The sequence below is a fragment of the Rattus norvegicus genome, chromosome 1 (genome assembly GCF_021556685.1).
Source record: "Rattus norvegicus strain SHRSP/BbbUtx chromosome 1, alternate assembly SHRSP_T2T, whole genome shotgun sequence".
Lineage (NCBI taxonomy): Eukaryota > Metazoa > Chordata > Mammalia > Rodentia > Muridae > Rattus > Rattus norvegicus.
The window spans coordinates 94,538,335-94,679,686 of record NC_141534.1 but is presented as its reverse complement, the minus strand read 5'-3'; the positions used below and the strand labels follow the sequence as shown (position 1 = coordinate 94,679,686).

General features: G+C 49.0%; 4 protein-coding genes, 3 long non-coding RNA genes and 2 pseudogenes across 10 annotated transcripts in view; 4 read left to right on the top strand and 5 right to left on the bottom strand.

The window, feature by feature from the left end:
• Positions 1 to 7,449, bottom strand: part of Fbl (fibrillarin rRNA 2'-O-methyltransferase) — a 9,094-nt gene extending 1,645 nt beyond the window's left edge. The window contains 5 exon segments of one of the 2 annotated variants that reach the window (NM_001025643.1): positions 366 to 498; positions 1,753 to 1,923; positions 2,750 to 2,952; positions 3,052 to 3,234; positions 7,345 to 7,449. In NM_001025643.1, the coding sequence (NP_001020814.1) occupies positions 366 to 498; positions 1,753 to 1,923; positions 2,750 to 2,952; positions 3,052 to 3,234; positions 7,345 to 7,354 (700 nt within the window). In that variant the 5' untranslated portion in view covers positions 7,355 to 7,449. 2 annotated transcript variants of the gene reach the window in all.
• Positions 7,450 to 14,469: 7,020 nt separating this feature from the next.
• Positions 14,470 to 52,462, bottom strand: Fcgbpl1 (Fc fragment of IgG binding protein-like 1). The gene is given in 19 exon segments (NM_001164656.1): positions 14,470 to 14,625; positions 14,731 to 15,002; positions 16,333 to 16,716; positions 19,774 to 19,973; positions 21,264 to 21,837; positions 22,195 to 22,763; positions 23,813 to 24,356; positions 24,659 to 25,275; positions 25,598 to 26,171; positions 26,388 to 26,725; positions 28,640 to 28,781; positions 32,107 to 32,306; positions 32,390 to 32,975; positions 35,089 to 35,681; positions 37,534 to 38,095; positions 39,906 to 40,510; positions 42,410 to 42,980; positions 48,510 to 48,859; positions 52,401 to 52,462. Coding segments are annotated over 19 exon segments (7,746 nt in total). The 5' UTR covers positions 52,456 to 52,462; the 3' UTR covers positions 14,470 to 14,615.
• A 6,504-nt stretch (positions 52,463 to 58,966) lies between these two features.
• Rnu6-105 (RNA, U6 small nuclear 105) lies at positions 58,967 to 59,067 on the bottom strand (annotated as a pseudogene).
• Positions 59,068 to 64,051: 4,984 nt separating this feature from the next.
• Fcgbp (Fc gamma binding protein) lies at positions 64,052 to 105,437 on the bottom strand. 3 transcript variants are annotated; one of them, XR_015622113.1, is made up of 21 exons: positions 102,072 to 102,390; positions 101,675 to 101,731; positions 97,873 to 98,222; positions 93,663 to 94,233; positions 92,431 to 93,035; positions 88,982 to 89,549; positions 86,765 to 87,357; positions 83,391 to 83,973; positions 83,089 to 83,288; positions 81,919 to 82,060; positions 78,149 to 78,486; positions 76,528 to 76,776; positions 76,203 to 76,369; positions 75,258 to 75,874; positions 74,275 to 74,818; positions 72,860 to 73,431; positions 71,950 to 72,523; positions 70,125 to 70,324; positions 66,977 to 67,360; positions 64,313 to 64,584; positions 64,052 to 64,207 (listed from the first exon to the last, which is right to left on the bottom strand). XR_015622113.1 is itself a non-coding variant. In XM_087553686.1 (21 exons), exons 3-21 carry the CDS (start codon positions 101,727 to 101,729, stop codon positions 64,198 to 64,200), a joined length of 7,752 nt encoding a protein of 2,583 aa, XP_087409812.1. In that variant the 5' UTR covers positions 101,730 to 101,731; positions 102,072 to 102,233; positions 105,176 to 105,437; the 3' UTR covers positions 64,052 to 64,197.
• LOC148007298 (uncharacterized) lies at positions 96,654 to 98,203 on the top strand. The gene is made up of 2 exons (XR_015650302.1): positions 96,654 to 97,602; positions 97,723 to 98,203. It is a non-coding gene; the product is annotated as an uncharacterized LOC148007298 (long non-coding RNA).
• Positions 105,438 to 109,097: 3,660 nt separating the features above from the next.
• LOC148007297 (uncharacterized) lies at positions 109,098 to 116,324 on the top strand. The gene is made up of 3 exons (XR_015650290.1): positions 109,098 to 109,338; positions 113,486 to 113,582; positions 113,808 to 116,324. It is a non-coding gene; the product is annotated as an uncharacterized LOC148007297 (long non-coding RNA).
• On the top strand, positions 114,021 to 114,200 carry LOC120100311 (U2 spliceosomal RNA; annotated as a pseudogene).
• A 3,585-nt stretch (positions 116,325 to 119,909) lies between the features above and the next one.
• Psmc4 (proteasome 26S subunit, ATPase 4) lies at positions 119,910 to 128,280 on the top strand. Its single transcript, NM_057122.2, is given in 11 exon segments — positions 119,910 to 120,002; positions 120,810 to 120,908; positions 121,021 to 121,207; positions 122,630 to 122,776; positions 122,860 to 122,969; positions 123,060 to 123,153; positions 127,026 to 127,193; positions 127,280 to 127,356; positions 127,498 to 127,666; positions 127,850 to 127,905; positions 128,069 to 128,280. Coding segments are annotated over 11 exon segments (1,257 nt in total). The 5' UTR covers positions 119,910 to 119,966; the 3' UTR covers positions 128,183 to 128,280.
• A 4,309-nt stretch (positions 128,281 to 132,589) lies between these two features.
• Positions 132,590 to 139,105, bottom strand: LOC148007296 (uncharacterized). Its single transcript, XR_015650287.1, has 4 exons — positions 138,977 to 139,105; positions 138,571 to 138,763; positions 135,655 to 135,691; positions 132,590 to 134,185 (listed from the first exon to the last, which is right to left on the bottom strand). It is a non-coding gene; the product is annotated as an uncharacterized LOC148007296 (long non-coding RNA).
• Positions 139,106 to 141,352: the final 2,247 nt, after the last annotated feature.

Here is a 141,352-nt window from a genome sequence, read left to right as displayed (position 1 = left end):
AAACATCCTTTAAGTGTTTGGAAAAGCAGGCAACAAGTATCGGGTATCTCTAGGGGAACTCACAAGGCCCTCCACTTTTATACTAGACTTTCGAGGTGTTTTTAAAAAAGCCATTGAGTTATACTTGCTGTGACCAGGACTGGAATCTCATCAAATAATGGCTTTAAAACACAAGCCAGGGCAGTGTAAAAAAAAGGCCTCGAGTGTTAGAGCGTAGCAGAACTGACCCTGACACAATCTTCACACTGTTGCAGTGAAGAGGCTGCTCTAACTCTAACTCCACCTAATTCAGGCTCCATAGGCATCCCCTGAGAAACATGCAGTGGCTTATCCTACCCTCTGTGGACCACCCCCAGGGCCCTCACCAATAAGCATGCGGTATTTGTGTGGGTGCCGAGCATCTTCAATTACAGGAATAATGTTGGTCCTCTTCTTGGCCAAGTTGATGAGGTCACGGCCAGAGCGGTGGGAGAACTCAACTGCGTAGACCAGACCATCCTAAAATTGACCCAGCATCGATGAGCACACACTGGTACTCCAGTAGTCGTCAACACTGACTGGGATTGAGTGCCACTTGTAGCAGGTTCTCAGACCCTCAATCAAAACCCCTGCTTTGAAATTACTGCCACTATGAGAAGTCATGAGCCATGTTATTCCCAAGCAACCAAGTTTTAAGATCCTAATAATCTGACCCGTGAGGACAGGCTCCCAACACAGGGTAAAAATCTAGGCATCCAGGATAGATAGAGATGAAGGAACAGAGCTCATAGCATTTGTAACGGAGCAGCACTTACAGGAAATATGAAGCCACACACTGCCAATGCCTATCCAAGTCTGAGTGTTGTTGCTGTTTGGTTTTAGAAGAGGCTAGGGTTACAAGGCTAGTGCTTTCACTAATTAAACACTTTATAATTCAGTCAAGCAGCGAGAAGCTGTCAAGTGAGACTCCCAAGTACTAGGTGCTCTCTGCACTGGGATCCTGTACTGCCAGAGAACATACGTCCATTAGCAGAAACCAAAGCTGGGATGTAACTCAGTGTCAGCATACCTGCCTAGCATTTCAAGAAGCCCTAGGTCCAACACCCAATAGTTGAGTGGGTCTGGGGTTGGGTCAGGGGGACATGAATGCCTTGCTTCTGTGTGTGGAAGCCAGAGGATGATGTTAGGTACCACTCCTTCAGGAACTCTAACCATCCTTTTTTTTTCCTTTTTCTTTTTTTTGAAACCCTGTTTTTCCTTTTTCTGTGTAATCCTGGCTGTTCTGGAACTCACTGTGTAGATCAGGCTGGCATTGAACTCAAGAGATCTATTGCCTCTGCCTCTCCAGTGCTGAGACTAAAGGCTAGACCCATCATGTTTTTGAGACAAGGTCTCTCACCAGTGCTGACGGCTCGGCAGGCCAGAGACCACTGGCCTGTTGCTGCATTCTCATGCTGTTCCTATGAGGGTATACTGCCACACTGGTTTTGTTTTTCAAAATGGATTCTGGGTATCAAAATCAGCTACTCATGACAGTGTGGCAAGCACTTTAATGATTGAATCTCCCCTTTTAGCCCTTGGACATAACTTTTTCAACCAAAATAGTCTGGTATCTATATTCCCAGCTCTGGGTTACTTTAATTGACTACACTCTCTGGTTCACAATTACAAGCAGGAGTGGTACTGAAAGAACTCTGCTTCAAGCTGTCCCTCTCACAGAATGAGGGATGAGCCTGGCTTAGGTTCCTCCATCCCCATAACCTGCCCACTCACCGGGCCAACAATGTCAGACACATGGGAGACGGTGGTGCCTGAGGCTGCCCCAAGGTAGAGCACCTTGGCCCCCGGCTTGATGTGGATCTGGTCTACGCCACCCAGGATTGCTGCGGCCAGCTTGGAGCGGAAGGGGTTCCAGGCTCGGTACTCAATTTTGTCATCTCCTTCCTGAGCCAGGAGAGATGGGGACAGAATCAGTGTTGGATTCTTGTGCAGGGCATCATTCCCTGTAACCCTAGGGCCCTCAAAAGAAAGTGCATTCTAATCACTATGTAAGAACAAAATGCAGATGTACAGCAGGGACCAGGAGAGAAGCCATTCTGCCCTCCCATGGAGACTCGGGGAGGGAATAACATACAGTAAACACGGAAGTGAAAGACAGAACTAAGCACTAGGCACTATGTCCTGTCCTAGCACCAGTTTCAGGTGCTGGACAACAGTGAGTAGAACACATATTCTGCCCTAAGAGGTAAGTACTCTCTGAACTAAGTCACTGAATTAAGTACAAACCGGCACAGGTGACAGGCTATACAGACTAAGCCAGGAGAGGATTTGAAATCAGAACAGAGCAAGGAAAGTGTGAAAAGGGAAACAGACCAGGAAAGGCTGGGGACACTTTTGAGCCACCCACACCACCCCGGGAAGAACACTGCAGACACAGAGTGGGAGATGAACAAGGCAGCCTAGGGATGGCCATAGAGACAAGGACATGGGAGAGCTAGGTTGTGGCAGTGAGGACGGCTCAGACAAGGAGGGCGATGTAAGAGCCTCATCAGAAGGAGCAGGCAGTATGTGACCAGAGGCAGAGGACAAGGAAACAGTTTAGTATGGAGCTAGAAGACAAGGCCAGGGAATTGGGAGGGGGAGCTGGGATCTGCAGCAGCTCTGAAGCTACAGCCTGCCTGGTCCTCTGTAGGACACAATAGCAAAAAGACTAGACTGTAAGCAATGTTATCAGCTGGGCCTGTACTCTGGACAGGGGTCCGGAACTCACGGAGATAGAGACTCTCTTCTCTCCATACACAGATTCTCCAGGAACCAGATTCTTTGTGACAAGGGCATCCTCCTTTCCGCGACAGATAAAGACTCCTTCATGCCGATGGGGCTCCACCATCACATTCTTCCCTGACTGGTTTCCTCTCTTGCCTCCCCGGCCACCACCTCGACCCCGGCCGCCCCCAGACTGGAAGCCTCCACCTGTAAGAGAGAGCTGCAGTAGGAGAGGGAGGCCCCCACGTCTTCCCTTCCTATGTCCTTTGAGAACCTGCTCTAGCCCCCCATGTCTACCTCGCTCACCTCGTCCACCTCCACCTCCTCGTCCCCTGAAGCCACCGCCTCCTCCACCTCGACCTCGACCTCCACCGCCAAAGCCTCCTCGTCCACCGCCAAAACCTCCTCTCCCTCCTCGGCCTCCTCCTCTACCACCTCTGTCACCAAAGCCGCCTCTGCCACCAAAGCCGCCCCCACGGGGGCTGAAACCTGTAACAGACGGAAACAGGGGTCAGGGCAACGGAGCATAAGAAGTTAAAGGACCCTTACCCGTCAGGTCCACAAACGTTAGACGTTGGCAAAGCATAGGGCTCGGGGCTCAGGGTGATGTCTACCATAGCCGGAACACAGTAATCAACAATGACAGTGATCATCAGTCCTACAGCACAGAGGGGTAAACGTGAACCTCCCAGAAGGGAAGAAACAAATCCCAGAAAACTAAACCCAATCAGAGTTTTCTTGAAATATGGTATCAGGTATCCCAGGCTGGCTGTGAAGTCCCCACACAGATCCTGATTCTTCTGTCCCCACCTCCCAAGTACTGTATTACAGGCCTGCATCCCCGCGTCCAGCACCATACCCCTCTTATGAGATGCACCAGCAAGAGGCCACTAAAGGCAGAACATGCTGCAGACTATCTAACCAGGGATGGGCAGAATGCAGATACTCTGGTTTTCTTGGTGGGACAGCTTCACACAACTCATTTTATCCCTCGTATAGGAGCCCCACATGTACATGCTTGATAGCAACAGGATCTGTGATGCCCTCACAGTATCTTCAAGACCTCTCGATAAAAGGGCACCCCCCTCAGTCTGATGCTCGGTCCTGCTAAATCCATCCCTCCCAGCATAGGGGGGAAATTAACAAAATCCCCAAATTGCCCCTTTAAGGATGAGCAATGGTCTAGATGGGTGGGCTAGATAGAGCACACCAGCATGTCAGCTTGGGCTTAACCCCAGGGGTAGCAGCAGTCTATGCCTGTGACTCTAACACTCGGAGAGGTGGAGGCAGGAGACCACAGTGGGCCTCATGGTGAGACCTTTCTTCAAAAGGAGAACAGCTGGGCTGGGGATGAAGGGCAGCAGTGGAGTGCTCCAGGGCTTGCCCCTTTGCCCCCAGCCAGAGAGCAGCAAGCAGTGCATGGGACTGGGTGATATTTAGCTTTTCTGTGATGGAGGTGGAGCACAGAGTTTATCTGAAAACACAGCTTGAAGATTAGGGGTGGTTCAAAATGATCTCACTTGATTTAAACTGTAAAAACCTGCTCGAGTTTTTGTCTCAGCCCTGTGACTATACCCCATTGACAGCTTCAAACAATTTTTGTTGTTTTTGAAACTTTTATTATCTCTTTTAAAAAAACTTTATGAACATTAGTGTTTTGCCTGCATGTTTATCTGTATGAAGATGTCAAAGAGTTAGAGACAGTGGTGAGCTGCTATGTGGGATGCTGGGAATTGGCCAAGTCTTCTGGAAGAGCAGCCAGTGCGTTTAACCTTCAGCTTCCTTTTGTTGTTTTGAGTCAAGGTCTCACTATGTATCCCTAACTAATCTGGAGCTCTATGTATACCAGGCTGGCTTCAAACTCATGAGATACACTTGTCTCTCCTGGATGCTGAGATTCAAGGAATGTGCCACCTTAACAGTATTCCTGACTGTATTTGGGGGTGCGGGGCTTTGTTCTTTTTACTTTTTGTTTGCTTGTTCTTTGTCCTTTCTAACACACTTCACTTGAGGGGCTGGGCACTGTAGCTCTAATACCCAGGCCCTGAGTTCAACTCCCCAGAATTCAAAACAAACAAAAACCCCTGCAACTTTGTATCTACTTCTAACTTCAGTTTTTAAGTTAAAACAGTTTCCTCTTCAAAACTCAGACACCTCCAAGCCTCATTTCTACCCTCTCCACCTCACCATCCACAATAAAATCGGAATTCTTTTCTGACCATGAATCCCTGAGGGCATTTTTTTCTTTTTGAGTTCCCTGCAGGACCATAATGTATAGCCCAAATCGAGAGCCATTATGCCAAGGACCTGTCCCCACCTGCAAACAATGGGCTTTGAGATCTCACATGAGCTGCTCTCTCTCCAGCTCCTGCCAACAGGGGCATGGCGCCTTTGCCTGCTGCACTTTGAGTAAGTGGTACAGGCTCAGCCCACTCGCCCCTTGTCATATTGCGTTTAACACTGTCACTCTCACTGCCACCCACAAGTTCCAAATGCACAATGCTTTGTAATTATTCTGGGTACAGCACCCTAGCACAATCGAATGCTGACATTGACAAATCAGTCAGCAAATGTCTGATGATGACTTTGAGACAGAGCTACACTATTTGAGGGAGGATGAATCTGAATCTCTGATCTTTCTACATCTTGAGTGCAGAAAAAATGGATGTTTGCCACCATGCCTATTCCTATGTGGCAAGCACTTTACCAACTGAACCACATCCTCAGCCCTGCCAATTCAGGCCCTGGATTCTGCCTCACAGAGAAACCCCCTGTTTTCACTCAGAAGAGAATGGTGTCCTGTAGCTCATACAGGAGGATGGCCACGCCACTGTTACTCAAGACCTTTTAAAGTAGCAAAGGGGCATGGGAATGTTAGAAAAATCAAGTAACTGTATACACGAGTACCTAGGAGAGGAGCCACTAGCCAGGGCTATGAGACTCAATCAGGCCTGATGGAACAGAACCTGGCAAACTGTTGGTATCCTCACGGGGACTGGTGGACAGCAGGGTCAACTCAGTCACATAATGCTCAAGATATATCAGAATCCATTTCTAGCCCTGAGGTTTTTAGGAAAATGAACCACAAGGACTCACTACTCAGCCACTCTTTTTTTTTTTTCCGGAGCTGGGGACCGAACCCAGGGCCTTGCACTTGCTAGGCAAGCGCTCTACCACTGAGCTAAATCCCCAACCCCACTCAGCCAGACTCTTATGTCCACACACAGTCTGCTGTTTTAAAATCTGCTTCCCTCTAGAAGTCTTCTCGAAGGGTGGGGTATCACATGCCTGCATTTCTGCCGCTGGAGAAGCTGTGTCGGAGGCCAGCCTAGGCTATCACAACAAGACGCCATTTCAACACACAAACATAAAAATAAAGGACCCTGTTGAGAAATGTCCACCATACACTGTAGCACACCTCTGTTTAAAAGTCTCCCCCAAATCTGCTTCTGTCACCGAAGATTTGACTGCTGGAAATCTCTACAACCCTCATTCTATCATTTGACAAAGAAAGGTTGAGGGGGAAATCACGGATCACAGGATGCCAGTAGAACATACAGACTAGCAATCCACCCACACTACTTCACCAGACTTCCAGAACAGAGCCCCAGATACTCAACAGTTTGGGAGGGAGAGATGGGTCACCATCCCCTGCAGTGATTTACTCTCATCAGTGCACACAAGACAAAAACCTGCAGTAGTGAAAACTGATCCTAGATAAACGGTGAAAAGCTCATTTTATCACTAATGTAGCACAGACTGGAGTTAAACTCATAAACTGCCTCGGCTTCCCGACTGCTAGGATTGACAAGCAGTGCTGTTGCAGCCCAGAGTAACATATCACCAAGAAAACCACGTATCCATGAAGAATTCAAGAGAGAAACTAGAACTTTCTATTGTCAAAGCCAGAACTCTCGCCATCATCCACCACGCAGTGGACTTATCAGAAAAACGCGGGAAATTAATACATGTGTCAGGCCAGGCGTGGTGGCGCAAGCCTTTGATCCCAGTACTCTGGAGACAGGCTGGCGGGTCCCGGCCAGCAAGTCACGTGGCAAGACACTCTCAAAAAACAAACCAAAACCAACCCCTCTCACTTCCAATCACCTACCCTGCTTAAGGCCGGGTAGTAAAGTTTCTCTCACTACAGAGAAGGAACTTCCAGGTTCCCAGATCCTTTAATCCTAGAGGCCTCGGGCCCCGCCCATCCCGGAAGCGCGGTGAGCGCCAGCCGTGCCTGTGAGCGTCACACTCCACAGAGCGGGAGGTCCTCATGCACCTGGGGGAAGCTGGGCTGGGGATCAAGATATCGGTAATGCGGAGTGACAGTGGGTGACGGCGGCAACAGGAAAGGCTTGGGGTGGAGCCTTTCCATCTGCGACCCAAGTCGGATGCCCAAAACCACGGTCGGGAATCCAAGTCCAAGCTCTGGGTCAGGGTCTGGAGGGCCGTACCGGCCCGTCTGAAGCGGCAAGCCGGTAGGCCGGTCGGTGAGTCGAGCTCCCGGCCACATCCCTCCCGGGCCCGAGCAGCCGCGGTCCCCGCCCGCCCGCCGGCCCGCCTAGAGCCCTTGACTCCTGCCCGCACCCGGGCCTTTACCTGGCTTCATTACTGCGTGCTGGTGGCGCGACTCAGACAACCAGCGGCGTGCCGGACTCCACGAGTCTCAGGCTTTCACACGTGGAAAAAAGCGCCTGCGCGCGGCGACGTACGGCCCGTGACGGAAGCGCGTAGCCACGCCCCTTACAGGCGCCTCCCCTCTCCCGGAAGTCGGAGTCAACGCCTTGGGCGGGAATTCTGGAAGCTCTGTCTTGTCCGCTCCTTGCTTTTCCACAGAGTGGCAAATTTTATCACAATGCGCTGCGACTTTTCCTCTCACTTGTGCCAGCACTCTAGGAACCAGGGGTTATACTCAAACTGAGTTTTTAAAAAAGATTTATTATTTTTCAAAGACTTTAAAAATTTTTATTTTATCCTTAGAAACGCATGCTCGTCTGTGAACCAACGTATATGCAGTGGAAGTCAGGAGAGAGCGTCAGGTCCCCTGGAACTGGAGTTACAGGCGATTGTAAGCCGCCAAATGGGTGCTGGGACCCGAACCTGGGTCTTCAGCTAGAGCAGTACGTTCTCTTCAGAGCTGAGCTATCTCTCCAGCACAGCCTTATTTTTCTGTTTGCTGTTGTTGATGTTTGTATTTTGTGACAGGGTTTTTGCAGTGGTGCCCAGGCTGGCGTGGAACTGGGAATCTCTTATGGTCTCCAGGCTACACATCGTTTTTCTTTTTCTTTTTTTCTTCCCATTCCGCTCAAAAACTCCCTTGCACCAAAGAACAGGCGTCTCACTACTTCTGCTCCTTTCCCCCTGGTCTCTTACTGGAAATCTTCAATCACCCGAATGCTGCCGCAGCTGCTCCAAGGCCACTGCCTCGCTGCCAATTTCCTTGCCACTGCTGGTTTGCAGTTGCTTCTGTCGTCTGTTCCTCCTCTTCAGGTCATGGATTCAGCCCACTCTACTGGTGAAGTCAAATCAGTCAAGCAAAGACAGAATTGCAGAAGGCCCAATGTTAGTGTTGTACCACCAGGGGGCAGCACAGGAGCGACCGGGTCTCCAGAAGAAGCATCTTAATAGCCCGACAATACAGCCTTCCATGCAACCGAAGGACCATTTGCACTAACCACGGACTTTTGTTGGGCTATCAGGGAACGTGCTTTCCCTCTGGCCTAGATGAAGTGGCCGCCAAGGTTTACAGAGGCTTCTGATGGCAAAAAGTCCATGTAAACTATTGTGAGTAGTCAGGGCTAGAACAGTGCCTCCTAGGACAGAAGTTTGTCTTTTAGCATTAAGTGGTTGTCCATGCATTATATTTTCCTGGAGGTGTCCGTGGAGCATTCAAGAGCTGCCAGGCTGCCATGACAGCAGACCAGCTGGCTGCCAAGAAGGGGTTGCTTGGATGGTAGTCATTCTTTCAAGGCAGCCAAGTGCCTGGGAAGGGCTGGGTGATTGCCAGGGTGACAAATCACCCTAGTGTCCAACATTGGATTTTTTTTTTTTAAAGACAAAATAAACATTAAAGGGGATTCTTACAATACAAGCCTGTAAGACGCAGACAATGCTCTAATGCTTACATTGTGTGTGTTCACGAGTGAGCATGTACCTATACACGTGTGGGTATGCAGAGAACAGAGGATGTCTGCTGTCCTGCTCTATTACCCTCTTCCTTATTCTCTTGATATAGGGTCCTTACTGAGTGTGGAACTAGGCTGGTGGCTAGAAAGACTCCACCACCCAGGGGTTGGGGATTTAGCTCAGCGGTAGAGCGCTTGCTAGCAAACGCAAGGCCCTGGGTTCGGTCCCCAGCTCCGAAAAAAAGAAAAAGGAAAAAAAAAAAAAAGACTCCACCACCCTAGCCCTGGGGTTACCAGCACACAGGTGACCAATTCAATTAAAAAAATTATTTGTTGATTTTATGTCTATAAATACATTGTTGCTGTCTTCAGACACACCAGAAGAGGGCATCGGATCCCATTACAGATGGTTGTGAGCCACCATGTGGTTGCTGGGAATTGAACTCAGGACCTCTGGAAGAGCAGTCAGTGCTCTTAACTGCTGAGCCCTCTCTCCAGCCTTTCCCCTCCCCCCACCTGCCTTCAATTTTTTTAACATAGGTGCTAGGGTTTGAACCCAAATCCTCATGTTTGCTCAGTGAGATCTCTTACTTGCTGAGACACCTCCCAAGCTCCTGGTATGTCTAAAAATGTTGACTTAAATTCTTTATTGATAGTTTACATAGTATACATTTGCCCACTTATACAATTCAGTGACTTAGTACGGCATATTTGTAGGGGTTTTAGAACACTTTTGACAGTTCCAGCATGTATACAATGTAGTGTGCTCATGTGCAGTTCCTATATCTTACCTCCTTCCGACTCCTGACGACCCTTTATTTTCCCAACTAGTCTCTTCCCACTTTCATGTCCTATCTATCTATCTATCTATCTATCTATCTATCTATCTATCTATCCACCCACCCATCTACCCATCTCTCTGTCTGTCTGTCTGTCAATGATGCAGATCTTGCGCAGGAAGCCACAGCTGCCGCCATGTGTTTGTGAGTGCAGTGGTCTAGGAGACATGTCCAGAAGACAGCATTTCACAGCATTCCTCACCATAACCCAGCTTCTACAGTCTTTCCACCCCCTCCGCCTCAGCATGCTTGGGGCTATGGGGGGAATGATATGGATGTCTTGTTTAGAACTGAACCCTCAACGGTCACTTACTGGCAACACTTGGACCAGTGCTGAGTCTATGAATTAACTTTCACTACTGCAAATGGACGCTTCTCTGTCCAAGGCCGAGAGTAGCACTACTTTATGGGTATAAACACAAATACTTAGAAGACAGTTTTAGACGTCCATTTAGCACGACCAGTAGTAAACCCCACCTTCTGGGGCCTCTCATCTCCTCAGCCATGGGCTTTTTCCTTCCTATGCAGCAAACCTTAGATCTAATTGGAAAGTAGATAGTTGCCCCCAACAGTCATGCCTGGTCAGTTGGGACTGTAACAGGTAGGACCCACGGTTGGGTAAAACAGTTGATGATCTTTCTCCCTCAGCCAGCCTCATACCACATTCTGATCCCGTGAAGCCAGCCAGCAGCGAGGAAGTTTCAGGTTCCAACTGGAAGTCTCTGTGTCCTGCAACTAAAGTGTGTGGTGCTTTCAACAATGTGGTTTTTACCACCTAGTTCTGATGGACAACCAAGAGAATGGCCGTAGCCTGTGTTGTTGGGGATGGGGCACTCTGGGGCCTCACTGATAAAAGACACAGGGAGGTACCTCGTGTATGGCACTGAGACTTTTATTAGTATCTTTGGCTACTAGGCATATTCAGAGGTATCTATTCATGTAGAATACACACACACAAATGTTTTTATTTTTTGCTTTTATGTGGAGAGCTTTTGGGGCCGCTTCTAGGAATTGGGATAGAATTTGATATCAGGCTTGGGACAATGAAGCAGGCGCAAGACAAATACAGCTGAGGAATGTATTGTATTCCTTGTGTCTGGATCACCCTGAGAGACCCCTAGACATGGTGACCACGGACTTTGTTTATTGCCTTGATTTTTGCCCTGCTTGTTCCTTGCCCACTTTGTTTAAGCCTTAAGGACTGACCATGTTCTTTGTATGTACCCAGAGTGATAGAAAAGCGGACTGGAAAAAATTAAACTTGCCTCAGCCTCAGGACTGGCTGGGATCATGCTACAGTGTGGTCTGATTGTCTTTTCTTTTTAATCCTCGCTTCCTGCCCTGGAGAACCCGTCGACTAGCTGAGCTGGCTTGGTCACTTTTAATTTTTTATAGATTATGTTTTTAAGTCAGTTTCCACACTTTTAATATGTTCTTAGTTTTGGTTAACTGATCCTCATACCCCATATTTCCCCATCCTTGCTCCATTCCCACTTAATACTTTTCATACCTTATACCCTCCCTCTTTCATACCACGAAGGTCTTCCTATTCCCCCTGAGTGCCCTCCCTCGTCATGGTTTCTTTCTTGCTTCCTGGCCTCTGCTGATTCTCATTCCATTTTGAGCACAGGAACCTGAAAATTCAGATCAAAGGTCCACAGAACAGAGGAAGCATGTGGCATCTGTCTTTCTGTGCCTGGGTTACCTCACCCAGTAGGATATTTTCCAATTCCATCAATTTGTGTGTTACAAAGTGCAGTAATTTTAGTATATGTGATCACTGGTTTTATGTCAGTTTGACACAAGCTATAGTGATCTGAGAGGAGGGAACTTCCACAGAGAAATTGCCTCCATGAGTCAAGCTTGTAGGACATTTTTCTCAATTGCTAACTGATGGGAGAGTGTCCAGCCCACTGTGGGTGGTGCCACCCCTGGACTGGTGATCCTGGGGTCTCTAAGAAAGAAGGCTGAGCAAGCCACGAGGAGCAAGCCGCTCCAGTGAGCAGCACCCCTCCATGGCCTCTGCATCAGCTCCTGCCTCCAGGTTCCTGCCCTGTGTGGTCCTGCCTTCACTGCTTTAGACGTGGAGCTGGTATATCAAAGTGGAAACAAACCTTTTCCTCCCCATGTTGCTTTTGGCCATAGCATCTCATCTCAGCAATAAAAACTCCAACTAAGACAAGATACATGTAGCGTTCATGTTCTTATAGAAATTGAATACGTTTAATGTTTCTTTCTGCTATAATTCCTTAGCATATAAATATCAAGTTGGTATATCTCTGGAATGTGCCCTATTGGAATGTTTTACCTTTTTTTTGTTTTGTTTTGTTTTGATTTGATTTTGGACAGGATTGACAGGTTGACAGGTTGACAGGACAGGTTGACCAGGCTGGCCTCAAACTCACAAAAGTCTACCTACTTCTGCCTCCCCAGCATTGGCATTCATGGTATGTATCACCATGTCCGGCTACATTTTTTTAAATTAAAACGTCGAGTAAAGTCTGACCTTGGCAACAGTCTGTAAGAGTCAGCCGGGTGGTACTGGTTATGGAGGTATGAAAGCGGGTGTGGAGAGCGGCTGAGATTTGGTCATGTGTGGCAGCGTGGGAGTCCCTGTGGAGATGTCACTTGTAAAGGTGCGGCCTCAAGTGCAATGGAGGTCCCAGGTTATTGCAGATGCCAAGACTGCTGAATGTCCACCAAGGACAGCGGCAGGTGTGACAAGGAACCAGGTTAAGCCTGGGACAAGCTGTGTGCTGAGAACAGCAGAGTAGGAGAAGCCGGTCTACCCAGGCCTTTGGGTGGTGGTGGGATTGATATCAGGCACTGCACTAATACTTCGAAATTTTAAAGAAACCTTGGACTTTTAGACTGATGAGAAATTTAAAGACTTAAATGTTTGACTGTGTTTTAAATCACACAAGAATTTAAGGTAGAAGGAACTGAATGGTTATGCTTAACGTGAGGTTTTTGGGTATCAACTTGATAGGGGATGGAGTGTCCTAGAAGAGTCTACTGTGGGTGGTACCATCCCTAGGCATGTGGTTGTAGGCTGTATAAGAAAACAAAGTGAGCACGAGACTGAAAGGGAGCCGGCAAGCAGCGTTCCTCCATTGTTCTACACTAAGACCTTGCACCAGTTCCTGACTTTCCTCAACAATGGACGGTAAGCTGCAAAATGAAATAAAGAACCCTCCAGGATCGCAGACATCATTGGCTGTATAGGCTTAGGGTACAGACATGTCTCATCAGCATGGGGGAGCATTTCAGGAATCTCTCAGGAGAAAGGAAGCTGCGCTTCGGCTACGTGAAATCCCATAGTAGAGAAGTGGTGGGGTCTTGAATTCCTCAGACAAGATGTGAGAAGTACAAGACCTGATAACGAAGGGAGACCTCCATATTGCACTGAGCTGCAGAAGGCGATCAGGGCAATGGTGAACTCCAACCTTAATTAGCAGAGCTTGCCTGCACCCTCTGCCCCATGGCTATCCCAGTAATTTTGAAAGCTACTAGGCTGTGCTCTCATTCCCCCCCACCAGCACTATCAATTCCCAAGTTGTGTCTGCTCTCTCCGTGAACTTACCCCAAAACTCCAGCCCAGTCAGAAGCTCAGTTCTGGGTGTCCCATTTCCCACCCATCACCTGTTATCTCTCCACTCTACTCCTCAAATGCAGACGTTGCCAGCATCATCAGACCCATCGACCCACTGACCTGCTTACCTCTTCATCATGCCACTTGTGACCACACTGCCTCCATCGCTATCAACCACACAACGTCACTCCTAGCCTTAAACTGTGAAACTGGCCCCCAGCTCCCCCAGCTCTGCCTCAGCATCCTAGAAGCTGAGAAGACCAGCTGGTTCATAATAAGACTCTTGAAGCACATTTTTATATTTTCCCTTCCATCATTCCCCCGGAAACTCAGTAAGGACTCAGACCGTGGGTGTCGTGGGATTCTAACAAGTAATATGATATAACTGATGCTCTTTACCCCTGGCTCTCCAAACCCTCCCATGTTCTCTGTGGTGGGTTGAATGGGATTGTCCCCCATGAGCTCAAGTAGTTGAATACTTGGTTTCCAGTAGGTGGCACTGTTTGAAGTAGAGCCCTGTTCCAGGAAGCACCTCACCCGGCCGGGTTTTGAGAGACGAGATCTTTGCCCAGCTTCCTGTTTTCTCTGTTTGCCTTTGCAGCTGAGATGTGATCTCTGTTTCCCGCTTCAGCCTCCTGTAACTATGCTACTTCTGCCCTTATGGACTTCCCCCCGGAGCCATAAACCAATATAAAGTCATTTTGCTATCAGTTGCCTGTGGTCATGGTGTCTTCTCATAGCAACAGAAAGGAACCAATTCATTTCCCTAGCGTCATCTCTGTTCCCATTTTTCTTGTTGAGGGGTTCCTATGCTAATCCTCACTTTGACTCCATGAGAGCTCATCCTGTTTGAAGGTGATGAAACCAAATCAGAGAGAAACCGGGAGACTCACCAGGCTTATAAATGGCAAGGACAGAGTCTGTTTGTCCTTCCCTCTCCACCCTTCACCTCGTCTCCCATCCAGCCCTTCACCATTTCATCCAGCCACGTCTCTAGTCATCCATTCTGTGACTCTCAATCTCCCACTGTCTCTCCCACTCTGGCCATCTGACTCTGCCTCTGCTCATGCACCCACACGCGCAGCCTTTCATCTTCTAATAAAGACTCGTCACCATCCATGTCACCCACAGTGGGGAGGAGGTTGGGGAGACAGCAGGAGGCAGATGCTCTGGGTCAAGATATTTACTCGATGCTTTCAGGTTTGGCTTTAGGGGCTCAGCAAGGGGGAGGGGTGGGGAAGGGACACACAGGGCATCTTCCAATCACTGTGACTTCTGGCAGGTCTTGATGTCTTCAGTGCCAGCGGTGACTGATCAGTTGAGACTGCAAAAGACAGACACTTAGCCCTTGATCCTGCAGACTAAGCACCCACCCACGCTACCTCTTTCCCTAGTTCCCCAAAGTCTGGCCTCCATTCTCCATCCTCACCATGGGGAGAAGTCCTGTGCCCTCCATGTCTCCATTGAAATCTTCTTCTGATATTTATGCACATCATTGCTCCGGTCCCCGTCAAAGTTTCCACAGGCCCCACACAGCATGGCCGCATAATGCTCACCAACCATCACATTCAGATGCCCATCCTTTCCAAGCCACACCTGGACCCCGGCCTTCTGGTGGACAAACATGGAGCCGTCTGGCATCTTCCTCACAGACACAGAGGTTAACACAGTAGCTGGGAGATCCACTCGGAGACCGTTCACCTGGTGGAGGGGGAGGGGAAATGAAGAAGTGAGACTTGAGGGACAGAAGAGCTGAGGGGTCACTGAGGTTGGAGTCCTCGTGCACAGCGATGGTTCAAGCAAAAGGGCAAGCACTGGAGAGAGGAGGGTTACACGGAGGGACGGACAGGTGGGGAGACAGCTGGGTTACACACAGCTTGCTATTCTGCTTATGCCCATTGCAATGTGACTCTCAGATTAACTGACTGATATTTCTTTGTTGTCAGAGGGCGGAAGGATGGATCCTCACGATATTCTGAAGTTAAGGGGAAAAGCGCCTCAGATCAGACAGATGAATGAGTGATGAAACGGATCTGGGGCCTCTCTTCAGGCTCTACTTTTCCAGGATGTGACAACAATCCAGAACGTTCTGTTTGACCTCTTTCCCATTTGCAAACCTCCATAACCTCTCATTGTAATATTCCTTGGCTATCAGAACAACTCTGTAATGAGTTCTTCATGGGGGGAGCTCCATGGAACCTGGAAATTGACTTGAGGAATCCCAACACTTCCTGTGATGCAGTGAGATGGTGTTCCACTCCCAAGGCTAGAAGTGGACAGGCAGTCCAAACTGGCTTAGTGAGATGCAGGCCTGGGACTTTTGTTGGACCAGTTTCTGCTGAGGTGGTCAGGGTGGGACAGGTGCTACTTCTTATGAAAAAAAAATACCTGTCTAAGAATGAAGATAAGGGCTGGAGAAATGGCTCAGCAGTTAAGAGCTCTTCCAGAGGTCCTGAGTTCAATTCCCAGCAACTACATGGTGGCTCGCAACCATCTGTAATGGGAGTCGATGCCCTCTTCTGGTGCGTCTGAAGACAGTTACAGTGTACTCATATGGATAAAGTAAATAAATCTTAAAAAAAAAAAAAGGAATAAAGACAAAGGCCTGGCGTGGGAACTCTCCCCTTTAATCCCTAGTCAGAAACCTAGAGGTGGAAACTCCAGCAGTGTAGCTGGGGTATCTGGATCCAGACGCTTCTGGGGGGCTGACTCTGGGTTTCCCAGATATGGAGCCAGTCCATTCACTTCCCCTGCAGCCCTCAGGTTTGCATTCGGTTTCCGGTCACTGCTAAGCAGTGGAGTCTTGACCAAACTCAACAGCAAAGCCAGCCTGTGACTCGAATGTAAGAACTCAGGCCAAGGAGAGGGACCCTGGCTGATGTGGAGAGACAGGTACAAATGCAGAGAAAAGTGCAGAGACCCGGATGAAGAAAACAGACTGCAAGGTCACCGGGTAGCCAGGATGTAGGATACTGAGACAGGAAGAAGGAAAGCCAGGGAAGACGGCCCTGCCCTCTGTGCCCAGGCTTACCCATGCACCCTTGCTTGGGATCACAGTCACCATGCCACCCTGGAAGAAGATGTGGACCTTGCTCACGATCTTGTCATTGTCAAGGCAAGGCTGGACATCAGCAAGCAATCGGTACCAGGGCACATTCTTCAGGAGTCCCGGACAGCGAGAAGAAAGCTCATAGACACCGGGGGAGCTGATGGTATTGAGAGCCCCATCGAAGGTAGTGAGGTTGCCACCCACAGAGAGGGAGCAGAGACCTTTGGCTGGCCAACAACCCCGGACTCCTGCTTGGATCTCACAGACACGGCCAGATGGACAGCCAGCTTCATGACACGTCAGACCATTGTTTGGGGAGCAGAAACACCGCTCGATGCAGTCTGAGGACACCAGGGAGGAGTTCACCTGTGCACAGAAAGGGATAAATGGTGTGCATTCACACAGAGGGAAACTGTAGAGTTCCCAATAAGGAATGGCTTGTATGTCCTCTACCCAGGAGTCTCAGTGGCCCTCAGACTATGATTTGTAAATAAAACCGAGCAGAGGTCAGGCTGTGTGGAGTTCATGTCTTGACTCAAGAGCCTTGACAGCTCACCCCACCACCACTCTGTCTCTGCCTCAGACTGTGCCCAGGTTCAGTGAGCACAAGCCTGGGCCAGTCCACTGAAGGATGAGCCACCACCACATAGTACAGACGATGATCCCAGCTCAAGCCACTTGTCTTGGCTTGGATATGACTTGTTTCCCTAAACTATATAGGACTTTAGTCCTCAAGGGTTTGTATTAATGGTGTGGACTCTGGTTATGTTGGGAAAGTATGAATACTCTTAGAAGCTCTTGCAAAACTAGTATTAGCCTATGGCATGTGATCTTTATAGCGGCACAGTAATCTAGGACATAAGGATTACTTGTGAGTCACAAAACCACCTTTATCCATAAAACAGATCTCCTCAGATAGTATCTCACAGCGACAAGAGGTTAGTGGCCTACAGTAGCATCCCTCAGCTGTCCCATTAGGTAACAGATAAGCTCAGAGGACTCCCACGCCAAACCGCAGTCATGAGATTAGAAACACAAACATCATTGTTTTAATCTATTACATTTTTGTAGTGACTTATTAACATTGATTATATGAAGATACTTATTACTACAATACATAAGAAAGTTACTGGGGGAGGTAAGGTGGGTGCTAGGGACATTGCAGAGTCCCAGTGCCCACGGCCTGGAACAAATGACCCTGGCAATGTCTTTCCCTGAACTGACCGTCTTCTGTTTCCTTGTTTCCCCAGACCCGAGCCTCTCGACCCGCTTGCCCTGGGATCAGCCCTCGGACCTTGACTTTCCCATTTTCTCCCTGGAGAGCTCAGTAGAATTTATAAACAGAAAACAGTGTCTGCTTCCTCACAGGCCCTGGGTCAGAGAGGGTAATGATTAAAGATGCTTGTATTGAAATAATGGGTGAAATCGGGGTGAAGTCAGCTGACAATGGTATTGAAGAACTGTGAATTTCCTGGTTCTGACCATTTCCTCTGTCATACGATTGAATTCCTTATTGTCATGGCGCCCGGACTTATTGGCTTAGGGATAAAGGAGCCACCGTGTTTGCAAGAAAGCTTTAAACGGTTTATAGGAAATAAATAACGGGCACATACACCCAACAGAAGGCTGTAAAATGAGCGTGGCTTCAGTGGATGAGAAAGGGAACTCCTCCACACACATTTACAATTGTCCTAAAGTTAGATTACTTAAAAGAATAAAAGTTTGAAAAAAAAAACCCCATAAAACTTTGAAAACTTTGGAAGAAAAAAACCCCCAAAATTCTCAAACCATTAGTGTAGTTATCCCAAAACAGTCATCCCTTGATCCAGAAGCCCCTGAGGGTATCAGGCTGGAGGATGCTAAATTCGTTCTATACGGTGGTATGGTTTTTGCACATAACCCACCACATCCTACTGTACACCTTAAACCATGCCTAATACAATGCAAATGCTACAGGAACAGTCAGACAGTGTGGCACTGACTAGGAGGTCGTGACAATAAAACAATTCTGTGCACGATCAGGACAGTTGTCCTTCTCTCCAATGTTCTGCATGTAGGGTGGAACCCGCTGGAGTGAGTGTGCTCAGTGTGTCACCTGTCCTACTAGCATCCCAAGGACTGCATGTCTGTATCACTCTGTGGACATTCCTCCAGGTGTCTGCTCAGCCAATCTGAAAGGGCTCAACAGTGCAGAAGTCAGGGATGAGGTGGGAAGTTACAGAAAGGGTCAGGGGCAGGAGGGAAGGTGTTGAAATGGGACAAGGCGCACAAGAATAGGGTCAGAGTAGGAGGTAGATGTGGAAGACCAGAGGAGGCTGCAGACCTACTAAGCGAGGGGATTCCTGATGGTTTCCAGCAGCAATCGAGACCCCAAGCAAAGTCCAGTGCAAACTGCACAAGTTAGCACCGCTGGCTAGTGAGTAGCTGTGAGTAGCTCTCTGTTGCACAACCCCTTGTATGCAGCCTGTTTCAGATTGTTGCAGTCACAAGATAGATTGTTTCAAACAGACTTGTGCACACAAAGATCTTTCAAAAAGTATCAACAAAGGATATTAACAATTAAATCCCAAATCACGATGTTGAGTGATTGGTGGCTGAGCTGCCCACTGCACTGTTATGAATTCCATTCCTTTTGCTGAATGGGATGCACAGGAGGACGAGGCAGACCCTCACTGGGTACCAACTGTCCTGAGCACCAGGTGCCTATGGAGCCAGGATGCTGACTCAGCCATTCTGCAGATGAAGTAGTTCAGAGAGGGAAGGCTAGTGGAGGAATGGGCACACAGCACAACAGCCAATTCCCACTTCCTGGGGGCAGGCAGGCTTCCTTAAACGGAAACCCGTGTTTGCAGTGTGACTAACACTATTTAGATGGAGAATTTATTCTGGTTATCTAGGGGGGGAAATCCTATGGGCATTCATAAAAGAACTCCAAGGAGATGTCACACAGAGAAATGATGGCAGAGATTGGAGTGGTGTGACCAAGTCAAGGACTGACTGAGTCCACCAGGGGGTGGGAGAGGCAAGGACTAGATTGTCCCCTTAAGACAATCCAGTGTCCCCATGCATCACTTCGGTGTCAGCACAGTGAGTCAGATCTTTGTCTCCTGGCCTCCAGAACTGTGGGGAACTAAGCTCTCATGTTTGACCTGGTGAGGACAGCCGAGCCTCCCAAGGCCTCTGCATCTTCTGCTTCACTTCCCCAGCCCATCCCGACAGCCTGCCTGTCCACTCAGTCTGATCTTCAGCCTCTTTGTGAGCTCCTCTGTGCTGTCTCAGTACAGCAGCCACAGCTGGGAGCAGGTGGTGGCCCTCCGTGTGTCCCAATCCTCGAACAGAAACCCACAGCACAGCAGCTCTGAATGTCCTCCAGTTCCTCCACCCACACTGCCTGCTTAGAGACTCCCAGCCTCCTCCACTCACCGGCACATATTGGCCATTGTGGACACAGCCGCAGTCCTGGGCAGGAATGCACACACCCTGGGAGAGCAGGAAGTGATCATCGCATTCACAGCCTTCAAAGCACTGAGAGGTGCAGCCAGTGAGGCCAGAGAGAGCAGCACAGGAGCCCTGGCAGGAGTATGTGCAGACTGAGTAGTGGCTGTGGGCAGGACACTGGAGAGCTGTAGGGAGAGGAGGCACAGTGAGTGTGGCAGGCAGCCTCCAACCCTGTCCTATAAAGCTCACATCCAGGTATACGGACAGCGACAGCCACCATACTACTCTGGGAGAGAAGAGGTAGACGGGTCTGGGGAGATGAGAAATCTGAGAGCGAATGTCAGGCCTGGGAACTGGGCATGCTAGGGTAGGATGGGAAAGCACGAAGAAGGCTGGGCTTGGCGTTGGAGGATTAGCCAGAGGAAATGGATGGGATGATGAGGAACAGAAAGATAGCACAGGGAAGCTCAGGAAGAGGCTGAGGATCGGATGGAGTGGACAGGCAGACTGTCAGGATGGGCTGGGGAAGAGAGGCAGAAGATGCAGAGGATTTGGGAGGTTCAGGCAGAAGGAACAGATGACCCAGGGCAGGCTCTGACAGGGTTGACTTGGGATAGGAGAAAGCAGAGTATCTGGGAGAGCTGGGAGGTGTGCACAAGGGGTTGGAATAGCACAAGAATGGGTTTGAGGATGGGACAAGAGAAGGACAAGGATATGTGAAAGACACGGGCAGATATCCAAGATAAGACTCTGGCTAGGTGTTGCAGGCTGGTGTGGCTACCGTAAGAGAGTCAAGGGGGCAGGACAGGAGAATCAGGTTTGGGGTGAAGCTAAATTTCTGTTGGAAATACAGCAGGTCAGAGACTTTAAGGGCCACCAGGGTATGCCCAGAGAGCACAGGGTGCATGAGCCTTGCCCACTGTTTGAGCTAGTGATGGTGTCCACACTCAAACTAGGACTCGTTCATTGTCACTGGGTAGAAGATGGGACTCTGGGTCTAGGTCTTAATAGGAAACAAGGAGAAAAGGGTCTTCACTGCAGTGCTAAGGACCATTGCTTTGTCATGGGGCACTGAGGGGACTTGTTGCTATCCCATAATTTGGAAATAGGTGTGTGGTTCCGGATTGGAGGAGTCTATTGCCTGTGGCCTTGCACGGAGGATGTGAGAAAATACAGTCTGTGGGAGGGACCAGTGAACCGGGGACTCAGGCCTCCCGTGGGCTCTCAACCCATCCACCTCCCTTTCAGGTCACTGTGGAAAGAGCTGGGAACGCCTTGGGAAAAGGTGAATGTTAGGGCTGGGGAGCGTGGACTCTTGACTGGAGTCTGAGACCCTGGAGTTAGAGAGAAAGGAGGAAAGCCACAGAGGATGCAGGGCAGGGCTGGAGGAAGTCCCGTTACAGGCAGGGACTTCTCCTGAGCAGCAGACAGGGAAGGAGGGCCAGGGGCTCACACAAGGGTTCAGAGACACTCACGGCAGAAGCTGTCTGTCCTCCAGGGCTTCACTACTGCGCCGGCTGCCTGACAGGCTGCAGTATAGGCTGCCAGGCTCCGGCAGAGATAGGCGTTGTCTCCGTTATGGGTACAAAGGTCAAAAACACATTGGTGGAAGTACTCTGAGTGACTCAGAACCTTGTGGCAAGTTGCAAAGGGGCCTTGGGGGTCCCGGATCTTCCCACAGGCATCATTTTTCTCAAACGCTTCTCTCTTTTCTGCCAGGCACACAGGGCAGCCCTGGGGTCCACAGCCTTCACCACAGCCCAAGGAGGAGCCGGGAACCCGCCATGCAGCTCCAAAGGCATCCACGTTGGGGGCTACTGCTCCATTGGGCAGCACGAAGTCATCACTCTGGTTCCCATTGAAGTTCCCACAGAGGCCGCAGATGCGTCCCCGGAAGGCACTTGGGATGGACATGAGGATATGGTCATCGCCATCAAAAAGAAGTTTCAGCCCCCTTTTTGTCTGCAGAAATATGTTTCGGCCTTCAGCAGTTATGTATGTGGATCCTGCGACTATGGGTAGCGCCACAACCTCACTGTCCACGGTCACCTGGAGGCAAAGGTCCATTAAGTTGGGGGTCAGAGAACATCACTTTAAGGAAGGCTCAATAGTTCTGACAAAGAACAAGGGACACTGTCTCTCTTAGACTCGTGACAGATCTAAGTGCTTTGTAGTTGGACTGGAGTGAGGTCATTTTAATCTCCCAGGGTAGCAACAGGGCCACGTCTCCAATAGGTTTCAGGGTAGACACTTTGCCTTCTAAATCGCCAGGTCCTGGGGTACTCTCAGGACTCTCGAGTTGGTCATTGTCCCCTAAGACCTTCCAAAGTAGGGGCATCACTTCAGGTGACCCCCTATGTGGGACTGTGTCCCTGTAGAACCATGGGCAGGGTTGTGTCCACTCACCTGTGGCCCTTTTGCCAGGACCACAACCTGGTCTGCCACAGTAACCACCACCCGCTGGGGCTCTCCAGCCAAGTCCTTCTCAAGCACAATGGAAAACTCCTCCTCTCCAGGTTTCAGGAAACAAAGTTGCGCCAAGATGTAGGAGCAGGAGCCATAGAGGTCGTAAACCAAGCCGTCGGGTGTGGTGTAGTGAATACCATGAAGGACCAGCATTAATTTAGAGCTCTTGGGGTGGCAGGACCGGATGCCATCCTCTATCCGGCACTCCTCATGGATCCCGCAGATCTCTATCCGGCAGGTGACCTGGCCACCAGGCCCGCACTCACACAGCCGCTCACACTCAGGGCCTGGGTAGAAGGTGTCACCCAGCACATAGTAGCGTCCATTGTGGAGGCAGCCACACTGGCTCACAGGAACACAGGTGTCACCACTGAGCACGAAGCCAGAATCACAGACACAGCCCTCACGGCAGATGGTCTCGCAGCCCTTAGGGGCTGAGAGGCTCGGGCAACTCACAGGGCAGGAGTCGCCACAGAGCTGGTAGTGGCTGTGGGCAGGACACTGAAGGGCTGCGGGGGAGAGAACAAGGAAGAGTCAGGCAGAGGCGATGGTGGGATCAGGAGGACTTGGGTGTGAGAGCCTGACTGAGGCCTGCTCCGTCTGGTTTGGCACATGACTGGACCTAGAACATATGACAGGGACACTGATATGGAATCTCAGGTGTGGGGCATGACCTGGTCTCACTGAGAAGGGTGTACCACCCTGACAAGTACTTCTAAAGCAAGTGACTATCTGGGGATATGACCACACACATATGAACAGAACGGTCTAGAACAAACTATGCCTTACTGGTGTGAGTGTGACTAGAGACTCATGTGTGTGGGAGGCCAGGCAGCCTGACTGAGGACAGTGCCAGCATGACTGGAGCATGGGTTTCTCTGATGTGCTGTTTCAGGGTACCACTGTGGCAGTGTGTATGTGACTGGGTGACAGATTGGATCTGCCTGAAGGATCTGTCCCACACCTTCTGACTCAGTCTGCTTGGATTTGCTGGGGACAGGTCCTGATTCCAGCTGAGCATATCATCTGATGTCTGACCTGCATGTGGCAGGCAATGTAGGGTCTCTGGAGACACCACTGGGCTATCTGACCACTTCTGTGTGGCTAGGTCTGTTCCAGTGTGGGAGATGGTCCAGAGGCTTGAAACTTGATCTCTGACAGGGGTTCCTTGCTGAGTCCATTAGAAAAACGAACCTCAGGCTGGAGAGATGGCTCAGTGGTTAAGAGCACTGACTGCTCTTCTGGAGGTCCTGAGTTCAAATCCCAGCAACCACATGGTGGCTCACAACCATCTGTAATGAGATCTGATGTCCTCTTCTGGTGTGTCTGAAGAAAGCTACAGTGTACTTATATATAATAAATAAATAAATCTTTAAAAAAAAAAGAAAGAAAAACGAACCTCCAGAGTGGTCTGTACCCAGGGTTTCTGACTTTGATGTGCCCTGGGTACTTCCCAATCCCACTGGTGGTTTTCTATATTAGTGTCAGGGTGTGTCTTTGTCACGAGGGGGCGAGGGGGTAACCCTGTCTGTGTGGAGCTACATGGTTCAGTACTCACGACAGAAGTCTGGCTTCCTCCATTCTCCAAGTTGGGCCTTGGCATCCTGACATGCTATCACATAGGTGGCTATGGCAGGACAGAGGCCTCCTGGATGTCCCTGAACCTGACAGGCATCCAGCAAGCACGCCTCGAAGAACAGCGTGGGTGGCACAAGGCTGTGGCAGGGTGCTAGCGGGCCTTTTGGGGCCGTGATTATGCCGCAGGCGTTGGGGCCATCAAAATGTTTCTGTTGCTCAGGTGTGCAGGGTTTTGGACAAGGCCTAAGCTGGCATTGGTCGCAGTCTGGAGCTCCGCCCACTTTCCAGCCCTCAGGTTTCCCGTCCACTGCGGTCAGGTCATCGCTGGAATTCTTGTTGTAGTTCCCGCAAAGGCCACAGAGGGTGCCTGCGTAAGCGGCAGGTACCCGCAGGCGCACGAAATTGTCTCCGTCAAAAACCAGGGAGAGCCCCCAGGTGGTGTGTACTATCAGGCCCGTGCCACTTAGGTGAACAAGTAGTAGTGACTGCAGCTGGAAAGGCAGCGTTACCATCTCTCCATCCACCTGTGGATGCGGGAAAGGGGAACCAGCTGAGTCTGGTGTATTTGTGTTTCAATCTTATCTACACCATTCAGAATCAGTTGTATTAGACACGTGATTGCTGCTTATAATAATAGGAAAGAGACCAGTCCATTGGTTCTTTATACTACCATGAAGTAGATACTTTCCATCATCCACCCTGCAGAGGAATACTGGAAGGCTGAGCCTGGAGAAGCCGCTGCTTCCAGCCTTCCCGGTCCCACCGGCTCTAATGTGAGCCAGCCTCATGCTCCCGCCAACCTGGGAAAGATGCTCAACCCACTCACCTGTAGCTGCCTGGGCCACTGGGTACTGAGGGTCAAGCTGAGGCCATAGATATGCAGAGTGACACTTCGGGTGTAGCTGACAGCCTGGCTGCCCCTGTGCTCATTAGCCACGGTGACATTGAAGTATTCAATGCCTGGGGGTGGCGCATGGCAGGGTGCGCTCAGCAGGTACTCGCAGGTGCCTTGGAAGTCAAACCGGTGCCCATCTAGGGTGATATATCTGGGATCACCCAGTATTTGGCATTCAGCTATGCTTGTAGGTTGGCAGCCGATCTCCCCAGAGGGCAACAAGGCACACTCCTCACCCAGCCCACAGCTGGCTGACTTGCAGATCAAGGAGTCACCTCCAGGTCCACAGTGACACCTCTTAGAGCAGGTAGTATCAGTCCAAAACTCGGTGCCTGCTTCGTGGTATGTGCCATTGACCCAGCAGCCACAGCCACCATCCAGGGGAACACATTGATCAGCACTCAGGACGAAGCCCAGGTCACACTGGCATCCCTCCACACAGGGCCCGTCACATGCAGTTGGGGGGTTGTGTCGTGTAGGGGGTGGGCAGCTGACTGGGCAGCGTGGGCCACAGAGCTCATAGTGGCTGTTGTCAGGGCAGGAGATCTCTGTGGGTAGAAGGAGGGAGAGAAACCAAGAACAATGTTGGACTGGCCTCTGGGGACAGAGTACGTAGACACATCAACAGAGACAGAAGGGGACAGAGAGACTTGCAGATCCACAGTCAGAGAGGGACACAATGACAAAGTAGAGCTGATGGAGTGAGGGGCAGACAGAGAGATGATGAGCTGGAGACACAGACAGACACAGCCAGGAGACAGCGATGAACCAAAGCCAGCGGAAAGACCCCAATGGGTGGGAGCGAAGCCAGCCCAACCCAGCAGCGTCAGGGTCATGCACCCAGGTCTGGTTCTGCTCCCCACCACTCACCACAACCAGCCTGAGTCCTCCAGTCCTGGATTTTGATGCCATGAGCCTGGCAGGCTTCTGCATAGGCAGCCAGTGCCTGGCATAGTATGTCTTTGACTTGACCACCCAGGCAGAGGTCCAGCACACAGCCCTTGAAAAAGCTTTCAGGAGGCACATGGGAATGGCAGCTGGCAAAGGGACCCACTGTGTCGGGGGACAGAGGTCCACAGAAGCCAGGACCCTCATACTCCTCCACTCGGTCCTCTGGGCACGTAGGACAGGACCCCTGACATTCATTCCAGCAGAGAGGATCCCACCCTGGAACTTGCCAGCTGCCACCCCAGGCAGGTATGGAGAGTGCCACTGTGCCATTAGGGAAGACTTGGTCATTTTTGGGGTTTTTGTCCATGTTTCCACAGAGCCCGCACACGGCACCATAGTAGCTGCTGGGCAGTGTGACTTGCACCCTCCAGGTCCAGTCGTAGGTGACCTGAAGACCGAAGTCAGTCTCCAGCACAGCCTTTGTGCCTCCATGAACCACGGAAATCCTCCCTTCAGCCAAGTAGACAGGCAAGGCCATCAGAACTCCATTCACCTGAGGAGAGAGGGAGTCCAACAGAGGTCACGGGAGCAGTGTGTTACCCTGGTCCCCTCCCTTTTCTTGCCAAGGGCTTCCTCCTGGCTGACATTCTAACCAACTCTCTCAGGCTCTTGGGAACACTGGAGTCTATTTTAGCTCTCTTGATTGATCAAGATCTCTCCCAACTCTGGCCTTCTTTGTGTTCTTGGATGACCGTCCTACTGATCGTACCTGAACTCTGCCAATCTTTTTCTTGTGAATAGTGATACTGGTGTTATAGGTAGTCACGGTGACCTTCTTCACGTTGGACACAGTAGGGTTGCTCTGGCTCTCATGCTTGGTGACGACATTGAAGGGGGTCAAGCCCTCAGCACTGATGCCAGGGCAGCCAGTTCCTGCCAGCTGGTAACTGCAGGTCCCGTGGAAGTTAGTGTTCAGGCCATCAAAGGAATGGTAGTGAGGGTCTCCCCACACCCAGCACTTGGACTCGTAATTGGCTGTGCACACACCCTTGCCGTCTCTCTCTGTGCATGTTTCCTGGGACCGACAGGTAACACCTTTGCATGGGTCTGTGGAAAGAGGAGACATGTTCTTGAGTGGCTGCCCACCACGAGCACGACTGTTCCCAGAATCTACCCCACACTCTACCAGGCATATTGGCTGTGAATGTTGCTAAGAGGGAGAGCAGATCCCAGGCAACGAACGGTGTTGACGCCTAAGTCCTATGTCCTAGGGTTGCTGTGGGAAAAGTCAGAGAGATGGCTTGGCTGGTAAGAGCATGTGTTGCTCTTGTAGAGGGGAGTCGGTCATAGCATCCACGTGGAGGCTGGCAGCCATCTGTAACTCCAATTACAGAGCGGGATCACACACCTTCTCCTGGACTCTACATCCCTCTGCTCAAGACCTCAGTCCTGGGATATCCTGGTGAGATTTCTGTGTCTGGGGCCCCAACATCTGACACTTTGATTCAGCCCCCAGTCTACATCTTATGGCCAGAGGTGGTAGCTTCTTCTGCAGGTAGCATTGTGTTCTGCCTTGGGAGTCTCATTATTGATGATTATACTGGAGAGCTTTCATGTCCAAGGCTCCATGTCAGTGCCACCATACCCCCCCGCATCCTCATGTTTCTAGTTATGGGGCGCACATACACACTCTGTGTCTAGTTATCCAACCTTCAACCTTGCTCCTCTGTCTTGTTTCCTGTTTGAAGTCAGCCTGGAAGCTTTGTCAGCAGAGGGCACTGGGGAGTCTGCAGGAGGTAGGGGCCCATGTCTGTCCTCACATCCTCACAACCTGTTCTGCTCTTCTGGCAGCAGCAGCACAGAGGCCTCTGTGAGGCCTGAGGCAGTTGGGACACTGGCTCTCTAGCCAGTCACTTAGATACCCCAGGTGGCTGCTTCCAGCTGCGTTCCCTCAGCACCAGAGTGGGGGTTTCACTCCTGCAACCTCCAACCTGCTGGATCCTCTGACACCCAGAGGTGGTTGCAAGGGTGCCTTTTCCAGTGAGGTCTGAGACAGCCTTAGGGTATGTCACTTCCCTATCCCTGCCTTCTAATGTGGGGAAGGAAGCCCAGAAGGGGCCACTCAATGGATCTTCTGTTGCTTGTGCTTTCCCTTCCCCTGTTGCGGTCAGTACTGGTAGCGCCCTTCCCCAGCTCCAGTGCAATCGATGGATTCCCGTGTGCTTCGAGTGCTAAGGACCAAGCCACACCCTCAGATTAAACTCTCTTTCTCCTGCTGTGACACCGATCAGTGTAGACTTTCCTCAGTGACTCTGAAATCCTGCTCTTCATTTCTGAGAACCCCAGCCCAGATCTCGGTTCTGGGGTTCTCAATTTTTATTCACTGCAGGAGAGGGGTGCCTTCCTCAGAAACCAGGTTGAGGTTAAGACTGGGTCCTCGATGTTGAATGAGGGGTGCCTCTTCTGAGACCTATATCTCTAAAATGACGGTCCTCTGCTTGAAGGTACCAGAGTCAAGGTTCTTCTTTGATTTTTGTCTCTGCTTCTATCCTGGCAACGGCCACCTTAGAAACTCAGAGCTCTGATTTCCCAGTGACCCCTGGAACCTGAAGCTGGTTTCTGAAGCCCCATGTCCAATCCGATGAGCCCATGGGCAAGAAGTCAGAGAACCTTCCGGTGCTTGCAGTTGTGAATAAATAGGTGTTTCAGTGAGAAGTTGTGCTCCAGGCCATGTGGCCGGCAAACTTAGGTAATTGTCACTGCATTTGAGAGAAAAAGAAGGCCCAATCCAAGGGCCTTTGGCATCCACCATCGAAATCTTGGCTAGGGATTCCTGCAGCTCAGTATCCCATAAAGCTCCTTGACACCCAGTCTGGACGACCTCTGTCCTTGGCTCCTGGAATCCCCGTCGAAGGTCTGGCATCTCAAGCCACAGCCCTCTGATCTCTCACCACAAAGCACGTCACTCCCAGCCCATGTCCCCCCCCAATCACCCATCAGCCCAGCCACACTGCCCAGCACCTTTGTTGATGCAGGTCAGGACGCCTCTTGAGGGCTTGCACACCTCTCCTGGCTTGCAGCTGTGATCCTGGCACACCATGCCTGTGCCTGGATGGCACACACAGTGCTGCTGGCAGTTTTCAATGAGAACTGACTCCTCTGGCTGTGGGGACAGAGACCGTGGATCAGTAACGGGAGGCGGGTGCCAATACCCAGTGTTTCAGGCACAGAGAGGTTGGGGGCAGCTCTCAGCAGTGTGGTCCTTTGCCAGTGAAACTGAGGTACAGCATGGCTTTGAGGCTCAACTCATCCATCCATCCATCCATCCATCCATCCATCCATCCATTCACTTTATTCATTCATTCACCCATTCATTCTAAAATCTGCACAGTTTAGGAGAAGCAGAGTTAAATAGTCAATACAAACAAAGCCTGCCAGGGCCATTGGCATATTATCCTGTCACTAGGGAGGCTGAGGCAAGAGGATCCCTGAGAGTTTGAGGCCAGTCTGGACTCCATAGTGAGTCACTTAGGGGCCACATACCAAGACCATCAAAAAAGAAACAAAGACAGAAAGAAAGGAAGGAAGGAAGGAAGGAAAGAAGAAGATCAGGGCAAAGGCTCTGGTGCAGGCTCTTTTCAAACTCTAAACAACACAATTTGTTTTCTTCATGTGTCATTTTTCTCATTGGCCAACAGAAGATACTTAATAATAGGACAGGACTAATAAAATACAATGAGCCAGGCAGTGGTGGTGGCGCACTCCGTTAATCCCAGCCCTTGTGAGGCAGAGACAGGTAGAGCTCTGAGTTCAAGGCCAGCTTGGTCTACAGAGTTCCAGGACAGCCAGGGCTACACAGAGAAACCCTGTCTTGGGGGAAAAACTGGAAAGTACAACGGTCTTGATACAATGTGCAAAGCACAGGCGACAGCAAAGAGAGGCGGCTTTTCAATAACCCAGGCTGCTGGGTAAAGGGGTAAAGGTGAAGCAAGGAAAGATAACTGTTGTGAAAGCTAAGTGACGTGCAGGTCTGTGTGAGACACTTCACCAGTCTCTTGACAGCATATATATGACTTCATAACAAGTCTTTCTGTGCACCTCAGACAGGTTCGTGGGCATTGCCACCCACACGTTTGCTTTCATTGCTAGTGGTTATGGGAGGAGAACCACAGGGAGGAGGCTGCCCTCTGAGTCTTCTATAAACAAGACAGTTACACACATGTGTACACACACACACACATGCACGAGTGCGCACGCATGCACACAGGCACACATGCATACACACACGCACACGTTAAGGCAGACCTCCATGTCAGGGAGCAAGAGGAGGAAGCAGAGGAAATGAATAGCTGCTATAATAGACAAGGCTCCTCTCTGTGGTCATGGGACAGCGGATGGGGCACATGTCTCCTTGGGGCACTGGCCAGTGGCTATAAAATAGGGCTGGGGAGATGGCTCAGTCATTAAGAGCCATGGCTACTCTCCCGGAGGACCTGAGCTTGATTCTCGGCACTCCCATGGCAGCTCACAAGCATCTGGAGCTCTAGTCTTAAAGGATCTGATGCTCCCACCTCCACCCCAGCTTCTTTGATGACACCCACCAAGAACATACACCAGGGCTTACAGTATGAGAACGAAGATACACACAAAATAAATTTTGCTCACACACAAAATAAAAATAAATCTTAAAAAAACTATTATAGTCATATTGTTAAGATAAATTCTTCGTTCTCGTACTGTAAGCCCTGGTGTTCATTTTCCTGTAAGATATTGGAGGGTAGGACAATTTGACTCCCTACTTGGTAGCTCCTGGACTCTTCTTTGCTGTGACTCCCTTGAGCCAAAGGACTGTCACTCAAGCGAACCAGCCAGATTAAGCTCACGGTAGCACCTGTGGTTTTGCATTTGTGGAGAAGACTTTTGTTTTTCACTAGACTTTTCCTTATCACAGATCTAGGCGAACTCTAGATGATCCTATAAGCCATTTCTAGGCTGGAGGTGAAGTGCTCCCCCTGGTGGCCAGGCAGTGAATGTTGTTGACTGGCGCTGAAGAGGCAAAGTTGTGATCAGTCTAAATACCTCTGCACTGTGTGTGCTCTAAATACCCCTGCACTGTGTGTGGTCTAAATATCCCTGCACTGTGTGTGGTCTAAATACCCCTGCACTCTAAGCACGCTGTTCTGCCCACCTACTGAGTCAGCTGGGAAACAGAGCCCTGTGCCACCTTCCGTGGTGTTAGGAATAGGCCCAATGAAAGGCTGCTTCTGGGCGGTCTTTTCCTGCTTGCTTTTCAGTATTGAGGACAGAGCAGGCAACACAAAGAGAGTGACAGAGACCACTGGGTGGCCATGAGAGCTGAACAGTTAGCAAGCCAAGGTGGAAAAGTCACAAAGTGTGACAGCTGAAGAAGAGGCCAGCTGAGCTAGTGGCAGGCTGGACCGCAAAAGTGGCGGGAGTGGCTGGCTGAGGGGTGGGAAAGAGCAACTGGGATGAGGGTAGAGGGGATGGTGGAAGGATGAAGAACTGAAGTCACGGGAGGGCAGGAGGCTGTAAAGAGCCGGAAGAGAAACTTGGTATTCTGTTTAAGCTCCACCCCTACAGCTGCCGGGTATGCTCCGCCCCACAATTGCCTAGCAACAGCCAGCTGTGCCTGACTATAAAAGGGGGGCTGCTTGCCCCCTCCTCCCTCTCTTGCTCTTTGTTCTTCCCTACTCTTCCCCTCATCCCTGTCGCTCTCCATTCCCCCACTTCCCTCCACGTGCCCATGGCCAGCCTTTCCTCTCCTCTACTCCTCTTCTCTCATTAAATCTCTCCACGTGGAGCCATGTTGGCTTGGTGCGTTCTGTCCGGGCACGGGTCGATATTTAAACCCTAACAGAAGCAGCAGGCTCTGTTTTGCTGGGAAACTTCCAGAGAGCTTTACATGCACGGGACTTTCATACGCCAGGCTCGTGGTATAACACTGACTGCCGACAAGGGCTGAGGAATCCTTGACCTCTTAGGCCTTTGTAAGAACTGTGACCCTTCCTGAGCCAGAGCGCTGCCATGAGCAGCTCTTGCCTGGTCCCCTCTATTAAACATCTGTGGATACCAAGTGCCCAGGATCAGCACTTGAAATGTTTTTCCTTTCCTACATAGGATCTTTATCGTAGTACAATAGGACTCCCTCCAGCCATGACTCACAGTGGGAAAGCCATCTTTATCCCGGCATGGTACACAAAGGGAAATCTTGGCTTAGGAAGCCAGGGGAAGAAGAGTTGAAAACATCAATACCCATGGTGACATTTTCTACTCCTGTGAGGTGGGCCGACCAGAGGGAGGAAAATTAAGGACTAGACAAGGACAAGGTGTACCAAGTCAGGAGGAGGACAGATGTGGGTAGAGGTATTCAGAAGGTAAAATGGCGGGAAGGCTAGAGTGCTGCACAAGCAGAGAGGCCTGGGTTCAGGAAGAAGTCCTGGGTTCTGTCAAGAAGGCTGGGTTCCTACCTCATAGTAGACTCCGTTATGATGGCAGCCGCATTTCTCCATGGGCACACAGGCTGTGATGCTCTGCAGGAAGTCAGTGTCACACTCGCAGCCCTCTGAACACGTCTTCAGGCACTTTATGGGAGTGGTAATTGTTGAGCAGTCCAGGGAGCAGGTGTCTGCGCAGACCTCATAGTGGCTGTGAGGCGAGCACTCCATCGCTGTGACAGGGGAGTGGGTGTCAGGCTTCTACTCCAGTTTCCCAAGCTTCCCCTCTCCCTCCCCTCAGCGCCCCATCACTCACGACAGAAAGTTTGGTTTCTCCATGGCTTGACAGTGCCTCCAGCCTCCTGGCAGGCGCTCACATAGGCGTGGATGCTGTTACAGAGAATACTCAGGTTCCCGCCACCCAGGCAAAGATCAAAGACGCAGTTTTGCAAGGGACCCTGGGGGTCCAGCAGCTTGTGGCAGGCAGCCAGTGGCCCTGTGGGGTTGGTGAGCAGTCCGCAGAACTCGTTCCCACTGTACTTCCTTTCCAGGGTTGGGTAGCACTTCGGGGTGCAATCCTGCCCCGGTTTGCAGGCTGGCCGGGGTGTGCAGGAGGAACCCGGCACAGTTTTTTCCCAGGATTTCCCCAGCTCACCGGGACTGACTGCCTGCGAGCCATCGGACTTCTGGAAGTCGTTCTTGGGGTTGTTGTTGTAGTCCCCACACAGGCCACACATGTGTTTATAGTAGTTGCGGGGGACGGTGACACGCACGCTGTATTTGAGGTCGTAGGACACGAGCAGGCCAAATTTGGTCTTGATTACCACATCTGTGCCATGCAGGAAGGCCTGCACTCTCTCCCCATCCAGCGACACAGGCATCTTCATGTACACAGCGTTCACCTGGGAGTCAGGGACCGCCAAGCTCCAGACAGCACACTTTGATGCAGTCTATCACTAAGTCTGTTCTAGATGTTCCTGTCTGACATTGAAATCCTGACTAACCCCATCTTCCTGCTCCCCCCATTTCCATATTTGTAAAATGTACAATAACAGTACCTTATATGAGAGCCAGGACCTCGAAATGCGAACATATTTGGAAAAAGGGTCTTTGTTGGTGTGATTAAAAATTATAACCTTGCCATAAAAACACCATGAATCTAAGAGGGCCCTAAATCAAATGGCGAGTTCCTGTGAGGCACTGGGGTAGGACCATAGAAAGAGCATCATGGGAAGACCTTTCTGTGCCCTTAGGTGGGAGACTCACCTGTGTTTCTGCTTCCTGTCTATGGGCTGGGCATGTAGATGTACCAGTGGCTTGGGGCTGTGTTTGTAAGTCAATCTGGACAGCCTGGGGCACTCAGAATTGTTGCTGTAAGGGTGGCTGGATGAAAGTGGAAGTGTGGGTAAACCTGCGGATCACCCGAGGGCTCTGCCTGGTGCACCCCTGAGCTCACCACATCTGTGCCCTTCCTCATCACACACACCCCGCCCACCGGCTTTTCACAGGTGCAAAGAGATTGGGAGGAGGCAGGGAGAGGCACGCTCTAGGCATGTCTGGAGTGTCCAAAAGACATCAACAGCCATTCCTCCCCAGGCTGGTAGTGAAGGGCACGTCACCTAACCCTCTGGGCTCAGTTTCTGCCTCTGCAGTGAGGGACAGCCACAGGGAAGCTGGGGGGTTGGTGACAGGAACAGAGCGCTCCCTCTGACTGGAGCTGCTCATGTGTCAGCTGCTAACCTCAGAGCTTGGGGCTCCTTAGGGAAGATGCTGCCCCTGCAACCTGTGTCTGGCGTGGGACAGCTCTTGCTTCTACTGCTCCCAGCACAACTACTGGGTGCTGCACGTCAGTGGGGAAATTCCCAGTGCATCTCAAATGCCAGTCTCCTGTGAGACTCAGTCTTCCTGCTCAGAAAAGCATTAGGGTGTGGTGTGGGATCCAGGGTGCTGTTTCTTAGCAGCAAATGCCTTGCCTTTGCTAAAGAATTTCAACACAGTGATGGGACTTAGTCTTCCAAAAAAAAAAAAAAAAAGAGTCCAATCAATCATGGTGCCTTCTCCAGCTACCATTGCAAGGTTAAACTGATGGTGAGAGTGCCAGTTGCTTAGCAGCCAATGGGCCTGGGGGCAGCGTGCAAAACAAGTTGCTGTTGTTGCTATAATTGTTAAGGGATGATGGTGGTTACAGAGTGTCCTCTGTCCTTGGACCTTTCCTACCTCTGAACTTTTCTACATTGTGACTATATCAAGTGCACCTTGTGGGTAGGAAACCAAGGAGTTGGCTTGGGCAGTGTTGGGTAGCAAATTCCCTTAAATATAGTTCATCCTTGAAGGGGGCTCATTAAGACTCAGAAGTTCTAAAAGGGAGCTCTATAAGACTCACACGTCTCAGGAAGTTCCTAAAACTTAGCAGATACTTAAGGTCCCTCCCTCCTCAAGGTTATATAAGCAACGGGGACTGCTTGGAGACTCTCCTACTTGCAGAACTAGCTGATGGTGGTTCAGAAAGCTCCAGAGTTTCAGCTTTGCTCAGTCCTCATCTGTGCTGGGGTGGATTTTTTGTTTTCCCGGTTTGCTTTGAGTTGTTTACAATGAGTTTATTCCTTTAAGAAACCCAATAAACTCACTGGTTCACCAAGTTAAACATGGGTGGTATTGTTAGTCTGGCCCGTAATTGATTCCCATCTAGGGGTGAGCAGATGTTTGTTCCTGACTTCTCAGAAATCATGTCCCACAACATGCTGGGACCAGGCATAGTGGGAGGAAGATGGAGCGCATAGGAAGATGAGGAGAGGGTTAGTTAAAGGTAGAACAGGAGAAACAAAGCAACATTGGAAAGGCTTCAAGTCCCCGAGGCCTCCCTCCTCGTTCTAGGCTTTCTACCCATATTTCCTCTTGTTGTGGTCACACTTTCTCACACATTCTCTTGGGTCCTAGACTGAGCACTGTTCATGCCCCACTCACATATCAACCCCCGGGGTCCATGTCTCCTCCAGGGCCCCACCTCTGCCTCACCTTAACCTTCCACTGATTCTGCTCCAGCTGCAGGGTGTAGTTGGCCACCTCGATGGTGATCATCTTGGTCACACTGATTTGCTTGTCGCCCCGGACTACATTCTCCTGCAGTATTGTGAACGGTTGCAGGCCAGGCTGGGTCCAGCAGGTTTGAGCCAGCACGTACACACAGGTGCCCATGAAGTCGAAGCGGCGGCCATCAAAGGTAGTGTAGTGTGAAGCCCCTGACACATGGCAGGTGGCAGAGCCCACCCCCACACATCTCAGGATGCCATCTATCACTTTACAGACTTCATGTGGGCCGCAATATGAGGGCTGACAAGACACCAGGCCGCCCTTATTACAGTGGCAGAGGGAGTTACACTCAGGGCCAGGATAGAAGTCATCTCCTGGCGCATGGTAGATGCCCTGGTACACGCAACCACAGGATGACAGGGGTATACAGATCTCACCGCTCAGGACAAAGCCCTCATCACAGACACAGCTCTCATAACAATCTGAGCCACAGCCTCCAGGCACCGGCTGGTCTCCACAGGTCAATGGACAGCCTCGCTGACACAACTCATAGTGGCTGTGAGGTGGGCAGTTCATTGCTGCAGAGAGAGGGGCCAAAGAGATCAAAGACTTTTATTTATTCTTGGGTGGGCAGAGTTGATTCCTCAGTATACACGAGTGCATGCAGAGACACATACAGAGACACACACAGAAAAACAGACACACACAGAGACACATACACACACACAGACAGACACACATAGACAGGCAGACAGACACACAGACACACACAGATAGACACACATAGACAGACAGACACACATACACACACAGAGACAGACAGACACACAGACACACACAGATAGACACACATAGACAGACACACAGACACACACAGAGACAGACAGACACACAGACACACACAGATAGACACACATAGACAGACAGACAGACACACAGACACACACAGATAGACACACATAGACAGACAGACACACATACACATATGGACAGACACACAGACAGACACACAGACAGACACACACAGACAGACACACACAGACAGACACACAGACACACACAGATAGACACACATAGACAGACAGACACACATACACACATGGACAGACACACAGACAGACACACACAGACAGACACACACAGACAGACACACAGACACACACAGATAGACACACATAGACAGACAGACACACATACACACATGGACAGACACACAGACAGACACACAGACAGACACACAGACAGACACACAGACAGACACACACAGACACACAGACACACATAGACACACACACAGACACAGACAGACAGACACACACACCCCATTTCAAGAGACTACCGTGTTTAGTAGGGTCAGAGGAATACCCTTTTATTATAGTTTCTGAGCCTCAGAAATAGAATTCAGTTCTGATGTAACTGTAGTTTGGGTTCATCTGTAATATCTTTAGTGACACTGCTCATGCTGGATATAAATGATAAGACATGTTACATATTTTAAATAAGTCTATGCATGCCTGTATGTACAAACTGGGCAGTATATCAGAGAATATAGCATCAGCTTCTTCATTTTGTAGGATCAGTAAAATATAAGTTTGGTGGTTTGATTTCAGGCATTAAGAAATATTTAGTAATTAAAAATAATTACTTATACTACATTTTAGTGAAAGTGTTTAGTGTCACAATAAATAAACCAATAATCAAACACAGGCCTGGAGAGATGGCTCAGCTGTTATGAGCACTTATTACCCTTCTCGGGGGACCCAGGTTCGGTTCCCAGCACCCATATAGTAGTTCACAAGCATCTGTATGTTCAGTCCCAGGGGATCTGATATTTTTTCTAGCCTCCTTGGGCATGTCTTGCCCATTGGTGCATAGACATAGATGCAAAACATTCACATGTATGAAACAAAAATAAACCTTAAAACAAACGAACAAACCCAAGCAAAGTCAACCGTTTCTTGTTCCCCCTTACAAAACGCGAATCAACCTTATCCGGCGGACAGCTCTGTAAAGGCAAAGGGAAGCAGCTGATCAAGCAGGCTGGGCGGGAGCTCCCCAACACATCATGCCATGCTTGCATCATGCCGTGCTCCTACCACAGCACCCCATAAAATCTAAACTTAAAGGATGCCCCAACACCGAACTACTAAGACCAAGGCAAAGGAAATCCGCACGCTGTGGGCTGTTGTGGGCTCTAGGCATGCTGGTCATTTCAAGGAAAGTAAAATGAAACCAGAAGAGGTGGAAGACCCTGTGTCTTGGTCATAGCAGCCTCCTTCCTGTATGTACACAGCGGTTTCCTATGGTCTCAGCTCCACGGCATAAGCACAGGCCCTTCTTCACCAGGCAGCGGAAGGATCAAACAGTGTGACTCGTACGCTAATGAACAAGCATTAGACCCAATCCCAGGTTGACTCCCTTGGTACTCACGGCAAAGATCCTCAGTCCTCCATGGAAGCACGGCGACCCCAGAAGACTGGCATATAGAGGTGTATGTGGCCAGTGAGTCGCAGAGTGGCTTAGTTTGGCCTGGCATGCGGCAGCAATCGTACATACACTCTATGAGGGCACTGTTGAAGGCGGGCACTCTCCAGCAGTGCCTGAACTCCCCGGATATGTTACCAAGAATATGACATTTCTTCGTAATAGACTTTACTATTTCCTTTTTGAAGCTAGGACACAGAAGTTGCTCGTCTGTCCTGCAGCCAGGATGTGATGACACCAGCCACTTTTTCCCAAAGTCTCGAGGGTCAAGGGCTTCTCCTCTAATCTGCACACCCAAGTCATCACGTGGGTCCCCGTTGAAGTTCCCACAGAGCCCACACACACCCTTAAAATAGTTGCTGGGCACCTTGGCGGTCACGTGGGTGTCCCAGTTATAGCTGATGGTCAGGCTGAAGTTCGTGCGTAGGATAGCGTACTTGCCTTGGCGGAATACCACGAGTTTTCCACCTAGGGCTTGAAAGGGCAGGTAGTGCAGGATGCCATTCATCTGGATAGAGATGTGGGAGGACCAACAGTCAGGATACCTGCCTCCGAGCTCCCCAATACGGGTAACCCCTCTAAACCTCTTCATTTAGTCTGGTCTAAAGACCTTTGCACTTACTTGTTTTAAATACATGTTGTTAATTAATATTCAAGCCTTAGGTAAAGTGAGAGGTGGGAGAACATTAGTTCCTCTCAATAACTGTGCCCTCTCTTTATCTAGAGCCTTTCCATACCAAACTCTGAGGGAGTCAGAGCCTGGCACACAGAAAATTCTGTTTCCCACTCTGAACTTGTCCACCTTCCCTCTCTCCACAACACAAGCCATTACCCAAATTTCTCTATTATAATCATGAGCCACTGCTTGAGTATCTAACAATTCATTTCTACACACACACACACACACACACACACACACACACACACACTTTTAACTTTAATTTTTATTAGTTTTTAGACAATGTCTCTCTGTAGCATTGGTTATCTTGGAACTCATTATGTAGACCAGGCTGGCCTCACAGAAATCCTCCTGTCTCTGCCTCCCAAAATGCTGGGATTAAAGGCATATAGTACTATAAAAACAAATAAGTACTATCTATCTGTCTGTCTGTCTTCCATCTATCTATGTATCTATGTATCTATCTATCTTTGAGGCAGGGTCTCATTGTGTATCTCTGATAGGCCTGGAACTCAATGTATAGTAGATGTGGGAACCACAACAATGACCCCAAGAACAATATCTGGAAGTCCGATGGCTCACAGGCTACCTTGGAATTTAGAGATCTGTCTGTCTCTGCCTTCTGAGTGCTGGGATTGGTTTGTGCACCAGCCTAGCTTTCACCTTTTCTGGGGGGATGGTCAAGGGGTGTCTGTAGACGTCAGCTGTAGAAAGACAGAATGTCAGAGACGCTATCTTTGATCACAGGATGGGACTTATGGTAGATTTGCAAAATCTATTTGGGAAGACTTGAATCAGAACAATTGTCCTTTAGTATGAGTAAGTGTGTGTGTGTGTGTGTGTGTGTGTGTGTGTGTGTGTGTGTGTGTGTGTGAAGGGTTGTCCTTTGACCCTTGCCTAGCTGGCTGGTCCAGCTCTGGGTTTTCAGCACTAGAGAGCAAGAAGAGTTTGATCCTCAGGGTAGCTGAGCCATGTTCTGGACAGCACAGCAGACAGCCTGGTGTGCAAGTCTGAAAAGAAGTAATGGCGTGGGGCCCACCCTGGGGAGAAAGGGCACAGAGAAGAGGCAGACCAGCAGCCTGGCAGCCTGGCTTTCCTTTTGTTTTCTTGGAGTTTTTGAGACCAGAACTCACCGTGTGCAGTCTTGATGTTGTATCTGGGTGGACAGACATTTGCTCAGACTGAGAGGCTGAATAAGCATCTCTACTCCCCCCACCCCCCACCCATAACACAAATGCTCACGTTGTACCGTACATTTCACATCACCTGTCACCTTGCTCTCCGGACCAGTCTTTAGACACAAGTCCATCATTCTAAGCTTTTCCAAGAACAAAACTAGGAACCGCTAATCGCTACTGAGCACCAAGACCTCTTTTTCAGATCCTGAAGATAGGGATTCGTGACCTCCGCAGAACTACCCAGAGACTGGTGGCTCCCAGTGGAGACCTATTCGATTATGACCTCTGACCTAGATAAGACAGTCTGGGAGTCTGTCACAGAACCAAGAAAAAGTAACAGGGCCTGGACCTTCACCACAAGATCATTGAGTGAATCCCCCTCCACTCCCGCCACAGCCATCAATCTTTCAGTGGATTTGTGCCTTCTCCTGCCGGCTTCACGCCCTGCAGCACCCACTCACCAGCACTTTGCCTTGGTATTCCCGGCGCACCTCCAAACTGATTCCAAAGGCCTCTAACTTCACAGAACGCACAAAGCTTACGCTTTGACTTCCTCGGCGTTCATTTTCTATAAACACTTTGAAGTCGGGAAGGGACGGGTGCTGGCCGCAGGAGGCAGTGAACAAATATGTGCAGGTGCCCATGAAGTTGAAGATGCGCTCATCCAGACTCATGTAGTGGGGGTCTCCGGATGCCCGACAGATGCGGAAGTACTCCGGGGAGCAACCGAAGGAGCCATTCCGTACCCCACAGTGCTCATGGAGCAGACATCCTGATGTGTTCCTGCAGATCACCTCTTGAAAGTCCGCATCGCAGGTACAGCGGAGGTGGCATTTTTCATCAGCGTACACTTCTTGACCCGGGGCCAGCAGGCGGTCCTGGAAGGTGCACCCACAGGATGAGACAGGCATGCAAAGGCCACGACTGGCCACGAAGCCCGGAAAGCACACGCAGCCCTCCACGCACGGGCGCGAAGAACAGTTGGTCGGTAAAGCTTCTGAGTTGCAGGAGGCCGGGCAGGCGGGGCTGCAGAGCTCATAGCGACTGTTGGCGGGACAGGTCAGGGCTGGAGGGTTGGGGAGAAAGGGTGGGTCACGTCAGGTTTGGGATTCCCTGAAACAATGCTGCTTCCTTAGAGGTCACGGCCCTCAGTTAATGGAACTCCTACTTCGTTGATACTCAGGCCCCAATGCCCCCTCCGTCCCATCCTTGGGCAACCAATCAGGCAGTGGGCAAATCACCTTCCAAACCCACGCACAATCTGTCTCCACGGCCCAGGAACCATAGCAGCCTTCTGACTGGTTCCTCCTCCCCGGTACCGTATGTGCTCCTCACAGAGCGAGAGGGACTGTGAATGCAGGCACAGACCAGGTACCTCGACCTCCTGTGGCTCCATCTCACTCAGGAGAATGCAGAGTCCTCCTGAGGTCCTAGGGTTCCCCTATGCTCCCCACCATCTCTCTGTCCCCATCTCCCCCACTCTCCTACTGGCACACTCTGCCTCAGCCTCAGTGGATCCACAGGTACCTGGTCCCAGGATTCCCCACTCAGACCCTTGCACTAGCCATTTCCTCTAACAGACTTTGTGGGTAAAGACGAAGGCTGCCCAGATGGCCTAGATTCGAAACACCAGCTCCTTCCTTGCCAAGGCTTTATGAGCCAATGGCTCTGTATCTCAGTCTTGCCCGGAGTAAACGGGAGGAGGCAATACTGGTTTCACCGGATATACGGATTGAATGATAGAACCACAGGCGCTCCATGGTCAACACTGGGGCGACTTAGCTGACTCCATGGCCCGGATGGGCTCTAGGATCCACTGTCATTGGTTTCCTACGTCTTCCCTGAGCTTCCAGATACTATCACAGTATCCTGCTCTTTGAAGGTATTTTCTAGTTGCTCTGCTAACTCCCTGGCTGTCCCTCCCCACCCAAGATATAGGTTCTGTTGGAGTGAGGACACAGCCTGGGTCTGTCACACTGAATCTTCAGCAGGGAGCACAGAGCCTACAAAATGGACAGGAAGGGCAATGAACTCACTGGCTTCTCCTTTGGAGTTTGGGTCACAGGACAATGGGGCACAATGGTGATACAGGCAGGTCCAAACAGTGTCTTTGTCTCCCTCTGGATTCATTGTTCCTCTGAAATCCTAGTCTTTTTTTTTTTTTTTTTTGGTTCTTTTTTTTCGGAGCTGGGGATCGAACCCAGGGCCTTGTGCTTCCTAGGCAAGCGCTCTGCCACTGAGCCAAATCCCCAACCCCTGAAATCCTAGTCTTAACACTGGAACTCAGGTTGGTTTTTTCCCTCACTGTCCTGCATGCCTCTTCAGGATAGTGTTATGTTTCTCTGAGCTGTCTACAGCGCAGACAAGTTGCCATTGGCTTTGTCCTCCACATGGCCAGCAGGTATAGGCTCATAGCAGGTTTATTGACTGAATGAGGGACTGTCTTAGTGGATGGGCGCCTGGCTAGTCATCTTTGGTTTCGTGCAGAGGGCACTGGGGGTCATTGGAGTGTTACAGCCAAAGAATAATCACTGAATTTGATCTTGCAACTTGGCAGACTACCTTTCGTGACAAACCTCTGTGGTCCCCTGGGTCAGGAGCCCACACCTATTCCCCCTTTTCTGGCTATTCCAGTCCTTCCCATGGATTTTAGATTGGAAATTGTTATTCTAAGAATATCCTCTTAGTCCCCCTCTAGCATCCTTTATCCCTCTCGAATTCCCCAAATCTTATCCTGCATTCCTCTCCAACTAATCTACAGATGTGCTTGAGCGCCCTCTCGTGGCAACCTCAATCACTGCAGCCTATCGCGTTCACTACTCTGTGTGTCCCTGTGGCCCAGAGTGTCTTGGCCATCACAGTGTTCCTGTCATTGCCTGTCACTGGGCTGAAGCACGATCAGTGCTCTGGTACCAGTGGGTTCCCCAACCCTCACCAGAACTCCCTACCCCTGGCTTGAACTCACGGCAGTTGGTTCGTGATCTCCATTCCCGGACAGAGATGCCCATGTCCACACAGGCTAGAGCATAGGCATTGAGGCCATGGCACAGGGTGAGACGTTCCCCTCCTGTCACACACATGTCGTATACACATTCTTCCAGGAAAGGCTTGGGGTCCAGAAATTTATGACAGTCAGCAAATGGGCCCGAGGGCAGAATTAGCATGCCACAGAAAGGGTCTTTCTTAAAGATCTCGGCCTGGCTTGGGATGCAGGAGGGACAGTTGCCATAGCAGCCGTCATCACATAAGAGGTCTTTATCTTGCACTTTCCAGCTCTTGGTGAAGTTTAGGACATCAGAAGCTTGCTTCCCATCAGGAGTGAGGAAGTCATCAGCAGGGTCTCCGTTATAGTTGCCGCACAGCCCGGATACCTGGTCTTGGAAGCGCTTGGGCAGGCTCAGACTTAGCAGGCAATCCCAGTCATAGGTGACCACCAGCCCAAAGTCCAGCTCTATAATACCCCGTGTTCCACTCTGGTACACACGCAGGCGACCCTTACTCAGGGAGACAGGCAAGACTGAGTACTGGTAGTTGATCTGCAGAGAGGCGACAATAGTTAGACTCCTGTGTGAGCTCTCCTTCAGCCCTACATCTCCTCCACTCAAGTGCCCAGCTCTAGCCACACAAGATGCCTTCCTTCCTTCCTTCATCACCAGCTGAGCCTAGGAATGCTTACTCTTGCATCTCCAGTAGCCTGAAATGTTCTTCCCCAAGATGTGCATGGAGACCTCCCCCCAACAGTGTCTGCTGAGGTGTCACTGGCTCGGTGAGGCTGTCCCTGATCACCCTTTCAGTAGCCGTTCCTGCTGCCTCTCTTCCTCTGATCCCCAGTCCCCACAGCTTCTAACCTTCTCTCACAATGTGCGAGTTTCCCACATGGTCTCCCTGTCTGAATCACTGGGAGGCCACCTCGTGGTTTTATCTCCAGTGCCTCCAACAGTGGCTGGCAGAACGGCAGGCCCATTACAAGCATGAAGCTACTGTGAGGAAGGAACCTGGCAGGTCTGGGGGCAGCAAGGGGCAGCTGCAGGGAGTCAGTGAAATGGCGGGATGCATGCTCATGACGTGAACAAGTGAGAGACAGGAGGCTGTGGGCAGAACCAGTCAAGACCTGTAAGCACTGAAATGGGGACAAATCTGGCAAAGGGTTGCCAGTCTCTTTAAACCACCATCACTGTGGAACGGTGGGGATAGTTTCCTTTCTGTTGCTGTGACACAGTGCACTTGCCAGAAGCTACTTTGGGGGAAGAAATCACAATTCATCCATGAGGGAAGCCAGGCTTGAGGCAGAAACCATGAGGAATACTGCTTGCTAGTTGGCTCACTGGGTCAGTCTTAAGCTCTCATACAGACCAGGTCCCTGTGCCTAGGGATGGTGCTACCCACAGTGGACCAGGCCCCTCATACATCATTCAACAGCCAGCACAATCCTTCACAGACAGGGCCACAGGTCAACCTGGCCTAGACAGTTCTCAGATGACTTTAAGCTGTGTCAAGTCAACAATTAGGGCTAGCCAGGGCAATCAGCATGAGCAATACTGGGCACAATGAACAGGTTAGTCCTCAAATGGTAACACCAGCTTGCCAGTAACCTCAATTCATTCTCCCTATCCCAACTCCTACATGTGGATCCCCTGGTATACCAGGAGTAACTTTTGAAGATTCTAGCCTCTGATGAACAAAACTAAATGCTTGTTGCTAACCTTAAAATCCCTCATCATGTGGGGGTGTCTTGCCCTGCAGTGGCTTTGAGGTCTTGATTTATCTGCATTTGAGATCTGATTGGCTTATGTGTAGAGGAGCCCTGATTCTTTTTTTTTAAATTTATTTAATACTTAAAGGAGCCCTGATTCTTACCTAAAGTTCTGATTGGCCCAGAAGTTCCTTTGGACCGAGGGATCTGGTTTTTCCACTACTCTGTTCCTTCCTGGTGGTGAGGACAACTATATCAACTCTGGGTGCCTTTTCCCCTCTCTGTGTCAATTGTGATTGGGCAGTCCTGACTGATATTCTGTTGGCTGTCTTTTTTTTTTTTTTAGGAGTATTTTTTATTTATTTATTTATTTTTTTGATTCTTTTTTTCGGAGCTGGGGATCGAACCCAGGGCCTTGCGCTTCCTAGGCAAGCGCTCTACCACTGAGCTAAATCCCCAACCCCCTGTTGGCTGTCTTAATGTACAGAACTGCTGAGCCCCAGTTGGGAAGGAATCAAGTCCATGACTGGACCTGCATAGAATGGGCTTACAGTCTCTTAACTAGTTGCAACAGACATTTAAAATTCCATGCTATTAAAATTCAAAACATCAAATTTCCATTAGGGGCACAGTACTGCAATATAATATGGCTTAGGTATACATTATATAAAAAAGACACTTGACTCTTGGATGGGCCATTGAACTTTTTTTTTCTTTTCTTTTTTTTCAGAGTTGGGGGCCGAACCCAGTGCCTTGCACTCTACCACTGAGCTAAATCCCCAACACCGCCATTGAACTTTTATAGTTTCTTGCAGTTGGAATTGTTTTGTCAAAAGTCAGGAATGTGGAATTAGATATCTTCCATAAGTATACACACACACACACACACACACATATGTATGTATGTATGTGTATATATTGTATATATTACATATGTATAAGTAATTATGTATTAGAGAGAGACAGAGACAGAGAGACAGAAAGAGACACAGAGGAGGTGTCCACAATGCTTAGAGACATTGAATCCCCTGGAACTGGCGTTACAGACGGTTGTGAGTCACCTTATGTGGGAGCTGAATCTGGATCCTCTGGAAAAGCAGTATGTGCTCTTAACCACTTTTATATAATTCAGATTTTTTTCTAAAGGTGGGAATAAATCTAGGGTATAAAGACCATACATTAAAGATAACCGTCTCAGGTTGGAGAGATGGCTCAGCGGTTAAGAGCACCTGACTACTCTTCCAGAGGTCCTGAGTTCGATTCCCAGCAACCACATGGTGGCTCACAACCATCTGTAAAGAGATCCGATGCCCTCTTCTGGTGTGTCGGAAGATAGCAACAGTATTATATACTTATATATAATAAATGGATAAATCTTTTTTAAAAAAAGATAACTGTCTCCTAATTCACAACAAAGACCTTGAAGGCAAAGGACCAGTGTTACTTTAAGCCCTGGAGTTCCCCAGTTCTCAAAGAGCATCCCTCCACCTTTTGATGGATCTGAGCTGGCTCCTCTCCCCTTCCACGAAGCTGTTGGAACATCAGGAGAGAACACTTATTTAATGTATTGGTCACTCTGAAGTGGTCTGTGCAGAGTCCCTCAAGGCACCCAGATTTCTTAGGCTTTTCAATTGAGTGGGGCAGAGGGCAGCTCACTGAGACGCACCTGGCAGGTTAGTCCAACGCCCAAGGATGACCCAGGCATTGTTGGATTCACGTCCCATTTTGTTGGGATAATCTTTTTGTACACTGTGTATCCCTGTCCTTCCTTGCCTGTCTAAGGCATCCTCTGATTGGTTTAATAAAGATCTGATGGGTAATAGCTAGGCAGGAGAGGATAGGCGGGCAGAGGTAGGAATTCTGGGAAAGAATCAGGTCCAAACCAGACATGGAGAAAGTCAGACATAGAGAGCCACATGACAAATGTGGGCCAGTATAAAAGGGGTTAATTAAGTTCTATGAGCTAGTTAGAATCAAACAAACACAAGCTATAAGCCCTAAGCATTCATAAATAATAAAAGGTCTCTGTGCCATTACTGGGAGCTGATGGGTGGAGACAGAAGAAGATACTATTTCTACTTGCAACCCGTTAAATTGGTCAAAGGCTAGTGAAGCTCTCTGCCAGCGTTTTCGCTACACACCACCCATGGGAAGCTGCTGTCTTAAACAAAGCTAGAGAGAGAGAACTGTCAGGCCACCTCCCAGCTCTACACATTCAACAGAACAGGAGGGGCTCCTATCCCAATATGGCAGGTGCTGGCTGGATATTATCACAAAAGTATCCCGTTAGGCACGGAAGCAAAGACGCTTGAATAAGATACAAAGTTGCGTCTGGTAGACGCTCCAGCTGTTTATTGTGCTAGTTCTATCAGGTTGCTGTGGCCTCTTCCCCTTGGGGACAGAGATCTAGCCCCACATTTTCAGCTCTCTTTCTTTCTTTCTTTCTTTTTTTTTCTTTTCCGTAGCTGGGGACCGAACCCAGGGCCTTGAGGTTGCTAGGTAAGCGCTCTACCACTGAGCTAAATCCCCAACCCCCATTTTCAGCTCTCGATGCTCTGGATGAAGGGGGTGGCTTGTTTGTTCTTTCTATTAGTAACAGAATAACTGAAGACTCTTTTGGCCTTGTCATAAAGTCTGTACCAAATTACAGTTGAATGAAGTTACATCCAGAAGCCTCCAAAAGTGTATGGGGAGTCAGTAAATTATAGATGATTAAGGGGACAGAGGCCTGGACCTTTCTTAGTTGGTGGACTCAGCCTCAAAAGTCTATAACGACTAAGACTATAATGACTAGTGAGGAGGCCACTGCACCCTCTTAGAACTAGCACAGTAGACAGCTTCGGAGAACAGGAGTCTGTGGTGACTTAGCTAAGGACAGAGGAGGCTTGGGGATTCCCACAACCCACTATTCACCGTCCCTTCCCTGTAACAGTGGGGGATGGAGGGACAGGATGAGGATGGAGCAGTGCGTAGCAAGACAGGATGGGGGAGGAGAGGATGATGACACCCGGTTGTGAGGTGCACACTCAGAAGCCTTGCGACTGACACAGAGTTCTAACTACTCTTTAACGAAAAGAACTAATCCTGCCGTGTCTCATTATGAGAGTACTCGGGAAGTCCTCGAGGTGTTCCTATGGCCATTACAGTGCACTCTGGCTGACCACCTAACTCGGTTTCCTATATGTCCCAGCACGACCAGTTCCACAGACTTCACAGTGACTTACTTTGTGAATTCAATGCTCAAGTGAGTTTGCCCCGAGAGGCAGAAAATGCAAGTAAAAGTAACACGGAGATAGAGTGTACCTAGGAAGAGGATGGATCCTCCCCCCCCCCAACCCCTGAAAGCCACCATATTGCTGACACTGTAGAAAGGGATGATGGGACTCCAGATGGAGCCTACTGGGGGTTCTTCGAAAGAAAGAGCACCATCTCCCCCACTTAAAACAGCAGTGTTTTGTGTGGCAGGAGGCACTCAAGGAAATCCAAACCACAGTTTCAAAAGCTTGATCGCCTGACTGGTCACTTTATAGTTCTCCCACGGTGACAGGAGAGTGTCCCCAAGTTCAAGACAGGAGCTGCTAATGGATGGATGTGAGCACACATACCGTGCCCACAGAGGTCCGAAGAGGGCATCAGATCCCCCAGAACTGGACCTACAGGTATCTGTGACCCACCTGACAATGAGTGCTGGGCATTGAACCCCAGTTATTTTCAAGGGCAGCAAGTGCTGTTAACTGCTGAGCCATCTCTCTAAGCCCTCTCCTTTGAGCCTCTAATTTTCCTTTCGTTCCTCGGGACATTCTCTCTGCTTCTATAGACCAACAAACATCTATATAACAGGAGGGCAGAGGGGGCCGAACTACTCATAAGCAACAGCAAGGCTCACAGGACAGGTTACCACGTTGAGATCAGCCCCAGGTGTGAACTGCTGTGGTCACGTCACGCATGTGGGCCAAAGTAATCCCTTTGTGGGATAAACATTGTTCCTCTCAAGAAATGACAGTGATACCATCTTCTCCAGAGCCCCTCTGGAACCAGAGCTGAAATGGCGTTTATTCAAACCATACCCTAAGCATGGGTAACAGCTCTCTCTGGCTGTGCACAGCTACTTTGTTTCCTGCTCCTAAAAGCTCACAAAGGTCTTGTCATTACCTGAGATTCAAGTTTACTTTTTCTACCCAAGGCAGCTACGTTGAGTCAATCTTCCGATGCTTAACCCCCTCCCCCCATCCCTTTGGTTGGCTTATTTAGATGATGGTGAAGCCCAGTCCGCCACACTGAAAAAGGGACGGTTCAGGGCCTAACACCAAGGGTTCAGCTCCTTTTGGATTGGTAGTTCAAAACCTTCAACTCGAAGCCTCGGGGGACTCACCTTGGCGAAGCCTATCTCTCCATACATCAGGGACACGGTGTAGTCGTAGGCATGCACGGTGACCAAGCGCACGTAGGAGACTTTGTTGGAGCTCCGGTGCTTGTTCTTGGCTTCTACTTTAAAGGCCAGCAAGGAGTCCTTGGTGCTGCGAAGCTCAGTCAAGACGTAGGTACAGGTGCCCATCATGTCATAGCGACGGCCATCGAAGGTGGTGTAGTGGGGATCACCCTGGGCGCGGCAGACAGCTCTGGGCTCTGGCACACACCTGGCCTTCCCACTCTCCATCTGGCAGCGCTGCCCAGGTGGACACTGAACGCCTTGGCAGGAAGCCTCTGTTGGGGCGAGCCGAGCTGGGGAGGGAAGAGAGTTGGAGTTAGAAATGCTCCTGAGGTCAGACACCTGGGGCCTCCTCCAATGTGGACTGTGCTTGGTTGGCTCACGACTACGCCCCCTTCTACAGGCTTGGAAACTGAGGTTTGCAGGCTCATGGAGAGAGCTCCTCTCCCAGGGTTTCTGATCCACAGTTTAGCACAGCTTGACCCTGAGGAATGGCAAGTCATGAAGAAGGACCAGGAGCGACTGCTGAAACATTAAACCATTTATAGTTCGATGTCCCCCCTTCCTTATCTTCCCACCAGGCTAGAAGTTGCCAGAGGATAGGAGAGGAAGATGGAGTCTTTAGTAAAATGGAGACCACTGTCATAGAGGGAACCTTAGTAGAAGTCCTAGCGCAAGTGCCCAACCCTGGGCCATTGGACAGATTATTTTCAGTGCTCTGGCTTCGGTGTCCTGTGATACGGGTCTGACAGTAACAGTTTCTCTGTAGGAATTCGAGGGCGACATTGGTGTTTTAACAACTTAAAGCATAGGCATGGGAACTATAGCTTGAGCTCTCATGGGGAGAGTGTCCCTGAGCTCGCTGATCCCCAGGGGCTTGGATTCAACAGTTTAACAAGCTTGGCCCAGAGAATTGGCAGGTAGTGAAGAGGAAGGAGGACCAGCTGCTCATCCTTCTCTATCCCTCGTCCCACCTGACTGAAATAGCCCAAGGGTAGGAAATGGAAGAACAGGACAGGGGCAGTGGGGGTAGAGTCCTTGCTGTGTAAGCAGGAAGACCAGCTTCCAGCCTTGTAAGAGCTGGCCATGGTCGCAAGTGTGTTCTGTTAGCTCAGTGTGTCTGGACTGAGCGATGGCAGGCAGATCCCAGGGGCTTGGCTGCTCAGCAAAGTTTCGCTGACTGAAAGCTAGACATCAGGATCTCAAAGACAGACAAGGCAGAAAGGGGTCAGAGGAGGATCCCTGACGTTGACCTCTGGCCTCCACACATGCATGCTGGGCTGTGCATACTTGCGTACACACATGAGTGTTTGGGTGTTCATACCTTCGCACGCCTGCCTGGGTCTGCATACCTGCATAGATACAGATACACACATGCAGAACACATATACATGCGCAAATTTTTTTTTTGAAGGAAGGCCCAGAGACACAGAAAAATGGAAAAATCATGGTGTAGAGCACCTCAGCCTCTAGCCAAGACACCAAGATGGGACACTGTGTAAATTATAAATGCTCTTGCCTAAATGTTCTAATTCACCAGGGAGGAAGCTTCGTCATAGAGATTGGAGAAGGGTGTTGTCAGGTTTCAATAAGCTAAAATGGAAGGAGGTTTGTAACTGAACCCCAGGGTCCAGTATTACTTGATATAATTAATTGTCCACCCATTCCCATTCCCCTAGTCATTTCTAAAGCATTCCTTGAAGTGGGCTGCCCCTTTTTGCCAGGATAAGGAACCCCTGTGTCTTGGGTCCCAGTTTGAAGAAGACCATCTGGGAAGAGACAGCCCTTCCTGGTTGCCCTCCAGTCCTCAAGAACTCTCTGACAGGCCCCTCTCCCACCACAGCTCACCCTGCACCGCCCTGATCTCTTGCCACAAGCTAATCCCCAGGCCTTATCTCTACACGAGAGTCTCTGAAACTGAAGCCCAGAGAGGTGGAGTGACAGGCTGAAGGCCACCCAGGCACAACTGGAGTTAACCCCAGGCCCTGTGGCTCTGGCTCTGTATCCTCACAACATGTGGGGAGCTTCTGAATGGGCTGAGCCTGAGGTTGCACACAGAGCCCAGGTTCTGTTCCTTAACTATGTCAAAGCAGGTGAAGCTCCCAGGGAGGCCGGACTGCAGAGACGCCCCATCCCCGGGTCCTCACTGTTACTGTCTCTGTCTCTGGATCTCCTGGCTTTGCGCATCAGCGGGCCTACGTGAGGAGTGGAGAGTAGCCGTCAGCAGCGAGTATAACTATTAGTTCTTTAAGCATCAAAACCTCAACTGGCCCCTTCCATCCCGGCTCCTTGGGTCTCTCCAAGACCCTTTCTACAACCTCACCACAAACAAACACACAATGGCTGATGCTTGAACAGTGGACAATCCTTGGGACTGTGCTCTGCTCCGTAAGCCCTGGGGCACTGTGGTTGGTGAAAGTTTTTGAATCTTGTTCCTGGTTGGAAACAGGAGAGAATTAAAGAAGTCTGCCAGGGATGCTAGAATTGAGAAGTGCACAGGGCAGCTGATCCTGGGAGCTGGAGAAGAATGAACAGGAAAGCCAGGGAGAAGGAAGTCAAGGAAGGTATGGGAGGTGGGCACAAAGCCCTGTGTCCAGGGCCTCAACAGGGCACAGCAGTATCAGTTCTTCCAAGCTGGGCTTAGCACTTAATGTCTACTCTGAGATGGTGTGGTCAGAATGGCCTACCATTGTATGCCAAAGCAGCCATCTTATCCTTGACACTGATGGGGCTGAATCCCCACCTCAGCAGGACCTTCTGTAAGGTATTGTCTGCCTGGCTGAGGAGAGAGACAGAGGCGGTGCTGTCTGACAGACTGGAGATGAAGGGGCAGAGACAGGCCTTGCTGTTCCCAGACTGGGAATTCTGCAGGAAGGCCGTGAGGAATTCTTCCCCATCAGTGTTCCTGGGGTCCACTGTGGCCTCCCAGGTCAACCCTGAAGAAAACGCAGTTGTTCATCTAGTCCTCCCCATTACAGACCCAACCCTTGGCCTTCCTGAGAACCTTCTGGAATAATTCTCCCTAGGCTCCTATTCCCTTCCTAATGTATGCAGCACCCACCTACAAGCCCTTCTGGTCTTGGCTGCCCCAAAGCCTGAGCACCATGCACACGGTTTTTGAACTCAAATACTGCCGGGCCCGATGAAGGATAGAATGTTGCGAGATAGTCCAGGAGGTGACTGTGGGCGCTTGGAGCACTGTCCTCACCTCGAGTAAGTGGCCACCATTCGCTTTTGATGTCTGCACTTATGGTTTAGTAACTCAGTAGCTCTGGTTGCCCTGGAACTCACTCTGTAGAACAGACTGGCCTTGAACTCACGGAGATCCACCTCCCTCTGCCTCCCGAGTGCTGGGATAAAAAGGCGTGCCCTACCGTGCCTGGCTGTGGTAATTTATTTTTGATGTTACATCTACTTTTCTGATGAAACTGGTTGGTCTTATATGAAGTTTTTTATGAAACCTCAGACCCTAACCCCCCTTTTAAAGTCCCGTGGGAGCACGCATGCACGCTGACGGGACTCAGTTGCTAGTACGATGATTCCTGTTTTAATAGATCTTGGCGGTTTCTACAAGAGGATGGAGGGAAGTTGAGGATTATAGAAGTATAGACAAAAATCCCCTAAAAATCGAAGCAGGTAGACTTTCAACACCTCAAACATGGAGTGGGGGGCTCCCACCTCATTGTTCTGTGAGTTCTCGCTTCCATTGCAGCTAGCCTGAGAGGTACTGGGACATGATTTATGGAAGGTTTACAAATGAAAGATGCTGACCCAGGCAGGCCAGTTTCCTTGGTCCCACGTTCCAGCACGTGGATGAGGTTGAATCTGACTTACCCCACAGGAGACTTGCTCCAGCCCATAGTGCCCACCAGCTCCATGGAGGTCCCATATCTGCAGCAGGGAGAGATGGAGGTTCATATAAGGCTGTCCTACTGTCCTGCTGGAGACTGTCATGGAGATCACAGAAGAGGACAGTTCGGGCACAATGGCTACTTGGACTCAAGGAAGACTAGGGCGGGGATGGGGTTGGGTCAATAGGACCAGGTCGTGGGGAGCTGTCTGCCTAGTATATCGGGGAGTGAGTTGGAGGTTCAGAATCCAGGGACATGGGTGGGAGGACTGGATATTCAGCTGCCCTGAGGGTAAACAGAGGAGGTCTAGAAAGAAAGGTAAGAGAGGAGATTATCTATCCCACTCCCGTAGAGAACCCCATCTCTTCTCACCTGCAGGTCCCGGAGCTACAGGCTCAGACTGTGGACTGCGTTATATAGTGCAGCTTCTTGTTCCCTCAGGCCATGTCGTTGGCCACCTGCCAGGCAGATGATGCCAGCTTCCTGGAGGAGGCTGCTGAGATCAGGCCAGAGGGAATGGTGAGTCCCAAAGTCTTGAGAAGGGTAGAGGATAAGTCTACAGTCTGTGTTCTGAGATGGGTGTGAGATCAGCTGGTGGCTGCACCCCAGGAGCCACAGAAAACTTTGGTCTTGAAAGAGGGCTGGGGTCTTTAGAGGGACAGCTGGGGAGCAGTGTGGCATTGGGCCGGTAGTGGGGATTGAAGGGTGATGTCTCATTGGTTATGTTTGTTGGCTTCCTGGCCACATTCCGATCTTTAGTCCTTACTTATAACAATATTTAAAGGTCCATATCCGGGTTCTGGCTCCTCGGAGTCCTCCTGGGCTGATCCCTGGTCCGAAGCCACGCACGTCTTGCTTCTAAATACCAGTGAGTATAGTTGTTAAGGGATGTGTAGTCTGAGGCCCTGGCCTGCGTTCTTGTGTAGGGCGTGATGTTTCCATCTCAAAGGATTATTTGGTTTGGTATTTGAGATAGCCCCCTAACCCGTCTCTCTCCATGAAGAAGGGACTGGCTAATTTTGGGGTGAATCTATGCCTTCCGCTCACCTAACCGAGAATTTTCTTGAGATATGATATGGGATATCAGGGTGCAGACGAAGTAGCAGTGGGAGTTTGTGCTTTCTGGGATGTAGTCAGCGTCTCCCAAAAGGGCCGGCACAAACCATGGTATTGTTGGTTGAATCTGAAACATCTCCCCAGGCTATTGTATTTTAACACGTGGCTGCAGTGAGCAGCACAGTTCTGTGAAGTTGTAGAATATGAGGTTTGGGGCATGAGGCCTCCTAAACAGAAGCAAGCTACTAGGGCCAAGCCTCCAAGGTTACACAAGCCTCTGTTTCTGTCCTGCTCTGATTCTTTGCTTGCTTGAGGTGACCTTACCAATGCTCCTGCTTTGGATGGGGTCGCTCCAGCCATGATGCCCTGTGCACACCCATGGTAGACTGTACTCTCTCAAACCGTGAGCCAAAAGAATTTCTTCTTCTCTCATTACTTCTGTCAGGTATCACAATGATGGATGTTATAGATACAGAAAATCAGTCCAGAGAAGAGGACGTTTTAGTACAACTAAACCTGCCCATGTGGTTCTTGTGCTTGTGGAAGGGTTTGGGTGTGGTATCTGAGCTTATAGGGCTAATGTAATGGAGACATTTGAAGGCCAAAATGCCTTAGAAATGTGGACAACAGAGACTGTATTCATGAGGCTATTGGGAATTGGGCTGAAGACGATTTATGCTACATTCTGGCAAAGACCCTTTCTACATTGCTGCCCATGAAAAAATTGAGTTGAGGCTGAATCTCAAAGTAATGGAATGATTTGTTTGGTAAAGGAATCGTCGCCAGCTGCTTCTAGTCAGGTATAGAGCGAGAGCAGACAGAGAAAGTGGGGCAGGGAAGTGGGAATAATGTGTAGTTTGGGAACCCAAGAGCATTTAAAACTGCAGACAAGGGGAGTAGAACAGATACAATTATTTAAACAGATACTCTTCCCACCGAAGTTTCCAGGGTATGACATGCGTGGAAAGGATCTCCTTTAAAAAGAGAAATGTGAGGGGCTAGGGATTTAGCTCAGTGGTAGAGCGCTTACCTAGGAAGCGCAAGGCCCTGGGTTCGGTCCCCAGCTCCGAAAAAAAGAACCAAAAAAAAAAAAAAAAAAAAAAAGAGAAATGTGCAGCCGAAGGGGTGTCTTGTTGGAAAAGTGACCCCACAGGGAAGCGTTTCTCTGTGCAGAGGCACAGGAACTAATAGGCCACAGTAACCCTGGTCCAAATGACTTTAGCGCACCGTGCGTTGGCAGCGGGACCTTGGCATCATGCACATGGTGCTGGCTCAGCGGGCATGCATGAAGACTGCACCAGTGATGCGGTCACTGAGGCTTGCACCAAGGTCTCAGAAGAAAGGTTCTAGCAGGCTCTGTGTAGCAGAGACAGAGTCCATGTGGGGTGGTTCTCATAAGTCGATGCCTGAGGCAGTGAAATTGAACCCCAAGTTGCAATGGACACCTTAGGATGGTGATGGTGATGCTAGGAGCATTGCATACTTGTCAAGGAGCGCTTCCAGCACTGACTGGAGCCAGATGGAGTCAAGGTCATGTGTGCTGCAAATGGCACGGCCACCGGGGTAAGTATGACCAAGCCCATAAGAACCTGGGTGCTGCCAGTGCTCTAAACCCTGGGCTGTAGCTACCGTGTTTAATATTTGTCCTGTCGGTTTTGGGTATGTCTTCCCTCCAGTCCTTCCTCATTACCGTTTTTCATAGGTTGAGAATATTTACTTGATACCATTGGGGGATGGAAGAATGTAACATTTTGTTACTTAAGGGTTCATAGTTAGCAGTGCCTTGAATTCCAGAGGAGATTGTTGGACTTTTGACTAATACTGCAACCGTTGAACCTTTGGGGACTCTTGGATTATGTATTTTTGGCGTTTTGCATTATCAGATGTCCATGCCTCTATTGGGACCAGTGGTGGAAGGTTATAGTATGAAGCTGAAGCACTCCCCAGCTGACGTGTTTAAACACCTCTGTGTAAGGAACTTTTCACTGCCGTGGCCAAAGTATCTGAATTAAACAACCTAAGGAGGAGAAGTGAAGTGAAGATTTATTTTCACTCACAGTAGTGGTGATTTTAGTCTACGATCACCTGGGTCCATGCTTTTCATCCAGTGGCAAGTCAATAACATCATGGCGATGGGACATTGTATCAGAAAAGATAGATAGGCAGGTAGGCAGGTAGGTAGATAAGTAGGTAGGTAGGTGAGTAGGTAGGTAGGTAGTTAGGTAGGTAGATAAATAGCTACTGGATAGATGATAAATGATAGATAGCTACCAGATAGATGATAGATTGATAGATCAATAAATGGATGGATGGATAGATAGATAGATCGATAGATAGACAGACTGACCATGGGGTATACCCCACTTTCTTCAATCAGGCCCTACCTCTTACTCTCTACAACCTACCAAAAATTCCATAAAATTATAAGTGCACTGATGGATTAATCCACCGATGATGTTAATACCCACACAATTCAACTGGGGAAACTGAAGCTGGAAAGACAGATGTGAAGTATCTTGTAGCTTTGCCCCCAACAGGCTACCATGCTCTTTGAGTCCTGTATGGGAAACTACAGTTAAGGTCTTTCTGTTGCGTTGGAGCTAAGGAGGCAGGGACCTTCCTCAGCTGCTGCCCGTGCACCCGAAGGAAGGCTCTGCATCCTCAAAGGAGTCTGGCTTAATTGTAACATCTTCTGTTTTGTGGTTTAGACCCTCTCTTTAGGGCCTTTGAAGAGGCTCGTGGGAGGAAAAGCCCTAAAATGGAGATCCAATCTGCTATGATTTGTGATGGGTCAGGACCACTTTATCCCCATAATTATTCTACCCACCTCATAAATATGCACAACACCACTTATATAAATATCGAATTTCTTGTGGTTACCCCCCTGTAACCATCTAACTCAGACAGCAATGTGAGTATTTCAGGGCCAAACTTTCTGTGACAGTCTCAGGCTGAGTGTGTACTCTCTGCTCTGGCTTGTTCTGCAATTCTGTTTTCTTTCAAGGACCTTGCTTTGTGAGTTGCAGTCTTTGAGTAGGGTCTTCTCAGGCACGAGCGGGGGCAGGGTTGACTTACATTCCTCTTTTTTGTTACAGAGAATCACCTAGCATTTAATGGATGCCTCTAGTGCTGAGTACAGGGAGCTCTGGGGAGATTTCCAGTCCCCATTTCTGAGTTAGACAGAGTGATAATGACATGCTTGAGAGGACACGGCCCTCAGAGGCTCATCTTCCCTGCAACGCCCTGAGTTACTCTGTTGTGTTTGACAAAAACCAGGCCAGCCACACGAGACCCTGCTAGAGGAGACAGCTCTGAAGTGACCCCATAGAAATCAGCACAGCGCTGACTCCTAAGCACATGAAGGTGACCAGTCTGGCCCTTCAGAACCTGTCTGGCAACTGTCTGTCTCTCATTCTGACACCAGGCTGAGCCATTGCTCAGTGTCCACTACCACCGGCCTCACTATTTCACTTCTTCTGACAGGTGTAAAACCCCTCAAATGGACAGATGTTCAGCCATTTACCAAAGCTTCTTACTATAGATTGTGTGTGTGTGTGTGTGAGTGTGTGAGTGTGTGTGTTTGTGTGTGTGTGAGTGTGTGTGAGTGAGTGTGTGTGTTTGTGTGTGAGTGTGTGTGTGTTTGTGTGTGAGTGAGTGTGTGTTTGTGTGAGTGTGTGTGTTTGTGTGTGTGAGTGTGTGTGTTTGTGTGAGTGTGTGTGTTTGTGTGACTGTGTTTGTGTGTGTGAGTGTGTGTTTGTGTGTGTGTTTGTGTGTGTGTTTGTGTGAGTGAGTGTGTGTGTGTTTGTGTGAGTGTGTGTGTTTGTGTGTGTGAGTGTGTGTGAGAGTGTGTTTGTGTGTGTGAGTGTGTGTGCTTGTGTGTATGAGTGTGTTGTGAGTGTGTGTGTGTGTGTGTGTGTGTGTGCACGCGCAGATCGTGAGTAGTTTGGCTGTAAGCCCTATGTGAAGCAGGCCCAGGATTCCAAATGCAACCCTTCCCCACTTGTGTAGTCAGGTGCCTACCACTCTGGTGTGGTGTAGTTATAGTCAGCCCCATGGAGGAGTCGGTACACCTCACCTCAGCTTGGACAGGCTCTGACTTGATTTTTTTGGGGGGGTCTTTCAGTCTTGCTACTTACTCTGACCCCAGGTGAGCACTGCATGTCTCGCCATAACATGGGGGACTGGAATAATAAAAAGGGACAAAACTTTCTGGATGCCCAGGCTGAGGGATTATATCCAACCCTGGTCCCTTGGTTACAGTATGCATATGTGGAAGCACAAGGAAGTGGGTGACTAAACTCAAGCCTCCTTGACTGGAGAGCCTGCTCTCACCTCTCATTCCCCTTAGAAGGCATGACTAAGGGTTACCTTCCTCCTCACATCGTCCTGCTTTTCTCTCCTGGATGTGGAACGAGACCTCCACTCCTGCCCCCCCAGGACTGGCCCTTTGGCTATGTCATTAAAAAGTAGAACCAAATATGAACCCCAATTGCTTAAGGGGAAAAACGCTCACAGCTTCTCTGTAACACAGCTTAGATGCAACAAACTGGATGATGTGTGGGTCTGGCCTAAGACCAGGAGCCCAGGCTTTGACACTATCTTCTAGTTGTATCTCCTTTCTCTGAACTTGAGCAAATGGACACAAGTTCCTCGTGTTCAGATCTTTATGGCCTTAAAGCACAGCCCTGACCTCTGTAAATGCTGTAAGTTGGAGCCAGACTCAAATGCTTTCTTCCTGTTCAAAAGCCTGCCCTCTTTTACTTAATGTACTTGTCACCAGATAAAAGTTTGGTGGGGAGTGAGATTAAGCATGACCTCATTTTATAAAGGTACCATCTGAAAAGCATCACACAGTCCCCCTAACACCAACCACCAGCTCCTGGCAGCTTTTCACCATGCCTAGCTGGAAAGGGTGAACATGCAAATGGGAGAACGGGAGGACAGACACTTAGACCCATGCTAAGTCCTGAGAGCTATACCCCAGGACCTTAAATCCAAAAAGAGCTGGCTTTGGAGACTGCAGATGCTGGGGCAGGGGGCCAATGCCAAGCCACTGGGATGCACAGTTTCATGGATGACCACCAGCTAATTCTCTGTTAAGTGGAAAATACTGTAAAAGCTGCAAAAAGGACAAATGTTCTGGGCTCATCTTTCTATTACAGACTCAACAGTGAGGCTCCTGTCCACTGTAACCACTGTGTTCTCTCTCCATTGGGTCTTCTATGAAAAAAAAAATAACCATTTGCTACGTCCTTCAGTCCCACAGGGGAACCTGAAGTTCCCTAAGCTACAGTTACAGGGGCACCACACAAACCTTTGTTTTTTCTTCCTGTATCTTCCCTTAGACTCTGAAGTGGAAGAAGATTCCACCCAAGACCCTCAGTAGGCAAGAACCTTATACTCTAACGTCATGAGGACAGGTAATTGTAGTTTCCTTTATACTGCCATAAATGTGATTTGAGTTCAGCGTCCCCTTTTCCACATTCAGGTCATAAAAATATGGGACGCCTCAAGTTTGAGAGGCATCCTCACGCTGGGGGCACGCTAATCTCTGTGTCGTTCACGTTTAATGTCTGTGCTGCTGAAGCCAGCACCGGGCTTCCTTTGAATACGCTGGTACACAGTGTGGCGTTGCTCTGTCTCATGAAGGAAGGGAACAATTGTACAAAGGAGCCAAAAAGTAGGAGATAGATGTAGAAAAGGACATAGAATGTGGTTTCGGTAGAAAGGATAAAGATAAAAGGATGTTTTTTGAAAAAGAAAGGATTTTGTGTGGTAAAGTAAGATTTGTGTTTTAAAGCGAGATGACTGAGATGTTTTCAAGGTGGAAAAGGCAAGAGGAAGGCACACCAGAAACCTTAGGCATGTGCAGAAGGTCCAGGTAGGAGGACAATTCTCTCTCTCACGTATGTGCAGAGAGACCCTATATCAAAAAACAAAAACATTTTTTTAAAAAAAAAGGGTATAAATTTCTTACAGTCAAAACTCAGCATATCTGTTATAAAAACTGAAGCCTGGTTCTCTATTTAGAACAAGGAGGTTTTCTTAAGATATCTATCTGTTCTTGGTAACATTTATAAGAACTGGCTTAAAGAACAAATATACAAATATTTCATGTTTATCAAGATAATTACTTGTGTTTTCTGTCGTTTATTGGGCTTTTTAACTGTGTAGGAACCTGAGTCTTTAATAAAATCAGGACTTACTTAAATCCACGTTTATTTTGAGTGTTACAGGAGAGTTGGATGAAGGCCCACCATGTTCTCTTCAGGAGAGCTACAAGTTTCCTTTGGGGGTTCATCCAAAGCTTGCAGGTCAAGGCCAGAGGATACAGAGACTGAGAGGAGAGCCACAAGATGGCCCTTGCTCCGTAAGGTCATTCAGGACCTAGGAGATGACACATGAATTCTCTAAAGTGGCCCTAGAACTCTGATAAGTCAGAGAGGCCATGGAGTCACCATAGCAACTGCCTATATCCTGTAGAGAGGGCCACTGAAGGAGGAAATGTCCCCTATGAGCCCAAGAGAAAGCAAGTGGTCAGGAGACCCTGAGACATCAGTACAACTGCTGGAGGAAAAGCCAATGGAGCCAAGGGGCACCTCCCAAAGCTCGAAGAGTGGCCCTACTGAGTCTCGGTTATCTGTTTTGTTTTCTCTTCTCTGAGACAGGGTTTCTCTGTGTGGCCTTGGCTGTCCTGGAACTTGATTTGGAGATCAGGTTGGCCCCACAGAGACCCCCCCTCCCGGTGCAATTAAAAGCAAGCTTCTCCCACTCCTGCCAGCTGAGTCCTGATTATCTTAACAGCAAAACCAAGAAAAGATTAGTTCTTGGTCTCTTGCATGGCCTCAAACACCCAACAGGAAAGTATAACTCAAGAGTAAAGTTAGGGGGGCTGGGGATTTAGCTCAGTGGTAGAGTGCTTGCCTAGGAAGCGCAAGGCCCTGGGTTCGGTCCCCAGCTCCGAAAAAAAGAACCAAAAAAAAAAAAAAAAAAAAAAAAGAGTAAAGTTAGGGCCAGCGAGACAGCTTAGCAGGGATTAACACTCTCCCACCACCCCAACTACCTGAGTTCAATCCATGGGACCCCCGGGGTAAATGGAGAAAACCAACTCTCACAAGGTGTCTTCTGACCTCCACACAATGCTTGAGCAAGCTCTCCCCGACATATGTAATAGAAAATAAATTGATAAAATTAAAGATTCTACAAGTACTCAACCAGGAAGCTGACCTTGGCCTGGTTTCAGCTCACCCTAGGCCTAAGGGGCTCTAGGAGGCCTGAGCATGGAAAACACAGGCCCAGTCATGGCAAACATGGCACCTAAAGGCTTTGTTCTTTCCTCTTCCTTCTAACTTGTTAAACCATTAGATTACATTCCTAAAGCCAGCCGCCAAGGTCCATTCCCAATTTGGCCACTCGTTATGCATGACTCATTCCTGAGACTGATTACCAAGATCCAGCTCTCAAAACATCAAGGCCCAGCCATCAAAAGCCGTATCTTCTTGGAAAGGAACCCAAAGGACCAAAGTTAATACGTATGGACGAATGATCATATCTTCTGATTTTGGAAGTTTTCCTCATGGGATATGTTTGGATAATATTTATGCCAACCTGTGCCTGTGCCTTGCTGAGCAAATACTTTTTTTTTGACTGTTATGAAAAGTCTTTTAAGTTACTGTATTTTTTTCTGTTAAAAATGAATTTATCTGGCCCCGAGTGACTGGGAATCCACCCTCTGTTCGGGATCTCTTCTGTTTCCACGTGGGAGACTTTTCCACAGCTAGGTCTGCCATACTCATCCTCGGGCTCAATCTGCAGCCTCTACTTTATTCTGATCTTCAAAAATATATCCACTGTCAGGCCCAGGGACCCTCGGGGTATACCTAAGTAGCGAGCATGTACTCAACGGTCATACTAAATCCACCTCACATTCTGGTTCCCTTTGCTTTGTGGGGACTTCCAGAAAACATACAAAAACATCTGACTCTTGCTTATGCAACAACAGCTTTTGATTATTCCTGTTCTCTTCCCTCCTGGGCGTTCCTGTCCCCAGGTCTCTTTTTTCTCAAGGCTAGAATCTCTCAACCATTCCTTAGATGGATGTGGCCATGGGTGGCTTCTCTAGTCCTCTAGTAACATGCATTTCCCTCTTCAGTTTTGGTCCCTGCTTCCTTTAATGGCTCTCTTGGTTTGGTTCTTCTGGAATTCAACAGGTTCATCTTCAGGGGGTCATACAGTGAAGACATTGATCCATCTCCCCTGGACCAGATCTTGAGACATCACACTCTATAGTAGATCAAATGACACAGGATCTTTGTGTCATAGACAGCAAGGACAGTGGGTCCATAGGTAGGGTCTACGTCTGTCCTAAGTCTTAAGTTACTGAAGGAAGAGACCTACTTTGCCCTCCTATAAAAATATCGGGGTCCATATTGATTGGAGGGAGGGAGTGAGACCAGGTAGGCAGGGGCTTAGACCTGCGGCCGTTATCTTGGAGGCTGTGGCTTCTGACTGCCAAAACAAACCCTGGCAATTGAGCATCTTTTGAAGCTAAAGTTAAGTTCCTCTCGCTATATTAGAAACAAAGACTTCAGGGAATTTCCCAAGTGTTGTGCATGGTGCATGTTAGTGGGGGGTCAGCATCATTGAAATATCATCATCATCATCATCATCATCATCATCATCATCATCATCATCATCATATAACTTGCATTGCAACTCTGTCCTTCTGCCTCATAGGAAGAAATACTTTAAACAGACGGACTGTTGTACGGTGATATGGGAGAGGAAAAGGTCATCTTAGTCTCACAAACATCCACTTATCTCACATTCATGAACACAACTTACAAAATTAGTAAGTCCATGACTTCTTGCTGCTACCCCATTTCAGGCCAGCCCTTGCTAAGCACTTTGGTGTGTGTCGTCACTTTGCTTTGCCAAACATACTTCAGCTTAAAGTGTTAATACTTCTCCGCTAAGTTCTTTCCTTTGAGACAGAAAGAAACAAGGGTCTCTCTGCGTGGTAACAGAATCAGCGGCCCTGGACACTGCATTTGAGGCTGACAGTGTGGAAGACATTTCCTATCCAGACGGTAACACCTTCTGAAGCTTCTTTTCGTTTTCCTGCTCTACCCACTGCTTGTTCTCCTCCGAAGGCCTGGCTTTCCACCTTGCCCTGCGAGACAGTGACGATTTGCTTCTGGTCCGCCCTCTTGCTCACTGCACAGGTAGAAGGGACAAGACTCCCAACCCATGCTCTTCAACGCCGCATTGGCATCCTCCTCTCGCCTTCACCCCTTAATCTCTAATACTGAAGCCACAGTTACTGAAAGATGTCCTCCGTCCTTACATCATCATCGGCACCACTCTGTGTTAGATCACTAACTTCCGAGCCTTCCCAACATGCTCCTCCAATTACGATTCGCCTCCAAACTCAAGTACATCCTGTAAACACCGCGGCGACTCAGTACCATGGTTTCCTCCTCTCCGGTGATTGTGTCCTTAAACCAAGCTGTCCGTCCCACAGTCACCCTTGTGCTGTATGCTGGGACTTGGGTGGAGCTGTGATAGCCCCAGAGATCCCAGCCTGTTGGGAGGAATTACTCATCTCTAGACAGCATCAGCTACTGAACTACAGCCCCCTCCGGAGAGAGCCTCAGTTCCAGACATGCCACTTTCTGCCCACCAGCTTCTAGCTGGGTACCTTACTCTCTTTAGTACTGAACACCCTCTGGTCCCAGCTGCCATGAAACTGTTTATAAATGTGTGACCCTGCATCTCCTTATGCCCATGCTGCCCTCAGCACCCAGCCCACCCCCACCCCTCATCACCACACACCTTTACTCACATTCCAGACTGTAAACTGACTCCATCTGCCCAACTACTCTGTTCCTGTGCCCTAGAAGCTGAACGTGGAAGGCTAAAACACGGGACCTCTCTAGCTGGTTTGTAATGAAATTCTCTGGAAGAAACGTTTGTACTTGCTGGCTTTATTCCATCTCTATTTCTCGGACTAATTTCAATAAGGGTTTTCCTTCCATCAGTTGACCAAAAGCTGCAAAAGACCTCCCTGGTACTAAAGCCAGTGGGGCATCCATTTCCTGCCACCTTCATAACCAGTGTTTGACAGTCTGCCAGCTTCCTGTGTTTCCATTCAGCTTTCAATGGTCTCCATCAACTTCTCTGTTCATTTTTGCCTTCTTGATTGGATTCAGGCATTAAATCCTCTCTCTAACTCTATGAGAAAACACTAGTCCTCCTGTTTGAAGGTGATGAAACCAAGTCAGAGAGAAACCGGGCAACTCACCAGGCTTATAAATGGCCAGGACAGAGTCTGTTTGTCCTTCCCTCTCCACCCTTCACCTCAGCTCCCGTCCAGCCCTTTACCACTTCACCCAGCCACGCCTCTAGTCATCCATTCTGTGACTCTCAATCTCCCACTGTCTCTCCCACTCTGGTCATCTGACTCTGCCTCTGCTCACGCACCCACACACGCAGCCTTTCATCTTCTAATAAAGACTCGTCACCAACCACGTCCCCCACAGTGGGGAGAATGTTGGGGAGACAGCAGGAGGCAGACGCTCTGGGTCAAGATATTTACTCGATGCTTTCAGGTTTGAATTCAGGGGCTCAGCAAGGGGGAGGGGCAGGGAAGGGACACACAGGGCATCTTCCAATCACTGTGACTTCTGGCAGGTCTCGATGTCTTCATTGCCAGTGGTGACTGATCAGTTGGGACTGCAAAAGACAGACACTTAGCACTTGATCCTGCAGACTGAGCACCCACCCACGCTACCTCTTTCCCTAGTTCCCCAAAGTCTGGCCTCCATTCTCCATCCTCACCATGGGGAGAAGTCCTGTGCTCTCCACTTCTCTATCGTCGTCTTCCCCTGAGAACCATGCGCATCATTGGTTTGGTCCCCATCAAAGTTTCCACAGACCCCACACAGCACGGCTGCATGGTCATCACCAACCATCACATCCAGATGCCCATCCTTTCCAAGCCACACCTGGACCCCGGCCTTCTGGTGGACAAACATGGAGCCGTCCGGCATCTTCTTCACAGACACAGAGGTTAACACAGTAGCTGGGAGATCCACTCGGAGACCATTCACCTGGTGGAGGGGGAGGAGAAATGAAGAAGTGAGACTTGAGGGACAGAAGAGCTGAGGGGTCACCGAGGCTGGAGTCCTCCGTGCACAGCGATGGTTCAAGCAAAGGGGCAAGCGCTGGAGAGAGGAGGGTTACACGGAGGGACGGACAGGTGGGGAGACAGCTGGGGGCGTCTACACACAGCTCACTGTGCATGCTTCTACTGCTCTAAAATAAGATTAAGTAATTAATTTATGTGTATGCACCTGCTCTGATACAAGTAGGGAGGACATTTGGCAGCTTGTGGGAGTTGGTTCTCTCCTTCCCACCCTGTGGGTTCCAGGGACCAAATTCGGGTCCCATCAGGCTTGTGGTTTGTTTCCCCACCAAGCCATTTCACTGGCCCGATAGCAACTTATTAATTATTGGGGAATGTCTTTCGGTATACATTGCTAAGGATGGGAAGGAGGAGGAGGAGAAGTAGGAGGAAGAAGGAGGAAAAGGAGAGGGAAGAAGAGGAGGGGGAGGAAGAGAAGGAGGAGGAGGAAGAAGGAGGAGTAGAAGAAGAATGCAGACAGGGACCAAACTGTCTCTACAACTTTCTACGGCTGGTACAACACTTTTTTTTTTTAAAACCAGACAGATGAACAGAGCAGAAATTCCAGGCTTAAACTATTAAGTTATAATTTTCACATCGACTTTTCAGACTGTCTGTAAGTAACTGGATCGCTAACAAAAGCCACTTTATCAGCTCTTTTTTTTTGGCTTATGTCTGAATGATCCTAGCAATGAAATAATCATGCAGGCAAATTTCAGTTTCTTATCAACGGCTGCAGACTTCGCAGCCTTGTGATCGCTTTCCAACGTCTGTCTGTTCTCCTTATAGATCAAGCTTTCTGATGTTAGATTCCCCCCACTGAAATTTCTTGGAAGGACATGTTCCCACTCTTTTCTCAAATGTGTTCACACTCGAGCCTCTCCATCACACAATTGGGAACCTAGATACACAGATGGGAAAGGCATATAGAGATCTGAGAAAAGGGATGGGTGGATGGGAGGGAGGGAGGAAGAGAGGGCCAGAGAATGAGTGGATATAGGCACCGGAAGCAAGGAGGGGAGGAGAAAGGATGGGTACAGGAAAGGGTGCATGGAGACTCAGTGGGCAGAGCGTCTGACTGGTTGTGTGCTTTGCAGTGAGAGTCCTATCAGTGGGCCAGCACAGGGCCTTGCACACACAGAGAAGGACTGAGTTTAGGCACAAAGCCAAGATTTCATGGTACCTCCGGGCTACCAAGCTGTGCCCCTGGTACTGGCAGGAGTGGTCTGGACTGGTAAAGGATCCCTACTGACCTGTGCCTACCCTCTCAGGCTGACAACAGTGCTGAACACTTGCAGGTTTCTCTTGAAATCTTTGTCCATGCTAGACAGACAGTGCTGACGTAGCCAGCTACAATGGAAACTTGAACTGAGGCTTCTATGAACCGCCTGAAGATATTTCCCAAACTTTGCCATGATTATTGCCAGACGATTTGACCACTCTGTATGATTCCAGCAGTGTCTGCTTCCCCAGGATTGCAGGCGCCTCCCTGAGAATGGCTCATGGGGAACCCATGTGACTCCAGCCTGGCCAATCAGAGCATTCTCTGCTTAAGACCACAGTGATTAATTCCGGGAGTGGGCGTCTGTTCCAAACCTGCCTAGTGAGACGCACTGTGGGCACCTTTGCTGGGTCACTTTGTGCTGAGGTAGCAAAGCTGACAGACTACAAGCCCAGGGCAGACGCTGCCTATGCTTTGCTCCTATAAGAGAAACTCTGAGAACGGAGTACAGAGTGGTAAACAAATCAGAAACCTAGAGGTGGGGGTTGGGGATTTAGCTCAGCGGTAGAGCGCTAGCGAGCGCAAGGCCCTGGGTTCGGTCCCCAGCTCCGAAAAAAAGAAAGAAAAAGAAAGAAAGAAAAAAAAAAGAAAGAAAGAAAAAAGAAAAAAGAAAGAAAGAAAGAAAGAAAGAAAGGAAGGAAGGAAGAAACCTAGAGGTGGAAACTCCAGCAGTGTAGCTGGGGTATCTGGATCCAGACGCTTCTGGGGGGCTGACTCTGGGTTTCCCAGATATGGAGCCAGTCCATTCACTTCCCCTGCAGCCCTCAGGTTTGCATTCGGTTTCCGGTCACTGCTAAGCAGTGGAGTCTTGACCAAACTCAACAGCAAAGCCAGCCTGTGACTCGAATGTAAGAACTCAGGCCAAGAAGAGGGACCCAGGTTGACGTGGAGAGACAGGTACAAATGCAGAGAAAAGTGCAGAGACCCGGATGAAGAAAACAGACTGCAAGGTCACCGGGTAGCCAGGATGTAGGCTACTGAGACAGGAAGAAGGAAAGCCAGGGAAGACGGCCCTGCCCTCTGTGCCCAGGCTTACCCATGCACCCTTGCTTGGGATCACAGTCACCATGCCATCCTGGAAGAAGATGTGGACCTTGCTCACGATCTTGTCATTGTTAAGGCAAGGCTGGACATCAGCAAGCAATCGGTACCAGGGCACATTCTTCTGGAATCCCGGACAGCGAGAAGAAAGCTCATAGACACCGGGTGAGCTGATGGTATTGAGAGCCCCATCGAAGGTAGTGAGGTTGGCACCCACAGAGAGGGAGCAAAGACCATGAGCAGCCCGGCACTGCCGGACTCCAGCTTGGATCTCACAGACCTGGCCAGATGGGCAGCCAGCTGCACGGCATGTCAGACCGGTGGTTTCAGAGCAGTAACAGAGTTCACTGCAGTCTGAGGACATCAGGGAGGAGTTCACCTGTGCACAGAAAGGGATAAATGGTGTGCATTCACACAGAGGGAAACTGTAGAGTTCCCAGTAAGGAATGGCTTGTATGTCCTCTACCCAGGAGTCCCAGTGGCCCTCAGACTGTGATTTGTAAATAAAACCGAGCAGAGGCCATGCTGTGTGGAGTTCATGTCTTGACTCAAGAGCCTTGACAACTCACCCCACCACCACTTGCTCTGTCTGCCTCAGACTGTGCCCAGGTTCAGTGAGCCCAAGCCTGAGTTAGCCACTGGAGAATGAAAGACCACATGGAGACAACATTACTGACTCAGGCTATCTGCCGTGGTTTGAATAGGGCTCAACCGCCTGAACCCGTGTAAGAGTTTATTCCTAAGGCATTATGTACGAAGAGGTTGGAAGTTTCATGTTTAGAAGTGAGGACTTTGGGAGGTGATTAGATTAGTAAAGTCACCAAGAAAGAACCCTTGTGACTGATCCATGGTGGCTTTTCCCTTGGGTCTGGCAGCTCCTTAAGGACAGGGAGAGCAAGACATTGGCAGAGACATGCTCCTCCCGCGGTCACGCAGCCAAGGGGGCTCCTGAGAGCCTTCGTTATGAATGCTGTTTAGATTTCTAGCCTCCAAAATCGCGAGCTTTGTAAACCTATTTTCTCCTCAAAGTGGCTTGCAACAGTGTTTTCTTACACCAACGAAGCAAATACAATCTTCATTCGACCTCTCAGGTGAGTGTGACACACAGAGTGAGGAGATGGCCGAATCCTTGGCCCGTTCTGGGGATCAGGGTTATAGGACAAGTAGAATCAGCCTAGAGCAACACATTAGCAGTGATTTGTAACACTGCAAGAGCTAACTTCATGCACAATTTTGGGTATCCCACCCAGTGTGTCCCCACAGTGTACTGGTGGCCACAGCACAGACGACGACGGTGTCCTGGGAATGCATTTCCTAGTGTAGGGGGCCCCTAGACTAGAATACAACTCATGCCGTGTTAGAGACTGCATTCTGACCTTCAGAGCCAGCACAAAGGCCCCAATACTTGCCAAGATGGAAACAAAGAGGAAACAAAGACTCAATCCATCAAAGACCTGACACACAGTTCCAGAAAAGTCCCTAAATGCGCTGACCTCGCCTCTTGTCTTTAGCGGCTCTGTTTCTTGCTAACTGAAGTATGACCACCAGGATGTGATTTCAGAAGATGAAGACAAAGGGCTGTAAGACTCGGGGCTACAAGACTTGGCCAAGTTCCCCCGTGCAGATGCTGGCTGACAGTAGCAGCTTTGAGAGTGGCTGTGAGGTGGTCTCTGGTGGGCTCCCCTACAACCCATGAACCTTCCCAGTGTCTCTTCCCCGGCCAGCTGCTCCTTCTCAATGGCCAGTGAGGTTCCTGTGCTCCCGCAGACTCTGTCTGTGCTCATGGGCTCCACCAATGACTGTTTTCTAGCTCTTTTCACTCCTTGGTGAGTTCCTCTGATTTTATGGAAGCCAGGAGAGCCTGGCCCTCAGCTGGCCCCTAGCCCAGAGAAAAGTAACTGCTGTAGATGACGTTACTGGAACAACTGGTGAGATATGGTTACAGTCTACAGATTAGATAATGGTGTTGAGTCAACATTGCTTTCCTGGTTTTGATAATTGTCATCTGGGTCACATAAATAAAATTTCCTTATTTTTAAATGCGAGATGAGGGGGTGCAGGTAGATGGCCAGGGACAGGCTGGGAGGTAAGAGCCAGCCTGGGATGAGAAGCACAGCTGTCTGTGAGTCCCTGGGGGCTGCCCACCTAACCTATGGGATCCTGGATGGCTCCCAGCAGACAGTGAGACTCAAGGGAAGGAAGAAAAGTCTGGCTGTCTTTGCAATTGGTATGCATTCTCTGTGGCACAATTTCTCTGCAAAATGGGAAGAGCAGCAAAGGTATCTATCTTGTTGGACTGCTATGGATATAAAGTGAATTAACGTTTCAAATGAACTATGCACGCAAAGATCTTTCAAAAAGCATCAACAAAGGATAGTAAGTATAAAATCCCAAATCACACTGGTGAGTGATTGGTGGCTTAGCCACCCACTGCACTGTTATGAATTCCATTCCTTTTGCTGAATGGGATGCACAGGAGGACGAGGCAGACCCTCACTGGGCACCAACAGTCCTGAGCACTAGGTGCCTATGGAACCAGGATGCTGACTCAGCCATTCTGCAGATGAAGGGGTTCAGAGAGGGAAGGCTAGTGGAGGAATGGCCACACAGCACAACAGCAATTCCCACTTCCTGGGGGCAGGCAGGCTTCCTTAAACGGAAACCCGTGTTTGCAGTGTGACTAACACTATTTAGATGGAGAATTTATTCTGGTTATCTAGGGGGGGAAATCCTATGGGCATTCATAAAAGAACTCCAAGGAGATGTCACAGAGAGAAATAATGGCAGAGATTGGAGTGGTGTGACCAAGTCAAGGACTGACTGAGTCCACCAGGGGATGGGAGAGGCAAGGACTAGATTGTCCCCTTAAGACAATCCAGTGTCCCCATGCATCACTTTGGTGTCAGCACAGTGAGTCAGATCTTTGTCTCCTGGCCTCCAGAACTGTGGGGAACTAAGCTCTCATGGTTGACCTGCTGAGTCAGACTGGGGTGACTCGGTTCAGCAGCCACAGCTGGGAGCAGGTGGTGGCCCTCTGTGTGTCCCAATCCTCGAACAGAAACCCACAGCACAGCAGCTCTGAATGTCCTCCAGTTCCTCCACCCACACTGCCTGCTTAGAGACTCCCAGCCTCCTCCACTCACCGGCACATATTGGCCATTGTGGACACAGCCGCAGTCCTGGGCAGGAATGCACACACCCTGGGAGAGCAGGAAGTGATCATCGCACTCACAGCCTTCGAAGCAGCGGGTGGTGCAGCCAGTGAGGCCAGAGAGAGCAGCACAGGAGCCCTGGCAGGAGCGAGTGCAGACTGAATAGTGGCTGTGGGCAGGACACTGGAGAGCTGTAGGGAGAGGAGGCCCAGTGGGTCACATGTGCTGTAACATGTTGACTACCAGAATTTATGGGATCTCAGGTCTGGGATGAGTGACTGCTGTAATCTGGATATAGTGCACCCCTGCTCCCGACTCCCATGCCCCAGAAAAAAACCAGTTCCTCTGACCTACTCAGGGGGTATAGGCTAAAGACTCTGGACTTGGACATTTAAGCAATCTGGGAACTATAAAGGCTTTGCGGGCTCTGGGAGACGGACTGGAGGCAGTTCTTATTATCATGCAGATATGAGTCTGTTGGGATCAAGGGTGGAATGTTAGGGATTGGAGATGAACATTTTCCCCAAACTCATATGTTGAAGCCTTAGTCTCCTTGGTAGTTGAGTCATTGACTGGTACTTGAGTCATGGATGATCTGACTCTATTAATGACTAATCCATGGATAGATACATAGTTTTATGACATTACTCCCAAAATAATGGATATTTTTGGAGGTTGGGCTTGGTGAACAAAACAGGTCAGCTAGAATGGGCCTTTCAAGAATATCTATCTTCTGCCCCTCACTTCTATCTCCGTGCCTGACTCTGTGATCACCATCTTTTTTTCTCCGCTTCCTAGTTGCAGTAAAAGGACACATTGTTACCACAGTCCTGTCTGACCTCAGGCCCAAAGGTGCATTCAGCTACCTTGAACAGAAATGTCTGAAATGTCAAGGCAACATAAATCCTCAAAAACTATTTCTTTCAAGCATTTGCCACAGTACAAAACCCGACACAATGTGGCAGAGGACACAAGCTCTGAAGAAAGCACTTGTGTCATAAACAGCTACAGCTGAAGTGATCACGGTTCATTGAGAAAGTCAGATGAGGCTTCAACGGTATGAGGAGCCATAGGCAGAGGGCTGAGGCAAGGACAGTAAAAAACCAGGCAAAACTCTAGGCTCTAGCTAAGTAATTCCAGAATGGTATGCATGTCATCAAATAGGCCCTGGGATAGAGAAGATGAATCAGGTTTGGGATGGAATGTTGTATTCAGAGGGATCACAGGGTAAATGACCCAGGAGGATAGAGGCCTAGTACTCAGGAGGAAGCTCAGAGCTGGAGACCATGTCTACTGTTGTCACTGGGATGAAGGCCCTGTGTGAAGGTTCTGCCCTCAGGAGACAGGAAGAGAAGTGACTGTGCAATAGACCAGCATCAGTGGCTACAGCCTTGTCATGTAGAGTCTGAGGTGACCTATTCCTGCTCTGGAATTTGGAAAGAGGTATGTGGTCCTAGATTAGAGGGGTCTATTGCCTGTGGTGTGGCCTTGCACGGAGGATGTGAGAAAATACAGAGTCTGTGGGAGGGGCCAGTGAACCGGGGACTCAGGCCTCCCATGGGCTCTCAACCCATCCACCTCCCTTTCAGGTCACTGTGGAAAGAGCTGGGAACGCCTTGGGAAAAGGTGAATGTTAGGGCTGGGGAGCATGGACTCTTGACTGGAGTCTGAGACCCCGGAGTTAGAGAGAAAGGAGGAAAGCCACAGAGGATGCAGGGCAGGACTGGAGGAAGTCCCGTTACATGCAGGGACTTCTCCTGAGCAGCAGACAGGGAAGGAGGGCCAGGGGCTCACACCAGGGCTCAGAGACACTCACGGCAGAAGCTGTCTGTCCTCCAGGGCTTCACTGCTGCGCCAGATGCCTGACAGGCTGCAGTATAGGCTGCCAGGCTCCGGCAGAGATAGGCTTTGTCACCCTTATGGGCACACATGTCATACACACATTGACGGAAGTATTCCAAGGGACTCAGAACCTTGTGGCAAGTTGCAAAAGGGCCTTTGGGATCCCGGATCTTCCCACAGGCATCATTTTTCTCATATGCTTCTGTCTCCTCTGCCAGGCACACAGGGCAGCCTTGGGGTCCACAGCCTTCACTACAGCCCAAGGAGGAGCTGGGAGCCCGCCATGCAGCTCCAAAGGCATCCACGTTGGGGGCTACTGCTCCACCCGGCAGCACGAAGTCATCACTCCAGTTCCCATTGAAGTTTCCACAGAGGCCGCAGATGCGTCCCCGGAAGGAACTTGGGATGGACATGAGGATATGGGCATCGCCATCAAACAGAACCTTCATCCCCTTGTTTGTCTGTAGAACCACGTTTCGGCCTTCGGCTGTCACGCTCACATGGGCTGTAGCCACAGGCAGGGCCACGGCTTCACCATCCACAGTCACCTGGGTGGAAGGGTCAGTTAGGATAAGGGTGCCAGCACCCTAGTTTAGGGCAGGTTCTCTCAGCCCCTTCGTAGAGTGATGTGTATCTCAGACCTCCTTGGAAGGGCTAAGTCCCTTTTTGACTAGAATCAGATCCGGTAAACTCCCAGGATGAGGATGAGGATGGCCATAGTAGACTTTGAGGTGGCACCTTTACCCACAAACCCAGAGCTATCATGGTAGGGCTGTTCTATTCTCACACTTGGGAATTCTCCAAGGTTTACTGAGACCCCAGAGGGTAAAGCCTAGCTGGGGTCATGTCCCCGTAGAACTATGGGTAGGGTTGTGTCCACTCACCTGTGGCCCTCGAGCGAGAACCACAACCTGGTCTGCCACAGTAACCACCACCCGCTGGGGCTCTCCAGCCGAGTCCTTCTCAAGCACAATGGAAAACTCCTCCTCTCCAGGTTTTGGGCGACAGACACCGGCCAAGACATAGGAGCAGGAGCCATGAAGATCATACACTCGTCCATCAAGGGTGACATAATGGACGCCTCCATTGGCCAGGCAGTGGCCACAGCCTGTGGGATGGCAGGCTTGAACGCCATTCTCCACCCGGCATTCCTCATAGGGCTCACAGTCTGCACCTTCCTGGCAGGTGACCTGGCCACCAGGCCCGCACTCACACAGCCGCTCACACTCAGGGCCTGGGTAGAAGGTGGCACCCAGCACATAGTAGCGTCCATTGTAGAGGCAGCCACATTGGCCCACAGGCACACAGGTGTCACCACTGAGCACGAAGCCAGAATCACAGACACAGCCCTCACGGCAGGTGGTTTCACAGCCCTCCGGGGCTGAGAGGCTCGGGCAACTCACAGGGCAGGAGTCGCCACAGAGCTGGTAGTGGCTGTTGGCAGGACACTGAAGGGCTGCGGGGGAGAGAACAAGGAAGAGTCAGGCAGAGGCGATGGTGGAATCAGGAGGGCTTGGTTGTGAGAGCCTGACTGAGGCCTGCTCCCTCTGGTTTGGCACGTGACTGGACCTAGAACATATGACAGGGACACTGATATGGAATCTCAGGTGTGGAGCATGACCTGGTCTCACTGAGAAGGGTGTACCACCCTGACAAGTACTTCTAAAGCAAGTGACTGTCTGGGGATATGACCACACACATATGAACAGAATGGTCTAGAACAGACTATGCCTTACTGGTGTGAGTGTGACTAGAGACCCATATGTGTGGGAGGCCAGCCAGCTGACTGAGGACAGTGCCGGCATGACTGGAGCACCCATGCCCCTCTCTGATGTGCTGTTTCAGGGTACCACTGTGGCAGTGTGTGTGACACTGACAGATTGGATCTGCCTGAAGGATCTGTCCCACACCTTCTGACTCAGTCTACTTGGATTTGCTGGGGACAGGTCCTGACTCCAGCTGAGCATATCATCTGATGTCTGACCTGCATGTGGCAGGCAATGTAGGGTCTCTGGAGACACCACTGGGCTATCTGATCACTTCTGTGTGGCTAGGTCTGTTCCAGTGTGGGAGATGGTCCAGAGGCTTGAAACTTGATCTCTGACAGGGGTTCCTTGCTGAGTACATTAGAAAAACGAACCTCCAGAGTGGTCTGTACCCAGGGTTTCTGACTTTGATGTGCCCTGGGTACTTCCCAACTCCACTGGTGGTTTTCCGTATTAGTGTCAGGGTGTGTCTTTGTCACGAGGCGGGGAAGGGGTGACCCTGTCTGTGTGGAGCTACATGGTTCAGTACTCACGACAGAAGTCTGGCTTCCTCCATTCTCCAAGTTGGGCCCCGGCAGCTTGACATGCTGCCACATAGGTGGCTATGGCAGGACAGAGGCCTCCTGGATGTCCCTGAACCTGACAGGCATCCAGCAAGCACGCCTCGAAGTACTTCGTTGGTGGCACAAGGCTATGGCAGGGTGCTAGCGGGCCTTCGGGGGCCGTGATTATGCCGCAGGCGTCGGGGCCACGGAAGGGTTCCTGTTGCTCAGGTGTGCAGGGCTGTGGGCAAGGCTCAGGCTGGCATTGGTCGCAGCCTGGAGCTCCGCCCACTTTCCAGCCCTCAGGTTTCCCGTCCACTGCGGTCAGGTCATCGTTGGGATTCTTGTTGTAGTTCCCGCAAAGGCCACAGAGGGAGCCTGCGTAAGCGGCAGGTACACGCAGGCGCACGAAACTGTTTCCGTCAAAAGCCAGGGAGAGCCCTGAGGCAGTGTTCACTACTACATCTGCTCCACTTATGTAAACACTGAGTTTCTGGTCCAGATGGAAGGGCAGAGCAACGAACTCTCCATTCACCTGTGGGGCGGGGAGAACGCGAGAGGAGAGGCACTTGGCAGTTTTGCATATGTACTAGGACTTAAAAGCTACAGTATCCAAAGCAGGTTACTTTGTAAAAGTGAAGAAACATGGGGCTACAGACTCCTTTTTGTGTTTGTTTATATTTTGTTTGTTGTCCCTGTAGCAAGGAACAAAGATTGTAGCCTAGGCTGCTCCAAAATTTTGCAACTGTCCTACCTCAATCTCTGACAGCTGAGTTAGGACACCCCCACCAGACCACATCATTGGCTCTTTGCACTTCCCTTAAGTAGGTACTTTCCATCATCCACCCTGCAGAGGAATACTGGAAGGCTGAGCCTGGAGAAGCCGCTGCTTCCAGCCTTCCCGGTCCCACCGGCTCTAAGCTGAGCCAGCCTCTTGCTCCCGCCAACCTGGGAAAGATGCTCAACCCACTCACCTGTAGCTGCCTGGGCCACTGGGCACTGAGGGTCAAGCTGAGGCCATAGATATGCAGAGTGACACTTCGGGTGTAGCTGACAGCCTGGCTGCCCCTGTGCTCATTAGCCACGGTGACATTGAAGTATTCAATGCCTGGGGGTGGCGCATGGCAGGGTGCGCTCAGCAGGTACTCGCACGTGCCTTGGAAGTCAAACCGGTGCCCATCTAGGGTGGTGTAATGGGGATCACCCCAGGCTTCACATTCAGCTATGCTTGTAGGTTGGCAGCCGATCTCCCCAGAGGGCAACAAGGCACACTCCTCACCCAGCCCACAGCTGGCTGACTTGCAGATCAAGGAGTCACCTCCAGGTCCACAGTGACACCTCTTAGAGCAGGTAGTATCAGTCCAAAACTCGGTGCCTGCTTCATGGTATGTGCCATTGACCCAGCAGCCACAGCCACCATCCAGGGGAACACATTGATCAGCACTCAGGACGAAGCCCTGGTCACACTGGCATCCCTCCACACAGGGCCCGTCACATGCAGTTGGGGGTGTGTGTTGTGCAGGGGGTGGGCAGCTGGCTGGGCAGCGTGGGCCACAGAGCTCATAGTGGCTGTTGTCAGGGCAGGGGATCTCTGTGGGTAGAAGGAGGGAGAGAAACCAAGAACAATGTTGGACTGGCCTCTGGGGACAGAGTACGTAGACACATCAACAGAGACAGAAGGGGACAGAGAGACGTGCAGATCCAGTGACACAGTCAGAGAGGGACACAATGACAAAGTAGAGCTGATGGAGTGAGGGGCAGACAGAGAGATGATGAGCTGGAGACACAGACAGACACAGCCAGGAGACAGCGATGAACCAAAGCCAGCGGAAAGAACCCAAAGTGTGGGAGCGAAGCCAGCCCAACCCAGCAGCATCAGGGTCATGCACCCAGGTCTGGTTCTGCTCCCCACCACTCACCACAACCAGCCTGAGTCCTCCAGTCCTCAATTTTAATGCCAGCAGCTTGACAGGCGGCAGCATAGGCAGCCAGTGCCTGGCATAGTATGTCTTTGTTGCCACCACCAAGGCACACATCCAGCACACAGCCCTTGAAGAAGCTTTCAGGAGGCACATGGGAATGGCAGCTGGCGAACGGACCCCCTGTGCCAGGAGCCAGAGGTCCACAGAAGCCAGGACCCTCATACTCCTCCACTCGGTCCTCTGGGCACGTGGGACAGGACCCCTGACATTCATTCCAGCAGAGAGGATCCCACCCTGGAACTTGCCAGCTGCCACCCCAGGCAGGTATGGAGGGTGCCACTGTGCCATTAGGGAAGACTTTGTCATTTTCGGGTTTTTTGTCCATGTTTCCACAGAGCCCGCACACGGCACTATGGTAGCTGCTGGGTAGTGTGACCTCTACTCTCCAGTTCCAGTCGTAGGTGACCTGAAGACCAAAGTCAGTCTCCAGCACAGCCTTTGAGCCTCCATTAATCACTGAAATCCGCCCACCAGCCAAGTAGACAGGCAAGGTCACCAGAGCTCCATTGACCTGGGGAGAGATGGAGTCCAACAGAGGTCATGAGAGCAGTGCAGGGGGAGGTGTGTCCTCTGATATCTGGGTTACCTCCCTCCTCCTAGAGGGTTTCCTCCTGACTGTTGGGGATAGTACCTTTACAAACACCATGGACATCTAATCTCGCCCCTGAGAAATGAATTCCCCACTCCCCTGCCTTTTTGGGTTTTCCTCTACAGTCACTCTCTTCCTTCTCCTCCTTCTCCCCCACCCTCTTTCTCCTCCAACCCGTTATTCCACCTAGCCTCTCTCTTCCCTCAGGTCCATGTCTTTAGAATTCCCATTCTGGTCTCTGTCTCTTTCCATTTTCTACCCACATTTCTGTTTCTCCTCTTGTCTTTCTGTCCCTCTCCTCTCTGCATCTCTGTTCTGTATGTCTGGCTCTGACTCTTTGTCCTGGCCCTGCCCTCTCTCTAAGTCCCTGTTTACCTACACCCTCATTCCATCTTCAGAGTTTTTGGCTTACATCCCTGACCCCAACCCACCCCTGCCCCCGACCCCATTCCCTTGATGTTCTCTGACCCTGGGCCTTTCATTTGTTCCTGTTCACTAACAGATGCTTAGGGAGCTGGGCTCTGAACTGAGCTCTAACTAGTACCAAAGTGCTGTGTTTTCGGGCAGATTCAAGGTCTGCTGTGTTCAGTCACTTTCTTTCTTTTTTTTTTTTTTTCCGGAGCTGGGGATCGAACCCAGGGCCTTGCGGTTACTAGGCAAGTGCTCTACCACTGAGCCAAATCCCCAACCCCTGTTCAGTCACTTTCATGGTGTCACAGAATTCATCAGGATAGAGCCTGGGCTCAAATTTTTTTATTCCAGTGGTTCTCAACCTGTAGGTTTGGCGGTCAAACGACTTTCACAGGAGTCAGATGACTTTCACAAGTGTTGCCTACGACCACCAGTAAACACATTATGATTCATAACAGCCAAACTACAGCTATGAATTAGCCACAAAAATAACTATGGCTTGGGGTCATTATAACACGAAGAACTGTATTAAAGGGTCACATCATTATGAAGGTTGAGAACCGCTGGCCTATATGAAGGGAAACATCATGGATGTACTTTTAGCAGAGGGCTGTGCTTAATTCCCAGGAAAAAGGTGACCCTTTCTTGTAATTTTCTTTATGTGATTTCATGTCTATGTGAAAGTAGAGAGTTTCTAGCTCCTAATTACTGCTCTTTTTTTTTTTTTTTTTTTTCGGAGCTGGGGACCGAACCTAGGGCCTTGCCGTTGCTAGGCAAGCGCTCTACCACTGAGCTAAATCCCCAACCCCAATTACTGCTCTTAATACCAAGGTCACGTGTCCCCAAGCCCTAGAGTGTTCTGGGACCATCATGCTGAACATACCCGGACTTTGCCAATCTCATTCTTGTGGATGGAAATGTTGGTGTTGAGGGTGGTCACAGTGACCAGTCTCACATAGGACACGGCAGGGTTGCCTCGGTTCTCGTTCTTGGTTGTGACAGTGAAGGGAGTCAGGCCCTCGGCATTGATCCCAGGACAGATTGTTCCTGCCAGCAGGTAGTTGCAGGTGCCCTGGAAGTCATAGCTCCAGCCATCGAAGGAGTTGTAATGAGGGTCACCCCAGAGCCAACACGTGGCGTGATAGTTGGGCACACACACACCCTCACCACCTTCAACTTTGCAGGTCTCTTGTGGCCGGCAGGTGATACCATGGCATGGGTCTGTGAGGAGAGGAGAGAGTACGTTGAGGGGCTGCCCCACCGCAAGCATGTCTGCTCCCGGCATCTGCCTGTCTGTGCAGGAATGTCTGTCTGACAGGTTGCTGCAGGTGTGACCAAACCTCAGTGCCCTGACACCTAAGCCCTCATCCCTGAAGTTTCTGTGTGTTAGATCTGAGAACCCAGCACTAGGGGTCCAGAAATCTCATATCTCGGGTTCAGGGTCCCCACGTCTAAGTCTCACGGCTTGGATAGCCCATAGCGGGAAATTCCATTCCTGGGTGTTAATCCAGGCTCAGGAGTCTCTGAAAGACTGGTCCCCTAGGCTTTTGCGTTCAAGATTCCTCTAGTGTCACACTCCCCGTGGCTCCAGCTTCAAAGGCTGTGTCTAGGTGTTCAGCCTTCAAACTTGGTCCTCTGTCTAGTTTCCTGTTTGAAATCAACCTGGAAGCTTTGCCAGCAGAGGGCGCTGGGGAGGCAGGGGTTCCCTGTTCTCACAATCTGCTCTGCTCTTCTGGCTGCTGCTGCTGCTGCTGCTGCTGCTGCTGCTGCTGCTGCTGCTGCTGCTGCTGCTACTACTCCGTGGGGCCCCAGACAGGTGAGGCATTGGCTCTCCAGTTAGTCAGCTTAGCACCCCAGGTGGCCATTTCCGGCTGAGTCTTACCAACTTCAAGGGGGGGTTTCACTCCAGCAAGTCCAGCCTGCAGGATCCTGCACTCTTCAGTGAATCCTATGGTGAGGCCTTCTAAGTCCCCGCCTTCTCTCAGCATTTGGGTTTAGCTCTAGGGTGGGGCTCCTACGAGCTTTGTATTTCTGTTTCCCTTACCTGAAAGCAGCCAGTCCCTTTAGAAGTGGGCAGAGAAGGAAGGAGGTGGATTACACACACACACCAAATGCTATTATTTCTGAGGAATGAGTCAGAGAAAACAGAAAAGCAGCTAGCCCCTGTGGTGGGTGATGCCAGAAACATATGCAAGCCTTTGTAATGAACAGACAGCAAACTCTTGTCTGCCTGCCTGCCTGCCTGTCTATCTGTCTGTCTCTGTCTCTGTCTCTCCACAACCACCATATGGGAGCTAGATGCTGAACCTGGGCCCCTGAAAGAGCAGCCAATGTCCTTAACCACAGAGCCATCTCTCCAGCCCTAACCCTTGATTTTTAATCCCTTTTTTTCTTTCTCACTACTTTTTTTTTAAATTCCCTGTTTTTGGTCAAATCAGTTCTCTTTCATTTTTTCCTTTGTAGAAGACAGAAACCTGCGCTCTCTCTCTCTCTCTCTCTCTCTCTCTCTCTCTCTCTCTGCCTGTCTGTCTCTCTCTCTTACACACACACACACACACACACACACACACACACACACACACACACCACCCTGTACAAAAATCAACTCTTAAAATGGACCACAGACTTTAATACCATTCTCTAGGTCTTAAAACTGCTAGAGGAAACAGTGAAAAAACCAGGAACAGTTGCCAACAGCTTTATGAACTGCTCAGGAGATGGTGGCAAGAACTGGTAAATAAAATTCCACTAAATCGAAAAGCAAAGGAATCAACTCACAGAGTGAAGAGACAGCTCACAGAATGGGAGAGACATCTTTGTTAGTCGTTAATCTGACAGGAAACTAATATCCAGACTATATAAAGAACTCGAAAAGTTAAAAATGAGACAGCACGTGACTTAGCGAGCAGATGGGCAGAAAAATGATCTTTTCAAAGGAGGAACACAAACAACCAGTGAGCAAGGGGGCAAAATCCCTGTTTTAACCTAAAATGAGAGTTCATGTCGGTCCAGTCAGAATGACGGTCATCACGGAAACAGGCAACTGCTGGTGAGGCCTCTGGGCAAGGAGAGACGTAGCCACTGCTGGGAGGAAGGCAACTGATGTAGCCTCTGTGGAACTCAGAATGAAGTTCCGGATGAAACCAAAACTAGGAGCACCCTGTTCCTTCCTGCACATCCATGCTTGCTGCTCACTGTTCCCAGTAGCCATTGATGGGACCTTCCTAGGTGCCCATCGACTGAAAGGATAAGAGGAGCCCTACCTGGTCATAAAGAATGTGATGACATCACCCCCAGGGAAAATGGATCTAATGGGGATCGATGGTGTCATCATTATAAAGTTTTCTCTCACACGTGGAAGTTAGGGAAGGAAAAGGGTGTGAAGCTTCAAAGTCGGGTTGGGGGACGGGGAAGAGGAAGGAGATGGCGAGGAGGAGTAACACAGAGTGGTGAAAGGATGCTTGGAGTGAAATCACAAATGCTCTTCTTGTCTGTAACTGACGGTATGCTATTAAAACATAGTTCTTTTTTTTTTTTTTCTTTCTTTTTTTCAGAGCTGGGGACGGAACCCAGGGCCTTGGGCATGCTAGGCAAGCGCTCTACCACTGAGCTAAATCCCCAACCCCTAAAACGTAGTTCTTAAGAAAGAAAAGCAGTGTTGCTGGGTGGTGGTGGCGTGTGACTTTGATCTTAGTACTTGGGAGGTAGAGGCAGGCAGATCTCTGTGAGTTCAAGGCCAGCCTGGCTTACAGATCGAGTTCTCGGACAACCAGTCCTTTTGTTTGCTGGTAGGCAAAGATTCTACATCTGGACTGGATCACACGCAAACACAAATCATTCATTGTGTAGACTTGGCTTTCCCCATTCACATGGAGTGGTCTCTCTCTCTCCTGACAGGACCCCTCCTCCCCCATCTATCATTTCTGCAGTCTCAGCCTTCCAGATCTTAGTTCCTACACTTTTCTGGGATTCTCTGGCCCCTCACCTTAGGAAGTCAATTCAAGGGAGGCCCTATGTCACAGCTTTAAACTAGGAATCCTTTAAACAGAACCCTTAGAAATTCTGACCCCCATTTGAAAGGTTCTGTCTTGGCCCAGTCCTGTGCTCTGGGATCCCCTTATGCTCTGCTTTCCCAGGTAAACACACAGCCAAGTTCAGTGTCCCTAGTCATCGGGGAAGTGGGAATTAAAACAAAATTTTCCTTTAAGGACAAACTGGTGTCCAAAGCCCCAACATAATCCAATGAGCCAGTGGACAAGAAGCCATGGGGCCAGCTGGTACTTGCTGCAAATAAAGTTGTCTTGCTGCTCTGCCCCTTTATACACATAGTCTCCGGTTGTTTTACATCATAAGGGCTGAGAAGTTGTGCTGAAAGGGCCCTTGAGAGAAAAGAGCACCCAGTTCTGCAGCACTCCAAGGACCTTTTACATCCACCATCAAAATCTTGCCCCAGGGTTCCTGCAGCCCGGCATTCCTTAAGGCCCCTTGACACCCAGATTGGATGACCTCTGCTTTTGGCTCCTGGAATTCCAGCCTGAGGTCTGGCATCTCAATTCACAGTCCTCTGATCTCTCCCCATGAAACATGTCACCCCCAGCCCCCAGCCTGTGTCCCGTGTCCCCCACCTCCCACCCCAGCCACACTGCCCATCACCTTTGGTGATGCAGGTCAGGACGCCTCCTGAGGGCTCGCACACCTCTCCTGGCTTGCAGCTGTGATCCTGGCACACCATGCCTGTGCCTGGATGGCACACACAGTGCTGCTGGCAGTTTTCAATGAGAACTGACTCCTCTGGCTGTGGGGACAGAGAGCGTGGATCAGTAACGGGAGGCGGGTGCCAATCCCCAGTGTTTCAGGCACAGAGAGTTTGGGGGCAGCTCTCAGCAGTGTGGTCCTTTGCCAGTGAAACTGAGGTACAGCATGGCTTTGACGCCCAACTCATTCATTCATTCATTCATTCATTCATTCATTTTCATTCATCCATCCATCCGTTCATTCATTTTCATTCATTCATTTTTCATTCATTCATTATCATTCATTTGTTCTCATTCATCCATTCGTTCATTCATTCTCATTCATCCATTCATTCATTTTCATTCATTCATTTTTCATTCATTCATTCGCATTCATTCTCATTCATTCTCATTCATTCATTCATTCATTTTCATTCATTCTCATTCATTCATTTTCTTTCATTCATTCATTTTCATTCATTCATTCATTCATTCATTCATTTTCTTTCATTTATTCACCCATTTATTCCAGAATACGCAGAGAATCACTGTTGCACAGGAGGAGCAGAGTTAAGTAGTCATTCAGAGCAAAAGTGCTGGAGCCCATTGCCCAGCTGAGCCTGGCTCCACTGTTCCCAAACTGTATGACTAAACACGGTGGGTCGCTTAACCTCTCTATGCCTCAGTTTCCTCATGTGTAAATGACAGCTCGAAGTGGGGCCAATCTGAGAAAGTAGAACGGAGTTGATGATATGTGTGACGTAGAGACGAGCCGAAGAGTGACCTCTTCGGTCATTCCCACCGGTTTGCAGAGGTGAGAGGAGATGGAGCTGGGAGCTCGGGCTGCGGGAGTGACGGGCAGGAAGGCAGCGATCCATTTCAGTACTCTCAACACGTGCATGTTTGAGGACTTTCTATGCGTGTGCGTGTGTGTGTGTGTGTGTGTGTGTGTGTGTGTGTGTGTGTGTGTGACAATGAGAGGTTCATGGTAGGCAGCATGCACTCATGTTCAAGAGGCTGAATGGTGGAAAAGCTAGGGTGCTAATGAGCAGTAGAAGGGGGTGTCCAGGAAGAGGCCCTGGGTTCTTACCTCATAGTAGACCCCATTGTGGTAGCAGCCACATTCCTGGATGGGCACACAGGCTTTGCCGTTGTACAGGAAGCCAGAGTCACATTCACAGCCCTCAGCACACACTTCTGGGCACTTCTGGGGTGTACTGAGAGCCCAGCAGCCCAGGGAGCAAGTGTCTGCACAGACCTCGTAGTGGCTGTGAGGCGGGCACTTCATTGCTGTAAGAAGAGAATACCAGTCAGAGAGCAGGGTGGGGGCAGGGATTCTACCCCTTCTCTATGCCACCCACCCCTACCCCTTCTCAATGCCCCGTAACTCACGACAGAAGGTCTCAGTCCTCCATGGCTCCACTTGCCCCCCAGCCTCCTGGCAGGCGCTCACGTAGGCGTGGATGTTGTTGCAGAGAATACTCTGGTTCCCGCCACCCAGGCAGAGATCAAAGACGCAGTCTTTCAAGGGACCCTGGGGGTCCAGCAGCTTGTGGCAGGCAGCCAGGGGCCCTGTGGGGTTGGTGAGCAGCCCACAGAACTTCTCCCCACTATATTTGTTCTCCAGCTCAGGGCTGCACGCAGGGTTACAGTCGTCTCCTGTGCAGGGAGGCACTGGTGCGCAGGGGGAGTCGGGCACGGCTTCCTCCCAGGAGTTACCAAAGTCACTGGGGTTGGTTGCCTGGGAGCCATCGGGCTTCTGGAAATCATCCTTGGGGTCCCCGTTGTAGTCCCCACACAGGCCACACATCTGCTGGTAGTAGTTGCCTGGGATGGTGACCCGCACAGAGTACACGAGATCGTAGGCCACACGCAGGCCAAAATCGGTTTCGATCACAGCATCAGACCCGTGCTGGGAGACGCGGATCTTCCCTCCATCCAACACCACTGGCAGCTTCATGTCCACGCCGTTCACCTGGGAGGAGGGGGATGCTAAGCTTCAGAGGGCATGCTTTGAGTCAGCCTGTCCCTAATGTCCTTCCTGATTCTGAAATCCTGGGTGACCTCATTTCTGTGGGCCTTAGCTCCTGAATTTGTAAAATATGCATAACAGCAGTGTCTTATGTTTAATGGCTGCTTCCGAATGGTAAATCTCCCAGCCAGAAGCTGGAGAGGGGAGTCAGCCGTTAAGAATCTCACTGCTGCCCTGGGTTCGGTCCCCAGCTCCGAAAAAAAGAACCAAAAAAAAAAAAAAAAAAAAAAAAAAGAATCTCACTGCTGTATCAGAGGACCAGAGTTCAGACCCAGCACCCACACCCAGCTGCTCACAAACTCCTGTAACTCCAACTCCAAGGGACCTGATGCCCCTCTCTGTCCTCTGTGGTCACTCACATGGACATGTGCACACACAGAGACATGCATAAAATAAGAAACAAAAAATAATAAAAAGATAAGTCTACCCAGAACTTCAGAAAGTATTTTTGAGGAAAGGTCAGAACAGGTATAATTACAGCTATTATCTTGAAATGAGATAAGTGAGATAATCCTATATCAGCCTGGACTCCAAATCAAAGGACAAGAGCCTTGAGGTGAGAAGAGAGGAGAGGAGAGGAGAGGAGAGGAGAGGAGAGGAGAGGAGAGGAGAGGAGAGGAGAGGAGAGGAGAGGAGAGGAGAGGAGAGGAGAGGAGAGGAGAGGGAGAGGGAGAGGGAGAGGGAGAAGGTGAGGGAGAGGGTGAGGGAGAGGGAGAGGGAGAGGGAGAGGGAGGAGAATGAGAGGAGGGAAGATCAAGGACCCCGAGTGCTGGCACTAGAAGCCAAGGGACCATTGGAGACACCAAAAGCTGAGAGGGCAAGAAGGTTTCTCCTCTTCAGTCTTTGGACAGGGTGTGGCCTTGTTGCAACCTTGATTTTGGACTTGTGGCAATCAAAGCCGTGAGAATTAAAACTGTTGTTTTAGGACAGCAAGCTTGTAACATTTTGTCACAGCAGCCACCAGGAAACCTTTCTATGTCTCAGCTGAGTAATCACCTCAGCAGTCTGAATGAGGGGCTCCTTAGTTGACAAGGTGACATGCAGGGACTGAGCTTGGAGCCCGTGGCTGGGCTTTATAGTACAGACCTCTGGTTAGCCCTCTGCGCCCTTGGACAGGAGACTCACCTGCAGCTTCCGCTTCCTGACTATCTAGGAGGGATGGGGGACTTGTCTCCAGAGTGTTATTTAAGGAATCTGATACCCGACACCTTCAAAGGCTGGGGATGTAGACATGCCCGTGGCTTGGGGCTGTGTTTGTAAGTCCATCTGGACAGTCTGGGGCACTCAGAGTTGCTGCTGTTAAGTGTGGCTGGATGAAAAGCCAGGCTCCATTCCTCCTCTGCAGATTCCGAGGGCTCTGCCTGGTGCACCCCTGAGCTCACCACATCTGTGCCCTTCCTCATCACACATACCCCACTCACCGGCTTTTCATAGGTGCAAAGAGACTGGGAGGAGGCAGGGAGAGGCATGCTCTAGGCATGTCTGGAGTGTCCAAAAGACACCAACAGCCATTCCTCCCCAGGCTGGTAGTGAAGGGCATGTCACCTAACCCTCTGGGCTCAGTTTCTGCCTCTGCAGTGAGGGACAGCCACAGGGAAGCTGGGGATTGGTGACAGGAACAGAGCGCTCCCTCTGACTGGAGCTGCTCATGTGTCAGCTGCTAACCTCAGAGCTTGGGGCTCCTTAGGGAAGATGCTGCCCCTGCAACCTGTGTCTGGCGTGGGACAGCTCTTGTTCCTACTGCTCCCAGCACAATGGCTGGGTGCTGCATGTAAGTGGGGAAATTCCCAGTGCATCTCAAATGCCAGTCTCCTGTGAGACTCAGTCTTCCTGCTCAGAAAAGCATGCACCAGGTGGAATGGTCTGGGCTTAAATCCCGCTGCTGTATGAATGATCCCACAAAGGGTCCTATTTTCACTGCTTGGTTCCCAGCTAGAGGCACTATTTTGGAAGGTTCTGGAAACTCTAGGAGGCGAGACGAAGCTGGAGGATGCAGGCCATTGGAGGTAGGACCACGGGTATCTTGCACCTGGACCTTTCATTTCTCCCTTCTCTGTAAGCAACTCTCCTCTATCACATGTCCCCACAGCCATTATGTTCTTCCCAAGAACACATAGACTAAGACCCTCAACAAAAGTATTTCCTCCCTGAAGCAGTTCTCCCAGGTCACTTCAACAACAACAACAACAACAACACAATACTGAATTTTCCCAGGGACCTCAGGACAGTGATGAGAACACTTCCTGTTTAAAAAAAAAAAGAAAGAAAGAAAGAAAGCAGCCCAACTCCACAAGGTTAAAGGGACTATGGGTCTGTGCCAGCAGCCTAGGCGCAGTATTTAAAACCTGTAGCTGCCTTATTGTCGTTGCTATAGTTAAGGGGATAAAGGGATCACAGATTGCCCTCTTTGAACCTTTTCCCCCTCTGACCTTTCCTCTGTGTGATTATACCACATCCTGTCTATGGTGAGGCCAGGGAGGTGCCTGGGCAGACCTTATGTGGGGCAAAGGAAGATGGACTACAAGAAGAGAGGCGGACAGAGAATTTCAGTGGGGATAATCAGTGTGTGGGACAGAGGAGTCAGCCACGTTAGGAAGTTCCTGGCCTCCTCCCTCTGGGCTTTCTCCCAATATGTCCTCTAATTGGACCCCCATTTCACATGTCCCCCAGGGGATCTGCATGCTCTCCGGGCATCGTACACGTGGCCCTCTCCGTAGGGAGCCTCTGCTCTCACCTTGACCTTCCACTGATTCTGCTCCAGTCGCAGGGTGTAGTTGGCTACCAGGACCGTGATCACCTTGGTCACACTGACTTTCCCATTACCCCAGGGCTCATTCTCCTGCAGGACAGTGAACTGGTGTAGTCCAGGCCGGGTCCCACAGGTTTGCGCTAGCACGTACACACAGGTGCCCATGAAGTCAAAGCGGCGGCCGTCAAAGGTGATGTAATGAGGATCGCCTGATGCCTGGCAGGTGGTAGTGCCCACGGCCACACACCCCAGGACTCCATTGGACGGTTGGCAGGCCTCATGTGGGCCGCAGGATGAGGGCTCGCAGGAAACCAGGCCACCTTCCTCGCAGTGGCAAAGAGACTCGCATCCAGGCCCAGGATAGAAGGTTTCTCCCGGCGAGTGGTAGGCGCCCTGGTATACACAGCCGCAGGAGGCCAGAGGCACACAAGACTCACCACTGAGGGCAAAGCCCTCGTCACAGACGCAGCTCTCCCGGCACTCTGAGCCACAGCCTCCAGGCACTGGCAGGTCTCCACAGGACAGCGGGCATCCATAGGAGCATAGCTCATAGTGGCTGTTAGGTGGGCAGGTGAGTGCTGCGGAGAGAGGGGCCACCAAGATCATTAGCTCCGTTGAAGGGTCACAGCGGACCCCCCATACACTTCATTCATGCGTATACAGGCCGAGGCAGTGGAAAGACGTCTGTGTGCTCAGTGCCATCAGACCATCTCCCATCACACTGAGTTGGTCGGTCAATGACTACTTGATTCTAACATCACTGAAATTTGCGATTATCTCTGTGAATTCAGGTTGGGCATAAACTACATGCAATGCTTGCTTTTTTTTTTTTTTTTTTTTTTTGTTCTTTTTTTCGGAGCTGGGGACCGAACCCAGGGCCTTGTGCTTCCTAGGCAAGCGCTCTACCACTGAGCTAAATCCCCAGCCCCGCAATGCTTGCTTTAAACATGCACACCCATGTACATGTGAATAATCTATGCAGTGTGTCTGCAGATGTGGTCTTTCCTCACCACCCCCTACCCTCCTGGGTGCCCTTCTCTTGCTTCTGGATTTTTTTTTTTTTACTCAGAACCTCTAATATTCAAGAAAAGCATTCTACCATTCCCCAGCAGCAGCCTTCCTACACACACACACACACACACACACACACACACACACACACACACTCTTTCTCTCTCTCTCTCACACACACACACATACCTACACACACACACCTGCACACACACACACACACACTCTCACACACATACCTACACACACACACACACTCTCACACACAAACCTACACACATACCTACACACACACACACTCTCACACACAAACCTACACACACACCTGCACACACACACATACCTACACACACACCTGCACATGCACACACACACATACACCTGCTCACACACACACATACACACACCTGCATACACACACACATACCTACACACACACCTGCACACACACACACACTCTCACACACATACCTACACACACACCTGCACACACACACATACACCTGCTCACACACACACACATACACACACCTGCACACACACACACACACACACACACACACACACACACACACTCTGAAATAGCAGTTTTAAATAATTCCATGGTAATCTTTGTGGCAGCTGGACGGTGGACATGAAAGGTCCAATGTCCTGTGCTTTTCCCACAAGCAAAGGTTCTTAGAAGTCCGAGATTGCCACTTCCTGGGGGTTCCAGTGTTTGCAATGATCTATACGTGAGATGGAGCAGCAAGAGGTGCTCGTTCCACTCCTAGAGTTCCAACCCTCAAGAGCAAAACCGCAGCTCCCACCGAGGGCGGGGTGGGGGTGGGGCTAGCACTGTCATTTACATTTGTCCTCAGGCTGGAAAAGCTAGTGAAGCCCTTTGTTCCTGTACCCAGCTAAAGTATGCACACAGGGCACACTCGCATGGGGTTTAAAACTCGGGAGATGAGCACACGGCTTTCCGAATCTCTGTGAAGAGCAAACCCTTCCTGCACCCACATCCTCAGCATGTGAGATGCATGTGGGCAAAGCAGCCAGAAGGGACCAAGGACGACCGCAGAGGGGTCCAGGCTCCCTCTGAATGCAGCACCACTGCGTGCCTCTCAGTTGGCAATGACGCCATGCACTGCTGCCTCTGACTTCCTGGCTGTCATGAGCGCGGGCGGGCATGACGTTCTCGGTACTTACGGCAAAGTTTCTCGCTCCTCCAGGGATGCACGGTGCCCCCCGCAGCCTGGCATTCAGCAGCATAGGCTGCCAGTGCCTCACACAGTGGCCCAGACTGGCCAGGCAGCAGGCAGAGGTCATAGACACAGTCACGTATGGCACCCTGAGGGTTCAGCAACTTGTGACACTCCCGGAACGGGCCCTCAGGATCCGCAAGGATCCCGCATTCCTTTTTGCTTTGAGTTTGCTGGGTCACAAGGGAGTCCAGTTGGGGACAGTCACCAGGGGTAGTTGCTCCACACCCAGGTATTATCTCTTCCTGCCAGCTGTTCCCAAAATCCAATACATTGTTAGCTTGGCCGCCACCCTTCAGAGCCAGGTCATCGTCTGGGTTCCCATTGAAGTTCCCGCAGAGCCCACACACAGCTTTAGCATAGCTGTTGGGCACCTTGGCGGTCACGTGAGCATCCCAATTGTAGGTAACAGTCAAACCAAAGTCTGTGCTCACCACAGCATCGTTGCCCTGGCGATACACCCTAACCTTCCCACCTGCAGCCTGGAAGGGCAGGTACTGAAGGACGCCGTCCACCTGGGGAGAGACGCAGGAAGAACAACGGGTCAGGGCTTTCCAGTGTTCACTCGGCGGGTCCCACCCACCACACCCTCCTTGGTTCCACCGCAGGACTTCACGATGGCCGTTCCCTCTGCCTACCACGTCACCCATCATCCCATAGTCTTGAAACTCAAACCCAAATCTCTGACTGCTGCTTTTCAAAGCCTACCTCGCCTGTCCCCTGGAACCTATTTGAGTGTTTTCCCCTCAGGCTCCTTTGTTTGATCGTCAACCGTGGCTGGTAGCACCGCCTTAGGAGGCTTTGGAACCTTTGCGATGTGGGCCAAGCTTGGAGAAGTACAAATCCTGGAGTAAGGTTTTTCAAGTTTATAGCCTGGCTGTACTTCCCACGGACTGGTCCACTGAGGTGTGAGCAAACCTCTCCTCACGTTCCAGTTGAAATGGCGCTAGGAGCCATATCTTCCTCTCATACTTACTGAGAGATACGTGCAGTACACAGTGTACCGTCTCCCCGCCTTTTGCTGCTTCTTGTCAGGCATTGGCATGGGAAGAAGAATGACTAAACCATCTTGTAAGCTTTCCTGTTTAGTCGAGCCTCAGCATCGTGGGCTTTGCATTCTGCCGGAAACACTACTCCCCAACCCCCTGCTTCTGCTTTATCCTTCTCGGCTTGGCTGCAGTTCACATCTCTCACATAGAATGTCCTGCTAGACCTTGGTTCCTGCCCGTGCTTCCGCCATCATTACTCAGCCCCTACTGTCTCTGGCTTTCCAGCCCTGGCCTCTGGTGAACCCTTTCTGGAACAGCACTCCTCAGTCTCCATCCTGCTCTCCACACGTCCATGTTTCAATGCCAGGTTTGAGCCAAGCTCTCAGCTCCACCTCAGGTGACAGCCTAAATGACCTGAGTCTCACTGGTCCCTACTCAATCTCCCAGCTCAGTCCTAACCCTGCATCTCCGCCATGCAGGTGCTTGAGCACGGGCTCAGACTCGGGGCTCTTTTCCTTGCTGTACCCCTGCTTACAAAACTTTCACTCACACTCACACCCAGTTCTGCATCCACAGCTGATAATGTCTCCGTCACACCCTGCTTAAAAGCAAGCTTCTCTGCCCACTTGGCCCTACTCATGCCCAGCTCTCTGACCCACAGTTCTACTGCTTCTGCATGCCACCTGCTCTATCTTCTTCAAGACTACCCAGCCTCAGGCTCCATGTTTGCTGTTCCCTCTGCCCGGAAGAGGTCATGGTTTACCTGGTGGTCTCTTTATGGCTGTCCAGGCCTCATCTGAATTCAAAGGCTTGATTATACTTAGCCCCTGCCTCAGCTCTTCAGTCACTGTCTCTGGCCCTTCGCTCACTGAGTCTCACCCCTCACGCTAATTCTTTACGCATGCTGTCCCTTTCTCCCGGAACTCCTTTCTGTCTGTTCTGTTTCTGACTTTGGGACAGGTGACAGAATATAAACAATTCAAGCAAGCTGGAGACATAGCTCAGTAGTTAGCGGCATGAACTGCTTTTGTAGAGGACTTAAGGACTGAGTTAAGTTCTCAGGATCCATGGTGGGCAGAACATTGCCTGTAACCCCAGACCAGAGGGATGCCATACCTCTGGGTCCCTCTGGGACTTAAGTTCACAACCTATGCCCCCCCCCCCAAGTTAAAATAATAATAAAATATTATTTATTCATTTATTCTTTTGGCTTTTTTTTCGAGATAGGGTTTCTCTTAGTAGTCTTGGCTGTCTTGGAACACACTTTTTAGACCCGGCTGGGCCTCAAACTCACAAAGATCCGCCTGCCTCTGCCTCCCAAGTGCTGGGATTAAAGGCGTGCACCGCCACGACCCGTTGTTAATTTTTTTTTTTCTTTTTGAAGTATGAACTCCAGAGCAAAATGGCTGGGTTCCAAATTCTAGCTCTCGAGCATCCCAGGCTCACTGAGGTCCTCCCAGTAACACACGGCTGTGACCCTCAGTAGCTGGCTCAGCCTCTCCATGGCAGCATTTTCCAGCCAGAGGTGAACGAGCTATTAGTACTCAAGCCTTGGGCAAAGTCTTTTAGATAAGTGAGAAAACAAATGCCTATCAAGAATCATTCCCTCTCCTTATCTGGAGGCCCCGTACTAAACACTTGCTTATGGGCAAGATTTTGTCCACTTTGGGGACTGTGTACGTGAGGTGCACGGGACCAGAAGCACAGACGATCCTCCTGGTCTCCCATTTCCAATGTCTCCATTCAGGGGATAGGCTGAACTCCGTCTACTGCACAAACTTCTTTGTGATAAGAATGAGATATTGTGTGAATATCCATCTGCCCGACTCTCCAGTTTAACCTTTGGTGTCTACAGAGAACACGAATGCTTCTCTACTCTCAGTGGGGGCTGGGCCCTTCTGAAGACCACCTGGGCACCTGTAAGCCTTGCTCCATCTTGCTCCCAGGGGCCGGATGAGAATCTGCGTTATCCCCAGCATGCACACCCAGCTTCACACTGACACTTCATTTGTCACATTGTTTTAAGAACCATCACCTTCCAGAAAATGCAAAAGCCCACAACTCCCAAGTTTTGGAAGAAAGACAGCAGCCACCACCATCTACCGTGTACTTTGTGAGCATCACAGCGGCTTTTAAAGACGGGGCAGCATGAGTTCATCCAAGTCTCACAACCACTCAACCATGAGCTGCTGCGGCTGCGCCTCTGTCCTTCCTCAGAGGAAAAGGCAAAGGCTAGAGACAAGGCAGGACTGAGAAGAGACGGCGCGGCCTGGCTCCTCTGCCTCTCCTTTGACCACAAGTTTTGTTTTGTTTTGCTTTTTAAATAAGCCCATTGCACCCTAACTACAGTCACCAATCTTTCAGGGGGTTCACACCCTTCCCCAGTTCCCTGCCCTGTGCAACTCACCAGCACTCTCCCAGGATTCTCCCTTCGCACAGCCACCTCTACACCATGGGCCACCACCCGCACGGCTCTTGTGTAGCTCACGGTCTGACTGCCTCGGTGTTCGTTTTCCACCAGCACCTTAAAGGCAGGCAGCGCGGCGTTCTGGCCGCACGAGCCCACCAGCAGGTACGTGCAGGTGCCCATAAAGTCAAAGCGCTTTCCATCGAAGCTCACGTAGTGCGGGTCTCCAGATGCCTGGCAGCTGGCGAAGTTGTCTGGGTAGCAACCCAGGAGGCCATTCTGCACGTTGCAGTGCTCGCCACTAGGGCATCCTGATGTGTCCCTGCAGGTCACCTTCTGAGTGGCGCCATCACAGGTGCAGCGGCGCTGGCATTGGTCGTCAGCGAACACTTCCTGACCCGGGGCCAATGGGCGTCCCTGGTAGGTGCACCCACAGGATGAGACAGGCACACAATCACCACCACTGGCCACGAAGCCTGGAAGGCACACGCAGCCCTCCACGCAAGGGCGTGAAGAGCAGTTGGACGGCAGGGCTTCTGAGTTGCAGGAGGCCGGGCAGGCGGGGCTGCAAGGATCATAGCAGCTGTTGGCAGGACAGGACATGGCTGTGGAAGGATAGAAGTTGTGTCAACCCAGGGTGGGAGGTCCACATCCCTCGGTTAATGGCACTTGTACCTTCTCGATGCTCAAGCCCCAATGCCCCCCCTCCACCCTGGACAACCCTGGACAGTCAAGCAGTCAGTGGGCAAATCCTGGGACTTCCACCTTCCAGCCCCATGCAGAATCTGTCTCCATAGCCCAGGAACCACAGCAGCCTCCTGATTGGTTCCTTGCTCCTCTATACCAAATGTGCTCCTCACAGTACCTGACAGACTGCAAATGCAAGCTCTGGCCAAGTACCTCACCCCCCCCCCCAGCTCCCTCCTGTGGCTCTGTCTCACTCAGGGGAAAGCAGAGATCTCCCAAGTCTCAGGGGTTCCCTCTCATCATCTCCCTGTCCCCGCCTCTCACTCACACCCCTACCTGTCTGTGCACGGTTTCTCTATCTTAACCTCCAGCGACTCCGTACTCTCCCTTTCCAGGGCCACGTCTGTCTCAATCTTGGGCTACCTTTAGAAAAGCTTGGATGCCAACCTGGGTCTCCGTCATTGCCTAACATCAGGCTGGATCCCAGTCATCATTCAGACAATGGGCCCCTCATCGTGGGCTTCCGTCCTTGCTGCTATACTTACGGCAGTTGGATGGCTGTCTCCAGTTCTCAAGAGTGACACCCAGTTCTACACAGGCCTGGGCGTAGGCGCTAAGGCTCCGGCACAGGCTGAGCCGCTCCCCTCCAGTTACACACAGGTCAAACACACAATCTTCCAGGAAAGGCTTGGGGTCCAGGAGTTCATGACAGGCAGAGAAGGGGCCTGTGGACAGAGCTAGCATGCCACAGAGACGGTCCCCCTTGTAGTGCTGCATCTGGCCCGGGGTGCAGGAGGGACAAGAGTTGTGGCAACCATCATCACACAGGTAGTCCCCATCATCCAGCTTCCAGCTATTTGCAAACTCCAAGGCATTGGGGGCCTGCTCCAAGTCCGGCGTGAGGAAGTCATCAGCAGGGTCTCCGTTATAGTTGCCACACAGCCCGCACACCTGGTCTTGGAAGCGCTTGGGCAGGCTCAGGGTCAGCTGGGAGTCCCAGTCATAGCTGATCACCAGCCCAAAGTCCAGCTCTATAATACCCCGTGATCCACTCTGGTACACACGCAGGCGACCCTCACTCAGAGAGGCAGGGAGGCGGGAGCGCTGATTGTCAATCTGCAGAGAGGTGACAGTGGTCAAACCCCTGTGCGATCTCTCCTCCAGCCCTTCATCTCCCCTATTCAAGTGCCCAGCTCTAGCCACACACGATGCCTTCCCTCCTTCTTTCCTTCCTTCATTACTGGTGGAGTCTAGGGGTATTTGCTCTTGCACCTCCAGTGGCCTGAAGTGTTCTTCCCCTAGATGTGCATGGAGACCTTCCCCCAACAGTGTCTGCTGAGGTGTCACTGGCTCAGTGAGGCTGTCCCTGATCACCCTTTCAGTAGCCGTTCCTGCTGCCTCTCTTCCTCTGATCTCCAGTCCCCACAGCTTCTAACCTTCTCTCACAATGTGCGAGTTTCCCACATGGTCTCCCTGTCTGAATCACTGGGAGGCCACCTCGTGGTTTTATCTCCAGTGCCTCCAACAGTGGCTGGCAGAACGGCAGGCCCATCACAAGCATGAAGCTACTGTGAGGAAGGAACCTGGCAGGTCTGGGGGCAGCAAGGGGCAGCTGCAGGGAGCCAGTGAGATGGCAGGATACGTGTTCATGTAAGCAAGTGAGAGACAGGAGGCTGTGGGCAGAACCAGTCAGGACCTGCAAGTGCCAAGATGTCACATCTCCCAGAGGGCTGCCAGCTCTGATGGTTATCAGTGTGGTATATCAATCAGCATAGCAAAGTCCCTGCCCAGGGGGCAGCTTTGCACAAGCACCAGCACATTCTGAGCTGGGTACAAAGTGGCACAGGTTCTTGAATGCCTCCTCCTGCCACTTTTTTTCCTGGAACACACCCTCAATTTCCTTCACTTTCCAAGTGTCTTATTTCGGCCTCACATCTCGCTTGTGACACCTGCTATGGAACAAGCTTGCTTTGTTCTGGCCCTGTGCTGGGAGAGCGCTGGGGACAAAGCATTGTGACAACATCCGCAAGCCAAGACGTCCTCTGGGACAGAGGGGACACTGGCAGAGGCCTTGAGGCTGGATAGGAAGCTTTGAGAACAGGCCTTATGAATTCCACCAGTTAAGGAAGGCTCCCTAGAGAAGGGACTGTGGGGTCAAGCCTGGAAGGACCTGTAAGAGTCCAGGATACTCTGCAGGAGGCTTGAAAATGTGAGGCCTCCCCAGGCAACTCAGTGAACCCTGTCTCAAAGTAAAAGGAAGAGAGCTGGAATGTAGCTTAGCAATACAGTGGTCAGCCACATCACTAAGGAATAGAGATTAGTAGTAACATTAACAAATCAATATAAAGGGCTGGAGAGGTGGCTCAGTGGTAAAGAGCACTGACCACTCTCCCAGAGGTCCTGAGTTTAATTCCCAGCAACCACATGGTGGCTCACAACCATCTGTAATGAGATCCAATGCCCTCTTCTGGTGTGTCTGAAGACAGCGACAGTGTACTCACATATATAAAATAAATAATCCTTTAAAAAAATCAATATTAAAAAAAAGTACCAGGGGTTGGGGATTTGGCTCAGTGGTAGAGCGCTTACCTAGGAAGCGCAAGGTCCTGGGTTCGGTCCCCAGCCCCCGGGGGGGGGGGAGTACCCACAGAAGTGGTTTCTTGTGTGAATGAGAAAAAGAGTCCATGGTGTCATATGCAGAAATGGTACGTTTTATCATATGGCCTTTTGTGGAGTTTTTTGTGCATCTCCATGCTCACTGTGTAGACGAGGCTGGCCTCCTCAGCCTCAGTCTCCCAAATGCTGGGTGGAGCAACTAATCTAAGTGGGAAGATGAGCACGGCCAGGAGAGACTGGCTGCTTGAAGCTGTCTGGAAAGTTGCTGTAGGGAATTGTCCTAGGTCATGAAAAAAAAAATCCATCTTAATGGGGTGGCCGTGGTAGTGCCCACTGGCGGTGTGTGAATTGGATTTTGAGAGGGGATGTGTGTGCTACTGTGGGTTGAAACTAGGGCTTCCCGGGTGTGGTGGCACACACTTTCCATCCCAGCACTCGGGGAGCAAGGGTTACGTAGAAAGACTCTGACTGAGATAAAAATTAAAACAGAAACTAGGGCCTTGTCCATGTCAGGCGGGCGCTCTGCCACTGATTACACGTGCGTGCCCTCGTCGGCAGTCTAAGTGGACGCTGCGCCACTGAGCTACCTCCTCATCTTCTCTTTGCTTTGCCTTTCCCTAAGTTGCCCAGGCTGGCTGTGCTTACCACATAGCCTCCTCGGAAGCTTGGATTTAGGCCTATCTCATGTGGCACAGCTACAGAGTTTTAATACATGTAAATTTATCTGGAAATTAAGCAAAAATCACCTGAACACTGCATTCTAGTTAACAATATATATGTTGAAGTCATTTTGGTGACAGGTTCTGATGACTGGAATTGATTTTCAAGTACATTGGGGGGGGAAGAGGGAGAGAGGGAGAGAGGAAGAGAGGGAGTGGGGGAGGGGAAGAGAGGGAGAGGGAGAGAGAGAGGGAGGGGAAGGGAGGGGGTAGGGGTAGGAGAGAGAGAGGGAGGAAAGCTGACAATTTGACAGGAGTGAACGGATGGGAACGTCTGGTAAATGAGGAGTTATTTACAATGTTTAGAATCTATGCAGGGGGTTGGCATCCTGGCGGCCATTGTCTGGATGACATACCCTTGACTCCAACATCTGGAATCTGGAATAATAAATGGATCAGACATTTTGTGAGCATTAGGAAAATGCTGCACATGGGTTCATCCCGCGGTAAAGACGAATAAGATTCAAGAAATGTGCGCAATGAACATATATAAAATTATCTGTGGGCTTTGTTTAGGAATGTATGAGAACTGAGTAAATTTTACGTTCAGACCTGGATGCCTTCACAGTACGGATATGCAAATGTTCCAAAAGTTTTAGAAGTTCAAAATCTGAAGCATTTCTGGCCTCAGCGTCTCAGATGAGGCACTCTCAAGCTGGACTGTGACTTCAGCTTGTTTGGAGCTTTGCCTTAACTCCACAGTGACGTGGCAGGGACGGGAGAGAGCTGCTGCTTGCCTTGACTAAAGCAATATTGGCACCAGACTCGGCACAGAGGCCATGCGGCCGGAAGCCTCTTCCAAGTGTAACCTAGGAAGAGCTGGCTCTCAGGCCTTGGGAATTGACGCATGTCCTTCCGCCTATTTCCTTACCTGTGCCGGTTCACAATACAGCATCTCTCGAAGAGCTCCTGTAGGTGCTGAGCACGGCACGTACTGGGGAATGGATCTGGCGCAGCCCATGATCGCTAACTGATTTTGTCACATCACAGATCCCCTATTGTTGGACGATTATAGCATTTCTTTTCTGACTTTCTTTTTTTAAATTCCCTTTTGCTTTTCCAAATAGCATCATTACCTCTCTCTCTCTCTCTCTCTCTCTCTCTTTCTCCATGTCACTAAATGTCCTTAACATTTCTAGAGGTGACATTTGTGAGGGAAGAGTTGTTTTTTTTTTTTTTTTGGTTCTTTTTTTCGGAGCTGGGGACCGAACCCAGGGCCTTGCGCTTCCTAGGTAAGCGCTCTACCACTGAGCTAAATCCCCAGCCCCAGAGGGAAGAGTTTTAAAGATCTGCTACTGGTTTTCAAATCTCACCAGTTTCCTACCACTTCATGTACAGAAGAGGCCTTGAGTTTGGGGGTCTAACACCAAGGCTTTGACTCCCATTGACTGCTCAAGGGTGTTAAACTCTGAATACTTACCCGAATGAAGCCAGTTTCCCCACGAACCATCGACACAGAATGGCTGTAGGCATACACTGTGACCAGGCCCACATAGGAGACTTGGCGGCTGCCCCGATGTTCATTTTTGGCTTCCACACTGAAGGCTGGCAGGGTCTCATCTGATCCACACAGCTCAGCCATGGTGTAGGAACAGCTGCCCATCATGTCATAGCGACGGCCATCGAAGGTGGTGTAGTGGGGATCACCCTGGGCGCGGCAGACAGCTGTGGACTCAGCCACACACCTGGCCTTCCCACTCACCATCTGGCAGCGCTGCCCAGATGCACACTGAACACCTTGGCAGGAAGCCTCTGTTGGGGTGAGCCGAGCTGGGGAGGGAAGAGAGTTGGAGTTAGAAATGCTCCTGAGGTCAGACACCTGGGGCCTCCTACAGTGTGGACTGTGCTTGGTTGGCTCACAACTATACCCCTTCTACAGGCTTGGAAAATGAGCTTTGCAGGCTCATGGAGAGAGAGTTCCTCTCCCAGGGTTTCTGATCCACAGTTTAACACAGCTTGGCCCTGAGGAACGGCAAGTCATGAAGAAGGACCAGGAGCGACTGCTGAAACATTAAACCATTTATAGTTTGATGTCCCCCCTTCCTTATCTTCCCACCAGGCTAGAAGTTGCCAGAGGATAGGAGAGGAAGATGGAGTCTTTAGTAAAATGGAGACCACTGTCGCAGAGGGGACCTTAGTAGAAGTCCTAGCTCAGGTGCCCAATATTGGGTCATTGAACAGATTATTTTCAGTGCTCTGGCTTCAGTGTCTTGTGATATGGGTCTGACAGTAACAGTTTCTCCATAGGAATTTGACTGGCATATTTTAACAAGTTAAAGCATAGGTTGTTTGTAACTGAGCCTATAATAATTAATATAATTATAATATAAGCCCATCCCCCACTCCAATATCCAGATACAAGCATCCCTTGAAGTGGGCTGCCCTTATTTTGGAGGGGGCAGGATAAAGACCCCTTGGGTCTTGGTTCTCAGTTTGAAGAAGACCATCTGGGAAGAGACAGCCCTTCCTGGTTGCCCTCCAGTCCTCAAGAACTCTCTGACCGGCCCCTCTCCCACCACAGCTCACCCTGCACCGCCCTGATCTCTTGCCACAAGCTAATCTAAGGACTCTCCCCAGGCCTTATCTCTACACGAGAGTCTCTGAAACTGAAGCCCAGAGAGGTGGAGTGACAGGCTGAAGGCCACCCAGGCACAACTGGAGTTAACCCCAGGCCCTGTGTCTCTGGCTCTGTATCCTCACATGTGGGGAGCTTCTGAATGGGCTGAGCCTGAGGTTGCACACAGAGCCCAGGTTCTGTTCCTTAACTATGTCAGGAACTATGTCAGCAGGTGAAGCTCCCAGGGAGGCCGGACTGCAGAGACGCCCCATCCCCGGGTCCTCACTGTTACTGTCTCTGGATCTCCTGGCTTTGAGCATCAGCGGGCCTACATGAGGAGTGGAGAGTAGCCGTCAGCAGCGTGTATAACCGTATTAGTTGTTAAGATGTCAAAACCTTGACCAGTCCCTGCCCAAAGACCCTTCCATCCTGGCTCCCTGGGTCTCCCCAAGACCCTTTCTACAACCTCACCACAAACTGATAGAGTGCACTGTAGGGGCTTCCTGGTGTAGTGCTCTAGTTAGAGTCAGTTTCTGTGGGAGGTGGGGGGGCGGAAAAGGGCTGAGAGGAATTTAGGGCAGGTGCTGTGGAGGACAGAAGTGACACAGAAAGGTCGCAGGCCGCTCCTGTCCTATAGCCCACTGCCTGGGCCAGTCCCAAAGTGAGCAGCCCAAAGCTGGAAGGGGCCTTGGCTGTGTGCATCTTGTCAGCTGTGCCGAGGTCCACTTCTGCATAGGAGAACTCACTGCCTGGCCCAGCTACCCATGCGAACTTGGCCCCCCAATGCCTGCCCGTCTATGGTTAGCTCACTGGTAGCCTTTGCCTGTGCAACCAGCAGGGCTACTCCCTCAGCACCTGGCATACACTTGATCACATAGGCTGGGCACATCTGGGATCGGAACCAGGTAAGGCATATAGGTCACTTGATCCTTTAAGGTCCCTATGCCAAACAGCACAACCACGTCTGTAGACAGGTAGAGTGGCCGACTTGGCCAGACCTCAAACTCAACCGTGTCACCCTGGAGACTCTGGGAACCAACGTTGCTCCCATGGTTGGCTTTGTGGCCTAAATAGCTACGATGTAGGCCAGATCATACATAGTGCGACTGAGAGGTCAGCGTGGGGACTACATAATGTGTTTCCCAAGCAGATGTGAGTGGCAGTTGCTTCACTGCCTGGTTACAATCTGCGTGTTTGTAGGCACAACTGTGACTAGAAAAAGAAAAACAGCCACCGGGCTGCTGGCTGTGACCCTTGACCTGGAGAGACCGGCTGTGCTCTGTAACTGGACTACTTCCTAAGGCTGAGAAGTCACAGCCACGACACTACCAGCTGGACGGAATGTCACTGCTGCCTTCAAGCTGACAGTCACTGAGGCACCCGCCCTGCCAGCTACCACACAAACTCCTTTGCATATCGGGCAGAGATGCTGGGAGTGTGAGCACTAAGTATTCTGTGCCCAGGGCTCCAACAGTCCAGCACAGAGTTAGCTCTGCTGTGCTGGGCCTGCCTAGCCTGCACAGAGATAGGGTGGTCTACTCTGATGCACGCTGCAGGCCGGAAAGCGCCACTGCCGGTCAGCTCTGCTTTGGCTGTGATGTTGACTCCCCAGGCTTCACCCTTCTGTGAGGTGTCATTGGCCTGGCTGAGGAGAGAGACAGAGGCGGTGCTCTCTGACAGACTGGAGATGAAGGGGCAGAGACAGGCCTTGCTGTTCCCAGACTGGGAATTCTGCAGGAAGGCTGTGAGGAATTCTTCCCCCACCAGTGTTCCTGAGGTCCACTGTGGCCTCCCAGGTGATCCCTGAAGAAAATGCAGTTGTGGGTCCAGTTACCTAGTCCTCCCCGTTACAAATGCAACCCCTTGGCCTTCCTGAGAACCTGCTGAAATAATTCTCCTTAGACTCCCATTCCCTTCCTAATGCATGCAGCACCCACCTACAAGCCCTTCTGGCCTTGGCTGCCCCAAAGCCTGAGCGCCATGCACAGGGCTCTAAACTCAGAGGAGGGATAGAAGAGTGTGCAGTAGCCTTGGTAGCAACCCCGGACACTGGCGCACCATACTCCACCTGAAACAGCTTTTGCTGGTTGTTAATATGAAAGAATGATGCCTTCTTTTTTAAATGCCACACATTCAAAAAATTTTTTTTCAAGAAAATCTGGCTGGCTAGCTGAAGTCCTAAATGAAAGTTCCATCCAGTCTGTGTGGGTTCTGTCTTAATATGACTTGGTGGTTTCTGTGAAGGATGTGAAGGGGAAAAGAGATCATAGGAGTGTGGACACAGTGTCTGTGAAACAAGAGCAGAGCTAGTGGGCTTTTCAACATGGGTGTGTGCATGTATGTGCAAGCGTGTATGTGTGTGTGTCTGAGAAAAAATAGAGACAGAGAGAGAGGCAGACAGACAGACAGACACACACACAGAGAGAGAGAGAGAGAGAGAGAGAGAGAGAGAGAGAGAGAGAGGTGTGTAAATGAATTCTATCATTCTATCACATCCCTTTCAGTACCTAAGGATGTCTCCAATTTCAGCCAGCCTCTGTCTCTAAGTTAGTCGGGTTGCAGGTGGAGGGGAGCACTGGGAGGTGGTTTGTAGAGGGGACAAATCTTGAGGGTGCTGACCTAGAGAAGCTTCGCAGACAGGAATAGGGGGCTTGATTTGACTTACCCCACAGGAGGATTGCTCCAGCCCACAGGGCCCACCAGCTCCATGGGGATCCCATGCCTGCAGCAAAGAGAGAGGGAGATCAAAAGATGCTCTCGTGTCAGAGACCATTCCAGAGGGGACAGAAGGGGAAGAGGGGGGCCAATCTTAGGACAAGAGCCGCCTGGAGTAAGGAATGCTCAAGGGGGAAGGGAAGTTGAATAGATAAGACTGAATAGAGGGGTTTGGGGTGGGGGTGAGGCTGGGCATGAGGTGAGGAGGAGGTGAGGACCAAGGGCGATGCATGGCGTACTGGTATCCAGGGCTCTAAGAGTAGAGGTAGAAGAGGGGGATCTTGGGCCTGGATACAGAATAGGGTGTTCGTCGTCCCACTTCTGCAGGGAATCCCAGCCCTTCTCACCTGCGGGTCCCAGAGCTGCAGGACCAGATTGCAAGCTAGGTTATATAGTGGAGATTCCTGGCTCCTCTGGCCACACCTCAGGTCACCCGACAGGCCCAGGGAGCCAACTTCCTGGAGGAGGATGCTGATCTCAGACCAGGTGGAATGGGGAGCCCTGAAGGTCTGCCAAGGGTGGAGAATGAGTCTGCAGCCTGTGTGCTGGGAAGGGTGTCAGAGCAGCTGCTGGCTACACCCTGGCAGCTTATAGATCGATTCAATCATGGAAGGGCGTCGTCCTTATAGAGACAGCTGGGGAGCAGCATGTTGAGATCCTGAGTCCCTGGACATGGGCAGGGTTTGAACTTGAGATGGGAGGTGGCAACTGGTCATGTTTGCTGGCTTACTGGTCAGATTAATTTCTTTGACCCCTGCCAGAAACAACAGTAAAGGACCCATATCCGGGTCCTAGTTCCTTGCAGTCCCAAGTTGAGCCCTGGTTCCAGGCCATCGCACATCTCCTTCCCAGTCACCAATGGAGAACAGGTGTCTGGGGGTGAGCAGGCCTGTGAAATGGATCATAACAGCCTTACCCCAAGTCCATCAAAGTCTCCTGGGTTTCTCTCCTCGGAAATGAAAACATGGAGACTAGCTTTGCTGGGCTTCTTGATGTTCTGTATACTCTACTTATGGTGGGGCAGGGGAGGGTGAGAGTTCTGGGGCTCAGGGTGTGTGGTGGGGCAGGGGAAGGTGGGGGTTCTGGGGCTCATGGTGTGTGGTGGGGCAGGGGAAGGTGGGGGTTCTGGGGCTCATGGTGTGTGGTGGGGCAGGGGAAGGTGGGGGTTCTGGGGCTCATGGTGTGTGGTGGGGCAGGGGAAGGTGGGGGTTCTGGGGCTCATGGTGTGTGGTGGGGCAGGGGAAGGTGGGGGTTCTGGGGCTCAGGGTGTGTGGTGGGGCAGGGGAAGGTGGGAGTTCTGGGGCTCAGGGTGTGTGGTGGGGCAGGGGAAGGTGGGGGTTCTGGGGCTCATGGTGTGTGGTGGGGCAGGGGTGTGTGGGGGTTCTGGGCCTTGGGGTGTGTGGTGGGGCAGGGGAGGGTAGGGGTTCTGGGGCTCATGGTGTGTGGTGGGGCAGGGGAGGGTGGGGGTTCTGGGGCTCATGGTGTGTGGTGGGGCAGGGGAGGGTGGGGGTTCTGGGCCTTGGGGTGTGTGGTGGGGCAAGGGAGGGTGGGGGTTCTGGGGCTCAGGGTGTGTGGTGGGGCAGGGGAGGGTGGGGGTTCTGGGGCTCAGGGTGTGTGGTGGGGCAGAGGTAGGTGGGGGTTCTGGGCCTTGGGGTGTGTAGTGGGGCAGGGGTGTGTGTGGGTTCTGGGGCTCAGGGTGTGTGGTGGGGCAGAGGTGGGTGGGGGTTCTGGGCCTTGGGGTGTGTACAATGAAGGCTGGAGGTCTCTATTTCCTGGTTCCACAGGATCATGAGGGTTTCACTTCCTGGGCAGTTGTTTGGTTTGGTTTATTTATTTATTTATTTTTTTGTAGTTTCGTGATCTTCTCTCCTTCCTTCCTTCCATCTTTCCTTCCTTCCTTCCTTCCTTCCTTCCTTCCTTTCTTTTTTCCTGTATACCCTTGGATGGGACTGACTAGATAGGTTTTGAGTGACCCTGTTCCATGGGGAGCAGGTGGCATAGCAGTCTGAGCTGGAGCCATCGTGTCCCACAGGGCTGGCCCAGCTCACACCACTCTCCTAATCCCTACTTTGGGGACCATTGTTTGCTGAGGAGTCTTCTCAGAAACACCAGCTGCAAAGCCTGCTGTCCTCTGTCAACACCCCCTCCCAGTCCTGTCCTTATCACTGAGGCCTAGGCTTCTGTGCAGCCAGAGTGGGTGGGGGAATCTTCTCTCCACAGGGCTGTGACTTTCTCAGAGGGAGAGATAAAGCTTGGGTCCTGATGAGGCCTCAGGTCAATCAGGAAAGTGAGTAAACAGAAGGCTGGATAGAAGCCAGAGAGAACAAGAGACAAGTGGAGCGTGGGTGAGACTCTGTGGATAACTGAGAATCCCCGGGGGGAAAGGTGGACAGGGAAGGAAGAGATCAGGGTTTCCAAGGAAGAAAGTGAGTGCAAGCTATGACATCAACCTGTTCATTGTGGGTCTTGAGACACTCAGAGAAGTGAGGTGTATGAAGGAAAGTACTAGGCTGAGTTTTCAGAGAGAATTCTGGCCCCCTTTTCATGCACTCCTCTAAGCCTTAATGTCTCCCTTGACTGAAACCAAAGAGAAGCCTACCCCTGTGATCATGGCTCTCTGCAGATGGAGACCTCAGGAATAGAATGGAGGAACAATTTTACAAATACTGTAACTTGACAACCCCCCCGGCCTGGGACCTTGCCTGTTACTCCTTTCCGGGTTTTCCTGTGTGTGTGTGTGTGTGTGTGTGTGTGTGTGTGTGTGTGTGTGTGTTATGATACATTCGTGTGCCCTGCCCCAGATTATTTATATTCTCAGGAATTTCACTTATAACCCCGGAAATAACCTATAGGACACTTCCTTATGGTCAAAAACAAACAAAACAAAGCAAGACAAACAAAAAAACCATTCTGACAATGGCCACAATGACCGCTTTCCTTTGAGCCTAAGCTAAGAATATTTACATTTGAACCTTTGGACCTCTCCTTATATAAGGCAGGCCATTCCAGATGCTGGGGGACCCCTGACCTGTCTGGACTCTACAAACCAGGACACAGGGCAAAGGATTTATTGTGTCCATCTAAATTCAGGTTTTGCTAGAAGTTTCTTTTTCTTTTTCCTTCCCCCGCCCCCACCGGAGCTGGGGACCGAACCCAGGGCCTTGCGCTTGCTAGGCAAGCGCTCTACCACTGAGCTAAATCCCCAACCCCTTGCTAGAAGTTTCTAACATTATTCCTTCACCTCTGGACCCAGTGATCTGATCTGCACACGCAGAGAAACTGCCCCCATGGCTCCAGCTCCTTCCCCATAATATCAAACATCAGCGTTTCCTCACTGAAACTGTCTTGGTGTCCATGACATCGCTTTCTGCATTTTCTGTACTACTTTGGCTCGTTCCCTACACACGCACCATCAATGCTGGCGAGTTTTAGATTCTTTTTATGGTCTCACCATAATTGCTTCTCCAGATTGCAGCCATGTCCGCCCAGGCTGTTCCACAGAACACTCTGTGATGACGGGCGCTCTCTCTCTCTCCTTTGCCTGTGGTAGACAATGGAGCCACTGAACCCCTGTGGCTGCTGAGCACTTGAAATGTGACAAGTGCAAGGGACGAGCTGATTTTTTTTTTTTTTTATCTAGTGTACTTTCAAATGAGGACCCGTGCCCAGGGTTCATTCAGCTGTTACTAGCTCAGCCTCCATTCCATCTACTCACCAGGAAGCTTATGTGCTGTCCCCACCCACACACCTAATCACTTCCTCTTTTATACTCATTTTTCATCCCTTTAGGTTCCTAGAGACAACTATTCTGATGTGATCCGTGAGTCTACTTTTTCGAGTATCTGATCAAAATAAGATACACTGTTAATAAGTAAACAAATCATAAATGTGAATAGCCCATTAAATCGTCTTAAATAAACGCACCCTTACAATCTTCAGATGAGTTTTATAAGCCCAGGTAAAGGTAAAGTCTTCAGCCAGAACATTTCAGCATCTCAGAAATTCTTTGCTCTCCCTTCCAAACACTATTCGCTGCTCCCTATCTCTCGAAAGGTGGTGACTATTTTGGCTTCTAACCCCAGAGGCTACTTTAGTTTTGAATTCTGTGTCAATAGAATCTGTCTGGTTTTCTGACTGCCTACTTTCAGTCATCGGCTTCTTTGCCCAAGTAACTAGAGTTTATTTTTCAGTGCGATATGCCACTCAGTTATGTGAAATCATACGCATCCATGACCATTTGGGTTGTTTTCACTCCAGTTGATGGGTTTTTGTGAATGCACACCAATGCTTTGGGAAATAGTGTGACGTCCCTGGTTGTAAATTTCCCAGGTCACTGGCTAAGACTTGGATGCTGTCTATACTTTTTCAAAACCAACGTACCAATTTCATCCTGCACAGTATGTGTGACCATCATGGCTGCTTCAGAGCTGCACCGATCCTTTCTAAAAGCATAGAGGTGTGGATCTGTGGTTCTAAATGTTCATGTTTTGCATATGTGTGCCTGAGTATATGTCTGTACACCACATGAAGGCAGGACACTAAGGCATTCAGAAGAAGATGTCAGATGCCCTGAAACTGGTGTTACAGAGGGTTCTCAATCACGTGGGTTCCGGGAGCCATCTTGGCTCCTCTAGAAGAGCAGCTGGTGTTCTTAGCAGCTGAGTCATGTCTCCAGCCTGTGACCTGTGATTTTAATTCCTGTTTCTTTGTCAGGGAAGTTCAACACGTTTTCACGTGTTTATTGGCCGTTTGGACCCTTTTCTTGTGATTTTTAGTAATATACATCCTCAAGTTTCTTTCTCAACACTCTTTCATTGCATGTCAAGAATCTGAACGGATTCTTTATCTATTCTGAACACAAACTATTTGTTGATTACATGTTTTGAAAATATTTTCCACTTTTCTGTGCCTTGGCTTTTTAGTCTTTCTAAGAACGGAGAGGATCCTCAATGCACAGTCCAACTTATCAGTCTGTATTGGTTTTTTGGAACTGGACTTTTCTTGTGGCAATATTGAGCCTTCCGATCCATAAACATTATTTTTCCACTTATTTGGATATTGATCTCATCAGTCTCTGAAATCCCTCAGAATATAAATCTACTTATTCCGTTAGGTTTACCGATGAATTCTAACTTTTATCCAGTGCAAATGGTAGTTTGATTTCAACTTCAGACGCTGCGTTTCCACTGTTAGTGTAGAGAAACACGCTCAGCTGTCGTGTTGCAAACTTGTTGGACTTACTGATCCCAGCCGCTTTTCAGTCGTGGGACTGCTGAGTGCTGGTATTTTATCCCAAAGTGGAGACATTTTAGTCCTTGACATGTATTTTATTTAATGGTTTTTCTTCATCGAGCTGGGTAGGAGTTCTAACATTGTGCTGAGTAAGAGTGATGAGCGTGAACAGTCCTTGGCCTTTTCCTGTTCTGGGAAACATTCATTCTTTCACTGTAACATACACTTCGAGTAGATGTCTTACTGGGTCCCGGCAGCTCTCTCCTATTTCTATTTCTATTTCCTATTTCACAATAAAGCTCCTCCAACTTGCCGAAATGGTGAATTACACTAATTTCTTTAAAATATCAAACCAGCTTTGAATACCTGTAAGAAATCACACTTACATGTGGTATGTATTAAAATACTTTTTACATAATGTTGGATTCAATCTATTAACATTCTCAAGGGCCTTAAAACTGAAGTTCATGAAGCATACTGTACTTCCCCCTCTCTTCCCTCCACCGTCTCTTCTTTCTGTGATGGTCTTGGTTTGGGTGTTAAGGTCATGCTGGTCTCAGATTGAGTTGGGCAAATGTTCTTGGGAAACATTGCATAAAATTGTTTTCATTTCTGTAAGTATGCGAAAGGTTCATATTTCATCTGCCTGGCGATTGCTTTCTCTAAACATTGTGTGTGTGTGTGTGTGTGTGTGTGTGTGTGTGTGTGTGTGTTGACTTTCCCCCCTGTTGCTGTGTTAATACCCTGACAATAACAACTTGAAAAAGTGTTACCAGAGCATGGTGCATGCCTTAATCTCAGCAACCAGAAGGCAGAGGCAGATAGATCTCTCTGTTTCAGGCCAGTCAGGGCTACACATTGAAGCCCTGACTTAGGGAAAAAGCAAGCACAGAATGAGGGAAGGAAGGAAGGAAGGAAGGAAGGAAGGAAGGAAGGAAGGAAAGAAGGAAAGAAGGAAAGAAGGAAAGAAGGAAAGAAGGAAAGAAGGAAAGAAGGAAAGAAGGAAAGAAGGAAAGAAGGAAAGAAGGAAAAGGAAATAAGAGGAACTGAAGAAAAGAAAAAAAAGAAAAGGGGCAGATGAAGTATTATTGTAGCTCACAGTTCAAAGTACAGCCCATCATGGCGGGAAGTCCAGGCAGCAGATGCTTGAAGCAGTTGGTCAAACCACACCCACAGTCAAGAACCAGAGAAGGATGGATGCCAGCCAGTGCTCAGCTTACTCTCAGTGTGTTGTTCAATCTGGGATTGCCTGTGCAGGGAGTGGACTCTGCAGTTGACCTTCCTGTATCAATTAATGTCATCAAGATAGACCTCAGAGGCGTCTCCAGGGGCCCTTCTCCCTGGCAGGCTGGCAATTAACACTGTAATGGCATGAAAATGCATGCGTGTGCAAGTATGTGAGTTTGGAGAGAACAGACGTAGACACTGGGTGTCCCTTTTATTTTTCTTTTAAGAAAGAATCTCTTATTGAATCTGCTGCTTTCTGATTGGCTAGAATAGCTGGCCAGAAAGCTCTGGAGGTGGTCTATCTCTGCCCCAACTCCCGGCACTAGGGTGACAGATGTGCACCAACGTGTTCAAATTTTTACATGGGTACTGGGGACCCAAACTTAAATTCTTGTGCTTGTGCGGCTGGTGCTTGACCAGCTAAGCCATCTCCCCAGCCTCTAATCCTTTTAAGTTCAAAATCTTTGGGGGATGTTCAGATTGTTTTACATTGCTTACTTTTAGAGTCTAAGGAACTTATCTATTTCATCTAAGATACTAAGGGTGTGACAATATAACTTGTCCCTTATCATTTTTAGTACGCAAAGGTGCATACATAGTAACATCTCACTTTTCATCTTGACATTGGTGACATCTGTCTTCCTGGAGGTTTACTGGCCATTCCTTGATTTTTTTTCTCTTTTCTGTTTAATTTTATTAATCTCCACTCTTCCTTCCCTCTGCCTGTCTTGTGCTTACTTCGGTCTTCTTTTGTGACTTTTTTAGTCAGATTAGATTATTGGTCTGAAATTTTGTTTCCTATTCTAAGCACCAAATTGAAATGAAAATTCTGGTTTCTTTGGGAAGTCAGTTATGTCAAACGGTGTTTTGCTGGGGCACACGGGCGTGAAAGGATGTTTTGCTAAAGGAGACACATGAAAGGAATTGTGATGTTTAGAAGGAGTGTAAACGAGACCCCGCAGGCAGCAGGAAGCCAGAGCAATGTTTGAAGTGCTGCACCGCACTACTCTTCCCTGATGATGTGTGTGCATTGCTTCACCTTACGCTGCTCTGTTGAGCTTTGCTGCTGGTGATGACAGAAAGAAACTTGTCAAAGAACTTCTCATGAGGTCCCTGCAGCATCTTACTGCTTCTTCGGACGACTTGACCCGATTGGTGAGCCTTGCAGTTTCTTCTGGATTGAACTGCCCTAGCTGATTTATGAGTGGTGACTACGGAGAGGACTGGACTGCAGCTTCTGATTTGTGTTGGGTGTTTGCTAGTGAATGGACTGAGACCAACGAAGATTGAAATGGCCCCAAAGAACTATTTCTAAACAGGTTCACTTCCCTCATATCCTAGTAGCTTTTCTTTCCCACTACCTCTGGTGGGTAGTGGGCTAGAGGGAGGTTGAGTGCTTATTAAAGTAGGTTGGAAAAAAATGTATGCCTACACCAAATCCTGTAAAATTTCCCTCTAGTATGGCTGCATTCCACATACTCGAATGACTTTTTTTCATTTAATTCTGTACACTGTGCCTTGTAATTTATTCATTGATGTAAGGCTGGAGTGAGTTGTTTAATATTCCTGTGATTAGATGATCCATAACTTATTCATTAGAGCCAGGGAATATATCCTATAGAATTTTAGTTCTTTGTTTCTTATTGTGGCTTGATGTATTACCCAGTTATGTAGCCTATGATATAATACCTTGTTCTTCTTTGCCTGTGATGTTTCATCTGATGTGTCTTGCAGTTCTGCCAAGTTGTTACAGATTAACAGATTAAATTCCCTTTATGACCCATAGTGTTCCATTGTGTGTGTACGTATGGACATCTTCTTGAGCCATTCATCATTTGCTAAACACATTCTTTCTACGAACACTTCCTTCCTTCCTTCCTTCCTTCCTTTCTTTCTTTCTTCCTTTCTTTTTCTCTCCTTTTTTGGTGTCCTTTTCAATTTCACCAATGTTTAATAATATTCATTATAAAACTTCTTAAGGTTATTCCTTGGTAATACTTTTAGATTTTTTATTTAAAGCATTGTGTGTGTGTGTGTGTGTGTGTGTGTGTGTGTGTGTGTGTGTAGTGTGTGTGTGTGTGTGTGCGCACATGCAGGTATCTGTAGAGGTCAGAGGTGGTGAAGTTCTGGAGATGGAGTTCTAGGGAGGTGTGAGCAACCACTGGACCATCTGTCCAGCCCCATTGTTTAAAATAGCTATTGCTTTCTTGTCCTGTGTCTGTTGATTTACCCCTGGTGTACAGCAACGCTACTGAGTCACGTGTGTTCTTGCTGGGGGCTCAGGTTCTTGTGCATGAAAGGATAGTGCTCTAATACTGAGTTACACTCTCATTCAACGTGGCTGATTTTTGTGAGTTTTCATATTCTGTAATTTTGCTAAGTTCATTTATTAGCTCTAGCGAATTTTTTTAAAGGTGTAGAATCCGAGATTTTCTCTATATAAGATCATGTCATCAGAGAAGAATAGCAATTTGACTTCCTTTTTATGCAGGTGATGTCTCTTGCTTGATGTTAAAGCTTATCTCCAATCGTAGAAAAAGGAACTTGTCCTAACCGCTGCCATTCTGATTTCAGACTCCGTATAGTCATAAGGGGAAAGTAAGTTCAAGGTCCCAGGTCTTAGGGGGAGCTGGGGACTTCCCAATGGCTTCTGTTACAAAGAGATATCTGGGATGTCTGGATCCAGCCATCTCGGGGACAACTTTTCCATATTGTTCACAGGGTTAAACTAAGTTCATGTTCCCAGGCCCAGGAACCAACTCCTATCCTGATTGGTGGGAAAATGTAACAATAACTTGGTCAGATATTTGTAGTCTGCACAAGTAAATATTCTGTGATATTTTGGCTTGTTGCAGGTCAGCTCCGAATCTGTTCTGTGACCCTAATTGGTCAACAGCAGCTTGATTACAATAAAATTTTGTCATCTGTACTGACCTGGTGTTTGAGTTACGTCAGATTTAAGTGGAGCCCGTAACAAGGGAAAGATTTCCTAATGCTAATGTTGCGGCTCCGAAGGGAAAGGGATCCTAGCCAGAAACCAGGAAGTTCTGGTTGTGTCATATGTTACGGACTAACATGGTATTTTGCTGAGGCAAGACCTATTGGGAGGACACTTGATGTTTGGAGATAGTCTGAGTGGGACTCAGTGGACAGTGGTGGGGCACTTGCATAGTTAGCCTTGCAAAGCTTCATTGACCTCCAGTCTTTGCTGACCTTTATTGAGAGAGGTATGGGAGAGAATTCCCCCTGGCTTCCCTGGCTATGACCACTGACTCATGCCTATTCAGCAGAGGCCTGGCTATTTCTGCTGGATTGTGCCACCACTGCTGATTCCCGTTGGGTATCCTGACCCTTCTGAGCTGGACTGTTGGTATCTTGACAACAGAGATTGGAATCGCCCCAAAGAACTACTTCTAAAGAGGTCTACATCCTCACTTTCCTATTTATCATCTTTTCTCCCCTACCTTTGGATGGTGGGCAAGAAGGGGGGATGGAAGTATTTAATAAACCTTATTAAAGTAGGTTTTGTAAAATCTAAGTCTACACTGGCAGTTGGGAGGCAAGGAATACCACAAAGTCACAGCACACAGCAAACCTCACGTAAAAGATTTATTGGATAAGACAGAATTGGAAGAGAAGCAGCAAAGAACTGAGGGGGAGGCAGGGTTATATAGGTTTTCTTGGGAGTGGAGTTTTCCACAGTAGGGACTGGTGGGTTTTCAAATCCTGAGCTTGGGCTGAGCTCAGGGATTATTGAGTTTTTGAGTTCAGGGATTGGTGGGTTTCAAAGATGGGAAGTGAGCTTAGATATTTTACCCTACACAGGCAATGTGAGATAGAGTCAAATTCCATGCAAAATATCCCATTATCAAGATGTTGAGAAAGCTCAGCAGTTAAGAGCCCTGGCTCCTTTTCTAGTGGCCCTGAGCTCAATTCCAAAGAACTATATAGTGGCTCATGACCCTCTGTAAAGGGATCTGATGCTCTCTTCTAGCATGCAAGTGTACATGCAGACGGAGCACACATTCATTAAATAAACAAATAAATAGGTAAATAAAAATGAAAAGTTCCGCTATATAGGGTTGTGCATGTGGAACCTAAGCTGCAGGGTGGGATGTCGTAGGTGCTAGCACCACAGGATGTCTCTACATAAAAGTTGTAGACAGGGAATAAAATTGCCCCAAGAGAGGAAGGTGCATATAGTTGCTGGAACTGAGATGATGCTACCAAGAGCCCAAGGTGCCAGGCATGAATCTATAAGATTTGGCTTGCTCTGCTGGATTTCTATCTTGCTTCTGTCCAGTCTTTTCTTGCTATGTCCCATTCCCCTCTTTTGGAATGGGAATAACTTACTCTGTGCCATTATGTATTGGAAATATAACTTCTTTAAAGCAGACACCCGGAGTTGAGGAATCACTTAGCCTCAGCAGAGGACCCTGCCTTTACCATTTTGAATAAATACCCCCAAACTGCCAAGCTTTTGGAGACTTTAATGATCTAAATTTGTTTTGCGTTGTGAGATAACTATGAGATTTTAAGAGCTAAAAACGAAATGTTACGATTTGAAAGTGGCATGTTTGCGTGTCTAGTTGACAAGGGGTGAGCTTGTGACAGTTCATCATTATCATCATTGTCTGATAGACTGGATTTGGAATCATCTAAGAGATGTGCTCCTGGATATGTCTGTGAGGGTGTTTCTAGAGAGTTTTATTTGAGCAAAGACCCACCCTAAATGGGATGGCACTATCCCATGTCCTAAGTTGTCCCAGGGAGAACGAGGATGAACAAGGGAGAAAGGGAAATGAGCACTAATATTCACATCTTTCTGCTTCCTCGCTGTGGATCCAACGTGGCCAGCCACCGCGTACCCCACCACTCCACTCTAAAGGCCTAAATCACCCTGTGACAGGATATGGCTCAGAAGCGTCAGCACTACCACTGTGTCAAGTCTTCTTGCATGCAATCCTCACAGAAGTCCTGACAGGGTTTTTGGTATGTTGTGGAAATAGGTATATCGTACACGTGTGGAGAGAGTCTGGGCTCAGAGTGTGGGAAGTTCTTAGAAGGTTTAACCCTGAAAACTCAAACTAAAAATATTTTTTATAAAGACATACTTTTTTTTGACTGTGTAGCCATAGTTGGCCTGGAACCTGCTGTGTAGACCAGGCATCTGTCAACCTCTGTTTCCTGAGTCCTGGGTTAAATAAAGGCATGTACCATCATCTCTCCTGACCCTTACTTTTTCTTTTTAAAGTCTTACTTTGTGAAAACTTCACTAAATCCTTTTTAAATTGTATTATAGGCAATAGTGGATGGCTCAAAATATTCGTGCAGAGGACCTGGGTTCAATTCTCAGCACCCACATGGTGGCTCACAACCAACTATAACTTCAGTTCCAGGTGATCAGACTCTGTCTTCTGACTTCCGTGGGCGCCGCATGTACACGGGGCATAGGCATACATACAGGGGAAACGTGCATATAGGTAAAATTAAAAAAATAAAATGAAAAACAAAAAGGTGTTCCCGTTTCCTAAACCTAGTAACTGTTTTTAGATGTTCACAGTCGCTTTCCCCTAAGTTTAACATTCGTTCTTTTTACTGCTATTCTTGTTGTTTTCTGAAAGGTCAAACTCTTCAGAGGTCAAACTCCTCCATCTTCACCCTAGCACTGGAAACGGTCTCCATTCGTGGACCTTTGGGAGCAACAGTAGGGAGAAGGACCAACATCGAGACTCACGTGACAGTCGGCTGACGTGTACAGATGCTTCTTTTTTTAACTTGCACGGAGCTTGTTGAATTTAAAACCAAACACCAACATTTTAAAATTCAAGGATTTTATCGCTTCTCGGCCTTTTGGCTAAGATCAAGTGTAGTATCTGTTCTTATCAGTTTAAAATTCAAGGATTTTAATTAAGAGTCTGTGTGGGCATACATTTTTTTGCAACCTATTTTTAATTAAAGGGTTCAACCTCTCCTCTTGCCCACCGCCCAGCAGAGGTCGTGGAAGAGGAAAGTTATTAGGATGTGGGGGAAGTGGACCTGTGCAGCAATGGTTCTTCGGGACTGAGCTCCATCTTCTTGGGCAGCAGCTCAATCCCATAGCAAACACCAAATACGACTCAGCAGCTACAGTTCAGTCCTTTCAGCAGGCAGACACCAGGCAGCTGTAGTTCAATCCTGAAGAAACCACCAGGCTCGCCAACTGGCCAGAGGCGAGGCTGCTGAAGTGGCAAGGGGAGCTGGGCGCTCGTTGCTTCCTGAGGGTGAGGACAGTCTCATCTGGCAATCTCTACTTACTTGTTTGCCTGCTCCTGTGTACGGAGCCTCTCCCAGAGCACCCAAGTCCTAACTATGGGAGTAGTCAGGATTTCTTTTAGATGGTGGGGGACGAATAGAGAGAAAGCAAGCCTTGGGCTTGGGCTTGAACCTTAATAAAGAAGTTAAGTGAGCTTCCCTGATTCTAGTTGTCCTGTGTTAATGGCCCCCATGGGCTGGCTGCTCTGGGGAGTGGGAAGAAGGATCTCACAGTGCAGGGAAAGGTCAGTCTAGCTTGAAATATTCCTGAGAGCACTGGATCTCCTAACTCTTGAGAAGGATGGGCTTACCTGTGTAAGACGTCCATCACATCAATGATAACTATCAAATGATGTTAAGACTCAGGACTCTGACTTTAGTGCCGTCTCTGTGGTTTACATGCTGGGTGCTTGTATAGTAATTTCACTTCCTGAGCACGTTTTCTCACGTAGGACCACAGAACATGGTTAAACCAGAGTTCTCACTTCAAGTAGCACTCTGGGGATTAAATCCAAAGGTATGTAGAAAGTACTTAAGAATTAGTGTAGCCAGTTTCATGCACACCTTTAATCCTAACACTTGGGAGGCAAGGCTGGTGGATCTCTAAGTTCCAGGCCAGCCTGGTCTATACATAAAAAGTTCCAAGCCGGTCAACAGCTACATAGAGAGATCTCAAAAATCAAAAACAAAACAAATCACACCACTACTGCTTACTTCTGCCATCAACCTTTTAACGTCGCTGTGGGAGATAAGGAAGTGAGGTAAAGGATGTAACACCCCCGTCCCAGATCTTAGCACAGCTGACTCCATGACCGAAGTACCATTCAAGTTGTAAAACTGAGGACATAGGCAGTACCACCTGCCAAAACTGGGATAAAGGCCCAATCCATCAAAGTCCATAGCTCTGGGAAAGTCTAAATGTACCAAGCTTGGTTTTTGGCTTCTGTAGTTCTGCTTCTGGTTGTCTTGTTATCTGGAAGTATGTCAATCCAGGATGTGGTTTTTATGCTTAAAACCTCACTCTGAGAAAGGCTTGGTTCTCCACTGGGACCTTGAGAGCTCAGGGTAGTCGCTGGTTGGATGATAAAGACTTTCTATTGGCATAAACCTGTGTCCAGGCTGTCTTCTCTGGTGGATACCCCACAACAGGATCACAGAGAACTGGACACGGGGTGACCAGAAGCGAAGAACATACAGTGGATTTTATTTTAAATCATGGCATTTAAACCATGAGTTCCAGAATGTGTTTTAGATAAAATCTGAAAGGTAGAATTTAAAAGCTGTCTAACCCTTTGGGGGAAAATGAAAGATGTTCGGCAAGGTGTGACTAATCTCTGAGTTCCCTGAGCACAGAGCTGGCACTTTGCAAACACTGGTGTCTTTGTGAACCAGTGGAAATTATTTCTTAGGGCACATCAGTCTCCTCATTTGTAAATGTTTATGAAGATCAGGAGATAATGGCTTGGAATTTGTCTGACTAAAAGTAAGTACTGGCCATGTTCCGGGTGAGAATCCCCGATACACATGCTGGGAAGGGAAACATTCTGGTCAGTGTGTCTGTTAGGATAACTGTTATGTTACTGCTATGACAACTAAGGTAAAAACATCCTGTGCCCCTGTGACCTCCAATTCTGCTCATTTTAAAAAGTTCATCGGGCTGGAGAGATGGCTCAGCGGTTAAGAGCACTGGCTGCTCCTCTAGAGGTCCTGAGTTCAAATCCCAGCAACCACATGGTGGCTCACAACCATCTGTAATGGGATCCGATGTCCCTTTCTGATGTGTCTGAAGACAGTGACAGTGTATGCACATACATGAAATAAATAAAATCTTTAAAAAAAAGTTCATCATATGTATGTGAACATGTGATTGGTTATGTGTAGAGACTGAACGGTGACCCTGGGTGTCACCCTCAGGAATGTCATCGGCCCCCTTGAAGACGAAGTCTCCCATTGGCTTGAGTGTACTAACTAGTCCACATAGGCAGGCCAGTGAGCTGCAGGGACTCTCCCTTCTCTCTATTGTCCCAGCACAGGGATTGCGTGGGTTCTGAGGTCTTTGTGCTTTGTGTTCTACTGACTGAGCCATTCCTTCAGACACCAATTCCACTCTTGGGTATATTTCCCAAGTAAATGTATATATGTTTACTAGAAGAAATCTACTTGGATATTCCCCCAGTGGAAACCATTCAAAAATGAATGGTCTCACTGACATAATGATAAGTTTCTGAAAGGCAAACACATAGTACGTTGTACAGGTCCGGAGAAAATTCAAAACAGACCAATGTCATCTTTGTCAGAGTGAGAGAATCCTTTTATTGGGTTGGGAAACTCTGAGGTGCTTTGGGGGCTGCTAATGCTTGATCTCGGTAATAACTGTCTAGTACAGTGTCCATTGCGCTGGTGAACTGTCACGTGATCCTTGAGCTCACGGAGGACTAGCTGCACAAGTGGAGCTGACCCTCCATTTCAAACCCAGGTATGTAAGTTGTCCCCCCAAGTCCCTGTCCTAGGGGAGGCTGATCCCCTAACTCTGTAACTAGGAGGAAGGAAAACAGCAAGAAGTTAAGTGTATGTGAAAGGCGGGGAGGCTAGAAGAGGGGGCTAGAAAGATGGCTCAGTGGTTAAGAGCACTTTCTACTCTTCCTGAGGACCCGGGTCCAATTCCTGGTGCCACTTGGTGGCTCACAGCTGCCTGTGACTCTAGTTCTAGGGTTTCTATCACCCTCTTCTGATCCCCAAGGGCTTTGGCATGCATGCACATGGTGTACACGCATACACAAGCATAAGAATGAAACTATAAACATACTGTGCATGGGTCAGTGGAGTGGCTCAATGGAGGAAGGTGCTTGCCTGAGTTTCACTCCCAGGGCTTACATAATCTTCAAGTTGAAGTCTGTGCACCCCACCCCCCATAATAAAAAAAATGTAAAGTAGCAACAGCAGCAAACCATTGTGTCGTTGTGAACAGCGGGAAGGCACAGGAATTCCACCAGAGGCTGCTGCTTCTCCCACGGGATAAAAATGCCTGCAGTGGGAAAGGGAAGCTGAAAGCTCGGCCGTGGTGAGAGAGAACCGTCCACTGGGCTGGAACTAGGTCAAGCTGTGGCAGTTTCTGCTGAGTGGCTGAAAGAGCCAGCTTTCTGTTATTTACCTGCGGCCTGCATTTGTTCTTTTCCTTGGAAGCCGCACCCTCGAGGAGACTGCTCTGCCAACATCTCTCCAGTGGGAGAGTCTAGCTGGCTGCCTCGCAGGGGCTTCCCAAGTCATGTTTGATGGATGACTGTAAGCACCCAATCTGATGGCGGTATCACCCAATCTGATGGTGAGATCTGTGTGGTTGCTTGTTTCTCTTGGAGCATTACTTAAGAGGAGGCTGCTCCACCTGGGACTCTCCGGTGGGAATTCCAGCTGCCTTGATGAGGGGTTATCTGCATGGTGCTTCTGCTTATCTCACACACACACACACACACACACACACACACACACACACACACCCCACTCATTCAAAACTGAAAGACAAGATAAGGCCCTGGGCCCATAGGTTTTAAATGGCTTTTTGCCTTCAATAGTGAATTTCCGTTTCTTCGTAGAGTTTTGCCCCATCAGTAAATTCCCATTTCTCTGAAACATATGCCAGTCCTCCCTCATGTATCGCAGACCTCTCTAAACCTGCTACACCACAAAGAGGAGAGAGTGCTGTAGTGCACACGCTTACCTCAGCCAGTCAACAATTCAGTTATTTCCATGCCAGTGGACCAAGACATAGGCCTGCTATAGAAGGGGCACATAAACGCCATTAGAGATGGCTCGGCAGGTAAGAGCACTGGCTCTGAGTTCAAGTCCCAGCAACCACATGGTGGCTCACAACCATTTGGAAATGGAGTCTGATGCCGTCTTCTGGTGTGTCTGATGACAGCTACAATACTCACATATATAAAATAAATAATTCTTTAAAAAAAAACAAACACCATTAGGCCAATAGAAGAGCAGAAATCACCAAGCAGACACCTTAAAACCAAAATAGAAAAAAAAAAAAAAACAAACCCAAAAAAACAAAAACAAAAAACCTACAAACTCCCTTAAGAGTCAGAGAGCTCCTGCTCTCAGACATTTGTATTGCTTGCCACTAAATCTCACCTCTACTTTGTGGTGACTGTTTTTCTGTCTTTTACTTCTTCAAATGACAGACGAAAGGAACCCACCTGCTAGCCAGTGTGACAGCTCTTGTAGATCAGTCTTCATAGTATACAGAACAGAGAGGAAGTTCAATTTGTACAGAATTACGTGCCTAGAAAAATAATGATTTGAGCCTGCTACCTATTTACACCCCAATATAAAGTTTACTTAACAAAAACTATAGCGGTTATGAAGGATGGTAGTGTACGTCCCTGGTACAAGGAACACAGATCTAGCTTCTAACCCTGCTTTACCAGTTGCTCAAGTGACTTCAGGGCTTGACACCAGCTTCCTTCTCTGTAAAAGAGAACATAAAACATATTAAGAATTTTAGCTGGGTTTGCTTAGAATATCAAAGTCCCTGAGCCGTGTCACTAGCACCAAGAGGGAAACAACAACAACAAAAACTCAACAGGAGGCTGGAGAGATAGCACACACAGTCTGTCACTCCAGTGCTGCAGACTCCTATGCCCTCTTCTAGCTTCTGCATGTACTCAATCCATGTGCACAAACTCGCACTCCAATATACACATGTACACGTAGTTAAATGTAAAATCCCTTCAAATGTTTATTTCTATTATTTTTAATTATGTGTAAGTGTGTATCTGTGTGCTTGAGTGAAGGTGTCCACAGAAACCTCAAGGAGCTAGATGCTTGTGAGCTGTCCCACTGGGGTGCAAGGAACCGAACTCAGGTCTTCTAGAAGAGCAGCAAGTGCTCTTCAGCACTGAGCCTTCTCTCCAGTTCCTAAAAATAAAATGAAGAAGACGGAGGAGAAGAAAAATATCGATAGGACTTGGCAAAGATCTGCACCTGCAGCTGGCTCGGTTTCTCCAGCTTTGGTTAGATCTGTTTGGCGCCTCACTGTTCTGTGACATCTGCTTCTCTCTGCAGGGTCGGTCTCATTTCTTATACTTCGCGAAATCTGAAAATTCCTTCTAACAGATCTCTGGATTTTTTAATCAGTCAGGACAGGACTTGAATAATTTTCAACGCAGCCGCGCCACCTACTGGAGAAACCTCCGCAACGCGCGAGCGGCCGCGAAGAAAGATGGCGCCAGAATGCGAGTTGCAGCACACGAGGAAAGTCCTCTCCGGTTCCCGCGCCCGCCGGGAGCTCACAGTGCAGGAACGCATCTTGGGGGCGGAGCCCAGGGCCAAGAGTTTCCCGCCCTTCTTGCAATCCGGCCTGTCCGGTCAACCCTCGGGGATACCTTAAACTACATTTCCCAAGATGCTCTATGTGAAGGACTTCCGTTGGCGTCAGCGGAAGCCGTGACTGGCCGGGCTGCACTGAGGCCGGCTTGGTCACTATGGAGGAGATAGGCATTTTGGTGGAGAAAATTCAGGTGCGGTGGGGATCGGGGTTTCTTAGCGGGAGCTAGACATGAGTGGGATGCTGAGCGATTCACAGGATCCCAGCTCTGGACTGGTTGGTTTCAGAGGCCTCGGTGTAGAGCTTTGAGTGGTCCCGAGGCCTGGCTGGGTAGTCGTGTTGTCAGGAGGGCGGCAGAGCTCAAAAAAGCAGAGCGGGAGGAAAGTGGTGTTAAACTTAAAGACTCTTTTAAGATCGAGCGATTTCGAGGCCTGGATAGCTGTGCTTAATAGATTTTCGATTTCGGTGTTGGACCAGGTGGAGAGTGATGTATGGGGCCCTGTGGCCTAGGTATGCCCGTGGCCAAGGGGCTAGTGGACAGACTGTGGTTGTGGCTTGAACTGGGAGGCATTAAGTATTAGTTGTGGTTTGGCTGAGTGACCTCTGGCCTTAACGTGAGTTGGGAGTCTGACATAAAAGCTTTTGGGGGAAAACTGGGTAACGAGACTTGAATGTGCTCTGACTTTAAAATCCATGCAACCTTTAGAACCTCTTGAGGGGACTGGGATCCGGTATGGAGTCGCAGCAACACTTTCATCCTAGTTAGGGGCATTATAGTAAGTAGCAGATGGGAGATGTTGACATGAAAATTTTTGTTTAAGGGGCCTGCTTTTAGAAATCTACATAGGATATCGAGCAGTTCCTGTATCTATTGATAGATAATGAATTATATCGGGTACTAGAGACGGAGTGACTTCGTAGCAAAATAGGAAGAAGGCTCTCACCAATTTTGTGAGATGATTCTCTATTTCCAATACCAAGTTTTCTTTATTGTCTATAGGATGAGATCCCAGCACTGTCCGTGTCTCGGCCACAGACCGGCCTGTCCTTTCTGGGACCCGAACCTGAGGACCTGGAGGACCTATACAGCCGCTACAAGGTACGTTCAACCCTAATCTGGATCCTGCCTACCTACCGTCCCCCATCACATACTGTCCCCACCTCCCTCTCTGGTACCTACCGCCCACCCTTTGCTCTCACTGTGCTTACAGAAGCTACAGCAAGAGCTGGAGTTCCTGGAGGTGCAGGAGGAGTATATCAAGGATGAGCAGAAGAACCTGAAGAAGGAGTTCCTCCATGCGCAGGAGGAGGTAAAGCGAATCCAGAGCATTCCGTTGGTCATTGGTCAGTTTTTGGAAGCTGTGGATCAGAACACAGCCATTGTGGGCTCTACCACAGGTGAGTGGACGGGTAGGTTGGGAGTGAGACTGGGTGATATAATGGCCACAGTATTGACCAATCCAAAAGTGGATATGTACTTTATTTCCTGAATGTCTCTTTCTGCCTCTCAATCCATGTGTGTGCATATGTATAAAGTTTAGCCATCCAAGTGTGGTGGGGTACACCTTTAACCTCAGCACTGAGGAGGCAGGGACAAGAGGATCTTTGCGAGGTTGAGGTCAGCCTGATCTACATAGTGTGTTTCCATAGAGAGACCCTGTCTCTCTTCCACCCTAGCCCCACCCCCAAAAAAATCGATCATGAGCATTTACCCTTTGGGTGGAGTACCTCTGATGTTTGTGGTTCTAGTCTGTTTGACTTAAACAAACGTATGGTCACTCCCCTCCCCTGACTTAACTTCACAACCGCTGCTGGGTTTGGAGCTGCTGTTCGGAAGCATTGGGTGCATGCAAAGACGTTGGGCTCTGTTGAGGACCCAGCATACAGCAGATGCTAGTAACAAAAACCCGTGCCCTGCTTTTTTAACACTGGCTGTTGATTCTGGTGTCTTACCTGTCTTTTCCTGCTGCTGGCCACCGTGGCTCTGGACTGAGCCACATGTTTATAAAGGTTGTAGATGAAGTCGTGTGACCGTGTGGGATTGGGCAAATGGGCTTCAAGGAAGTAAAGGGAGAGCGATATCCAAGATGGAGCCTGTGTCTCTGAAAGTGAGACGTAAGACGGTGTGGCTCCCTGAGATAGCAGTGTGATCGGAGGGGTAGGTTTGGAGGCAGGCAGTGAGGGAAGTTGAGGTTGTTGCGGAAGATGTCCAGGAGGCCGCTGCACACTCAAGCCTCACTGTAGAGAGTAGACTGGAGAAGAGAGGTGGAGTTGGAGGCTGGTAACCAGGAATTTGTATGGAGTCTTGGGCTGAAGATAGCGCCAGATGAGGGTGGGGTTTAGCGGTGGGCCAGGTGAGAGCAGAGGAGGGTTGGTTGAATGGATTTGGGAGGTTGGGTGGAAAGAGAGACTGAGGAGTCCTGAAAGAATGGAGAAAGGGCCAGAATGAGGCTTAGTCCGCTGGCTGGCAACTCAAAGACAATGGGTATCCATTGTGACAGATCTGGGAGGAACAGCACCATTTAGCGGAGAGTACCAGGACTGTTGGGACACATTGAAAGATACCCAAGGCCATCCAGGCGGCCACACATAAGATGCACAGAGCTGGAACTCAAGAGAGAGTCAGGGCTGAAGACCAGCAGGGAAGTCTTTAGTACAAGAATGGGGGTAGGTTAGGGGAGGCTAAGAGGGGGTGACCCAGGGCCAGATGTGAGAAACGTGGGAAGGGCCAGCTGTGATGTAGAGGGGAATGGGGAAGGACCGACGTTGAGTCTCTGGCATTCTCATGTCACCGTCTTCCTGCCTGTCTGCTTTCCAAAGGCTCTAACTACTATGTGCGCATCCTGAGTACCATTGATCGGGAGCTGCTCAAACCCAATGCCTCAGTGGCCCTGCACAAGCACAGCAATGCACTGGTGGATGTGCTGCCTCCCGAGGCTGACAGCAGCATCATGATGCTCACCTCAGGTGAGGGGGACACCCAGGGCGCTGGGAGCCCCAAGGGGGCCCTGTGGGCCAAGCTGCAAGCCCTAGCTCTACTGTCCCACCAGACCAGAAGCCCGACGTGATGTACGCCGATATTGGAGGCATGGACATCCAGAAGCAGGAGGTGCGGGAGGCTGTGGAACTACCACTGACGCACTTCGAGCTCTACAAGCAGGTGAGAGAGAGGCGGCGGGCAGGATAGGTCTCTCTGGGCCTAGGCTTGGCGATGGGATCCCTTGGCTCATCCTTTTCCCACCTCTTTCAGATTGGCATCGATCCTCCCCGAGGTGTCCTCATGTATGGCCCACCTGGCTGTGGAAAGACCATGTTAGCGAAGGCTGTGGCACATCACACGACAGGTGAGCCTCTCATGGTCTCCTCTCGCTCGCCTTGCCTCCTGCTTCTTTGGGTTCCGTAGGGATGACATAGCAGTTGTGTCTGTAAATATAGCCCAGAGGGCGGGCCTTCACGGGATGTGCAGTCCCTGGCAGGTGATTTCACCTCGCTGTGCCTCAGTTTTCTCAAAATTAGAATCTAACAAGCCAGGTGTGGCATGACAGACCTATAATCCCAGCACCTAGGAGGCAGGACCAGGTGAATTGAAGGCTAGCCTGGTCTGTATGGACAGGTCCTGGCTGGCCAATGCTAAATAGTGAGACCCTATCTCAGTAAGTAAATAAAATTTAAAAAGCCTATCCGGACATTCTGGCAAATATCCTTAATCTAACGCAGGAGACTGGGGCATTAAGATAAATATTTAAGGTTATCTTTGGTTACCAAGTGAGACCCTTCTCCAGACAACCAAAAACCAAGCCAATTAGCAAACATCCCATCCTAATTCCAGAGGGTAATAACGAGGAGTTAGTGAACTGATGCAATGTGTTTCTTATGGTGGGTTCGGACTCGGTACTTATCAACCGGATTGCTGGGCAGAAGCCAGAGGGGCAAATGGTTAGAGATAAGATCCGGGAGAGGGTGGTCCACAGGGTACCCTAGGGAATCAGGGTAGACAGAGTGTCCTGGATGTGCTGTCAGTCCTGCGTGAACCTCTCAGGAAGAGGTTTCCAGAGGAAGCAGAGGGTGAGGAGGAATTGTCAGGCAGAGATTGGGAGCAGGAATTGACGTCAGGAAATAAACACCACATGCAGAGGTCAGAGGTGGAGAGGGACCCTTGTACAGACTCAGGTAGACAGCAGGTGTCACGAGAGCAAACTCATACTTTGGGGTTTTCCTGGTGAGTTTGAGCTGTGTTTGGCAGCATTTTGGGAGTGAGGCTGAAGAGATGGTGAGGGGCCTGATTATGAACAGACTAAAATAGTTTTAGTCTAAAAGAAACCTGATAGCCAATCAGAAAACTTGGTTTGGGGACCCCTAATATTAACCTCGTGCTGTGTGCTTAGAAATGGATAACTAAGGGTGGTGTCGTTGAGATTTACTGATGACTTGGGTGTAGTTGGCGAGAGGTGGAATTCCAGAGCAGTTCTCTGTCCCTGGTTTGGGTCACCCTGGGTTTCTTGTTGACTTGTGGGATAGAGGGATGAACTGGGGAAGGGGAACAGTGGCTTCACTGTGGGACACACTGAGATTTCACGACCAGGGAGCATCAGCCAGAATCGTAAAACAGAGGAAGTCATCAGTGTGTGTCCTCTTCAGTTCGTCTTTGGGCGTGTAAGTCAGAGTTTCGAAAGGGGAAATAAAAATGGTAAGAGCGATGGTAAATAGAAGTCAGAGTGCTGGCCAGACATCTGTCATGGAAGTTGCATAGACCTTTCAGAAGTTGGCATTGGGCCACATTGGGTGTTTGCTGCGTGTCCACCCTGTGCTGTGTGCCCCAGTTCCTGAGGAACTGCAATGAGCAAGTGTTCCTTCCTGGAGCCCCGTCCTCAAGGACAGCAGGGCCGGGGAGGTGGTGGGAAAGGTAGACATGATTGGTTTAAGCTGGGGAGGATTTACTGTTAGAACTGCTTTTGGGAAGGAGCTCGTTGGCTGGAAATGTTGGTGATCCAAGCATGGAGAGAGCCCTCGAGAGGCGGGAGATGAAGGGACAGGAGGATGCAGGAGAAGGGTGATGGAAGGTACTTTCCCGGCAAGGAGCACTGGAGCTGAGCAGTCACCTGAGGGCTCAGAGGTCTCTGTGGTGGCGACTTAGGCTTAGATGATGTGGAAAAGGCAGGTGGTGGGGAAGAACAACAGTCCATGGATGATTTAAACGTCTCCTGTGGAAATGCAAGATTGTTCTGAGGGAGACTGCAGGGTGGTTCCTGGACTGTCTTAAAGAACCAGGGCAGGCTGATGAAATTTGGCACCATCTCTTCTGTCCTCTCTCCATTCTCCATCATGGCTGTCCTGTGTGTGGGCGACTGTGTGGTGATGGTACTGAATAACTACATTTATGCCGTTTAACAGGAGTAGCTTTGGGCACTGCACCAGGCATTGCCGACTGCTGCAGAGAGGAATTCCCTGTAGAAAGGAATGCCTCACGTAAGAAAGCAGGCTTCCATCTGGTCCAAGGTCACCAGCTGACCAGCTGTAGTGCTAGGAGTTAACGCAAGACCTCTGACCCCCGAACTGCTGGCCCTTGATGCTCCACTGATTCCTTGAGCTCAGGGAGACACAGGGATGTGTAGGCCATGCCCATGGTAGAGAGGGTACATTTCTCATGCTTTGGTAAGAGCATGGCTACTATTGAAGACATTAATAACAGAATCATAACGCTGTCTTTGTGTTATATCTGGGACTCGGGAATCTGCCACCTTAGAACAGTCTTTCAAGTATTTCCTGAGGGTCATTTTAGGGGAAGTGATTCTAGAAAGTTCTTATGCACCCTCACCCAGACTCCTCCATGTCACTTCATGTCCCCTAGAGTCACAGAGCAGTTAGAAAACACAGAGAGTTGACACTGTAAGTTACTCTGAACTGGAGAATAGACATTTTTGAAATTCACCAGTGGTCCATTAGCATCCTTGTTCTGCCCAAGTGTCAATCCAGACTGGTGAGCATGACCAAGAACAGACAGAAAGTGAGGGGCTCCTCTGTTCTGAGTGAATCTGGAAAAGGCTTTTTCACTGGAAGAGGGTGCAGGGGTAGAGAAATGGGAAAGTCCCTGAGTTGTCTCCCTGGAGAAGGAAAGTCCTGGTGAAACAAGACATCTACTTGACTTGATGGCGACTGAGAGTTAGTGACTAAGCAGGGGAGTGTTCTAGGGTGGGTGGGAGGAATGGCAGAGGCTGACCAGTCTAAAGGAGTGACAGGCTGGGGAGGGTGAAGGAGGACAGGGATGAGGTAAGTCATAGAAGGCCACTCCTGAGATGGGTCTCCTGTGGGCAGGAAGAAAAGTGGTGACATGTGTCTGGGACAGTCAGCAGCCTTGAGCTTAGGATGTGTGGGAACCCTAAGGTGATGCCTAAGTGAGTGGGTACCTCTTTATACCTTCAGCCAAATGTGAGTGAGGGACCAAGTGAGTGTCTTGTTCAGCTCCTACTTGGCCTGTGTGTACGAATTCTGTCTCCTTGCTCTGGTGGCAGGAGGGAGAGTCCCAGAAGTATGTTCCACATGGCATGCAGCTGCCTGCCTAGTAGGAAACAAATGCAGGTGGAGAGCCCAGAGCAAACCCGGTCAGCCTTGCCGCCAGCTGTCAGTTATGTGAGAAGATGACCTGAGAGCCTTTGATTCTCCAGGACTGGGAAGAGCTGGGCAAATGTGTTTAATCCCAGCCCTGCAGAGCTTGCAACAGGAGAATTACAAACTCAAGGCCAGCCTCACTACATACTTAATCCCAGACAAGGCTGAGCTCTGTATCAAGAGCCTTAAACAAACAAACAAACAAACAAACAAACAAACAAACAAACAAGTATGGTTCAGAGAGCAAACATGAACTTGGTGCCGTGGGCCAGACAATTTTAGTCTATGGACATTTCTGTTTTGTTAACTGATTCTGCAAGCATTCTAGAAATTTGGGCTTTTAGTTTTGTTTTGTACTTAATATTCTGATTCTTTTAAAAAGTACCTCCTCCCATGATATGTACATATAGGGTTTGTGATTGGGGCTTATCTGCCATTGTGAGGCATGAGCAGTGGCTGGATGTGGGGACCCAACCCTGTGCCTTATGAGCTACTAAGGGTAGTTATACAAGAAAAGGGCATTTTTAGGAATTCCCAGAGTCAGGTAAAGCACAAGGGACCCCAAAGGAGGACAGCCCCCATTCTAATACCCTTGTCATTCTGCCTTCAGCTGCATTTATCCGTGTGGTGGGCTCAGAGTTTGTTCAGAAGTACCTGGGTGAGGGCCCCCGAATGGTCCGGGATGTGTTCCGCCTGGCCAAGGAGAATGCACCTGCCATCATCTTCATAGATGAAATTGATGCCATTGCCACCAAGAGATTCGATGCCCAGACAGGAGGTGAGCAGTGCCCTAATGGCCTGGTTCTCGTGCAGGCTTGTCAAAGGATGCGTTCTGAACTGACCATGTTTCTCACTCTTTCTTAGCTGACAGGGAGGTTCAGAGGATCCTGCTGGAGCTACTGAATCAAATGGATGGATTTGACCAAAACGTCAATGTGAAGGTTTAGGGTTCAGGACTGGCAGGGGGTGGTATGGCATAGGGGCTGGGGAAAGACTGGGATGGCTTATAAGGGCCAGACATCCTGACAGGGAAAGAGGATGGAGGGGTGGCAGAAGCCTAAGCTGGTTCTTCCCTGTGCCAGGTAATCATGGCCACAAACAGAGCAGACACCTTGGATCCAGCTCTACTTCGGCCAGGACGCCTGGACCGCAAAATTGAATTCCCACTCCCTGATCGTCGCCAGAAGAGGTTGATTTTCTCCACCATCACCAGCAAGATGAACCTTTCTGAGGAGGTCGACCTAGAAGACTGTATCCTTCTTTGAAAGTGAAAGAGCAAACCCAACAGGAAATGAAGGTTGGGTCTTCATCACTACCACTATTTGGGGAGTACAGGGAAAGGTCCAGGGAAGAGGGGTGATGACCAAAACAGCATCCATTTCAAGAATTGACCCCATCATGTGAGGAAAGGTTTCTTTAACTCAGCTACTATAGATGTGGCCCGCCCAGATAAGATTTCAGGAGCCGATATCAACTCCATCTGTCAGGAGGTAAGCGATAGTCTTTTTGAAGGTGTCTCCCCTTTTCCAGTCTTTTCCCCTTGTTGCTTCCCTGGGTTCTTGGTCCCATATTTCTCTTCCTTGGCTTTCATGGGGTTTGGAGAGTGGGGAGGGCGGTACTTGATGTACAGTTTCTATTCCCATCCTATCCTAGAGTGGAATGTTGGCTGTCCGTGAGAACCGCTACATTGTCCTGGCCAAGGACTTCGAGAAAGCATACAAGACCGTGATCAAGAAAGATGAGCAGGAACATGAGTTTTACAAGTGACCCCTCCCCACACTCCCCAGGCACCTGTCCCAAAGGCTAGTTTTCTCTTTACCCAGGATTGGTTTCGTCAATAAATGGACGTGATTGGACCTATTTAATTTCTTCTTAGGTGTTTAACTCCTTTAGGGAATATGGACGTTGAATAGGATGCTCTGGGCCCTCCTTGTCTCCTGACAAATAAGGAGGCAAGGCTCCTGTCCTGGATTGCAGCCTGGAGAAGAGCGGAAAATGTGAGCCACATGACTTCGAAGACATTGGAAAACGGGATAGACAACCTCAACCAAAGCCATGGCCACAGACTGAAGCCCCTCTGTCATTTCTACAAGAAGGTCATTTGGGTTTTCAGTAATTCTGCTGTCTTATGTACACAAGGGCCAGGGACAGAGATAGCCCCTCGGTTTCTCCTTGTACACAGCAGTGTCAAGAGAGTGCAGATGTATTTGGTTGCCAAGGAAACAGTTAAGCCCCAGTGCACACACCTGTCTGCCCATTAAGGGGCAAGTTCCCAAGGTGCACTCTTCTGTGTTGGGAGTCTTACCCTGTGTATGAAGACTGAACTTCTGGCTAAATGCTCTTCCTGAGGCAAGTGAGACTTTGAGTCACTTGTAACCTAGCAAAATGTCTTCCACCTTGCTTGAGACTTTGTGCTTCGTTTGTCTTGCTGTTTCTAGGGCTCTGTTTTGGTAAAGTTTTGCCCACCCTCCCTGGGTGTGGTGTCCTTGGTTATCTGTCTGAAGAGGCTGTCCTGCTATTCTGTTACCTTCTCGACTGTTATCCACAGTTGAGTGTGGCGTTCCAGGGCTGGTCTGACCCCGCCCACCTGTGGCCCTGTCTGGCTGCCTGTCCTTGCAGGCATCTGAAGACCAAGGCCAATCCCACTTCCCCTTAGTACTATTTAGATCTGTCTCCCTCCCTACAGCTACCCAGCCTGCTCCCACTCACCCAGGTCAGGAAGGGGTCCCTTTGCCATCCTCTGTACAGCTTGTCCATGTTCTCTTCTTGGAGAAAGCTGCCATGGTTTAGACCAGTAGTTCTCAGCCTTCCTGATGCTGTGACCCTTCATTAGAATTCTTCATGTTTTGGTACCCCAACCATAAAATTAGTTTTATTGCTACTAAATAATGCTAATTTTGCTAGCTAATTTTCAGGATTAAATATCTGTATTTCCCACGGCTCTGAGGCAACCCCTGGGAAAGGATTATTCAACCCCCAAAGGAGTTGTGACAGGTAGAGACTCACTGTGTTTGACTGTTACTTTCTCATCCCTCCAGACTAGAATATAGAGCTGTCAGGAAGGACAGATAGATTATAATGGCGCCCCACCGTCCTGTACACACGGTGAATATTTGGGTGTTGTTTTAGGACTTAGTATGTATTTCAAAGAACAATGGGATCCTCTGATTGTAAGAATGTAGGAGAAGTGGGGTGGGTGCTGGACAGATGGCCGGGTAGTTAAGAGCACTTGCTGTTCTTCCAGAAGACCTAAGTTTGATTCCCAGCACCCACAGGATAACTCGCAGCTGTAACTCCAGTTCCAGGGGATCAGAGCCCCTAGCCTCTGTGGTCACTGGGCATGCACGTAGTCTACAGACAGAAATGTAGGCAAAAACACATTAAAAGTACATTTTAAAAAAACAAATATTAGGGAAAATAGTTGGAGAAGATCAAGTCCTTGAAGGGAAGGAGGTGATCTTTCCATAGTTGGCAGGATGAACAGAAAAGACACCCCCACCCCAGACCACATGTGAGTCAGAGTCAGAGTGAGGTAGAATGGAGAACATAGTTGTGGAGATCGGTGGCAGCTTGAGAACCTGCTTAGCAGACCAGAGGAAATGAACCTGTGTGGAAAGGCAGTGAGAAACATGTTCTCTTTCCAGAGGAGTCAGGAAACAGGTACCGTGGGGTAAGGGCATGGGAGTATTGCCACAACCACAACAGAACATCTTGCCCATTTCCCAAGGCTGTGTCATTAAGTAAAATGGGCACAACCCAAGTCCCAGCAATACTGAGAAGAGGCATGAAGTCCTATGTCAGCATAACCAACCAGTATCTCTTGGTAGGGGAGAGAACACACAGGGCTTTTGTAGCAGTCCTCTCCCTGTGAGCCTGACTGCCCTCAACAGGGATGCAAACACCACGGTTGGTTTTGCTGTTGAGAGCTGCTCACTTGGTATGGTTCCCTGGTGCACTGGAGTGACTGAGTCAGACTCTGCCTCTGTTGTCAAAGGTGACCAACCAAGTATTTCTTACGGTCTTTATTGTCCTGATGGCTGTACACTCCTCTTGGGATCAAACAATGCTTCTTCAGCCTCTGGGTCAGTGGACCACAGATGGTTAACCGCACTGTTTTGCAAGCTAGTGGTACAGAGGGTCTTTCTTGATGGAGTTTGGGAATGGACCTGAAAAACAATTCAGATCGAATGCTCTCTAGTGTTGAACTCAATCTTCCTGGCCACCTATCTTGAGTCAGGGACATTTCTGAAATGGTGAACCTGTTTTCTCTCGGTTCACTTGCTGCTTCACAGAGCATGTGTACCATTTCATGTAAGTAGAAGGACCCAGACTACTAGTCAGCAGTGACCTTGGTGTACAATTCTGTATGTTCAGGGCATCCTACACAGGTTCTCCAGGGAAGACCACTGGGACTCAGGTTTAAACCAACAGAAAGCCAACTGTTGACTACATTTTATTTTGGGGATTCCAGTGTAGCCCCAAGCCTTTGTCAAGGTGACCTTTTAAGTACAAAAGCCATATTCTGGATTGACATACCTCCGTTAAGAGCAGTTAGCCAGAAGCAGAACTGTAGAAGCCAAAAAGCAAGGCCAGTGCATTTAGACACTCCAGAGCTATGGACTGATTAAGTCTTTGCTTCCATTTTGAAAGGTATGCTGTCTGTGTGCTAAATTTTATGGCCTGAATAGCATCATGGAGTCTGTTGAACTAGGGTGTAGAGCCTGTGGCAGTTTTCATGTAGTCTTTAGTAACATTTCTACTATTTCCCATCAGCACATGTCAGGTGATGTGGCAGTGTGCATGTTACTAAGTAATTGAAGATTCTATTCATCACCAACATGATGTCACTATTAAGTTTACACAGACCAGAGAACATGCCACGATGACATATACCGTGCTACAACCATCCCAAGACCACTCAAACACCGCTTCCATGAAGGAAGCAAGAGATGACACCTGAGTTTTCATCTGGAATTTGATGCTCCTGTCTGGAGGACTCCATCATGCCTTAGACTTGACCTCACAATAGATTTCCCTCAACATCGCTGGGACATTTGGCTTTTTTCTTTGGAATCTCAAGGTGCATACACTTAGTGTGGTAGCATACATGGTCCCAGTGGGGTTGTTCCCTGCCAGGCCAGCCTCAGAATCCAGAGCCCTGTGAGCTAAAGACTGAGCCTGCTGTCCTCTGGACCTGCCACTGCTACATTCGTTATCTTTTCTTCAATTTTTATTATTTATTTACATTCTTCTTGTCGTTCTGCACCCTTCCCATTCCTCCTCCTCTGAGAGGTGACTTCCCCACCAGACCTCCCCGTTCCCTGGGACTTCTAAGTCTCTGGAGGATTACGTGCATCTTCTCCCACTACGGCCTGACCAGGCCGACCTCTGCTGTGTTTGTGCCAGGGGCCTGAGACTGACTCGTGTGTGCTCCTTTTCAGTGACTCAGTCTCTGGGAGCTCCCTGAGGTCTGGGATAAGTTGACACTGGTCTTCCTATGTGGTTGCTCTTCCCTTCAGCTTCTTCAATCCTTCCCCCAGTTCAAACATAGGGGCCCCCAACTTCAATCCAAAGGTTGGGTGTAAGTATCTGCTTCTGTCTCAGCTGCTGGTGTGCCTCTTGGGACAGCCATGCCAGGCTCCTGTCTGTAAGCACATCATAGCATCAGTAGCAGTGTCAGACCTTGGTGTCTTCTCATACATGGATCCCAAGTTGGGCCTGTCATTTGACCACTTTTCCTTAAATCTCTTCTCCATTTTTGTCCCTGCTGTTCTTTTAGACAGGAATGGTTCTGGGTCAGAAATTTTGACTATGGATTAGTAACCCTGTCCCTCTGCTTGAGGCCCTGTCTATCTACTAGAGGTGAGCTCTTTGAGTTCCCTCTCTGAAATGTTGGGCATTTTGGCTAAGGTCACCCGCATTGAATTCTTAAAGTCTCTCACCTCCTGGGTTTCTGTTACATTCTACACCCCCACCCCCACCCCTGTGCTGCTTATTTCATTCATTCTCTTGACCCTCTGGACTTCTCTCCTGTCCTCCCACCCCAACCTGTTCCCCCTTTCCCCTCCTCCCCTCTCCTACCTAGGTCCCTCCTTCCCTTGATTATTTCTTTCCCCCATCTATGTGGAATTGAATCATCTTCACTTGGACTTTTCTATTTGTTACACTTCTTACCATCTGTAGGTTGTGTCCCAGGTATTCTGTACTTTTTGGCTAATATTCACTAATCAGTGAGTACATGCCATGCATGTCCTTTTGGGTCTTGGTTCCCTCACTCAGGATGATATTTTCTAGCTCATTTTGAATAGCTGAATAGTATTCCATTGCGTAAATGAGCCAAATTTTCTGGATCCATTCTTTGGTTGAGGAACATCTGGGTTGTTTCCAGGTTCTGGCTATTAGAAATAAGGCTGCTTTGATTTGCATTTCCCTGATGATTAGGGATGTTAAACACTTATTTAAGTGCTTCTCCACCATTCAAGATTCCTCTGTTGTGAATTCTATTTAGTTCTGTATCCCAGTTTTTGATTGGGTTGTTTGGTTTTTTGGAATCTAACTTCTTGAGTTCTTTGTATATTTTGGATATTAGCCCTTTATCAGATGTAGGGTTAGTGACACACCTACTCCAAAAAGGCCACACCTCCTAAGAGTGACACTCTCTGGGTCAAGCATATACAAACCACCACATATTGACAGTGTCATTTGCCTTATAGAAGCTTTTCAGTTTCAGGAGGTCCCATCTGTCAACTGTTGATCTTAAAGCCTGAGCCCTTGGTGTTCTTTTCCAAAATTTCTCCATGTGCCAATGTGTTCAAGACTCTTTCCTGCTTTCTCTTCTATTAGATTCAGCATATCTGATTTTCTGTTGAGGTCCTTGATCCACTTGAACGTCAGCTTTGTGCAGGGTGATAAACGTGGATCTATTTTTATTCTCCTACATATAGTCCACCAGTTAGACCAGCGCTGTTTATTAAAGATGCTTTCTCTTTTTTTCCACCATTTTTGGCTTCTTTATCAAAGATCAAGTGTCCATTGATGTGTGGGTTTACTTCTGGGTCTTCAATTCTATTCCGCTGATTGACCTATCTGTTTCTGTACCAATACCATGTGTGTTTTTTTATTATTATTATTACTATTGCTTTGTAGTACAGCGTGAGGTCAGGGATGGTGATTCCCCTGGAAGTTCTCTTATAGTAAAGTCCGCAGAAGTGGCAGGAAACTGCAGCACACCACTAGAAGTTTTATGGTGCATTTCTCTCTATGGAGTCCTGACAAATGCAGCTCAACTACACAATAGAAGGCAGATCAATACATGTGCGTCGTTAGCAAAGAATCCTTCATCACAGGTCCTTTCACATGCTCGCTTTAGCAGAACATCCTCTTTCCTGTGTCTGTGTCAGTGAAATATTCCTTCATGAGTATGCCTTAACCTTTCATCTGTGTTAACTTCAGCTAAATATTCTCTCATGGGTTTGCCCCAGCAAAACACCATCCAACCGACTTTCCAAAGAACCCTTAAGTTTCCACTTCAAGTAGGAAATGGGGGTTATAGACATGCTTAGAAATAGTTCTTTGGGATGATTCCATCCTTTGTTGTCAGTCGTCTAGTCCACTTGCAAGACACCAAACATGAATCAGCAGTGGCAGGTAAATCCAAAACAAAGCAAAGCAAAACAAAACAAAACAAAAAACCCATGAGGCTCTGCCATCTTCAGAAGCAGCAAGAAGCACCTGGAATACCACCAGAAGGTTTTTTTTTGGCGCATCTCTCTATGAAGCCAAGACAAGAGAACATCAGTGAAGAAAGCAAGATGAACCAATGTAATGTCTTTGTCATCAGCAAAGACTACCATCAGTGAAGCCCAACAATGACCAGCAAAACCTTGCAAGATGAACCAATATAAGAGTGCCATCTATGAAGACCAGCCTCAGCGAAACCTAACAAAGACCAGCAAGGACATCATATGCCCTCTCACCAGGAAATGTCCAGAAAATACCATGTGTCTGTTCTCTGCAAAACCTCTTCTCTCGTGTCTGGTTCAGCAAAATCTCCTCTCATATGTCTCCTTGAGCATAATATCCTCTCATAAGACAGTTTCCAGAAAAACATCACATGGCACAATTGAGTCCCAATGAAACAAATTTCCACTTCATAATATCTTATGAAACAACCTTTGTTTTTAAATCTTTCATAAAACTTGTTTTCAGGACAGCAATTATCATACAAAAATCCACCCTAATCCAAAATATGTTGGAAAAATGTTCTTGTCTCCTTGGTTGGTTTGTACCATGTGATCACTTTTAATCAAGATGTAGTGAAGTAACATGACATCCACTATCTCCAACCTTAGCAAAGATAGTTGCCAGCCACATTGCTGCCTCCATTCTGAAGGGAAAGAAGAGTTAGGATGGCAGCAAGCCACATGTTGTTTATATCACAAGATGGCATCACATCACATGGTTCCTTTAAAATTAGCTAAGCATAGATTTTTAACTATTAACCTCTGTGCTACAAGTTTTAACTCTGTCAGAGCCATCTAGGACAAGCTAATAGCTATCAGGTGATCTTCCTGAGATGGTCTGCCTTGATAAAAAAAAAAAAAAAATCCATGATGGATTTGTTCCAATAGTCAAGGTCCAAGAGAAAACCATTTAGGGAAGATTTCTACTATTAATATGCTTTTCCTGTTATTATTAAATATATAACAATCCTTAGGTATTAGCCCACGCTTTTGAGCAGACCATAAGTGCTTGAAGATGACTGGAAGAAGAAACAGAAGCAGAATAATTAATCCTATAATAACTCTCAAATACAAGAAAATTCCATAAATATTATCTTTATTTATGATTGAATAAATTAATGGTTGAATTTGAAAAATAATCAGCATATTCTGCTGCTCTTCAGTCTGGAATAACTGACTGATGGCACTGATTTGGGAATGTAAAGTATCCATATCAATAGCAAGTTGTGAATTGTTCCACACACCATGCATATTTGTGTTGTTGTAAAATTATAAAAAATATAAAAAGTATTGTTGTCTTTTATCCTGCTTGGTCCAGCACCTTGGTGCCCCAAGATATCTGCTAGATAATTTGGCGGAAACACATCTCAACTCTGTGGCGGCCCAGTGTCTCCTGCCACCACACACTTTCCTACACTCAAACCGTCACATAAAAGAACACACAACACAATAATCTTTGACCCAATTAACAAGATATAATTACCCACTTAATCATACCTGGTGCCATCCATCCCTTAAGAACATTGATAACAACCTGTAAATACACAGAGCAGAATCTTAACGTCAGCCTCCATCATCCTGCCATGGCTTCTCTCTCTCCTCTCCTGCTTTCCATTCCAGTCTCCTCCTCTTCCTTCAAACTTCTCTCCCACCCATCCTTCTTTCTCCTCAATGACAAGCCTACTTCTATCCTGTACCTGCCTCTCACCTGTATTTTACAAATTCTATGGGGAGAAGTTTCTGGTAAAGTCACCTGATTCCTGAGTATGTGACTAGGCAGCTGTCCTTGGGGCAGTGGAATTAGCATCAAAATACAGATAACTCCAGGGCAAACCACAACATATTTGTACATATCTATTCAAACCAGTTGGAGCAACCTTGCATACATTCTCATAATTACATACACACACAGACACACACACACACACACACACACACACACACACACACACACACGTGCGCGCGCACACACACACTCATATTTACATAGGCATTTGGAGCAAAAGACCAAGCACCGGTGCAGAAAGAACTCACTTATTGAGGATGAAAAAAAAATGAGCTCCAATCTTTATTTCACAGAGAAAGAAAAAACCTTCTACCCTTTTATTGCTAAATGAATTAAACCCAAGTTTGTAAGAAGAAGCTTTGTTCCTTTAATAAGACTAAGCCTGCCTTGTTATTAAGAAAGGACCTGTTCTGCCCCATGGTAAGGAGAAACCTGTCTGCTCCTTCTGCTTTCTGCAGCTTCTTTTTTTTTTTTCCTCTTTTTTTTCCTCTGCATTCTGCACATTGCTCTCTTAGATTTTTATATTACTTTATAATTTCTAAGATATTCCACTCTGCATTCTCCTAATCTTGCTCTCTCCTCCTACTCTGATGTCACAATCATGTTCTTATTCTCAATGCCTTTTCTTCCAATGCTATGCCTTTTCTTCTAAGAGCTTCTTGAGTTCAGTTCTGTCTAGAAAGTTCTCTTGTGCCCTAACTAAAAAATTATCCTCAGTTGTGTTCTAAAAAGTTCTGTTCAGATCCTTCTAAAAAGTTCTCACCTCAGTTCTGACACTTCACTTTGTCCTCAGCATTTATACATCTTTTCAGAATACATGATCACATGGTAAAAAGTTAATCACAAGTTAACACATAAATTCAAATCATAATCAAATAAGTTTACAACAGAGAATGTTTACATGCATATCTATTAGGAGTAATTATCTGGCTAAGCATTCATTACCTGTCACAGTTCCACAGTTCATGGAGAGTTAAAAAACATAATTAAGTTATTAGTGAAATTTTGTATAGATAGACCCAGTCAATATTTTGTCTTCTGCCCTAATACCTATAATAAATCGTAGCTCCCTTTTTAGGACTGTTGGATAATGGTTTTACAACCTTTTGGAATGTGCTCTGAGTAGTAGAATGCCCGCTTGCTATCAGAAGCAATTAACTGGTGCCACTTGGAGACTGGCAGAGTTCTCATTGCAATTTTGATTATCAGAGAGTATCTAATAGCAGTTCCACTATAAAAGAGCTTAATGGATAGTGATATAATTTGGGGAATTCTTATAGGATAATCACAAAGAATTAAGAAGTCTTCTATTTGTCTATATAGCATCACTACAAGACAGTACATCTTTGTTGTTTTGCAGAGATCTGCTCAAAAAGGGGCTAATACCTAGTGATTTTCATATATGTTTAATAATAACAGGAAAAGCATATCAATAGAAGGAATCTTTCCTAGGATGAATATATCCTGTGTCTTGCCTATGGGAGCAAATCTGCCATGGCTTATTAGTCCAAGGCAGTCTTATCTCAGGAAGATCACCTGCTAGTTATTAGCCTCTCCTATGATGGCTCCTGACATAACTTAAATTTTTGTTACAGATATTACATATTTTTAAAGATTTATTTATTCATTATATATAAGTACACTGTAGCTGTCTTCAGACACACTGGAAGAGGGCATCAGATCTCATTGCAGATGGTTGTGAGCCACCATGTGGTTGCTGGGATTTGAACTCAGGACCTCTGGAAGAGCGGTCAGTGCTCTTAGCCACTGAGCCATCTCTCCAGCTTGATATTACATATTTTAACCATACCCAATAAACATAAACCTTGACGTACAGAAAGTTCACATAATAGGCTTACAAATATAAGTTTATAGCTTTATAAAAGTCTTTGGCGATTAAATGAAACCTATAATTTTATTAGCTGTTTTACTTTGCTCTCTTTACCCTGCCACAGTCAGGTGGCTTACCTGACACAGGATGCAGAGGAAACTTAACTAAACATGCCTGAGTCTAGAGAAGGGAGAGCTATAACCCAACTCTAGAACTGTCTTTTCAGTAAGGTAGAATACTACAAAACATCCTGAATGCCCATACCCGAGGGCGTTTACGATCCCTCTGAAACTGAATTGAGTGACCAGAAAGCTGGGAGATAAATCCTGAGCGCCAGACATCAAAGTAGCATTGGCAAGCAGCATTAGCAGTGGTGGATCACAACTGGCAGCAACCAAGAAAGCAAACACAAAACCAATAAACACAGAACACAGAAAGCTCACTCAAAGGAAATCAGTAAGAAACAAAACATGCAGGAGCCATGGTCATCCATAGTCATACATTCAACCAAGCCTGTTCCATATCACTCTGGGCTTCCATGCTTGCAACAAAACTTACAGACACATCAGAAAACACAAACCTACACACACACACACACACACACACACACACACACACACACACACACACACACAGAGAGAGAGAGAGAGAGAGAGAGAGAGAGAGAATTTAAACAACCTAACCATGTGGGCAACCTAACCATAGGACATGGATAGGAGAGTATTTTGAGGCCCCATTGAGTCCCCTCCACATCCCAGATCTAGATTCCATAGACCAGAACCAAACTACGACTCACCAGGAGGCCTCTGTGGATGCTTGCTTCTTTTCTCAGCACAGAAGTTCTCTCAGATGGTCTGTGAAACCATAGGCATGCTCAGAGCCTTGGAAAGTCTCAAGGCACATGCCTCCTGAGGTAGCCTCTCAGTCCTGGAGTTCTGGAGTGAAGGTTCGGCTTTAGAATCTAGGTGGGTCTGGATCTCACTGGGGACCTTCAGAAAAATGTTAAACATGAAAATTGTGAGGAGAAAAATTGAACCCATGAATGTCTGATTGAAGCAAGCTTTATTAAATACTGGCGTAGGATTAGATTTTAAAAAACTTACTTTAATAAAGGTTCCCAAATGCTTCAAACCCCCACCCCCTGCAACCCTTCTCACCCACCATCCTAAGGTAAAGGAAAAGAGATGGACAAGGGAAATGACCTGCTTAGAAGTAGTTCTTTGGGGGTGACTTTAATCTCCATTTGTCAGGATACCAGCAGTCCAGTTCAGTAGTGTCAGTATACCAACAGTACAGTTTAAAGGTGCCACCAAACGTGAATCAGCATCAGTGGCACAATCCAGCAGAAACCGCCAGGTCTCTGCCAAACTGGCACGAATCAGTGGGAGTGACCAGGGCCAGCTGGAATGCCAGGAGTTCTCTGTTGTGCCTCTCTCAACAAAGTGAAAATGTGAGAACAATGAAGTTTCTCAAGGCTAGCTATGCAAGCGTCCTATCACTGTCTGATGAGTCCCAATTACACTCTCTCCAAACATCATGTGCCCTCCCATGGATCTTGTCTCAGCAAGACACATGCCACAACCAGAAACTTCTACTTCATACTGGCCAGGTCCATACCCAGTATTTCCAGAGAAATGGTATGGAATTAGGTCTGTCAGGGGACATAAAAGCCAAAAGCACAAGGCTATGTACTTTCTGCCTTCATCCAATCTAGGACAAGCATATATCCTGACATACTTCCTACCTACATATCTCCCATCTACTTGCGTTCATCCTATGCAGCTAGGAGGGCAGCTGTCATAGTTTGTATATGCTTGGCCCAGGGAATGGCACTATTAGAAGGTGTGGCCTTGTTGGAGTAGGTGTGTCACTGCTTTAAGACCCTCATCCTAGCTGCTTAGAAGCCAGTCTCCTCATAGAAGCCTTCAGATGAAGATGTAGAACGATGCTGCCATGTTCCTGCCTTGATGATAATGGACTGAACCTCTGAACCTGTAAGCCAGCCTCAATGAAATGTTTTCCTTATAAGAGTTGCCTTGGTCATGGTGTCTGTTCACAGCGGTAAAACTCTAAGACAGCAACCAACCTTATTTATTAAAGTGAAAACACATGACTCATTGTCTTACATGAACAATATCCCCAGCATTTCAGGAAGTTGTCTGTCCTTGGGCAAGTAGGACTTACAGGTTAACTTTAGCCCTTACAAGTGATTACCTTCAGACTTCCCCTCCCACTAACTTGAACAGAGGATGGAACCCAGAACCTTGTTCACCCTACACCCCCAGCCCCTCCCTACAGAAATTTGAGGCAGGTGTTCTACCACTGAGCCACATCCGGTCTCCTCCCTGGGGAAGTCTAGGCAGTTACACTACAACAGAGCCATACTACTCCCACTCATGGGGGGTGGGGAGTGTCAGAGGTTCTACCACTGAGCCACACTCCCAGCCTTTCACTGGGAGATTAAAGGAAGATACTCTAACACTAACCAACACCCATGGCCCTCAATGCTAGATTCTAGACTTCTGATCCAATGCTGAGCTATGCTCCTAATCACAGTGTGACATTTCAAGGCATAGGCACAGCATGTCGTGTGTAAACCAGGATAATTGGCACACCACCACCTCAGGCACCTATACTTTCCTCTCTCCATGGAAGCAGAGAGGAAGGGTCGGAGCATGGCTTTGTCAGCAGAGTCAGCCAGCACTAGGGTTTTAGCTGCACTCAGGTGACAAGACGAATAGAATTCCAGGGAATCCCCCCCCCCACCTTTTCTTTTGAGGCAGGGCCTTACTATGTATTCCTGGCTGGTCTGGACCTCTCTGTGTAGAGTAGATTGACTTTGAACTCACAGAGTTCTGCCTAGGATTAAAGGCATACACTGGACCACCATACTTGCCTCCTTCCTTTAAAAATAATTATTTTAATTTTGATTATGTGTATGTGCACTTAGGTATGTGGGGTCTGTGCACATGCGTGTGGGCTCCACAAGATAGCACAAGATCTCTTGGAGGTGAAGTGATAGGCAGTTGTGAGTCATTGATTATAAATACTAGGAACGAAACTAGGGTCTTCTGTAAGAGCAATGCCCACTCTTAAATGCTGCGCCATCTCTCTAGCCCCACTTCTCTTTCTTTCCCCTTTTTTTCTTTCTTGCTCCCTGTAGCTCTGGCTGGCCTTGGACTCCTGGGCCTCTGTCTTAGTTTGGGTTTTATTAGCTCGAGGATGCTGAGTTTTCAGGTTCTTCAATACACCATTAGGTTGATGCCTTTTTCATTATGCATAAGCATGTACTTACACAGAATATTTATATATCTCTGTATCTAAACTCCCACTAACCAAGCCAGCTCAGTCAGTCAATTGGGTCTTGGATTGAAAAGCAAAAAGTCAATTAGATAACATTAGAACATGACTCCAGCCAGTGCTGAGGCTGAAGCCGGTTTATTTTTCTCCAGTCTGCTTTTATACCATTCCAGGTACTTGCAGAGAATAGGGTCAGTTCTTAGCTCAAACAAAGCAATAGACAAAGAGATCAAACAAGGTAAATAGGGGCTTATTATGATGACCAAGATAAAAGGAAT

Bases quoted from the DNA above. Each gene is read 5' to 3' on its own strand.
- Fcgbp (XM_087553686.1), bottom strand. From the start codon at position 101,729: ATGGGATCCCCATGGAGCTGGTGGGCCCTGTGGGCTGGAGCAATCCTC. The intron at 76,777-78,148 runs GTATGTTCAGCA...ATCTCTCCCCAG, and splicing joins ATGAGATTGGCAAAGTCCGG to GTCAATGGAGCTCTGGTGAC. The intron at 73,432-74,274 runs GTGAGTACTGAA...TCTCCCCCGCAG, and splicing joins GAGGAAGCCAGACTTCTGTC to CCCTTCAGTGTCCTGCCAAC.